The 144,179-nt window shown below is 40.8% G+C and overlaps 1 protein-coding gene across 1 annotated transcript; it reads left to right on the forward strand.

Moving 5' to 3' along the window:
• The first annotated feature begins 22,296 nt into the window (after positions 1-22,296).
• On the forward strand, positions 22,297-115,851 carry LOC128745550 (calcium-activated chloride channel regulator 2-like). Its single transcript, XM_053842625.1, has 3 exons — positions 22,297-22,524; positions 58,327-61,682; positions 115,743-115,851. Exons 1-3 carry the CDS (start codon positions 22,297-22,299, stop codon positions 115,849-115,851), a joined length of 3,693 nt encoding a protein of 1,230 aa, XP_053698600.1.
• Positions 115,852-144,179: the final 28,328 nt, after the last annotated feature.

Below are 144,179 nucleotides of genomic sequence, written 5' to 3' on the forward strand. Positions count from 1 at the left end.
CATCTGTCCGGGAAGTGGCCAGCTTCCAGGCATCTCCTCATTACTGCTCCAAATAACTCGGGAGCCTCTAACATAGCCGCTTTAATGGCCATATTCGGGATTCCGTCTGGCCCCGGTGCCTTGCTCACCTTTAGGGATTTAGCGATCTCAATGAGCTCCTCATTCGTAACCGTCACTTCATCCCCGACCGCCAAACCGCCGTCGCCCACGTTACTTTGGATGTTCGGCTGGGAGGCCGACCATCCTACGCTATGGTCTGAGATACTGGAACGTCGGCCGTGGGACGACTCAGCGGCCTGGGGCCAGGGCCTTGGCTCGTGGCGCGGAAAGAGGCCCTCGATGATCCGCTCCAGCATCTCTGGCGATTGCTCTGAGGGCGCCATCACTCCCTTGGTCTTTGCCATTACGACCCTGTAGGCATCACCCCACGGGTTCGCATTGGCACTAGCACATAACCTTTCAAAGCAGGCTCGTTTACTAGCTTTTATCCCACTCTTAAGCGCTGCGCGTGCAGCAGCAAGTGCTACTCGACATTCAGCCCTGCCTTCGTCCGAACGAGCTCTTTGCATAATTCTCCTCGCACGAAAGCAGGCTCCGCGGAGTTCCGCAATTTCATCTGTCCACCAGTAAGCCGGTGACCTGCCATACCTATGTCGACCTTTCCTAGGCATGGTAGCGTCACATGCTCGCGACAGTACCTCAACCAAATGATCAGCGTTCGGATCGGGCATACCACGATCACCGCACTCTCTTCGGATTGCTTCCACAAATACTTCGGGATCGAAGTATGAAGTCTTCCATCCACGGGTGGTTGGAGTGTCGGCTCTACTCGCCGCCTGCCGTCTCGTTATCTGACCGACACCATAGCGGACCGCCTGATGGTCGCTGTGAGTGTAGCCATTGTCTACCCTCCAGTCTCCTATCAGACCAGGACTGCCGAATGTCACGTCGATGATAGACTCCGCACCGCTCCTACTGAAGGTACTTGTGGTGCCGACGTTGACCAGATCTACGTTGAGCTTTGCCAGAGCTTCAAGCAGAATCCGGCCCCCGTGGTTCGTGCGACGACTTCCCCACTCTACCGCCCAAGCGTTAAAGTCGCCCGCCACAACCAACGGCCTTAGACCAGTCAGCACAACTGATACTCGGTCTACCATCCGCGTGAACTGCTCGATAGACTAACTCGGCGGAGCATAGCAGCTGCAGTAGAACACTCCACCCACTTTGGCAACCACGAATCCCTCGTCTGCAGTTGACACAACATCTTGAACCGGGAACCTGCTTGTCGTCCATATAGCCGCCGTCCCGGACCTATCCGACACCCAGTTACCGTTTCCGGCAGGGATGCGGTATGGGTCCGAGATGATTGCAATGTCCGTCAACGACTCAGTAACTGCTTGGTACAACAGCTGCTGAGCCGCGTGGCAGTGGTTCAAGTTCAGTTGCGTTACCTGCACTACGCCCGGGTTTTAGTCGCCAGCGCGCCTGCCGGGCACTTCGGGCCTCCTGTTGTGTGCTTAGCGTCCCGTTGGCCGGTACATATCAGGCACTTGGGTGGCGCAGTACAGTCCCTCGCTATATGACCCGTACCGCCACATCTCCTACACAAGTGGCTTCGGTCTGGCCCCTTACAGCTCCAGGACCTGTGCCCTCTCTCAAAGCACCGGAAGCAGGCCTCCGGCTGCTGGAACACGCTCAGTGGGCACACGGACCATTCCACCTTCAGCTTAGCCACTTTCAGGGCTGCATTTCCGTCTTCCAGTGGAAGTCTTATAGTTGCTACCTGGGTTCCCGCCGGTCCCTTACGCAGACGAACTGCCTCGGTAGTCACCACCACTTTGCATTGCTCGTTGAGAGCTCGTGCTAGTTCGCCCGCTTGGGTGATCTCGTCCAGGTTTTTAAGCTGGAGAGTCATCTCGGGCGTTAGTGCGCGGATCTGCACGCTATCGCCAAGGACCTTTTCTGCCAGCACTTTGTAAGCGGAACCCTTTTCAGTGGCGTTCTTTTTGAGTTCAAGAATCATGTCGCCTGTGCGAGAGCGGCGGATACTCCGCACATCCGCGCCAAGACCCTTCAACTGATCATGCCCTCTCATGGCCTTTAAAACTTCCGCATATTTCGGCCCCTCAGTTTTGAGGATAAGGGCATCGCCTTTGCTCCTTTTTTTCCTAGCCACTTTCGGTGGAGCTCGATCCTCCTCTTTCTTCCTGGCCTTCTTCTTTTTGACCAACTCCCACTGGTTGTCGGACGCTAACAGCGTCTTGTTACCCTCAGTAGGTTCTTCAGTTGGCTTACGACCCTCTGCTATCATGCGCTTCTTTGGACCCGTGGGGGTTTCTTCCCCTGGGGACTGCCTTGCGCGTTTGGCGGATGCCTTGTCGTTAGACTGCTCCGTAGTCGCGAGTGCCACGGAATGGTCAGTCATTGACGGGCAGGCATCTGTTTGTGCAGACCTTGATACAAGCGTCTTCTCTTTCTCTGCAACTTTTACTCGCGCTTCGAGTTCGCTGTGCTCCTTCGTCGCAGCACGCATGGTGCTCCGAAGCATGAGCAGACTTTGTTTCAGGTCCTTCGCTAAGGTGCTGCGACCTGCCACGAACTCGATAATGGCATCGAGTTGATGAGACGCCGCTACCACTCTTGGTAGCATGTCTCTCTTGCCTGCCACTGCTTTTATTAGCGACGGGCCGTTCATTGCTGCGTCCGGCGTAGATGCAGTTGGAGCGACAGGTGTGCCGTTTCCTTTTCCGCTTACGCTGGCGCTTCTACTGGTATCCATCGGCGGAGACCTCTGGATACCACTTCTTGCGAACGGATTGTCTAATCCGTCCGCGCTCACTGAAGTTATTATTTTATTTTGATTGCTCATATAGAATCCCACGAGTTGAGGGGAAAGAAGAGTCCGCCGCATCAGAGCCCCTCATGATGCGGTAAGGGCTGTTTACTGTGGAGGGCGCTCTGGTACTCCACAGGCTCCGTTTGAGGCTGAGTATTTATGAAACCCCCCCCCACCATTCATCCCTCGGCACGGGTCGCATGACACCTTGGATTAGGGGTTTATCCATTCTTGTTTTTACTTTTAGCCATGGATAACAGCTATTAAAACCATCCTCCTTTGGGGGCTTTGGACCCTCTGCTCAGGTTCTCAGTATTTTCAGGTTCATCGAACATGCTTCTACCGAGATCCGTCATTTGCAGGCGGAGAGTTTACACTCAGCCTTCGCGTGAGTGCCCCCTTCTCTGTCCGCATACGACCCTAGTTTCCACCGGTTGTCCGATTTCCACTAAGGAACGTATCCCGGATGGTACCACGGGGAGGTAGAGAGAGGAGTTGCTAAATAAGAGGCTGTGGAACTTCGTGGTAGTTCTGGAGCGCATTATTCAACCATTTACCATCCAGAGCAGTTAGATCTAAATGCTGATAACTGTGTAATTTGACAACTTGTGCGGTAAGTTTTGCTTATGCAGAACATCTTGACCCGAAACGTTGAGATGCATTCCTTCGATAGCATAATGCAGGATCCTACCAGAACCAGTATGAACGGAGGGTACAGCGATACAGCAAATAAGCTTGGTACCGGCACCATTATGTTGTGATAGATGCAGTCATACAATCAAGCGGCAGTTGATCCGCGACGCCTACGTAGTAGTTCAAGTTTGATCATACTCATGTAATGGTTTTTATGACAGATTTTTGACAAAAAACCATTATAAGAGTGAAATAAAACCTTTATTGTTACTTAAGAAGATTGTGTGTATTGAGGATAAAAGGCCAGCCTAATAACTGCTGCATCGAATTGTTGTATTGCCTATTATGGGGCTGCGGGATGCAGACATACCGTGTGAGAGTTATGTTGAATGCTGGATTAGCATAGACAAAGAAACCCTCAATCGGTCTGTTTACATTATGCAGTTGCACCCTTTTGATCGGTTGGTGCCAAATTGCAAACTTAGGCAAAGAGTTGAGCTACGGGACCTGATCTTGCCGAGAGAGTCGGCAAATCAGGAGCTCCTAAGTCAACTACGTGCCGATGACTGGATGACTGGAGGGGTGAAAACATGCCAGTCGCGAACGGAGTGCTGCGGACATCTTACCCCTACTGATCAATGCGGGGTTCTGGTACGATCGATCTTTGTTATCGCTTTCCCCACATGGAAACAACATAGAAGTTCTGTCCCATCTCCCCGTCGCTGCAAACAGGCGACATGTGCTGTCATAGAATGGCTTATGTATCTCAATTTTCATACCCTGACGGAAGAGAAAGAAACGAAAACATTCAACCTGTCACTGAACTGGCCTCTCTCTCTCAGGTTCTAACGTATTTACATGGAGAAGATTTGCAAAAAGTAATACCTTTTGCATTGTAAATCATTTAAATGATTTTACTAAAAATATTCGTTTCCTAATATATTGACATTTGTACATTAATTATCGAACTGGCAAAATCTATACCTATAAAAATGGATTTCTGTCTGTCTGTCCTATGTTCCTTATAGAATCGAAAAGTACTGAACCGATCGGCGTGAAAATTTGCGTGTAGGGGTTTTCGGGGCTAGGGAAGGTTCTCTCAATGGCAAAAGACCCCTCCCTCCACTAACAGGGGGAACTCTCATACAAATCTATGCCAATAAAAATAGATTTCTGTCTGCTCTATGTTCTTTATAGAACCGAAAACTACTGAACCGATCGGAGTGAAAATTTGCATGTAATAATTTTTGGGGCCAGGGAAGGTTCTTATGATGGCTAGGGACCCCTCCCCCCACTAAGAGGGGGAGCTCCCATACAAATCTATACCTATAAAACTGGAATTCTGTCTGTCCGTATGTTCCTTACAGAATCGAAAACTACTGAACCGATCGGCGTGAACATTTGCATATAGGGGCCAGGGAAGGTTCTTATGATGGTTAGAGACCCCTCACCCCACTAAGAGCGAGGGGGCTCCCATACAAATGAAACACAAATTTCTGCATAACTCGAGAACTTATAAAGGAAATAGAACAAAATTTGACATGTGGGTGTTTTTGAAGACAAGAATTTTTTCTATGGTGAATTGAGACCGAGGGAAGGGGAACTATGACCCCTCTCCCTTTTAAGAGGGGGGGCTTCCATACTAATTTCCTCATAACTCGAGAACTAATCAAGCAAATGGAACCAAATTTGGCATGTGAAGGTTTTTGGAGGCAAGAATTTTTTCTATGGTGAATTAAGACTCCTCCCCATTTTAGGAGGGGGCAGTATAGGGGGCTCCTATACAAATGATATACAAACATCCTCATAACTAGAGGACTAATTAAGCAAATGGAACCAAATTTGGCATGTGGGGTGCTTTGGAGGCAGTAATTTTTTATGATGGTTTGAGACCCCTCACCCCTTGCTTGGAGTAGGGGGATAAGGACTCTCAAACAAATAAAACCGAAATTTTTGCGTAACTCGAGAACTAATCGTACTCGAGAAATTTTAGAGTCTTTCATAAAACATTAGTCAATAACAAGACCACCAAAAACTATCAATAGTAACATTAGATAATTCAGCGCAAGACAGCCACCGGCCGCGAGCGTTGCCGGCGACCTGCCGTCGAAAGCGCCGGCCACTGCGGGGGGCAGCCCCCCGTAGAGATCACCTCTATCTAGGTTTATTCATTTTCCTAGATCTACTGACCTCTATTACTTTCCTTCAGTTGGGTCACCCCTGCAAAATGGTACTTTCTACGAAAAGATTTTCCGTGAAATGGTACATCTCGCGTAAGGTTTTTCGCGAAATGGTATTCTGAGAAACTCTATATTCCGCGTTATGGTCAACCGAGAATTGGTGATCCGCAAAATGGTATTCGGCGAAATGGTTTGTAATAATGGCGAATATTTAAATGCTATCCGCTTTATTTTATCAGGCTAAGCAATGGGGAGGGTTGTTTTCTACTTTACTGTGAGGAAAATTTGTATATTAAAACACCCATGAACTCCCTAGAAACTTGCAAAACTCGAGATTGTGACAAAGGTCATCCGAGATTCACGATTTATGTACAACACAGTTTAATTTGTGGCAAAACGAAGTTTGTCGGGTCAGCTAGTGTTTTTTAAATTAAAGTGTATTTTATGTTAACTTTATCCTGTTTCAAGTCGAATACACAATACGCAATACGCAATACACAAAAATAATTATAAGTTACAAAAAATTATATGCAAGGGTTCGTAATATGAAAAGGGTCCATTACTGGTAGACTAACCCTATAGTTGAAACCGGTTACATATTTGTCATGACCAGAGCTGCTTTTAAAATTTGGCATTCGGTTGTATAGCAATTCATTTTTTCAGAGCAGATTATTGAAAATAAGCTCTATAGTTTTTGTTTTCTTAGCAAAAGTAAATTCTAGAATTCAATGGACGGTAAGAATAAAAGAGTTTGCTTTGCCTCTTCTATAAGGTTTACATAATAATAAAAGCAAACCAAACTCTTTCATTCATATTATTCGTTTGGCCTAATAGAACAATTTCTCGTTTACTCGTTCAACTTTGTACATTAGCTGAAAAAAAATATACTGGAATTCAGTAAACAATCATGGTTTTTAAAATATCCGTTAATGGATAATTAGTTGCTTTTTGTCCAAAAATTCTGGCCGCGCAGTTTTACTTTTTCGTATTGGAATACGCAAGTAAAGTGTACCAATACGCCTAAACTTTACATATGCAAACCAGGGAGCAGGCAGGCAGCCATGTTTTGCAGCTAACACCGAACATATTGTAAGTGTTTTAAAATGTCGCTCACGTTACTCTCTGTTATGTTCGATCTGATAATCCTGCCAGTACGGGTACCGACTGGTTGCATAGATGGTTTGATGATTCCACAATGCAATTGTAATGGTGTCATCATCTTTGCAATAAAAAAACAGCAGACAGTACCGAGTGATAGTTTTCGGTCGCATTCGAATAGGTCTGCGGTTGCTGTCATTTGCCGTAGAAAAGAATAGGGCTGTTAATCCCCCGATGCAAACGGTAACGGTTAGCAAATTCAACATACAACGCACATTCACAGTCAACGTTTTTGTATTGAGAGCTACCCAATAACTGTATAACGTATACAATATGCATTAGTGTATGTTATTATTCAACCGGCGGCGAGCGCTATTGCTGTATAAGTAACAAAGTTGTTATTAAAAGGAGAATTTTTCGTTATTTCTTTTTAAGTAATAGTTTCAAGTTATGGGTGCGGTGACTGCTCCCTTTATCTTCAGCTTCCGCTTTATTATCGCCCAATACTTCTTTGAATGGAACTGGAGACAAATTGGTAGATTCCGCTCTTTTGGGTTGAACTGGACTCCATTATTGTCATTGTACCATTACAGAACGTTCTTAATATAATGGCAGCTGTCTAGATCTGACCCAAACGTAACTGCACAATTATGGGACTTATCGAAGGGTAAAATTCGTTTGTTGAGGCAATCCGTTTTGTATACTTCCGAATTTGTATGTATGTATGTAAGGGGGGGAATCCACCATCAGTTCAAGATCCTGCCAGTGTATGTGGGTAGACTTACAGTAGATTCAAATTTGATTGTCAAATGAATTTCACACTAAAGCTGTTGTAGAAGGACCAAAAGGGATTGGGCGGACCCACAAGCAGAGACACTTGTGCGCATTCCGGGATTATCATAATTTCCTTCCAGCATTAGCATCCTTCCATGTAACAATCAATTTCGCTGCATCAGCTTTAACTCACGTGATGGTTTGTTTGTTCGAAGAGCGCAACATAAATATTGTTTCAGACCTTCAAGAGTTTCCTCTTTGTGATTCCGGTTGACTCCTCATTCCATCCTCCAGTCTTCCACTCATATGATGCCTCTGTATTTATAAATTTATCATATAATGCATATAATGAGTTTATCACATGATATATAATGAAATGAAATTGATATGGATTAAAATAGAACGAGCTCACCAGCAGTCCTTTGAATCAGATATAGTTGCATCATTTGAGTTTCCATCAGTACTACATGTACATCAGCCCAACAATATCCGTGTACATTATTAGTATGTTTCCATTGTATAGTACATGTTTGAAGAGCTAGAACGAAACATTAGAATATATGAACGAAATAATTAGAATATATGTTGGGACTTACCTATCAACGGGGCTGAGTGGATCAGCCGTCTGCCCAAAAGCACAATTTTGATATCAGATAGCCGTGATCCACGCAGCATCGCACCTCCTAGCTTAGCTACTCAATCTTAAGGAAAGAGCATTACCGGGTATGACCACGTGGAGGTGCTAGGTAGGAACTTGGGATGGCTAGAGCAATGTTGGATGCATCTGCATTGCCTTCCTCCTTTCATACCCGTTTTGTATAGTTCCGAATTTGTGGTCTCAAAATGCGTCACAAAATGCGGGTTTTCTTACCATAGAGACAGATCTCTTGCAACTCATGTACCTTTCTGTGAATTTATCCTCTATCACAAAGCGCAGCGGCAGGAATCTTGTAGAATTTGACCCCGGGGATTTTGTTGAAGTCGGATTTTGTATAAGTATCATCGTTGAGCAAAACACATCCATCGCATTTGGCCAGCACCTGGTCGTACAGCTTATGATCCTAGACTCTGACCACTGTCTGTTGTTTGAGGATTCAGTTACGTTACTAGCGCGGTAACACGGTAACTCCTGAAGGTGGGTTTGCTGGAAAGTACAGCTTCAGAGAACAGATATCCATTCAGGAACAAATTTGTCGGGAATTCTTGGATAAAATTTCAAGCTCAAATCACCTAATATGCTACCGTCACCACCACTATAGTTTCCCAACTAAATGTTTCTTTTGATTTGCACACTGACAACTTTTGGCTCCTCTGGCGCTAGTATATATGGACTAAAAGCGTTATGCTAGCGCCAGAAGCTAGCTGTTATGAGTTTAGTGTAGAATTTTATGCGCCTTCAGCGACATCATCACTATAGTTTCCCAACTAATTTGACATAAGTTTTATCCACGTGGGGACCTTTCGCTTGGATGTCTGTTCTCTGCGGTACAGCAGTCAGAGATATTGGATCAGCCTTGACTTTCCGAACCGCTGTTCGACGATGAAAGGTTCGACTCCGACGCTCAGCTTGAGAGTTTCCTTGCACCTTTTAAACACTCGCGTCATAGTATTTTTTGGATAATTCAACAGTGTTGCTAGCTCCCGAATTGACGTCGATAGATTTTGATAATGATCGTGCACAACTATTTTTCTTCTCTTCTCCTGCATAATAAATATGTTGGGACCACATTAGTTCTAAATTAAAAAAAACTAGACTGAGCAGAGCTGTTCATAAACATCGCAATGCTGTCAAAAGCTTGCATATCCGAAAACTAAAAGTCTAAAAGTCACTAAAAGTCCCGCTACCGCCGAAATGAAGTGCTCTATAATCTAAGTTGATAACCAAAGTATGAAAGGCCTCTAGTTCATTGATAAAACGATTAACTAAGCTATTTTTGACGACAATAGTTGATCTTGTGTTTGCAGGTATGAAAAGAAACTTCAACGACCGTCGTAATTAGTTTTATACCTGTAAAAATCGTAATTCATAATTACTTTTTGAAAGGCATACAAATTAGATTGCTAGTCAACCTAAAAAGTTTTATTAAATTCTAGTTGCCATTACTGTTATGACAGTAAGTTTTAATTAAAATTTATCGTAACGATTTGAGTGAAAAGGCCTTTGAAACAACCAAAACACACTGATGAACAGATAAACATCAGGTGTAAATTAAAATACTCTTTTGAATCCATACCTGAACGTGATTGACACCGCAATTTATTCGAATGCAATCAACCCAGCAACGAACGTTTGCAATTGTTGGCCCAATCAAGATCATGACCGTGTCACAGTGCCGGCAGCGAAAAATAAAAGCATGCTCACACATGGAGATTGCGACCAGATAAATCATTGGCATTATGAAACTCGCGAATTTTCGCGATGGTGGTTTCGCGCAGCCCACTTATTGAGTAACCTTTCAATATTGATTCACGATACGCGGTACGATACTGCAATGCGATCGCGTGGCGTCAGAGCTGCTTCGAAGCAGCACTCAACCGCTAAGACGTCAACGCCGATGGACCGCGATGCGATGGATGGCGTGCGGTCGCCTGTCCACTTCTAGATCAATGGAGCAAATCGCGCACGGACCACGGAAAACCATGCACACCGGTTGCACACCGATGACGATGGACATGCAGATGTGCACGTGCGGGCTTCCCTCGCTTTTCTCCCGGCAACGGGCCACGATCGTAATAACTGTTATCGCATCTCAGTTCGGGTTGATTGAGATTGAACATTTCTATTGCAGAAAATGGCAGGCGTGTGTGTGTTGAAACCAGGCAGGCAGTAATTCGTACCGATGCGATTGCAGCGAATAGTACTATTTGACTGGTTGGAGAAGTATTGAATGCAATTTGATGTTGAACGATTTTGTTTAAATGAATGACGGTAAATTCTACTATTCATTTAATAATTTGACATATACAGATTACATTACTCTGACAGCCTGTTTTGAAATGATAAAGGGTGCGAATCTGTCAGAATAATAAATAAATACTGGAATTTCATTTAATCTTTCTCTACTATATTTTCAGATTCTATTAAGACGCTCAACAATGGAACTTTAGTCTCTAATTAATTGTTCAACCCAAAAGTAGAAATAATATGTTCGCTTATAGTTGACGCTCTTTTTTATTTCAACATATTCTTTTATCAGTAGCAAATTAGTTTCCCTTGCATAGAAATAAAACACATTTCCTGGCAGCTACAGTCAAAGCAAGATTCCACCATAAATAATACTCCTATAAAACAGTCCGCATTTGCATGTTTTACAAATTGCCAGAATTTATTTGATTAGAGTACTAGAGCCAGCAGCGAATCCCATTGCACTGACTGTCAGGATGGAGGCTAAACCGACGGTGGCTCTGTTCCGGCGATAGTAGGACGAACGCAAGCATAAGATAATGCCTCCTACGGCAGCGTATTCTGCACACTCCACTAGCGGAACTAGTCAGTCCCGTAACCAGTTCAAAGCGAAATGAGGCTGCCCCTTTTGTAGATTTTCCGGGTCCTACAAGAAAATTGGTTGAAAAGCATGAACTGCTGTTTTTCTATTCAATAGTTATTATTCTAATTTAAGATAATAATCTTCACAGTGGCATAAATTATCCGTATTTCATATTATTTCGGGAAGGGAAATAGTGAGCATCCCCCGGAACTCGAGTCTGATTACGGGGCTGAACCCAATAGTTTCGAACCACACGGTGCCAACCGTTCTCGAGGCGGAACAAGAAGACATGCATGAATCACACATCACACATCTTGTGGCCGTATGTGTTTTGTATTTTCGGACACACGAGGCATAAGGGGCATAAAACCGGAAACCATTTTGGCTGCCTGGTAGGTCCTCCATACGCAGTTGTACAGCAAACAAAACGAGTGCTCTCGTAGCCCATGGCAAATACTAAATATTTCATCTAAAGATGAAGCCGATTGTTGCGAGCAACACGCTGTAATTTGCTGCGGTAGGGATGATTTCTTAACTAACGAAATGTGCGCAACATTTACGACCCATTTTCGAGGTTTGTAGCCTGAAACGCTGACATTCTGGCTATGTTGGCTGGTTCAGTTGCAGTACGGATGCGATTCTATGCAGCAAAAAAGTGGTAAGAAATATTGAAATAAAAATAAATACATCGTACATTTTGATAATACATATAAGCTTTTTGATCTGAATCCTCTTAATCTGAGCCACGGTAATTCGAATGATTTTGCATCGAAAGGCAATCAAATGTCATACACCGTTCATAGTTGCGTCAATTCCCAACAAACATTTTTGTTGAATAGCAGCTTATTTAACCGTTGTATAGCTATTTAGCGAGTAACAAGCGCTTCATAAACTCTAATACAACAAAAATGTTTGTTGGGTTGATAGTTGATTAGGAGGTTAGAGTTACATGTCAATGTAGTTTTTCAAATGAATTATAATGTAGGGTTTATTTCTAATTTCCGTCGTAGTAAGTAAAGCCATTTTAATTTTCATCATTTGTTAGATGGATTTAATGAATACTCCAAAAGTTCTTGTGCTGATTTGACTAAAACACACTTAACTTCCGATCTGCGAGCTTTGAAATCACTGAAAAGCGATTATTAATGCATATTATTGAAATTACGCAACTGACTTTATTTCTTAAATTCGTCGTACCGTTTTAAAATCCGTCCATCAAAAATTTTCATCGTCCGAACTAAAAATCACAACAATGTTTACGAAGCTAACGCGCAAGTATTTGTGTAGGATGGCATGACAAATGTTATTCCGCAAAATTTCTGCAGGTCAGGCAAGTTTTCCTGGCTGTAGAATAACGACAATTCAATGCCTTGCGTAAGTTATTTTCATTTATGAATGACTGAAATTAAAACGATTGGTCGACATTTTCTTCTTCGTCGCACGAAAAAGCGTAGGAAATTTGGCTGGTAGGACTTTTTTAATGATAAAAAGCATTTAAATAGATCTCAGCTCACTTTCATTGATCGCGTATGATAGACTACAAACTAACATATTAGGGAATAACTAGTTTTGCATTGTGTGTTATAAAAATGCTGATATTTTTAATTTTCTTCATTTTGCAGACAAGGCTCAAGCTACAGAACACACTATTACATCTATAACTGATGGAACGTTCTTTCACGCGATATGGATTTAAGGGGACATAAACGACCAAAAATTTTGAGAAAATCATTATTTTTTTATTTCAAATTTTGATTCTGCAGTCTTTTCCGCCTATTTTGATACTAAATTTGTAATGATCCGACCACAGGAAGTGGCCGAAAAACGATCATTCACATAAGCATTCCAGTGTGTCGTGGAACAACCTCGGCGGAATAAAACGCCGCTCCTGAAAAACCATGATTTTAAAACTTTATGTACCTTTTTCTCAGAAACTAAACAACGTACTGGAACAAACTTTTTTTTTGTTTTGTTGGTAGTAGCTTGGCAAAGGCTTGGCAAAGGCTTCCCGTGGTCGGATCATTACAAATTTAGTATAAAAATAAGTGGAAAAGACTGCAGAATCAAAATCTGAAATAAAAAAATAATGATTTTTTCAAAATTTTTAGTCGTTCATGTCCCCTTAAGTCTTGATCGAGATTTTAAAGGTTCGTTGACAACCACAAGGAACTGTTTCGTACTCCATGCCGTAGCAATAATGATGGTTCTATACCACAACCGGTATGCAACCGTACTTTAATTTACTCTCATTCCAGTGTTTACACTCGCATTTAATGGTTCCCGTTACTTTTTTCCTTTATTTTTCACAAAGATTTCTAAAAATAAAGTAATCGAAATCACAGTAAACAAATGTATGTGATTGTCAATTGATATCCCTGCGTATGAAGCAAGGTGTTCACGAAGAAAATGTTTGGGAATATTCAACCTTGAAACTTTTCATTGATTTTCACTGATTAGTGATTAAAAAAGAAAGTTATAATAGAAATCACGTAATTGCTGCGTCTATTAGGAGTCGATCGGTATTCAAACCATGAAAATCCATTGATAATTGGCAGAGCTATAAGCATTCAAAATCTTTCATATAAGGTTTTGCAAGGTGACGTCATGAATGAACCGGAATGAACGCAATTCACCCATCTGACACCCACTCGTGGTTTGTTTACTATTTGTTAGGTGAAAGCGATATGCATAAATTGGAGTTAAACGTTTTAAAAGCGTATTATCCAGCAGTGTCGCCCTCCAAACTACTCGGAATGGCAGTTTTTGTGCTTTTCTGACTGCCGTCAAGGCCTTTAAGCAATATTCAGTTTCAACATGTTAGCCCATGTTCTAAGTCCATGTAAACAAACCACTGATAGACGTCAAAGAAGTGAGGTTATGCTCGCCCGTGCAAAACCTTATTTTTGTGACGTTTGCATTTTTTGATTTTTCGGAATGAAACCCTATCCAAAACCTTACCGTAAGACGTACTCCTAGGCTAGTCTTTCACGTTCAAAAGCGCGTCATTGATTTCTGGCATTTCATAAGCAGTTTTTTTTCTTTGTGGTGCCTTCTGTCAGGCTTGTTGACTGAGGCCGATGACGGCCCATCTCGCCACATAAGCAGTTTTATTTATATATTAATATCAGAAATTGAACACGCGTGCTTAAACCTTAACTGCAGTTCTCCACGCTGAAAATTTATGCATCATGTCCCATGTTAGAATATTCCAACCATCGCCTTTTGAAACAAGTCTTCAGTTTCGTATATTTTATTTATTTATTTACTATTTGATGGGGCTTTCAACCGTTGGGTGGTTCGCCCCAACAGTTTCGAATACATTTTACAATACAACGATATAAACGGTTGAAAGGAAGGGATAGTTGCGTTCTTTTCTGTCTTAACTTTTTCTCTCAGGATATCATGTTCGTAAAGGTAGTACGGAGGGAAAAGTAAAGGTAGTTTTACACTTTTACAAGATTGTTTACGTTCACGACATCAACTCGGTCTAGTTTTTATCGAAATAAATCATTTCTGACCGGTTGGGACTGGAAGACTGTCAATTTTTTTCTAGAATCGAATGAAATGAAATCGCATCGCAGCTGTATAAGATTGGTAAACCAGGACTGGAAAGCAAAAACATGCTTTCATGTTTTTATCTATTTATATAAGAGGCTTATGTCTGTACCGAAGACCAGGTCTCTGACAGGACGTCATGCTTTCGTAACAATTGGTTGTATTCTCAGTCACCTCACTGGTCGACTGGTCGACTGCTGGACTGCTCGATTGCTCAACTGGTTGACTAGACTGCTCGACTGGACTGCTTAACTGAACTGCTCGACTGATCTGTTCGTTTCGACTGCTCGACTTAACTGCTTGATTGGACAGATCGACTTCACTGCTTGACTGAACAGCTCGATTTAACTGTTTGGACTATTCGAATCGGCTGCTCGACTTAACTGCTCAACCTGATTACTCGATTCAACTGCTCGACTAGACTACTTGATTTGATTGCTCGACTCAGCTGACAGCTTGATTCAATAACTCGACTAGACTGCTCGATTTAGTCACTCAACCCGACTGCTCGACTCAACTGCTTGACTTAACTGTTTGATGCGACAACTCGACTTAACTGCCTGATTCAACTGCTCGACTGTACTACTCGACTGAACTGCTCGACTCAACTGTTCGACCTAGCGGCTCGACTGAACCGCTTGACCCGACTGCTCGACAAAACTTCTCAACTCAACTGCTCGACTAGACTACTCGATTAAACTGCGCGACTAGACTACTCGATTCAACTGCTCGACTGGACTACTCGACTTAACTGCTCGATCAAACTGCTCGACTGGACTGCTCGGTTCAACTGCCCAACTCAACTGCTCGACTCTACTGCTCGGCTGGACTGCTTGACTGAACAGCTTGATTTAACTGCTCGATTTGACTGCTCGACTCAACTGCTTGACTTCTGTTTGATTCGACAGCTCGCCTGCTCAGCTCGATTCAACTGCTCGACTGGACTACTCGACTCGACTCAGCTGCTCAACTGGACTACTAGATTCAACTGCCCGAATAAACCGTTCGACTGGACTACTCGACTCGACTGCTCGACTCGTCTGATCGACTTAACTGCTTGACCCGACAGCTTGAATAAACCATTCGTTTCGACTGCTCGACTAGACTACTCGATTCAACTGCTCGACTGGACTACTCGATTAAACTGCTCGATTTAAATGCTCAACTGGACTGCTCGATTTAACTGCTCAACTTGACTGTTCGACTCGACCACTCGATTCAACTGCTTGACTCAACTGCTCGACCGGACTGCTTGACTGAACAGCTTGATTTAACTGCTCGACTAGACTGCTCGATTTGACTGCTCGACTTGACAATTCAACTCGACTGTTCGACCCAACTGCTTTACTCGATTGCTTGATTCGACTGCTCGACTCGCCTGCTCAACTCGATTGCTTGTCGCGATATCATATGGTCGGTGTTAAATCAGACCGGACCAAGTCGCAAAATTTTAAAAAATGAGTTAATGATAGCAAACGATCAAGAATTTTCTAAGCAACATTTTACTCTAATCAGACTACATAAATGTTGCAAATAGCCCGAAGTTTTTATTCAGTTAAATAAAATCCAATACAGTGGGATTTCGAGTTTGGCATGGTTCGATTTTGGCAACAAAAGTATCCGTTTTTTGGCAACACAAAATATTTTACTTCCAAAAATATTCTTAAATATCAGTTGGTTTCCGCATACATACTTTAAATGACGGAAAAATAATGCCCTAAGTGTGTTCATGAAAAAAAGTTTGCGGTTATAGAATGTTTCGAACAATAATATTTTTTATTGCCGTCGGACTACGTCTTATCGCAGGTCCCCAAAAACTTACTTGCACCGCACGGATAGCTCTTAAAAGGTTGCAATCGTTGATTAATAACATTTAGGCAATGTCTATCGCATTTACATTCAATTTTTTATATCAAGAAAGGGTCTCGATTTTGGCACGGTTTCGATTTTGGCAACATAGGCGACACGCATTTGTTGCCAAATTCGAAATCCAACTGTACGACCATAAAAATTATTTGTTTCAGGTTCCGGCTATGACTCTTTTATGTATAACATCTTAGGAATTCAAAGAACTAATAGGGTAAAGAACTAGTTTTAAGCAGTCTAAGCGGGTCACTGATTGTTTTATCTTATTACAAGCGATGGGTTGACTAAGTGGGGGATATCAGCATACCAATCTTCTTGCTATCTTTAGTTCTTCAAGCTGTTACCATTGGAAGACACTATTGTTGAGCTAAACTTTTGATTTTTCGCTTTAAAAGTTGGAGCGGCGGAACTAATTTTGAACACACCGAACCCATTTTCACCCGCAAGGTGCTATTTTAAGCAATCCTGAAATCTGAATTTTTTTACGTCCCGTTAAAAAATCCCTCGAACTTTTCCCCCTATTCAGTAAGTTCGCGTTCCTATCCGCGACCTACTAATCGGCATCTGATGCCTAATCGGCATAGCGTATCGGCATAGATGCGTAAAATGCCATCTGTCTAAATTGTTTATCGGGGCATACACTCTCCGGACCAGGGCTTGAAAAGGGATCGCAAGTTGAATGTGACTGCCGTGAATGCGAACTTTCCGCATTCAAACTCCGCTCTTTGAACGATCATTTGACTGTTTTTTCAATTCAGTCAAGCTGCCGCTTGCACTGCTGCCGTCTTACAATTCATGCGGCATCTCTGCAAAAGCAAACAGTCGATCTCCCGTTTTGCTTTGCGATTTGAGAATATAAACTGCAAACTGACTGGAAGCATACGGTGACGTATTTTTTCGTTTCTCTTTTTGTCTCCAAATCGGCTGCTCACAGTAATAGTTTGTCACCCGGACGTCGGTCCGACGCAAGCAAAATATTCGTTTGTATTGGACGGAGTCCGACCGACTTCTTCCATGCACATGTAGTGGTTGTTTTTTTTTTTGTAGTATTGAATCATACGATTGTGCGGTTGCTTTTCGTAAGCGTGGTGACTGCCAGTCATTTGACCGTTTTGCAGTCATTCGCTGCTCCAAACGGTAAAGGCAACTTGATCGAAACGAAAATGTTAAAAAGCTTTAGAATCCGTTCATACTACTGAGTGCCATCGGCGTTTGACTGAGGAAACTGCCAGTTGTGTTATGCATAGCGTTCGTATTCCATCACTAAACGGACGGTGTGAACTTGAATGCGCGTTGGTGGGACTGCGGTAGAAAAAAAGGATCGGTCGAAGCCCTGCTCCGGACCGTTCGGCAAACGGTATTCGTCGTCTCTTTTATTCTCTGGTGTTCTTATGGGAAACTGCGAGTTTGACGTCTCACTCGCTGTTCATAAGGATGGTGGGAGAACAAAAGAAGTAAACATATAGCAGTACAAACGATCCGACTCCAGAACGACAGAACAGTGTTGTCAAAGTAAATAACATTGAAACACATCGTTGCTTTATTAAATCACTGAGAAAATCTTCGAAAATTATTGAAAAAGCAGTCTTTTGTGTTGTTTTTAATAAAGAAAAATTAATTATGAACAAATTTCAAATTCAAATTTCAAATTTCTCTTGAAAGTATTGAACCACGTTTTCACCAAAGGAGGTTTCAGTTAATTTCAAACTTAAAATTCTTATTTCCAGAACCGAAACAGTGTCTTGGCAACACGGTTCATCAGTTGTGCTGCAGCTGCTGCTAGTGGTGAACAGGTTCCGTCAATTCAGAATTTGTTTTCAGTTTTGTTAGAAAATAATAAAACTTTTGGCTAGTGACAAAGCCTTAGATAATAGAAAAAAAGAGACTGAATAATATGGTATGTGACAATTGAGTGCTTGACTTTCAGAGTGGTTGTACGTACGTACGTACGTTTTTGGACAACAATTTTTAATTCATCATATTTCTTGTCGGAAACCCAGTAAATTGTGTTTGTGTGAATCAAGTTGCTAGACAAGTTCCGGGAGTACAACTTGCAGACACACCATCTGTTTGTGGATTTTAAAGCGGCGTACGATTCAGTTAAACGAAATGAGCTGTGGCAGATAATGCTAGAACATGGTTTTCCGACGAAACTAGTTACGCTGATTCGTGCGACGCTGGATGGATCCAAATCATGCGTTAGAATAGCGGGTGAGACCTCAGCTGCTTTCGTGACGTTGGATGGACTGAAGCAAGGGGACGCACTCTCGAACCTGCTATTCAACATTGCCTTGGAAGGTGCATTACGAAGAGCAAACGTGGAAAGGAATGGAACTATCATCACGAAATCTCACATGCTTCTTGGTTTTGCGGATGACGTCGATATCATCGGAATCAACCGTAGAGCAGTAGAAGAGGCCTTTAGGCCCTTTAAAAGGGAAGCAGCGAGATTGGGACTTACCATTAATACCGCCAAAACGAAGTACATGGTTGCTGGTAGGGAACGTGGGAGCTCAAGTGGTGTTGGTGCCGAGGTGGAGTTAGATGGGGAACGATATGAAGTAGTGGAGGAATTTATATACCTTGGTACACTCGTGACATGTGACAACGATGTAAGCCGCGAAGTGAAACGACGAGTTGCAGCCGCGAATCGGGCTTTCTACGGATTACGTAGCCAGCTGAAGTCCCGTAGTTTGCAAATTCGCACAAAACTGGCGCTCTACAGAACACTAATCCTCCCGGTGGCCCTTTACGGACACGAATCATGGACGCTAAAGGAAGCTGATCGGCGAGTGCTTGGGGTTTTTGAGCGTAAAATTCTGCGATCTATACTTGGTGGCAAAATGGAAAATGGAGTGTGGCGCAGACGCATGAATCACGAGCTGTACCAAGTATACAAATATGCTGATATAGTGAAGGTAGTGCAATGTGGCAGGCTGCGGTGGGCTGGACACGTGGCCAGAATGCCCGATGAAAGAGTAGCCAAAACTATTTTCAGCAGAGAACCAGGAAGAGGCCGTAGACTCCGAGGCAGACCCCGCACCCGGTGGGTGTGTGCTGTCGAAGACGATGCACGTTCAGCTGGTGTTCGTGGGGATTGGAGAACGGCAGCCCAGGACCGACGGTACTGGAGGACTATAATTCGTTCGGCGCAGGATCGGTAACGGACCGTTGCCACTAAAGTAAAGTAAAGTAAGTGAATCAAATGTATGGTTAAGTGATTTGTGAAGATGATCCTATCAAAAGATTTTGAAAATATGAATAAAAAAGTGCATTTTCGGATCATTTATGTTCAACTGATTAAAATAGGTAACACTGCTTAACTCGTTCCTTACCCTACAAAGATTGAAGATCTTTTCGAAATTCTAAACAGACATTTATATTTTCCGGATCGTAAGATTCGGGCTCAACTAGTATTATTATAGACGCTTTAAATATTTATTATAGTGTGCTTTCATGTGATTGGTTGATTCGTTCATTCTTGTTGGTGCTTGATATTCATGCTTATTTCAATAGTTACTCGACAAATTTTTCATATAATATCTATATCAATCAATGCATATAAATTTTTTTGATCGATTGATGCAAATATGGTACACCCAAGTCGCTTTTTACGCGAAAGATACGTTCCGCGTAAATTAAAACCGCGTTAATTCAGAAAATCGCGTAAAAAACCGCGTAAATTCCGAAATTCGTGTAAAAAAACCGTGTAAATTCCAAAAATCGCGTAAAAAAAACCTCGTGGATTTCAACGTTTCGTGAAAAAATAGACTAATTGAGCGCATCCGCGTAAATCCCGAAAATCGCGTAAATTTCGAAATTTGCGTAAAAAAACTGCGTAAATTCCGAAATTCGCGTAAAATAGTCGCGTAAAAAACGAACCGCGTAACAAAAAACCGCGTAAAAAGCGACTTCAGTGTACTTCTAAAGTGCACCCCAATATGGTAAACAAAAACGTATTTCTACGTTAAAAAACGACCTAAAAAATCACCCATCATAACATCCCTTAAGGCCCAGACACAATGCATACGGATTTTGCTACGTTGCGGCAATTTGACAGTTTGTACATGGGTTTTCCTTCAAATTTCCGCAACGTAGTGAAATCCGTCTCTGCATTGCGTATGGGCCTTTAACTTTGAAAATACACCCAATTCTTTTTTTGCGCGGATTTTTTTACGCGGATTTTTTTTTTTGCACGGTTTCTCGAAATAACACGGTTTTTCTAAAATTTGTACAGTTGTACACCCAATTCTTTTTTTACATGGAAATTTTTTTTACGCGGAAATTTTTTTGCACGACTTTTTCGCACGGTTTCTCGAAATAACACGGATTTTTTGACACGGTTTCTCGAAATAACACGGCTTATTTTTGCACGTTTTTTTTACACGGGACGCATCCCCCGTGTAAAAAAAAGAATAGGGTGTAGTAAAACGAGTGCATCGAAACGCAGCAAAACAGATTTAATCAGTCTTTAAAACAACGCAACATCAGTTGTTATCTTTCCTATAGGAATCGCTACAACACTTCTCTTTGTTGCACACCAATTAAATACATAATTTCGTTCCGGATGACCCCTGCAACATAAACGGTCACCAGCAGTAGCAGTAGCAAGTTATAATGAATATCAACAACGGGGAAATGCTACGAACATACGACAGTTTGGAAAACCAAAACAAACCTCCCTCCCATAGCAACCGGTCCCGCGGTCGGCGCGGCGGAACACATAGGCCGGTAGCGTTCATTTCGGCGAAGCAATCGGTTCATCGGACGATGAAGCACCCGAACATTGGCGTGAACATGAGCCGAATGCTCGCTTCATGTTTCTCTTCCCTTTCGCGCGTATCGGAATGAACCGAGCCAAGCTGATCTGCATCATGACATGATGGTATGCTGGCAGGCATGCTGTATAGTATGTAGGCTAAAAAGGAAGATGATGCCGTGCCGCAATGCTTATGCTGCTGCCGGTCGTCATCGGTTAGTCCGCAGTTGACGTTCGTTGCGTTTGGACGCAGTTGCCAGTTACGGGTCACTGTCTTCTCACGGGAGGCAAGGTGGTTAGCCAGGAAGCATAACACTTCAGAAAATAGTTGTACACAGTGTTTGTAGTTCGTAGTGGAATGGTTGAAGTCTGTGTATAGCGGTGCACTGGTCCCGTGGTACATTTCACGTGCTGCCGTCGTTGTATCTCAAAGTGACGTTTCAAGAGAAGCAAGACAACGGCTAGAATAATACGTGTGCGAACGGGCGGACTTTGAAGTGTATCAACGGTGTGGAATTGCTGAGTACGACGAAGCGAATTGAAAAGTACCTTACCGGTGGATTTTAATCGTAGTTTAGTGGTTTGCTTGTAGCGCAAAAGCAAGCACAATCCCGCAACCAGAAGAGGAGTGGATTTTAGACTAACATTGAATTTAAAGAACGAGAGAGAAAAAATCCATCGAAATCGATGCTTACGCTGCTGGTTATTTAGTTTCCGTTTAGAGTACAATTGCTTTTGTGATAAAAAAAAACCAAATAACTCCGGCGGTATTTCGTTCGTTGTCATGTGCATGTTTACACAACGGAAGCGGTGAACAGAGGATTCGCGGAAAAATATGACCGAATAGAGTGTGTTGTGGTTCGGAATTGGAAATTTTTAGTTTTTCTTTCGAAGTGGAATCGAACGGCTGATTCAACAGCAAAGATAACATACCAGTTTATGATAGGGAAGAATGAAAATTTGCGCCGTACAGGTTTTAGTGTTAGTCGTTCGAAGGCAATGAACCATAGTGAGCATAAACCGGGCAGAAAATATAGTGCACGCGGCGGCGGCGGCAGATTAGCAGAACACAAACTTCAAACAACATCAAAGACGCACCACCGAGTGATGCTTCCAATAACGCAAACGCAAGTGCAGCTCCGGGCACGACTCGGCAGACGGTTGGCGGCCGTACTGCTCTGGATGGCCGTGGCAGCACTGCCAATCGAACCTGCGGTTTCCGCATCCGCCACCAGTTCGGTTTACGTGGAAAAATCCGCGTACAAAAATATCGTCATCGAGATAAGGGATAACGTACCGGTGGAAAGCTGCCAAACGATTCTGCACAACGTCGAGGTACGTACCGATACATATATATTGGGTGGCATTTGGATGCCGGGAAAATGTGCATGCTGGCTGGTTGGGTTCTATGCATGGCATCTAGGGGACGGTTAGGGGGATGCAGGGGATGAGCGGAGACGGGGGAGGAGAATACACGGACGTGAAGATTGCCGTTGGTAAATGAGAGAAGTATTGAACCCAACTCAGATGCCGCGTCGTGATCGACTCTTGCTTCCGATGCTAATTGAGCGGAGGCAACGAAAGTGAAAAAAAAATGAAAATAAAAACTGCATGCTGCAGCTTTTGCACTTGTCCAGGTGGATCGGTTAACTGCTCGATGTTATTTGTTTGCGACAGATACGGTGCAAACGCTTCGAAAATTGAAACATGATTTTTTTGGTATTCCGTGGATCATGGCGGGTGTAGAGAATAAATAGTTGAAAAATTTTCATCTAACTAGTTTGATCGGTATTTGAGAATAAATTGCATGATTGCCTTGAAGTTTTTTTTTCTGGCATACAAAAAAAAAATGTTGTAAATATACGGATACAATTTGACAGTAGAATGCAAATTCTTCTGTATATATCGAATTATCGGGAGTAAAATTCTGCCAGAGATAGAATTGAAATATTTACATTCAGCAGTCCATTTTATCGTACCCAGTGGGTGGAGTAATGAATTCAGTCTTGCGAACATTCCCATCCATAGTCTTTCGGAGAATATTGTTTTTTATGAGTTTTGCGAGATCATTTGGTAGGTCTGCGGCTCGCAAAAATTTCAATTTCGATCCAAATGTAAATGAATGCAGATTTTGTTAAAAAAAATAAGCAACTTTGGAAAACTAGACCGACTAGCTTTTATCGTGATGCACCCACTTTGGAGATTTGGGTTGGTTGCTGCAGTTTTTATCCATACATTTTCTACTATCAATTTTGGAATTATTCGAATCGCTTGATTTCAGGTCATTTTGAAACAATTTTTATTTGTACTTAGTGTAACATTAACGTAACAGTATTGGTAAAATGTCAAAAATGAGGGAAAGACGATGTTTTAAGATCTGTTACATACGTGTTTTGATTAAATTCCGTTTCCAGTTTTTTGTCACTTTCGTGCCATTTCTCAGTGGCTTACGATAAGTGTAAGGTATAGGTATAGGTATAGGTATGGGTTCTTATAACAGTGATGCAAAGTTACTCTGAAGTTGTTTTTTCCTATAGTTATCTAACTATTGATTTTTTCAAAAATTAAAAAATTGAGTCGATTTTTGTAGGGGGCCCAATTTTCTCGGCTAAGTAACTGGACCTTTCCTTTTTATTTGAATTTCGCATGCTGACGTCTCGAATAAACGGTTTTATTCGTTTGATATCCATCCATAGTTTGTTTAAGGTCGAAACAGAATGCTGCGTCAACGCATCCGTCAGCGTCAACCCATGGGAAAACTGTCAGAATAACGCTGACGGACGCGTTGACGCAGCATTCTGTTTAGCCCTTTAGTCGTGTTTTGCGAACGCGATTTACATAAGTTCGAGAAAAACGACTCAAAAGCGTATTGTCCAGCAGTGTTCCCCCTCAGACTACATGGAATGGCACTTTTTATACTCTTCCGGCCTTCCCCTGAAAATTTTCACTTAATTATTTTAACTCATATTCTAAGTTTTTGTAAACAAACTATTGATAGACGTCATAGAAGTAAGGTAAACGAACTCTAAAGGCCCCCATACTCGTACGCATATGTTGGGTTGAAAATGAACAAAATGTTTGCGGGTCATTTCGTGGCACTAACACACATGCGAGCGTGGACGAACATGAATTCACCAACATTTTCGGCCAACATGTACGTATGTGTATGGGGGCCTTAACAACAGAAGTAAGGTTAAGTTCATCCGTGCGACACTCTATTCTTGTATTATTTACTTCCCAAGTAACAATGTAAGTTTTATTGTATTCTTATGGCGGTTTTCATGACGAATTTTGGTTTTAAATGCCATCATAAGAGTGTAATAAAACCCAAATTGTTACTTGGGTTATTATTCTGAAAGATATGTTTTTCGCTTGCTACTTGCAGGCTTCGTAAATTACTACATATTTGTAACAACCATTGAAAAATATTGCAAGTCGAAGACGAAACACGGTCTTCTTCTACCAGCAGAGAGTCGGGGTGGCTCTTGTCGTATCAAAAATTGCTCTCCACTGTACTCAATCCTGGGCTTCTTGTCGCCAATTCGATGAGCGTCTAAGCACACGTAAGTCGACTGCAACTTGGTCGAACCATCTAGCACGTTAGGTCCCTCTATTTCTGCTACCGGTGAGGGTTTTTGAAGAGAACGGATTTCACTACACATCGTCGTCCGGCATCTTGGCGACATGGCGGGCCCTCAGTAGTTTCCCAACTTTTGCCAGATGTACGAAAGCTCTCCAAGCAGTGCCTGCAATTCGTGGCTCATACGCCTACGCCACTCTCCGCTATCCGTTTGTACTCCCCCAAAAATAGTCCGCAACACCTTTCGTTTAAATACGGCAAGTGCATGTATGTCTTGCCCGCCCAGTTAGCTCCGGGATACGATGCTGGTCTAACAAGCCAGTCCTCGTATGTTCGAATCTCGACTGGGCGGTCGAGGCGGTGAATGTGTCGTTGAATCTCCTTATTCGTATTATTGACGGCGATCACGAGAGGTCCCAAATATATGAACTCAGCAACCACTTCCAGTTTATCGCCGTCAATAGTCACTGTCCGTGGGAGGCGAACGTTGTTTTCTCTGGATCCTCTTGCTACCATATACAGTAACGACCCGATTTTGTCACCCCCATGATGAATTTAGGGGTGACAAAAACGGGACAGGGACAAAATCGGTTTTTTTTCAATTTTTATTTTTTTGCAGATATCTTAGAACGTACAACATATATTTCATTCTGATCACTTTTAGGACATTTCGCACTTCCTTCTACCTCTCTGTGGACATTTGTCACCTGTTCACATCACAGGTCCCACTGGTACGAAAACACGCGTTTTTTAATTGCGCCGACATGGTTGATTATACTGGTTAATTATGTTCAGAGAAATTTGAACGATTCTTTGATTAGCCCCCCTAAAAGTAAGATGGAAAATTTATTTTTCAAGCAGTAAGAGATAGAGCAAAACAATGTTCCAACAAATTTTTGAGAAGATTATTATAAAGAACTTTGCCAAAAAAGTGACCTTCTAGCTATTATAGTTGTGGAGATAAGAAACAACTTTTGTGGAAACTCCACGATAATCAACTTGTTGAACACAGTTCTTTTCACAGTGTTTTAACACACTTGACATGTTTGAAAATGATTTTGAAACTAAGCTTTTGAAAAATCGAAAGCGTGACAAAATCGAGTAAAAAACGTGACAAAATCGGGTTACCACTGTATTTAGTTTTCGACGCATTGATTTGTAATCTAATGCACCCAACGCCCGTTTTTAGTCTGGCGTAAATTGGCTCCACCACTCTAAGGTTTCTAGTGATGCTGTCGAGGTCGTCTGCAAAGGCTAGAAGTAGGCTACTTTTGCTCTCGTTTCGATACCCACTCGTCGGGACACACCTACGATAGCGATTTTGCCTAACATACAGGACAGTTCATTCCCTTGCCGCAACCCTCTGCGCGATTCTAAGGGACTCAACATCACTCGTTCCAGAGTAGCTTTGATCAGCCGCGTCCGTTTGTCCAGAAATCCGTTCTCATGCATTATATACCATAGCTATTCACGCTCGATTGTATCATATACTGCCCTAGAAGAAGAGAAAAAAATTGAATCGTAGTACCACGGGTTCCCATAAACCCGGCCTGTCCCTACGAATTCTCTTGCTATTGGGGATAGACAAGGTAACGAAATCTGAGAGAGTACTTTGAAGGCGGTGTTGACCAGCGTAATGCCGCGGTAATTACAGCAACCCAACCGATCGTAATATATTCCGCCCTGGAACGGGTAATATAGTGTTCGACTGTAACTCAATTAAAAAAGTGAATTAGCTGAGTTACAATTACAGTTTCTGTACGTATTTCAATTCTGCTCAATTCCACCAAATCCGCATTCCACCGCACCAGGGTTGGAAGATCAGTGATTTTGATAAAATCTGTGAATTATCGCCACACGCGCAAATCACGATCCGTACAGATCATGACAAATAGTGAATCTTTAGCGTTGATCACAAGATTTTGTTCTCTAAACAGTCTCAGCAGTCGATCATAGTGTTACATTTTACCTAGCTACGAGAAAAAAGGTCAGACATGTTGTTTGTATTGCGATTCATACGATGCACACAACCAATCGTCTGTATCTGTTAGATTTCTCAACGCAATCATGCAATGAACATGATCTCACATGAGGTTTGTCATAATCTGTACGGATCGCGACAAAGTGTTTGTCGTGTTTACAAGTAGTGATGTCAATGAATCTAAATCTGATCGCTCCTATGACCTTGATCGCTAGGAGCGATTTTTTTCCATCCCTGCACCGCAAACTGCACCGAGGGCCAAATCAACCGTAAAAACAGAACTTTTTGTTGCCACTGTTTTCAAGGGATCAAAAGCAAGTTTTCTGGTCTAAAAAATCGTGAGTAATCGATTGGTGATGGTCTCAACGCGCAAAAATGACGAAAGGTTTGCTTGTTTTGCATTATTAGCCCCTATTTCTTAATTGTTTTGGAAGAATCATTTACAAACACTTTCTAATTCGACATTCTACGGTAAGAAATAAAGAACAACTTTAGGGAGAATGTATAAGAAATATTTAATTCCAATACAATATCATCTATGGGTCTGGTTTGTACCATTTTACTCAAGAATTTTGTACTACAGTCTCAATGCCATTTACATACTTTTACTATAGACTAATCTCAAGTTTTTAGTCTTGACCTTGGAATGAGGTCATACATATATTAATATTTTTTTTGAAACGATGGTTCTACAATTGATGAAGGGACGGTAGGGGAAAGAAATGAAAATGTTTGGTGAAGGAGGGGAAGAGCGGAAAGGAAGGGGGGGGGGGGGGGGTATTGGTAGCTATGCTTGACAAGTAGTCATTTTGACTCCTACCTTTTGTCCAATGCTGGAAGGTGCATGAGTCGAACCAAACTGTAATCTGAGATTATAACCGGATACTTTTACTAGAGATTTATAAGATTTTTCAAGTAGCCCCTTTTCTCCTGAGTTTTCAATACAGCTTGTAGGGTAAAACAAGGCAGGGTAAAGTTCCTTATAGGTTTAGTTGATCGAATGACGAGCTGTTTCACGTAAAAAACAGACAGGCCTTCTCGAAAATCTGCGGTGAAAGTATCGAATTGGCATTTTGGCGGCAGTATAAAATTCTTAAGTGAAAGTGTAACTTGTATTGGAATTGAATTTTTCATATCCCTTTTTCCTGACATTCTTCTACTTTTCTTATTAAATTAGAGAGTGATTGTCAAAGATTCTTCCAAAACAATTAAAAAAAGAGATTAATGGCACACTTTTCCTTTTTTTCTTGAATTTTTGCAGAAGCAATGTCAGTTTTTATCCCTTGAAAACAGCGACAATAAAAAGTTCCGTTTTTTCGAGCGTTTTTCCCCACTATGCATCGGTTGACAGTAGCCTAAAGACGATTTTTTTCTGCTAATCGAAATTAGTATGCACTTTGCTATACTCATAGTAAGTTGGTTGCACAAACACCATTTAAAACACAAATCGGCTAAATGTTGAAGCCGCCAGCAGTTCTCCTTCGACCGTACGGCGCGAAAGATATTTAGATCGTCAGCATACATAATCCGACAACCAGGTGGCAGTGCTAAGCAGATATCATTAAAAAACAGCGAAAATAACAGCGTTCCCAAATTACTGCCTTGCGGCACTGACTTAATCTGGAACTCTAAAGATCTGCAGTTTCCTAGTTTTACCGATAGGAAGCGGTCGGAGAGGAATGATGTTAGCCAAGGTAGTATTTCCAATACTTTAGATCCCGCACAAAGTGAAGTGATACCTCGATATTTTGAAATTTCGGCTATAGACTCTTCAAAACCTTGGGTTACTTGTGACTTTTGTGGGGTTAGATTTAAGCCCGAGTCCTCACCGTGAAAGGCTTGAATACTAACCACTCACTACACCGAGTTGGACCGCTTTCTTGCCGAAGATTCAGGACTATAGTAGAAATAACACTCGCAAAGTTATTAGATTGTATCCGAGCGCCGAAACAACCTGCTCCATTGTACAACAGCTTTACCGAGCCGAGTGCTTTTGGTTAAATTTTAAACGTAATAAAACATTATAGTTAAGCACTGTTTGATACATATCAACGGACGTTTTTAGTTTCGAACCTAATGGAGCTCCTCGGCAAAGCAAGTTAGTAAAACAACTTGATACCATCAAGTTTAGACCAAAAAAAAAATCAGGAAATTTTCCCCATAACCGCTGGATTTACCCGTCCCGCGTCACAAGCCGGTTGGCTGCCTGCTGCTTGGCAGATAATCGAAACCACTTTTTTCGCAAAGCGATTTCTTCACTCTTCAGCTGTGCGGAAAAGTTCAACCCATAATTTTCCAACTTTAAACACTTTGGCACAAAACCACCGCCGACAGGAGCAATTGTGAAAGTTTCGAATACTGTCACATAATTTTGCTGCGCCATCCTCCGTCGTGTCTCCAAAAAAAAAAGCACTTAAGTTTGATCTCCACTGGGTTACATATTTTCCTTGCCAACAACGAACGGAAGCGGAATGCTGTTCTAAACCCTAAACGACGTAATAATCGAACAGATACTGTTCGAAACGGGGTTGAGTTTTTGTAGCGATCGGTTTGTGAACTTTTCTTTATTGAGCTCTAAGAAATTATAATGACTAACTGATTGTGAACCCGAAATAGGACGTGAAAAAAACCTAAACTGTGCTTTCTACGCAAAACTGCTGTCGTTTTTCTTTTGGATGTCATGGGGGCATGCTATGGATTTGAGTTTGAGTGACGCAAACCGCTAAAAACCATACCGAAGAAGTGTGCTTTTAAACTTTTCTTACTGTTAATTAACTAAATACCCTTTGTCAGTTGAAAAGCTACTATCGCGGACAAAAGCTTAGCCACTTGAGTGTCACACCCCCCTTTGCTAAGAGATGAATGTTTATAACATAATCTCCTTTAGTGATTGTACGCGCAAGTATAGCATTTCCCATTTTCCGGGGTGCATACTGGCAGACGTTTAGCTGCAGCTCACGAGGTCTTTCAGGTTCCCACCAGTCACCATGCGGACCTTGCATGCGAGTGGAGTGGATGCTTAAACTTCTGTTTGCACTCAATTATCCAAACCGCGCCCGGTGTCTTACCCCTGATGCGCGCGCGCACGTTTGTGTGTGTTTCTATACAAAGTACAATTAGAGAATTTGTTCAACTATTTGCACTTTACAATTTACGAGAGCCACTTCGCTGATGTTTCACCCATGGCAAACGGACTAGCGGTAAGCAAGTATAAGCGAGTGGTAACATTTTCCTCGTTTCTTCAAAATTTTCCCACCAATTACCGGCTGGAACAGTAGCCAAAGCATGGCTGCGCATATTAAGTTGAGCGTCGCCGAGCTGCCTTTTCCCGCTTCTCGATCCCGTCCGAGGAAATAAGGGTGCATGTACGTACATGCAGCACAGCATTTTTCATCTCTTTCCTTTTGCTTTTGGTATGGTTAACCCTGGCATTTGGAGTCTTTGACTTACTGCGGCCCGAGCTACCTTCGCGTGGTTGCATCAGGTCGGGGGTCGAACTGCAGAAGAGCAACCACAGTAAACAATAACAAACTCGCTGTGGTAGTGGCCTCGATGTTGCCGCAGGCACAGGCAGCAGCGGGAAGCCTTAAACCGTGGAGTGTTTCTCGTACACACCGAAGCACTTTTGACTGACATTGTTTGGCTAACTTCCAGTCAGATACAGACGCTTGTGTACAAACCAGCAGCGGAAGCGAACGAGAGGGGGAATGAATCGTATCACTTTTGGTTCTAGTACCGTTTAATTCTGATGGCACTCCTCGAACTTTTCTCCTGGTAACGCCAATGGGAATCATTTCAGCACTTTCTCTTTATAGTGTACCACAAAAAAAATGTTGCGTTTTCGTCCAAACATCCAAAAAACACACGGCCCGCGAGAGGCATGTTCGGGATTAAATGGGATAACTTTTGCTACTCATGGTGAGAAATTACCGACTTTTTTTTGCGACGGTTCCGAATCCGTTCTACTCTAAATCAGGCAAAGTCATTCTGCTCCTGCAAACGAATCCGTTTTTCCACAGCAGTTGGTACAAGCATCCTTCGGTCTCACTTTTTTCCCACTAAAATTTTCTGTCGTGACGCTCTGATGTTATCTTCCAATTCTGAGCTCGACAGGACACGATTGAAGGTAGGAATATTTCCTCCCTCCTCCCCCTTTCTCCACCACTTCCCCAAAATGGGGTTGTCGAGAAACGAAATCAGCTGCTTCAACAAGATCCTAGATAAGAATAAACGATTTTGACCTCATAACTCATCGATTTTGCCGTGTCGGACATCTACTTGAGCTCACTGTGGGTCCCGAAACTGTTCACCGATGCACCATGGTTTTGCCTAGCTTCCTATACGAACAGCTTAGGCACGTGGTGGATTCGGTGGCTTGCAAGCAATAAGAAAAGATGATAATAAAAGTAGTTGAGGAAATGATATTTTTATTATATTATGCAGATATAATCCTCCTCCGCTTGCGGGCCGTTGCCAAGTAGGTCTTTCGTTTCATGCGAGCAAGCCAAGGATGGAAGACGTAGCACAGTTTCGCTGCCGAGTCCTGTTTTGCGGCAAAAATACGCGAAATCAAGCAGAAGAAAAATTGCGGTTTTATCTTTTGGTCTTCCAAACACGCTAGATGCTACGTGACCGTCGCCACAGTCTAACTCAAACACAGCCTGCCACTACTGTAGTGGTACCCATCATTTCTCTGACGATAACAGGTGGACGGAACCGTACTGGTTCCGACTGCATAAATCCACTTCCACTGCATTCATTAGGATGCAAGCGTATTTCGTACATAAAGTGGTATGATGCATGGCAGCGGGACTCGCGCTTCTTCGCTCCAGCGCAGATGTGCCGGGCATTCGAAACGCTCGCTGCTGTCAGGATAGGATGTTGAATATACCGTCATTCAAGAAACTTTGGTCGCTGCAGGTGAAACGGGCCACTCGGGCATGGTTGTGTGTAAAATTTATTATTTCCCATGTGCACCGGGCACATTTCCTCCGCCCGGACCGGCCGGTTCCGTACCGTCGCGTCGTGAGGCTGGACCACACGGCAACAAGCCAGCCACCGGCAAGAATTGCATTACTACAGTCGCACTAGTTTACCGTTTTCGGGGAGTAAATATTTAACTGTTTTCGAAGGCTATATGCAAATAGGGAGCGTTTCTGGTTTTGAAGATGCTCGCGCCACTATTGTCGATACCGAACAAAAGGTGTGTTTTATTTTGCGCTGCAATTCGAGACAATCGCGTACATGCTTCGATGGGACCGTGGAAAGGGTATAACAGGTCACGGCGGAACCAGGCCAATTGCGTAAATGTACGTATATCTACCGATGGTAGATTGCTCTGTTGCGTAAAAAAACTGTATTGGATATAGACAAAAAGTCAAAACTAACTGGGCCATTCGAACGCTAATGACCTTGAAGTTCGAGGTAAAGTTGGTTCTAGGAACTAACATTAACGAATTAATTGAATTCAAAATATTTCCCTTAATTAATTCAACAGTTATTGCCATTAAAAAGCTAAAGCGTTCGTTTTCTACGGGACCTGATTAGATTCGTGCTGAAGTTTTGAGGCACTGCACAGCTGCGTTAGCCAATCCGCATATGCTCTGCATATTCAATAAGTCCTTTGAACAAGGAAAATTGCACGACGTTTGGGAGGAATCGTCTATGTTTCCAGTATATAAGTCTGGCTAACCCTCCGTTACTCGCGCTGTTGTATTTTGTACAACGCCTGTGAAACGTTAACTCTGTCTCAGTATACCTTGGGATACTGGCAGTAAAGAAAATTAGTGTTTTCAGCAAAGTTGATTCACAGCAAAGATCTTTCAATCGGTGGACAAAGCTTCATTAATGTTTCACCAAGTACCATTCGAGTGAATTCTGTTAGGTTTTAGCATGCCTATAAATCGAAGTTGGCGCGAGTAACGAAAGGTTAACCTGAAGAATTATAGAGGAATCACTAACCATTTCGCAGCTTCTAAACTGTTCGAAATGATTGTGAGTGGTATAAGGCTGTCCCACAGAGCTATATTTTAACGGCACAGCACAGTTTTATACCTGGCAGATTTCAGGCAATACTATTACATAAAACTGTTACGACTTGGTCCCTCCCAAAAGATGGTTAACTGCCTGAGCTCATACCTCAGTGGTAGGATGGTTCGTGTGAAACTTGGATGCAGTGTTTCATCGGTGTTTACCAATAAGTGTGGAGTTCCTCGAGGAAGCAACATGGGACCGTTGTTTTTCTTGATATTGTGCTGGGTGTTGGATGCAAGTTAGTGTACGCCGATAACCTGAAATTGTTTACTTCGATAGGATTGCAAGATTTGCTTGATTTATTTACAGACTGGTTCAAACGTAACTGGCTCATTGTTAGCATAGCCAATTGTGAATTATGAGTTTTCACCGGATTAAAAACCCGACCGTTGTTGGTTACACCGTCGATTATGTTGAGTTACGCAGAGTGGACCGAATCAGTGACCTTGGTGTCCTGCTTGACACCAAATTGACGTTTTGTTTACACCCTGAGTCAATTATCGCCAATGCATCTTGACAACTTGGATGCATCTTTAAAATTGGTCGAAGCTTTAAGGATCCTGACTGTCTTAAATAATTGTATTGCGCGGACAGCCATAGATTGCAAAAAGTCCAAGGGCGCGAGTCTACTTGGAAAGACGTTACCGATGGCTGTCCTTTTTGTCGCGGACCGCATTGATTTTGATGCAAAACATAATGGAGCATTCTGTGCGTTCACAACCTACAGCATTTATGTCAGGTGACGGTGAGCATAGGGCTCAAGATAATATTAACTTGCATTACTTCAACATTTAGTCTGGGCAACCAACAGAAAACAATTCGAAGCAAACCTAAACTACGCTACTAAAGAGTGGAAATTAAATAAACATTAAATTATAACATGGCGACGCAGCCAGTTCTTTCAATTCTGTAAGGATCCTGATATGAAAGCTACAGAGTCGTATTCAAAAAATATACGTATTATTGTGAGGGAGATGTATAGGTATGCTTAGAAAAAATTGTAAACGATTCATCCATATAAGTAACCATATACGATGAGATCCGATTTAAAGTGGCTTACTCCATACTACTGTACAACTCTACGCAGAAAATTGTATATTCGTCAGTTAATGATATGCAATTGAATATCAACTAATGAATACGATAATAGGCTATACGATTCGGAATTTGTTAAAAGATACTTTCAATAATATTTAATCATTGATATGCGACTTGGTATTTGCTGGGGATGGATATAAATACATGGTTACTCGTGGGAACTTAAACCCAAATATACATGTATAGTGATAGTTTTTTTTGCCCAATACAGTCAATCTTCATGAAACATTAAAACAAGTTTAATGACTAAATTTGAATTAATTCTCAAAGATAAAATGACCGTCAGTTAAAATATTTGTGACGATTTTAAAAATTATCGAACAGGTTTGGGCCGAAAGAGTTCAGACCCTTGAGAATTTTGGACATCGCCTATTTAAATCGACTCTGAGTTTCATTACTTTCTTCTACCCTTCCCTTCGTTAATTGTAAAAACTGCTGTTATGAAAAAACTCATAATTTACGCTGAAAAAACTAACCACCAACGACGGTGCCGGACCCCGGTCCTTACTTTTGTGGCCATAGCTAAGGAGCGAAATATAACACTATTATGATCATTTTTACCGCTTACTACTGGACAAGAAATTGAGAAATAAGCAAAAAAATTGATATTTCCATGAGGTAGAACATTTCTGACTTTTATTTGAAGTTTTTCACCGCCGTGGAAAATTTGAAAAAAAGAACTTTTTCAGGCAATAATTAAACAAGATGGGCAGTTGCATTTAGCTTTGAGGTACGATGCTGGTCTAACAAGCTAGTCGTCATATGTTCGAATCTCGGCTGGACGGTGTTGCTAGACTTCGTAGGATCGTGCAGCTTCGTAATTACCTTGTACCCTAAAAACTGACTGCGAAGTCTGTCGATAAAGAAGACGTCCATAACCCAAGGGTTTGCTTCTAAGAAAGATCATTGAGAAACTTGGCTTATATTCTTATCGGAACTAACCCTCTAACGGGCAACATCGTAAAAACGATGCAATCGAGCAAATGATTACTTTATCATGAAAGTACACTCAAAAGAAGCTCGAGTGTTGATTTTTATGGGAAAATATTTATCTGGAGGACCGCTAGGTATGAAATAGTCCTATTTCTCTTTTTAGTTTCTCATGCCTAACGCTTCGCCCAAATATTTATTCAGTTCAAATATACCACAAAATTAAAATAAAGCAGGTAAATTACTCATAGAAAAAATTTGACGTCGAACATGTTGTTCTAGATGTCCTTTTTCTTCAAACGTAAAAAAGGGAATATTCGCACCATAATTTTTTTCGGAATTCTTGTTTTTGAATGATGATAACTTTTGAACGCATGGTCAGAATGTTGTGATATTAGTATCAACATGTCAGGAAATCTGTTCTTAACATGTTTCTCATATTGTCAAATCAAGACAAACTTCGTATGTGGCTCTGGAGCTCCAAAAGCGAAGGCCGTCTACAGACGGTCTTACCCGTTAGAGGGTTAAACACTTTTGTTATACAATGCTTGATTCAAAAGTTATAAATTTTCGAAATACCTAGCTAAAACGCTGTAATTATTGCGATCTAAATACATCATTTCATTAGTTTTCATTGGGAGTTTACCATGAAGTCACACCATCCCCCTTTAGAGAAAAGAATGTAGCAAAGTGAAATTAGTTCTAAACATCCAGAAATATTCTTTATATAGCCATCTCTTATAAAAATTTCTTTCTTTCTTTCCATATGCATCAATTGATAGCTGTACCCGAGAATTATTTCACACTCCTCCCCTTAAAGTTGGAAATTCTCATCCATCTCATTTTCTTGTATTTTGTCTAATTCGTCAATCAGGCTTGAGAGCTGGTAATCAAAATAATTACATTAATTCTGAAAAAAACGTTGTATTATAGGAAGTTTTTAGAAATGAAGCTAAACCTATACAGTATACAACAATTTTTTTTTTGTAAAACTAAAGACAAAATGACTCGCTAATCCAAGAAAAATATCTGAAAAATTTCTTATACGTCTTTTAGCGGTAGGTGAAAGTTTCACAATATTTTTATTTTCCACTCCAAATCGAATAAACTAACCACCAACAACAGTGCCAGACCGGTCTTTAATTTTGTGGTCATAACACAGGAGCAAAAACTAACACAATCGTGAAATTTTTATCACTGACTAAAAGACTAGAAATAGGTGAATAAACAAAGAAATTGAAATTTTTCATGAGGTAGGACATAGTTTCCTGACTTTTCCTGAATTTGAATACCCTTCTAGCACAATTGTTATAAACTAGTCGTGGTAACCGATTAATGACTAATTTCAGTCATAAACAGGTTGCAACAACTAGAAACGACAAAAGTGTGCTACTTATGTGTGTGTGTGTGTGTGTGTGTGTGTGTGTGTGTGTGTGTGTGTGTGTGTGTGTGTGTGTGTGTGTGTGTGTGTGTGTGTGTGTGTGTGTGTGTGTGTGTGTGTGTGTGTGTGTGTGTGTGTGTGTGTGTGTGTGTGTGTGTGTGTGTGTGTGTGTGTGTGTGTGTGTGTGTGTGTGTGTGTGTGTGTGTGTGTGTGTGTGTGTGTGTGTGTGTGTGTGTGTGTGTGTGTGTGTGTGTGTGTGTGTGTGTGTGTGTGTGTGTGTGTGTGTGTGTGTGTGTGTGTGTGTGTGTGTGTGTGTGTGTGTGTGTGTGTGTGTGTGTGTGTGTGTGTGTGTGTGTGTGTGTGTGTGTGTGTGTGTGTGTGTGTGTGAGTGTGTGTGTGTGTGAGTGTGTGTGTGTGTGTGTGTGTGTGTGTGTGTGTGTGTGTGTGTGTGTGTGTGAGTGTGTGTGTGTGTGTATCCTATCTATCTCCCACTGTCCGGCAGTGATATTATGTTATAGTTTCGGGTTATAGATGGTGTTAGCTCTACTGACTATCCAAAGACCCATGATGAATGACTGAGTACTTGCAGCGTATTCCGGAATCATTTTCTAGTCAGCAAGCCCCGCCAGAAGGTAATACTATAGAATCATATGGATTTTACTATTACATTCGGACTTTCAACTCGTTTAGTATGTTATTACCAAAAGAGTCGACCCGTACATGGTAGCATGTGAAAAAATCGCCTTGAAACGATCTTACCAAATTACTGATTGAATCAATATAACATTTTCTTACTTATCGCGGCATTTGAGTTTCCATCAGTGCATCTAATAGCCAATAAATAATTATTTCTCCTTCTTTCCATGTGCATTATTTAAACTTAGTACGGTCAAACTTTTACTGTATAGGTTCTTGTTGAAGTAAAACGAAACAAATAATTGAACTAAAATAACATATTAAGCTTACCCGATAACAAGGCCGTGCGGCTCAACCGTCTGCCTAAAATCTCAGTTTTAAGATCAGGCAGCTGTGAACCACGCAGCGTCGCACCTCCTAGCTTAGCTGCTCATTATAGTATTACCGGGTATGGCCACGTGGAGGCGCTAGGAAGGAGCTTGGGCTGGCGAAAGCTATGTTGGACGCTTTCTCGTTTGCCAACCCCATTTTATACCTAGAAACGACAAAAGTGTGCTACTTGGGTAGAAAACTTTTTCAAATATTATTTAACCAAGATCAACCGCCCGGTTAGCTTCGAGGTACGAAGCTGGTCTAACAAGTCAGTCGTCTTATGTTCGAATTTCGGTTGGGCGCTGCTGCTAGAGTCAGTAGGATCGTTGCACTAGACACATAGTTGTCCAAACAAATATCAAACTAATCCCAAAAGATATCTAATTTCTAATTACGGTGTTTGAATTTTTGTCGACATTTACCAGATGAAGCTTTTTTTTTTGGTCGGAAGATTAGCGGAAGTGTTCATCACTGTCAATACAAACTTCTTCTCTTAGTTCGGCATTACACTGCTCATGAACTTTATCTCCTGACTAGAATTTGCAGACCAGATTTCTTTACCGAAGGTTTTCTGTCTGCCGAACGGGTATATTATTTTTTTTCTGTTTGTTTTCGTTGGAGTTCAACTAAGCTACACCATCCCCCTTTGGAAAAAATAATGTAGCAGAGTGAAATTAGTTCTAAACATCCAGAAATGTCGTTGTATAGCCATCTCTTTCTTTCCATGTGCATCAGTTGTTAGCTATACCCGAGAATTATTTTACACTCCGCCGCTTAAAGTTGGGAATTTTCATCCATCTCGTTTTCTTTTATTTTGTTTTGTTCGTCAATCAGTCATAAGAGATCAAAATAATTACATTAATTCTGAAAGAAAAACGTAGTATCAAAGGTAGTTTTTAAGAATGAAGGCATAAAATAGCACCAATAAAATGTAGATTGACGTAGACAAATTATTACATGATTTTGCAACTTACCAATAGGTTTCTAACATTCTTTTAAATGATTCTAAATTCATTAATTACCTTAAACCTTGCCTCTTTTTCATCATTGTTACGCTCTCGCATATTTATTCTCTTTAAATTTACATGTCTTACACATTTGAACGCCTATAGCTGTTTAGTGTTCCGTAGGCACTTTCATCCTTTATGCTCTTTTCTTTATGAAGATTTAAAACAAAATTACTCCTAGTGTTAAGCCATCATTACAGATTTTGATAAAGTAGCAATCAACAGTTTTAACAATTCAAATTCGTTTTATCATGTTTGTTGTATTAATCTATACTCCGTAGAAAATGAATTGTGCCAAGTGAATTCTTTCGGCAATTGTAAGATTCTCAAAAATTTCCAATAAAAAACACAATGAGCAACGGACAAATCACTCCATAATGGTGTGTTTCCATGATTCGTCCTCATTCACGCTCACCACCAACAAGCCCACATACGGCATACGGAGTGAGGCATAAATTTCACAAACGTTTGCCAAGTAACGAGAGAAGCGTTAAGCTTTCACAGAACCTACATAGATTTTGTTTTTCCTTTTGAAGTTTGGTCTGGCACGGCAGGGTTCTGCCCGCAACCGCCCGCAACCCACATTGCGTTGTTGCGATGCTGCTTTTCATTTCGCAACACTTACAAGCGGCCAGCTAGCCGCATGTCGGAGCCATCGATGCTTCAGTGCCATGCCAGTGTGTATATGTTCACGGTCTACCGCAAATTTGGCCACAAGACGAACAGAACCACTTCCCGCACCACCCCCCCCCCCCCTTTCCCCCCTCCCTCCTTCGGCACGGAGTTGTTTACCATTTGCCAATTCATGCCCTCCTCTGGGCTGTTGAGTCAGCGCAAGAGGTATCAATATTTCTCGATAGCAATTAGAGATAGACTAAGCTCCTCATGCACAGAAGTTCAGTCGGTTGTTTGCTGTTTGTTGGCCGGTTATTTTGCCATTAGTGCCAGCCGTTGCCAGTGTGGAAGTTCCTCTTGATGTGAGAGCCATATACTTGTATTCATTTATTCATAGAGAAGCCTGGTGCCAATCTGCTAGCATATTCGACCCTTATGCAAGCGACTTTGGCACACAGAGAACCTTGCAGTGCGGCCAACGCCGATCGATCTGATACTGATTGCGAAAACCCGTATGCTAGCACACTACGAGACACTGTTGGCCAACTTAAATAGAATCCATGGATTATGTAAATGTTTCGAATTGAATATTTCGAAAGTTCAAATCTGTCTGGAGATTGGCCAAACTACTTCCGAGTCGGAGCTTTCGTAATGATTTGGCAACCGAAAAGGGGACTCTTTCCGCTTGAAGAATCGGTACGTACTTCGATTGGACGTAGATTGGTTTAGTTCCAAGCGCTTCATTTGGTTTGTTCCTTACTAGAGCTTCCTCGCAGATTATGGCTCCTTGACAGCAGACCATACTTTTTGGTTTCGTTTTTATCGGAAAATTATTCCCCATTATGCGAAATTGGGTGCATCGACGTGGAAGTGGGTCGGTGTTCTCTGCGTTACGTCATAACTATTACTGGTAAAATTATACTTTGATATCTAGATTAAATAGCGTTTTCACTTACATTTCAGCTTCGCTCTTGTATGACCAAGTCCACAAAATTATTAGAAGCCCAAAACCCTATTTGTTTCAATATTAGACCAACCGGTTGGGTCAGTAAATTGTATCAGTAACAGCTTGTGGCCAAACCGCTGTCCAATCTCTCAGTCTAGACCTGCTCAAGAATGAATAAATATGGGCTTTTTGCATGCTTCAATTTAACGAAGGTATGACAAAAAACAACGGAACAACAGAACAACATTCAGAAAGTCAACCCCTTGTGTCCTTTCTGGAAGTTTTATGGAGGGGATACACACACAAAAAAGAAAATTTCCCCCAAACCCACCCGAACCGAAGCCAACTAAAGTCATATTAAAGAATCTGGCGCGAAGAGGAAAGGGAAAGAAAAGCTACGGGCCAAGATTTTAGCCGAAGATTTGCATATATGTTTGTATATTTTCCAGCACTCAAATCCACTCGAGAAAGAGCTAGAAAGTCCTTACCATAGCTACTGTTGATCATGCTAGAGGAGACAGCAGTGGGTGGGCGAACTCCGGTCGGCAAAGTTTCGAACAAAATGTTGAACGGATTAGCTTAAACGAGCTTCCCCTTTGGCACCGCCGTCGTGTACCCACATGTGTCCTTCGACTGAAACTTTTATTCCGAACGCAATCTGACCACCAAGGATAGAGCCATTCGCTGCTGTGCTGAACACCTTGCCGTGCAGCAGCGGTAAGGCACCCGGGGTCGAGAAAAAGTTTATTTGAGGAATAAATTTCGAAGCTCATGTTTTCCTATAAACATGGTCTGACAGATTGAAATATAATTCCGTAGTTCAACGGCAGAGTTTTCCACCGCTGCCATCGGAGAGCGGTGGCGCGGCTGGCGTGCGGAAAACGATTTGTGTGTGCCGGACAGCTTATCATCGAGCAGCAAGGCTGACGGTGGACAGCAAGGCTGCGGACGATGGCTCGGAAGAAATTGCCGGACATTAGCACTTAGGTCAGTGGTTCGTATCCTGCCCACCCGCTCGCTAGGATGCGGAACGGTATCCCCAAGGGGAAAAATATAATTAGTGGTGCAGTTTGCCGGGTGCAACTGGGGCCGGAAAAAACGTGCACTGTTGCACACGTGATACTTTTCGTGCCGGTGATTTGTGATGACGGCTTCCTGGCTGGCAGCGCATGGCGGAGTTAGAAATCAAGAGCTACGTTGGTGTTACGGTTCACTTTTCGTGAAGGTTGCGTTTGTTCGGATATAAATAAGCTGATTTTGTCGCACAATCAAATTGTTAGTTGAAAATTGTAGTTATAATACCGTGCTATTTAGATGGGCGACGGACCTTGAACTGAGTGTGGTGTTGGTTTATTTTGTCTGGTTTGCTGCAATATATTGCCTAATTTGACTTCAATATTCCATTTTTTTAGCAACATTCTGGACCGAGTAGAATATTAGCTGCGAAATAAGTTACTAAAGGACTTTGCCTGTGATATCACTTTCGATGATACAACTATGCTTAATCCGAATTGTATGACCAGTGCAATTGCCACTTGGGAGCGAAGAGAAAAGTTTCGTCAATTTGAAACTTCGTTAGCTCGTAGTTTAATCCGATTCAGAGTTTTAATTGGTGTAGATGTAGCGCAGGAATACATGTCTTTTATGGTAGCTATTTTTTGATACGTTGATAAAACGGTAGCTGTAGTGAAGAGTTCAACTGTTCCTCTAGAGTTTTGATCTGAAAGATTCACAGATGTTGGCTCGCAATTTTTTTTTAATTGAAGTTCCTATGAAGCACCAGCACTGACAAGCTTTAGAAGCCTTAGAAGGCGGGGCACCAAATTTTTACTAATTGCTTTGATCAAATATAGCTTTGAGTTGGATTTAATTTCAATGCACTTAAATATTTTCTCAGACGTTTTATTTATCTCAGTATTTTTATTTACTAATTTATCCATCTCAATTTTGTATTAGTTTGTAAATGTTTTTTTCGGTTTTGTGAGAGCAACTTCTACTGAGTTTAATATTAATAAGTTAGCTTATCTTAATTTAGTATGAGTTTTCTATGTCAGAACTGCTTTGTTTTTGCATTATTTTTGTCGTTTTTGTACTGATATTTTGTCAATTTCGTATCTTTTTGTTATTTGTATTACTTTTGTTTTTTTTCAATATTTTTTATATCAGTTTTTACTGCATTTCAAGCCATTTTGGATAATTTCAATATCATTTCCATTATTTCACATTTCTTTTATTCTGTCATTCATCGGTAGGACCTCCTCTCGTTCTTTGTATTAGTTAGGTGTCAATTTGGATTATTCATTAGTCATTTTTAGGTTTCTTCCAAACCATTTTTGTAATTTATGTCACATTGTGCTATTTTTGCCATTATTTTGGTATCATTTTTGAGTTCCTCTTTATGTCGTTTTGGTATTATTTTTATATTTTTGTGATAATTCTGTACTTTGTGTTTATTTTACATGTCATTTCTATATCATTTTTATTTGAACTATTTCTATGTCCTTGTATTATTCGTGCCATTTTTCTATATTTATTTGGGTTTTGGATGATTTCTACTATTTGGGTATCAATTTTTGTCATTTGTATCTAATTTTTTTAGTTCTTAAGTTAGTATATCGATTATTATTTCTCCTCTGTGTTGATTTTGTGCCATTTTTAGTTATGTATGTATCTTTTTAGTATTTTTGCGATAATTTTTTAAGAATTATGGTATTATTCTTATATTTTTTGTAATATTCTTTTGTCATTTTTTCACTTTTGTGTCGTTTTTGTGTAATTTTTGTATCCTGCTTGTATCGTATTATCATTTTTTGTTATTTTTGTGTAAACATGATATTACGGTATTGCCCGATCTTTTCGGGGTCCCTTTTTATTTATTTATTAACATATATAACGTAAGGCAAAGCCTTTTGAAATGTTACAATATTTGATCGTTGGTTTAGTTGAACTATCATTCTTATTGCTAAATTTATATTTATTCTAACGATATTGTATTTCCTTTACATTAAATTAAGGGAATAATTATGTGCTGTTGAGTCGTGCAAGTAACTGACGCTTAAAAACTCTCGTGCTAGAGCTACATTTAATCAAAGTTGGTAGTGAGTTCCAATGGACAATGCCTCTAATGAAAAGCGACGAACTGCAGTCTCTGGTGCTGTGACGCGGCATCGGCGCGGTCTTATAATGCAAGAAACAAAACCCTTTTTCTTCATTTGAATGTGTCTACCCTCGGTCAGTTCCCCTCTCCTGCTGTCCCCCCATCATTTGTAAATTTATCTTCTTTTCAGTAATCCCTATAAAGCGAGACAAAGCTTTTATACGTTTTAGAATCTTCCCATTGTAAATGGCCACCCTATTTTCTCCTTTCGGAAATACCCTCTTGTCGTCCATCCATTTTTACAACTGCTATCTTTCTAAATGCAATAAAAATGCACCCGTTTACCTATTTGAACTTTCCTCCCCTTTGTAAGAGATAAGTTCCCCCTTTTGTCATTCCATCTGTCCTGATTTCTTCATGTCATAAACCATGTGTGTCAATTTATTTATTTTTTTAATTTGATGGGGCTTTCAACCGTTGGTTGGTTCGCCCCATATGTGTGTCAAGTTTGATGAAGAACCGTCCAGTCGTTCCGGAGTTATGGCGGATACGTTCATACTCACGTTTCTCGTCCTCCCCCTTTGTTTGAGTTCTTCTTACGTCTTCTTTTTATGTCCATAATTTGAATCAATGCCTCTCGTTTTATGTCCAAAATTTGAATTAACGTCGTCGTCAAATACGTCATATAAGGTATTTACAGGATATTCGAAATAACATCTTTACTTTTAACGTCCAAAATTTGAAGTATCGTCCTCTCGTTTTACGTTCAAAATTTGAATTAACGTCCTCTCGTTTTACGACTAAAGTCTCAATTAGCGTGCTCTATTTTTACGTCCGAAATTTGAATTAACGTCCTCTCGTTTTACGTTCATAATTTGAATTAACGTCCCCTCGTTTTACGTTCAAAATTTGAATTAACGTCCTCTCGTTTTACGACTAAAGTCTCAATTAACGTGCTCTATTTTTACGTTCGAAATTTGAATTAACGTCCTCTCGTTTTACGTCCATAATTTGAATTAACGTCCTCTCGTTTTACGTTCAAAATTTTAATTAACGTCCTCTCGTTTTACGACTAAAGTCTCAATAACGTGCTCTATTTTTAAGTTCGAAATTTGAATTAACGTCCTTTCGTTTTACGTTCAAAATTTGAATTACCGTCCTCTCGTTTTACGACTAAAGTCTCAACGTGCTCTATTTTCACGTCCGAAATTTGAATTAACGTCCTCTCGTTTTACGTCCATAATTTGAATTAACGTCGTCTATTTTAACGTCCGAAATTTGAACTAATGTCCTCTCGATTTACATCCAAATTTTGAATTAACGTCCTCTATTTTAATATCTGAAATCTGAATTAACGTCCTCCTGTTTTACGTCCAAACTTTTAATTAACGTCCTCTAATTTTACGTCCGAAATTTGAATTAAGGTCCTCTCGCTTCACGTCCACATTTTGAATTAACGTACTCTTGTTTTACATCTGAAATTTGGATAAACGTCGTCATCACATAACATGAGGCAATCTCAGGAAAATCGAAATAATGAATTTTCTGTTCACGTCCGATATTCGTATTACCGTCCTCTTTTTGTACGTCCAAAATTCGGATTAACGTTTTTTTACGTCTTAAATTTGAATTAACGTCCTTTATTTTTCCGTCTGAAATTTGAATTAACGTCCTCTCACTTTACGTCCAAATTTTGAATTAACGTACTCCTGTTTTACGTCTGAAATTTGGAGTAACGTCTTCGTCAAATAACATGACGCAACCTCGGGAAATTCTAAATAATGAATTTTCCGTTCACGTCCAAAATCCGAATGAATTACCGTCCTCTCTTTTTACATCCAAAATTTGAATTAACGTCCTTCATTTTCACGTTCGAAATTTGAATTGACGTCTTCTAGTTTTACGTCCAAAATTTGCATTACGGGCTCTCGTTTTTCATCCAAAATTTAAATTGACGTCCTCTCTTTTTACGTCCGAAATTTGAATTACTGTCTTTTCTTTACGACCGATTTTTTACGTCCCCCCAATATTAATGGACGTAAAAGGAGATTTAAGTGCATAGTAATCTGTATCTTTTTAAAACATTTTTATGTCACTCTTTGAACATTTCCTTTTATTAATTTTTGTATCATATCATTGTCAAGAGAAATAATACAAATTTGTGTTGTTTCTTGTTATTTTAGTATCATTTCATTTGTTTTTTTTTGTGTGTAGATTATAGTCACTTTAATCAGTTTTTGGTCATTTGTGACTTCTGCGGGGTTGGAATTTGAACCCGGGTCATCGGCGTGAGAGGAGTGAATGCTAACCACTACGCCGGGACTGACCCCCTATCTGTAATTTGTTGTATCACTTTTGGGTCATTTTTGCAAATTATTTTCACATAATTATTACTTTTCGTTAGTCGTATCATGTTTGTCATCTTTTTGTACTATTTTTGTATGATGTTTGTGTCATTTGTGATTCTGTATTGTTTTATTTTTCACCATATTTAGTTTTTTTTTTCGTATAGGTTTAGTGCCAGTTTTGTGTCATTTTTTTTGTTTATAGTCACTTTAACAGCTTGGGTCGTTCATGATTTCTGCGGGATTGGGATTTGAACCCGGGTCCTCGGCGTGAGAGTTCACGTATTATATTATTTGTGTTATTTTGCAACAATTGTATAATTTTCACTCTTTTAGTCATGAAATTGTTGTCTAGTTTTTATCCTATTTTTAGCTCAGTATATCAACTGTTGTTTTGCCTTCGGTAGTTTTTGTGCCCTTTTTTATCATGTCTGTATCTGTTCTATTTTTTTGTATTGATTTCTTACCATTTTTGTATTAAATTTGAATTTTCTTCAAATGTTTTGTTCCCCTTTAGTGTTATTTTTGTATTCAACTTGTGTCATATTTTGATCAATTTTTGGATCATTCATTTTGGGTTACCTTTGTAACATTTTGGTGTACTTTTGAACTTTTTTTTGAATTATATTAATGTTTTATTGCATCAGTTTTGCCTGAATATATGCAATGTGTGATTCAAAATAACACACATTGAATGTAAAATATTTGATTGTTTATCCAAGAAAATCGACAATATTTTTTCTGTATATTTCTTCCATTTCTTTTTTATTATTTAAGCGTTAATTTTGTATTATTTTCTCGCCATTCTGCGGTTTTTCTTGCGTTTTTTGTTTATGTTCTATGTTAATATTCTTGTGTTGCATTATGAACAATTTGATGTCATATTTATATAATATTTGCAGCGTTTCTAAATAATTTTTCTGTGTTTTTGGACCATTTTCGTGCCATTTTTGTATCATTTTGGTACAGTTGGATTTCGAATTTGGCATGGTTCGATTTTGGCATGCCTCGATTTTTGCAACAAAAGTATCCGTTTTTGGCAACACAAGATATTACTCTGCCCCAAATATGTTTAACTATCCATCAGTTTCCGCAACCATGCTTTAAATGACAAAAAAATGATGCCCTGAGTATGTTTATGAAAAAAAGTTAGGTGGTTTCGAACAATAATATTTTTATTGCCGTAGGACTACGTCTTATCGCAGGGTGTCAATAAGTTATTTGCACCGGACGGATAGCTCTTGTCGGACTTTTTAAACATAAAATGGTTGCAATCGTTGATTAATGATATTTAGTCAACTTCTAAAGCATTTACATTAAAATTTTTCATATCGAAAAAGGGTCTCGATTTTGGCACGGTTTCGATTTTGGCAACATAGGCGACGCGCATTTGTTGCCAAATTCGAAATCCTACTGTACTGTCTGAATGTCGTGTTGGTTTCAATATAGCGTCATTTCTATATTATTTTTATATTTATACAAATAACAACAGGGGTAATTTTTATATCAGTTCTGTGTAATTCTCGTCGATACGGGGCCATTACAGAAACGAGGTCTTCAAATATTAGACCTTTTGTACTTGATTGGTTGAAAATTTGTAAAAAAACTGATAATTACACTTTTACTACCCCGAACCAGTGGACTTCTCATTCGCCAAGTGGCCCGACAGTTTAAAAAAATTTGGAATTTTTAGCAAACCTATATCATGTGATATTTTCTAAATTTGAATGAAACTATTATCAAATGGTAGGGTTCCGTAAAGAAGAAGAACTTGACCTTCAAATGGAGTTAAAAAAAATGGCAGCCATCTTGTATTTGGTCGATTTTAATTTCAATACCATCATTAGAAAGCTGAGAAAAATTTATACAAGAGAAATTCATCAAATAAGGTATGTCGTGGCCCAAACTAAATGAAACAGTCCATTATCCGCAGCAAGGTTTACAATAAAGTTGCGAGAATACAATGGAGACGCATGGTATTTTGTTTTAACCTGCCACGGAATGGTTATTTCTGGCAAAGAAACGAATGTCTTTGCTCAAAAAATATAAATCCTTTAACCCCTCTAAGGTCTACATCATTTTTAGCACCGCAAAATTCACTAAAATGGCCATAACTTTTTTATTTTTCAATATTTTTTCACCAAATTTGGGAATTTTGCCGAAAATATTTTCTATTTTCATAATACCTATAGATAATGGCCATATGCCATATGGTCCCGGAGTTAATGCGGAGTTCCTTGGGGGACCGAGATATGGCTATTTTAGATAAAGTTGCCAAATATCTAAAATTTGTTTGAAATCTGTTGATTTTTGAAAACATATCATCGACTGTGGACATATCAGTTACTTTGCCGCAGTTATGAGCCATGGTGCGCGCCATCCGGATCCGGGGGGACACTATGAATCCGGAACCGGTTCCCATAAAGGGACATTTCAGCAATAGTAAACTATGTCGTGTCGCATATCAAAAAACATCAGCATTCGATAAAATAGCGATTGGTGATCATCTCATGTCTTTCAGAGGCCATATGGCCGATTCCAGGTCCGGGAAAAGTTCCTCCGAAATCCGTTCCGTGCTTGAATCAGAAAAGAAACCCTCCCCGGACCCGGAACCGGTCATACGGCCTCTGAGAGACATGAGATGATCACCAATCGCTATTTTATCGAATGCTGATGTTTTTTGATATGCGACACGACATGCTTTACTGATGCTGAAATGTCCCGTTACGGGAACCGGTTCCAGATTCATAGTGTCCCCCCGGATCCGGATGGTGCGCACCATGGCTCATAACTGCAGCAAAGTAACTGATATATCCACAGTAGATGATATGTTTACAAAAATCTAAAGATTTCAAACAAATTTTAGATATTTGGCAACTTTATCTAAAATTGCCATATCTCGGTCCCCCAAGGAACTCCGGAATAACTCCGGGACCATATGGCATATGGCCGTTATCTATAGATATTATGAAAATAGAAAATATTTTCGGCAAAATTCCCAAATTTGGTGAAAAAATATTAAAAGATAAAAAAGTTATGGCCATTTTAGTGAATTTTGCGGTGCTAAAAATGATGTAGACCTTAGAGGGGTTAAACTTAATCATGAGACTCGCTTCGAAGATTAAATCTTATGTGAATTTGTTTATTCGTTAAACTGAAAATTCCTTTATTGGACATGTTTACCAGCTTATCGAAAAATTTCGCTTAGCTTTTTTTAAATTGCTCATTTCCCATTTATTTAAAATTCAAAGGAGCTTCTAGTCACACTGTCAATCAACCAATAAACCACCATTGCTATAACAATTTAGCTCTCATTGTAACTTGAAACGTGCCCGGATAGAATTCCAATTGATTCAATAAACGAAACGCAATTGTAAAATATTGTTACAAGTGGCAAAAGTCAGAAGAACTCACAGAATGATAATATGACACCATTCACTGTCGGTAGAGTGCTTCCGAACGAAACATATTTATTTACATAGTACTCATAATTTTGCGAACAGGAAATGAGTGAAGAAAAAGCCTATTCCTCGCCGTCATTGGAGCATTTTCAGCTCTCTTCAAAACAGAAGAAGGCAAAAACGAACGATACTGAGACACAAAATGCTGCTTTTCAATTTAGAAGAGGAAAAGTTGTATCAAGAGGTCAAATCATTACTCGAAAGCACAAACTTCCATTCCCCCCCCCCCTCCCCGCGGTGGTGGCTCAGACGCCGCCGCCGCTCGCTACTCTGTTCTGTTCAGCACCGTCTGTCTAGAATGATAGCACCAACCGCATCCAATTGAGCCGGACGGCCAAAAAACTTGAGCACGGAAAACAGCGATAAACTCCCGCTACTGTCAGTGTTGGCCTCGCCAAAAATGTTTCACAAACGCTATGCAGACGTAACACTTCTCGAAAGTGTGGGTGAATAGCAGAGAGGAAACAGTTTACCCGAAATGACTCTAGTTTCAGTTGCACAGGAAGAAAGCTATAAACACTAATGGATGGGTTTTTTGTGAAGCAAAAAAACGTACTTGCTTGGAAAGAATATAACCCTTTGAATATTCAATCGAGACCGGATTCGATCGAAATCGGGAAACAAGCAGCAACTAATGGTCTGAGGGTGTATAGTTGAAGCTGCTTTAAGAATGAGCTGCATTTGCTTGCCATTCATTCGTTTTATTCGGCTTATGCAAATCAGTTGGAAATGTTTTATGCTGCAACATCTAGGTAGTTTCTAGCAACACACTAACTGTAATTGCTTCAGAGAAGTGGATTCCAACAGACACCACATTTCCTTCATATAAGCAATTTGGTAAAAAGCTAAATGATCGTCCCTATGATTGCCCAAACTGCGGGAAACCAAACGTAACCTCGAAGGGCCTAAAAGTTCTGCAGGCGAAAAGTTTTTTTCTTTCTTTCTTTCTCGCCATCATTAGTAAATCGAAATTGTATCGATCTTCACCCTTCCGCGCAGGTTTGTAAAGGTAAAAGCCTACGGAATAACCGATAAATAGTGCCGGTTTAAAAGTATGCCCCTTGCAAAACAGAGACAGAGTCAGACTGGTAATAAATTATTTTACCACCGGTTATGCCTTCCAGGTTTTTCCCGGATTCCCCAGCAAACCCCATTTGCTTCGCAAGGTTGACCTCATTCTAGGGTGTAGGAGTTGCTTTCAGCACAGCAGCTGCAGCATTGTCTGCATTCTGGAAATGAAAATGGTTTCACACTTTGGTTGGGCTTTTGTTTTCCACTGTTTCGCAATATTGTGGACTGTCGAGGTTGGACGTGCATAATGGTACAATGCAATGGATGGCGGTAAATTTGAACGATTGTCTGCCGTTTTGTTGCCCAAAACCACTTCGGTTGGTCGTCAAGAATTGCAGTGAAATTTTGCGGCGCATTTATCGCTGTTCCAGCACTCGAATTCCGTCCGCAATAAAAGAGAGGGCAAAAGTCAACGATATAATTCGGATACTGCGCTAAGCTTCAAAGTTGCCATCGCTAATCGTACTATAAACACGCATGAAATTGTGTACATAAAAGAGTAGCTACCTGGAAATGTCCGTATCAGAAAAGCATCATCTAATGGTCTGGCGACCATTTCGTTTATCCCGCCTCTACAGTAGGGACAAACAAGGCATACAGACACGCACAATCAGGAGTTCTAATCCTCGCTAACACGTAAGCTTCCGTAATTCCGGCCGTGGCAATGAACAACGAACGCGAGTAAAGGCAGTTTACATTAGAGACTTGTTGGCAAACGGGGAGGACAAAATGGGTATTGCCGGTAGTCAATAGGGGTAAAATCGTTCCGAGTTTAGACGGGATTATCACACTTGGTGTTTTGAATTCGATTCTTATTCTAGATCTCAGAATGGCAGCTATTTCGAAACAGATAGAGATGATCGTGGAGCATCCGGTTGCCATAGAGCAAGCTCAAATTTTAAAAAATTTCTGACGAATTAATGATAACAAACAAGCATTTATTTTAAAAATTGTTTAAGATTTATTCACAAATTTTTTAGAATTGTCGTCGTATAAAGGGAGAATCAAGACATTATGAATCCCCAGTATTGCCATTGAACCGGAGAGGACTGGTAACAGGTAATCTCTATAATCTTCTTTTTATATAGTTTGGTAAAAGATAACGAACTACGGACTTAGCAAGTGCTGCTTTAATGATCCTCTTTTTATTTAATGTTCTGGTCTTGGTCCTAGGCGTACTATAGAACATCTCTGCTTCATAATCTTTCTTTTACTACTCCCTTCGTCTACTTGAAAGACTACCGTTATATAAATCCGGGTTGGAATCTCTCCAAGTAGTATCTGCAACTCGTGCTTCATACACCTATGCCACTCTCCGCTATCCGTTTGTACTCCAACAAAAATAGTCCGTAACACCTTTCGTTCAAATACGACAAGTGCACGAATGTCTTCCGTAAGCAAAGTTGCAGGCTGGCCTGTACTGTGATGGCACTATGTGAGATTCACAATTTTTGTACTTTGTGCCTAACCACTAAAACACCTTATTGCCTCCATGTACTCCCTATCCTTCCGGACAGACTGCGGACGATATTCTCTGGACTGGTATCTGCTCCGCTGGTGACAAACATTACGCTTCGAATTAAACCAAAACGTGGACAGTGAAAGACCACGTGCTCCGGTGTTCTGCGGGGACTCTGCGTGTGCAAATCTATGAAGGTACTTTCTGGAATAACCATGACCTAACAGGAATTGTGCCAAGTCGGGGTCAATTTCTCTATGTTTCCTGTTCGTCCACGTAACCATCTTCCGTTCACCGCGTAGTCGCACTCTTCTTGCCAGTTTCGCATAGTATCTACCGGTGTCCTCTTCCGAACTCCACGGGTGCCTCTGTCTCTGTAGCACTCTCTAGTCTCTGCAGTAATAATGATTCCTGCAATAATATAGAGCGCTTTCAGTGATATGGTTCCGTATGCGATTGATTTCTACGCGTTTTCATACCTGCAATCAAACAAGGACTACCATATCTGAGAATTGACGTTGCAATACTACTCAGGGACCTTCTCTTCTTGCAAAGTATTGCAGAGTTGTTCGGCAAGATTCTAGTTAGCTCTTGCCGCCTTCTCACAGATATAATCGATGTGACTATTAAAACTTAATCGATCTATGGCTATGGCCACGGTATCTATGGCTAGCCATAGCGAGTACTTCCGCCACCTCTTGTGATTCTCCAGTTGCTAAGAGCACAACATTGTCCGCGAAGCTGACTTAAATATCTTCGCACTCGCTCCGACTATCAAGTTTCACTGCGTCGGACCGAGGGTGGAGCTCTGAGCAACGCCAGCCGTAATCGTAGATCTTTTTCACCTATGTCTAACTCGTATATTAACGTTCGGTTCTAAAAATAGTTTTTCAAAATCCCACAGAAATACACGGGGACTCTCATTCTGTAAAGTGAACGGACCATTGCTTCCCAGGTGGTGCTGTTGAAAGAGTTCTTCACGTCTAAGGTAACCACGGCGCAATAACGATTTCCTTTTATCTGTTGTTTTTGTGCTGCTTCCGCAGCTTCCACCATCTTTCGGATGGCATCCGCTGTAGATCTGCCTTTTCTAAAGCCGAACTGCCATGTTTGACAAGCCACCCTCATTTACTCCATCTAGATTACTCCCTCTCGTAGTTTGCCAACCATATCCAACAAGCATATGGGACTGTACGCTGAAAGATCTCCAAGGAGTTTTCCCGGTTTTGGCAGCAGAACCAGTTCTCGTCGCTTCCAGGAATCGGGAAAGTTTCCTTCCTCGATGCATTTCTGCAACGTGGTCTTGAGCAGAACCGGGTTTTCCTGGATTACTACTTTTAGAGCCAGATTCGGAGTCCCGTCTGGACCTGAGGACTTCTTTCCCTTCATGGCTTTCGCAAATTCGGTCAGCTCTTCGTTGGTGATACGAGCTTACTCAACGTGCTCCTCGTCGTACAGTGGACTTGGCCAAGGTGTTAGTTCATGCTGCGGAAACAACCCGTCGGCTTTCATCTTCTCCGGACACCTTTCAGGTAATACAAACGGACTTTTAATCTTTGAAATGGCAGCTCTGATAGTAAAACTTTGGTCCGTAGTAGCACGGGGCCTCATAAGAACCGCCTGGTATTGCTCTACAAATTCCTATGCTATTGGGGATAGACGACGTAACAATATTTGGAAGAGCATCTTGTATTCGGCGTTGATCAGCGTAATACCACGGTAATTACAGCAATAAAGCCGATCAGCCTTTTTGTAGATGGGGCAAACCACACCTTCCATCCACTACTCTAGTAGTTTCTCCTTCTCCCAAATCCGTGAAATTATCCAAAAAAGAGCAGTTGCTAGCGGTTCTTTGCCATTTTTGTAGAGTTCTGCCGGGAGTTGACCCTTTCCGGTGGCTCTGTTATTCTTCAGCTGATCGATTTCTCATCGGAGCTCTTCGAGATCAAGAGCCAGTACGCTGTTATCGTTTGTAGGTACTCCTAGGTTAACTTCCGTTACACCTCCTTCGTGCACTCGTAATTACCTGCTCTCGGTTGTGACCAAGATTCCTTCTTTGTCCTAAAAATATAGGGCTTCGCAGTGTGTCCCTTACGAGATTGGTTTACCTTCTTATAGAACTTACGCTCTTTTAGAACTCACCACCCCGGATCAGTTGTTCTAGTTCTTCACGACTTCTGTCCTCCATCTGGCGTGTTTTTCCTTCTCAGTATCATGGTGAACTCACTCCGCGCTCGTCGATAGTTGGCCAAATTCGCCCTCTTGGCAATGCTTAGATAGTTTTTCCAAGCTCTTTTGTTCTCCTGTGCATCGCTTGTTAGCATTCCTCGTCAAAGCAATCACTCCGTGCGCTCGGGGTTACCTCACAGCGCCCCGCGGTTGCGGCCTCATTGACGGCCGAGCGTATCCTATAGCATCCGTCTTCGAGGGTCGAAGCACCTCCACAAAGGAAGATGAAGCTTCATCCAGTACACGCGCGAAGTTCTCGGCAACTCGCGGGTTGTCTAATTGTCGAATGTTCAAGCATAATCTGCCACAAATCGTTTCGTTTAACTGAATCGTACGCCGCCTTGAAGTCTATAAACAGATGATGAGCCTGCAAGTTGAATTCCTGAAATTTATCGAGGATCTGTCGCAAGGTGAACATTTGGTCTGTCGTGGAGCGTCTCTCTCGAAAATCGTACTGGTTTTCGCCAACAAAGGTTTCCTGCAACGGCCTCAGTTGGGGGGCGCTGTAGCCGCAAGGTTACCGAGTCTGCTCTAACAACCCGAGGAGCGCGGCTTTGTCGCGAGGTTGATAGTCCGATATTTTTGAATATACACGTGCTGCTAGGTAAAGGTCCGAGTCGATATCCACACCCCGTATGGAGCGTACGTTGGTGATGTTCGAGAAAAATCGACCACCAATGAAAATATGGCCAATTTGGCTCAAGGTTCATTGGTCACGTGATCTCTAGATGGTTTTGTGAATATCTTTGTGGGGAAAGAAAGTACTTCTGATCACCAGACCTCGGAAAGCTGCAAAGTTTATGCATCACTGGCCGTTATGGGTCCTTTCTCAGCTCTTAACTTTACCGAGCTGGGCGTTCATATCTCCGATAACGATCTTGATGTCCCGTGGCGAGTAGCTATCGTACGTTACCTCCAGTAGTGCAGAGAACGCTTCCTTCACGTCGTCGGGTCTACCGTCGGATGGATAATGCACGTTTATGATGGGGTAGTTGAAGAAACGGTCTTTTACCCTCAACATTTACATCCTCTTGTTGATCGCTTTCCAGTCCACTACGCGATCCTGCATTCTGCCCATCACTACGAATCCCGTTACCAACGCTCTGGATAATTAGGTTTGGCCGCCACGGATCCTTCACATCTTCTCGCCTTTGCAATACCGGGGCTATAACTGATGTACCCACGAAATTCAGCGATCTGCAGTTCAAGGTACCAAGTCCTTATTTCGTCGCCTGTGTCCATGCTTAATATCCCGAGTCGAATTTCCTTGATTGTCCGTAGTGTGCTAGATTTAGGTAGGTTACGTTGCTAGGGTCACACTACCGAGTCTCATGATGGGGCTGCTATCTTATAGTGCCGGACAACACAGTGTCTCTGTTGCGTTTGATTCTGTTTAGTTCAATCTTCTGCTCAAACCTGCCTACAAAAGTAGTATAAAATTCACCATAGAAAGTAAGAATCTAAACGCGCAACGTAAAATACGAGCAGACACTCGCTAACGCTACTCACCAACCCCTCGCTAAAACGCTAACACGCTATACAACGCACTGTGCGCTAATCGGAGTTAGCGTGTACGCAACAGAAGACATAAACCAGAAAGACGGGAAACTTTCCCATCTGTTGACGTTTGGATTGGCACTCGCCACGAGAAACATGGTTATCGTCGTTCTTCTTCTTGCAAGTTGTGCCGGTGAAAGGGCGTTCTTAGCGCAAGTGATGAGCGATAAAAACCTAAAAATAATTGCCAAAACCACGATCCTTTTAGTTATGTTGACAGAAAGATAAGAAAACGAGAAAACCGTCATGAAAGACTTGTGATTTTATTAACATCAAGTGTGAAATTATCGAAGTTTCACGCGGTGTTAGCGAAAGGAAGAGGAAAATCACACGTGGCTAACAGCAATTAATGTTGCACACGTTAGACGGTAAGCTTGTTAGACGGGCCAGACACTGCAAAATCGATCATTGAGTAATTTGTAAGGTAAACTGATTGGGACAACGCAAAAACTTTACATTCGTCATGGTTATCCAACTCTAATCCAACGTTACATAGGGCGAACCAACGCGTGCAACTTAACCTCAATGGCAGTACGAGTGGCCGATTCCTTGTCAGGTAAAAATAGAAGGCACGATAGATGCTAAATAATCTACAATACTATTCCCTTTGTATTGATTGGACCATAATAGTGGCCGTGCAAGTCATAACGCCAAAAATTTTCTTCAGGGTTCTTTTTTCTATATGGTAAACAAAGTGCAGGGATGGTACGGTCACTTTGACTCAATTTTGATTCATTTGACAGTACCGTCTTAACGGGACCAAATATGACAAAGTTATGTATGGGACATTTGTAGAACAGGTTATTATCTATAATTTTGCTGAAGAAAATTTTGCTGTATCTTTTGTAGTTATGGCTAGTATCTTATCAGTAACTAAATGAACGTTAATTTAGTCACTGAGGAGTTACTAGCGTTGTGGTACCGTAACTACAAAAGATACAGCAAGTCTTTGTTCAGAAAAATTGTAGTTTAGAACTAGTTCTACAAATGTTCCATATACAACATTGGCATATTTGGCTCTGCTGAGACGGTACTGTCAAATGAATCAAAATTGAGTCAAATTGATTGAACCATCCCTGACAAAGCGTGTTTTTATGGCGAAATATTCGAGAGCCTAGACGAATACTGTGGGCCGTGCATCACCTGCCCATACAAAGTTTGGCAAGTCGTGATATTCAAGATCTTCGACGACCGACGGAGAGACACTACGCGAGAATCATATTAGTCAAGGAGAACCATGAAGATTAGGACCCCGATGGAGTCTGTATTGCGCATTATCCAGCTGTTCACCAAATGTAGGGTAAATGCAGATGGGCTACAACACAGCTAATACAAATATGTAACCATAGATTGGGTTCACAATTAATATATACCCAAGTAGCACACTTTTCTCACTTATGGTTGCAGAAACTTATTTATGACTGAAATTAGTCATAAATCGGTTGCCACAACTGGTTTGTAACAACTGTGCTAGTAGGGTATTTTCATTATTTTGGGCAATATAACAAAATAACTTGAAAACAAAGACACAAAAAAATTTAGTTAAAGAAGGAAAATCTCCAATTTTTGCATTAAAAATCTATAAGTCATAGGAAGAATACAACAGATCTAGTGATATCAGCTAATCTTCCTGGAAATCTTGCTCAAGTAACAATGACATTTGTAAAACGAAAGACGAAAAACATTCATGAATAAATTTTGGCAATTTCTTAACTATCTAACAGTGAGAAAATAATTTTTAATTGTATGAACTGACAGTTAATGATTATTGTTTCTTATTTTGCCAATATTGTCTTACAACTTTCCCTTTTCAGCAACCATTTTTTATTTAAAATGGTCCATTTTACCCCAAACAGCATCACTTACCCAACAAAGAGCCCACATTAACAACTGGAAACATTTAACGCAAACGTGACTTGAAATCGCTCCAATTTGGGTCGGGCTCTTTGTTTCCCCCGCTCGCTCCAGAACTGAACCTTATACGGTGTAATACATACCTGATGATTAGATTACACATCCTTGCCCACACGCTGCTGGAATTAGACAGTCAGTGGCAGGCGGCGGCGGCGGCGACGGCGGTTGTTCGATAACAGCACGCCGGAAAGCCGCAGTGTCGATTAATCCCCAGCTGATGCGTGAATTCCACGGGTTCGGCTCGACGAACCAAAAGTGACCGCAAAACGGACCGCCCGATGGGAACCGATAATGTGCGCCTGTTGGCAGCAGCGGCGGCGGCGGCGGCGGCGGCCAGCGTATGTAATTGCTGCCTCGATTTATGAGAATCATAACACCAATCCCGATCGGATCAAAGGTGGTACGATAACGGGTCGGCCGACGATGACGACGACGATGATGTCGATTAGTCCATTAGAAGAGGGCCGGTCGGGATAATGGTGAGACGGGAATTTTTTGACCAACTTTTCTGTTTCTCTGCTTTTGGTTTTAATGCTGGGTCGCCTGCGGGTCCGATCATATCTTCGTTGTTTACGGGTGGTGATATGTTAACTGGCGTTCGCGATACCACGACAAGGGGGATCAGAGTGGTTTATGCTGCGCTTGAATAAATGCGATGACCCCGCCAGGTTTGGCTGGACAACTTATATTTGGAACAGTTTATGCTAGCCATTTTCCTAGTCATGATGTTCACAGTCTCTTTCCATCGAGTCATATTTTCAACGGTTATAATGAGCAATTTGATGCTATCACCGATAATGCAGTATGAATGTTGGCTCCAGTCGGGACAGGCTGTGAAATTTACAAGAAGGTGAAGGATAATAACAAAAGTTATCTCGTTTGCGCCTTAGGTTACCATGCTCGCCAGCTTTGCAGAGCATTATCTCTCTACATTTAGTCTTTTGTTTTCGTTTCCTGCGTGAACTTTTGATGGATTGTTGAGGTAAATCTTAAGCTCTTTCCGGAAAGCAGGCGGCGAGCAGTAAGTAGGACGCTTGTAACCTTGAAAGCGCTGCCCTCAAACTATTCGAGCATTATTAGCATTGCATCAGCAGCGGCAAAGTGCTGTGGTGGAGCCTCCATCATCAAATCTTTTACGAGGTGCTGTAACGTGCAATTTTCGGTCAATTTAAATTACTCAACTGGCACAGACTTACTGCGCATCATCAATCAGCCGAAAGGCATTTTGCTGCGTGCTCAATTTCTATTTCGGCTGCACGAGCTATGGGCTAGCAGCCACATACGTTCGAAATTGCCGTAGCGAATTGGAATTGTCGGGGGTAAGGAGGTGAGGGTTAGTTATTCACATTTTCCCATGAGTTCATCGACGAAATGCCTAATAACAGCGATTAATGTAAGCTTTACGTTTTCTTCTCTCCTACACAGATCATGCTGACTTCGGCCTCGCAGTACCTTTTTTCGGCGCTGGACGGTCGTGTATATTTCGGAGACATTACCGTCATTTTGCCACCCCATTGGCCTAATGCCTGCATCCCGTACAACCAAACGCGAACGTCGGCAAGCGGTGAGCGTAGTGATGTAACGATCAAAACACATTCCAAAACCGAGTCCCCCATATGGACGAAACAGTTCGCTGGATGTGGTGAGATGGGTGATCAAATCTTCATCGATGCTGACATCCTCGCACGGGACACCATCGGTCGGGAGTTTGTTCGTGAGTGGGCCAAATATCGGTACGGCGTTTTCGACGAGATCGGTTTCACTAAAGATCCCATTTATCCACGCTGTTTTATAAATGATGATCACGAGCTGAAGTTGACGAGTTGCTCGGATGCTCCGGTTCACGATCGTGGTCTCTGTGGCAGTCCCACGTCATACAACATCAGCGACATCGTCGATAGAAATGCCCGCTCAAGCATTATGTTTGCTGCGGAGGCTCCCAGCGTGACCATGTTTTGCGACGAAGGAACTCACAACCGGTACGCTCCAACGAAACACAACCAGCTGTGTGACCGACGCAGCACTCTCGACGTTATCCTAAAACACCGTGACTTCATCATGGAAAATCAAATAAACGTCAACCCTTCGATCATAATCAACACCACCCCAAAATTCAGCTACAAAACGCGTAAATCCACCCGGTACGTGATCATCATCGATGAAACTCTCGATATGCAGCTGCGAGAATCCTGGAGCTTCCTGCGCTCAGCTATTCGGAAGTGGGTCGTCTATGATCTACCGGCCAACACCGAAGTGGGAATGGTTCTAGCAAATGACACAGCCACGGAAAAAATGCTCCAGATCTCCTCCTTGTACATTCAGGAAAACAAAGATCTTGTCGCTTCATTTATTCCATATTCACCAAGCGATTCTCGCCAACCGGCTTGTCTTAGTTGTGCGGTAACAGACGCCATCCAGATGCTAAACGAGCGCACGCGTATGAACGGCCCGGCAAATTCGATCATTTTGGTCATCGCTCCCGGAATGGAATACTCCATCGATCATGCCACACTTGCGAATTCTGCCAGTTCGTCCCGAATCCGGATCTCCACCATTAACTACCCGAATGTGATCCGTCGTCAACCGCTGGATGCTCTGGCACTCTCCACAGGAGGTTCTGCTTACTCGGTATTCGAAACGAAGTACAATCACGAAAAAAGCTATTTGACAACCTACTTCGAATTGTCCAACACCCTGTTCAACATCGGCCGGCAGTACTACGAAGGCAACAAGAATGATCTACCGATCGAAATCTATCGCAAGGAGCTGCTGGACTCGGATGACAACGGTGCTGTCCATATGCTGGCGAAGCGAACCAGCCAGACCGTGACCGGTAGCTTCCATCTGGACTCATTTATGGGACCTCCCGCGTACTTTTTCGTCTACGTACACAATCCAGAGAATCCGCTAATTGAGAACATGAAGCTGACCAGTCCGAGTGGCATTGTTTACTCGTCTAGAAGTGATGCCAGATCTTTGGTAAAGCAATTAATGGTGTCCGCTACGCTGAACGAAACCGGTAGCTGGAGCTACAAAATCGACCGATTTAATGGACATCCTCAGCCACATTACGTGCAGGTTCTTGCGACACCCCGTTCGAAATATGCACCAACAATTCAAGCGCGTTCCTGGATTCGGCAGCGCGCTGGTGGTCCGCCTGTCATTTACGCTGAGATCAAGAGAGGTGATTTGCCAATAATTGCGGCTTTAGTCGAAGTGACTGTGTCTCGTCCGGACGGAATCTGTCCGGCCGGAAGTGGAAATGATTGTCGCCAGAAATTCCAACTGCTAGACACGGGCTCCGGCGATCCAGATATTACCAGAAATGATGGAATCTACTCTCGATATTTCAACGCCGATGATTTTGGAGGTGCAGGAGCCTATCAGTTCGAGGTAACGGCTACCGATAACGGGAACATGGCTTACACACGGTCGGAGAGTGTACTCAAAGGAGCTCCTCCCAGATGTTGTGGAAGTACCGTACGAACTACGTTGATGTCTTCTATAGTACCGTTCCAACGAACTCTTCAGCCCATCACTGTATTTCTGTCTCAAGATCAACTGGATGAAATAGGTTCGCGAACAATTGGAAAGATCAGTGACTTGATTGTGGACGTTGACGGTATGAAAGTTCGCCTGAACTGGACCACCCCAGACATGGGCGGCAAGAGCATCGCTCGCTACGAAATCAAATACGCAACATCGATTCGTGACATCGTCGATTATTATGACACAGCGGCGTTCCTATGGCACCATGACACACCGCTCATCAATTCCGTTGGCGATGAAAGTTCGTTTACGATGAACTTATCCCACGAACCACACCTCATCGGACAGATCCTCTACTTTGCCGTTCGAGCTCATGCCCTCGGCGTTGTCGGCGGATCAACTTCGAACTACGTAAGAGTATTCGTACCTAAACCGAAACGTGCCACCTCCCTGTCACCGTCTACATCCATTGGAACGGAGAGTTACGAATCCGTGTGGTCGTCCTACGATGAGATCCGCGAAAATCACAATCGTCGTGTGAACATCCATCAAAGAATCGCCGATACAATCAGCCTGGAAGTTGAAGTTTTACTCGCCATCATAGCTGGAGTCGTGTTTTTGATAATCATCATCCTAATTTGTTGTTATTTCTACTTTTTTAAAAAACGAACCAATCCTCACGAGGATGACCAGAAACGTCCCATTAAACCATTCACGAGTGAGACAAAAACCTCATTGGGACATAATGTCTTCGTGACGGCGGGAAACGTAACTTCCTCGTCGTCGAACGCAACCAGCTCGACGTCGGCTTCTCCAGACTATGTTCAGCAGACAAACGTGAGCCCAAGCATCCCGACCATCTACAACTCTCGAACGCTTCCCATCGAACAGAAACTGATCGATGAGCTAAAGCACCAGCAGCAGATGGCGGACACGCAATCGTTCGTTTTGACACCGAACGACGCCATCAACTACAACAGCACCCTGTCACGTGGATACAAACCGACGGTAACCATCAACGACAACCGAACGCTGAGTCCGTTTGAATCATGGTCCGCTTCACAACTACTTCAAGAGCACGAACAACACCAACGCCGACGTAGCCCGAGTCTTATCGACAACTACCTGGACAACGATGTTCAGCAATTCTACAATAGCCAGCACGATCAGATGTCCCTGCTGAACAACAGCAATCCCCCAATGCCTCCACCACCTGTTTACACCACATCAAATCCGCCTTACTTCTACGAGCAGCAGCAAACACATCAGTTGCAGCAGCAACAACAACAACAGCAGCAGCATCAGCCACAGCAACAACAACATCATCAGCATCCGTCTCCGCACCAGTATGGCCAGGATCAACTGAACGCGATGACTACGCCGCTGCACGTCACCATAACGTAATAGCCGACAGCCTCTGTTCAACCAAACAAAAACGTACCTTCGTAAACCAAATGCCAGATAGAACCCCGAATAATAGAAGAGACAACATCGCCCGGGCGAAGACCGCTGCGTTCTCCGCCGACCGTGTCTCCGTGCTTAGCGATGTTTGGTGGCTGTGACGCACGATGCTTGAACTACACTTACACAAACACACAATAATTATTTTATTGCCGGAAAGACTGATTTCAAGCCATGCGCACCCGTAGGATTTAGTTGAAGGTAAGTTTAACTTAAACTTTAGCGAAAAAGTTCTATCCCCAAAATCATCCAAGTAACAATTTGGGTTTTATTACAATCTTATGATGGCATTTAAGACCAAAATTGGTCATTAAAACCACCAGAAGAGTATAATAAAACTCACATTGTTGCCTGGGCAAGCATTGTTGCCTGTTTACTTAGTTCTTTCTTTTTCCTGTTCTTGATCTAATCCACAGCATTCGCGTTGGGATTGATGTCCGTGGAATAAGTTTTATTTTTTCACGCTGCGAATCGTTATCCAGATGTGTTACTTATATACCTAGATGTCGATTGATGGATTGCGCCTGTTTACTGGAGGCGCTGAACTAACCCCGGATACTCAAGCAGATAAGGAATTCTCGATTGGTGTTGCTAGTCCGTGATTCAAGGTGTTAAACTCAAAGTTACTTTGGATCGTTCGATTAATGTACATAAACCTATAAGATTGTAGGCCAGTAGACTAGGATATAAGATGCTAATGATGTACATAAAAAAGTAGACCGAATTATAAACCGATATGAATGGAAGTTTAGTTGGGCATGTTTTTTCTCTGTATTCGTATCCGAAGTATTCCAGTATGTTTGACTTATAGCGATTGATACCTAAGACCTATACAGAAAGCTCAATATGATTGGACAACCGACGACTTTTTTGAGTTACTTAGAAGTAAGTATTGAGAATTCATTCCAAACTAATCTTGTCGTGTGAAACGACATCTAAAGTTGATATGTGACGCTATGCTGGAACTACTTCCCTTACCTAGAGCTAACCTAACTCTTCTGTGAGCGTTTTCACTCTTCGACGTATTTTGTCTCACGTCTTAGCACTAAGCCTGTCTTCGAAAGATAAGCTTCTAATTTGACTTAACAGCCGGACTTCTTATGAACATCGCGCGGAGCGGCACATTTGCCGCAACCGGTGCTTCTGACAATTGAACCCACTGTTGATGTTATGGAGGACGAAAACACCAGAGCACGGTGCTTTGACTTCGGCTCGGTACCGATGCGCACGATGCCAGCGGACTTGCATTGTTTCGTACTTCGGTAATTTCTATCTCATACATTCATATTACGCATATGCCGAACGGAGCATGCCAGCTGTTTTCGATGCAGGTAGGTAGATTCGCAGAGAGATTCCTAGCACGAAACTTAAAAATCAGAATAAGTTATGTGCTAAGCTGCCGTATTCTGGTGCACCGTAACCAAGAGCGTGTTGCATACGAACGGAGTAGCATACTTTAGCACAGTTCACAGTGCGGTGCGCGCTTTCATAAGTCTGCCTAATACTATCTGTAATTGTCAATCTATAACTTTTACTATTGCACTTCTCCTAATCTATATAGTCTACCTAACATTTTACCCTGCTGTGAGCATTACTCTTTACATTGGATAAAGGAGCCAACAAAATCAGAGCGATTCAGCAAATCCAGAAGTAATTCTCGCTGAAATGGAGCCACTACTGACACGAGGTCTTCAAATATTGGAACTTTTGAGCTTAATTGGTTGAAAATGGTTAAAAAATAAGAATCACACTTTTGATACCTCGAAATAGTGGACCCCTCGTTTATTGTTTTATTTAGTTAATGCCATTGCACACCTAACTTGATAAACCTTTCTTATAGCATTTTTTCTCAGCTTTCCGATGGTTGAAATTAAAATCGGTTGGGGAACTCATGGTGAAAACGGCGATTGTTTGATAAAATCCAATATGGCGACCAAATCCAAGATGGCCGCCAAAAATTTTTTTGACGTAAGACTACGTCTTTGTTTACTATACTGAGACTGGGTAGCACATTGTGAAAACGAAAATAAAAGTGTAACGTTTGAATGAAAGATTTCAAATGCTAATAACCACTAAGCTACTGCACGAAACTGTACAATTTATATGTCGTTGGATAGATAAAATGACCAGCAATTTTATGGGGGCGAGTGACCAATTTTAAGGAGGGCGTAAGAGGGGGGGCTCTTATACGAATGAAAGACAAATTTCCTCAAAACTCGAGAACTAATCAAGCAAATTGCACCAAATTTGGCATGTGGCGGTTTCAGAAGGCAGAAATTTTTTCTATCGTGTACTGAGACCCTTTATCTTTCTAAGAGGGGCGGGGCTCCCATACAAATGAAATACAAATTTCCTCATAACTCGAGAACTAATCAAGCAAAAGGAACCAAATTTGGCATGTGGGGCTAATTGTAGGCATGAATTTATTTTATGATGGTTTGAGGATAAGGATTCTCATACAAATAAAGCAGAAATTTTTGCGTATGAGCCATATTTTCTGCTATGTAACAAGCGGTAAGCTGTGAAAGTAAACTAGTAAAATCTTCGCGGAGCAAAAGACAGTTAATCGACGCCGCTAACTTATGTGCCTCTTGCCATTCATTTCAAAAGAGAAGGACATTCAAATGGCACGTCATATTTGCGATGAACGTGCTTTGGTTTTAATATTATTTGTAACCAATGGCCCTTTTAACGGCCACAAGCGAGATAAAGTAAGATTATTGAAACATGTCAAACTATGCATAATCATATTCAATACAATAATCTGTGGGCTGGTCATTCATTACCATTTCAACCTTTATGATGCACACAAGTGATTTCTAAAAAAAATCTCTATGTCTCATTAGTTGCAGGCCTTGTACTTATGAACCTCCTTCCACGTATTTTCAAAGCGACCATTCAATGAAGAATTGAATTTGAATATTTCGCTCTTCTCTTTTAAAAATTCAATTAAATAATGGCACTAACAGATTTTTATAAACATACATATGCCAGATATGCAGTTTACATTAGTCCTTGATCTAATGATCTGATATAGTCCTACGTCACTCTTTCGTACAACCCTTAGGGTTGTATACCTTGTAGTTTTTACTCCATTTGAAAGCTCTGTTCATCTTCTTTACAAAACCGAGCCATTTGTTAGTTGTTTCATGGCAAATTTATGAAATTTGGTCAAAATTCAACTTTTTTGAACCTGTTAGACCCCTTGGCGCACGAGGGGTCCACTATTTCGAGGTATCAAAAGTGTAATTCTTATTTTTTAACCATTTTCAACCAATTAAGCGCAAAAGTTCCAATATTTGAAGATCTCATGTCAGTAGTGGCCCCGTTTCAACGAGAATCGCTCTAAAATATATATTTTTCGTCAGGTATTCTGGTCTCATATCTAGCCCACTGCAACATGCCTCGCTGTAGTTCCTTCAAAAACTCAACATATTTGTAAACTTGATACACAACACTTCACACACTCGTCTACTAGCTTGCTTTGAATTCGTGTTCAGGAGAATCAGTGTTCGGTGATGGAAAAGACTTTTTTAACTTTAGAGTTTTGTACCCAAAACACAGCCAAATAATAAATAAAAACAAAACGAAATTGTATTATTTTAACCGTCTTCTTGTTTTTCAGTTTTCACGGATTGCGTTTCAATCCTAATGTGGAATACTATGTGTATGATTTTTTTCATCCACTTTTCTTGGTTGAATCGTTTCAAAATAATTATCACTATAAACGGATAATTCTGTACAGTCAAATAAAAAATTAAAAATAGTGTTTAATTCAAATTTTTCAGTCGACCCTGTCCTTTTAACTAGTTTTGTCGAAATTGTGTCCAACTAAATCGTGCGCCGCCTTGAAATCCACAAGCTAAGCGCTTGGCTAAGCATTTGTTTAACTCCTGTTGCCCAGTTTGCCTTAAAATGTTTCCGTTAGATGATGGCTCAGTATTTTTCGACCATTTTAGCACGGATCACCTGCTTGCTTTCACAAGTTTAGCGTCTTGGGAGGGTTCTTGCTCCTGTCCTGTCATAATATTTTACGGTGACCTATTTATCACTGGTTTTAGTCATTAATAGGTTGCAATAAATAAAAGTGACAGAGATGTGCTGCTTCGGTGGCAACTACCTGCGTGTCGTTGCGGGCCTACTATGCCATGGCTTCGTGGTTCCGTTATGGCAGTATGTAAAATCCTGCGAAAATAGTACGGAACAATCGTTTTGCTACAGGAAAGATAGCAGACGTTTTTACAGACACTGGTTCACGTAAATTTCTTGATTGACGGTCGCAGTTTCAATATACATGTCGATTTTACAGATCACCTGCAAAACTAGATATTTTCTAGCTGATTTCGATGGTTTCATATGACTGAAAATGTCTGCCACTTGTTCCTACCCGGTGCCGTCTGAAATTCCTGCCCCGGAGGCTGTTTGCGTTGACGTTTTGTCGCCCATCACCACGCAATCGAACTTCATCAACATCGTCGTGTACAGTTAAAACTTGCTGAAAACTACTCAAAATATCCTTAAAATGGTAGCCTCTGAGCAGTTTACCAACCAAAAAATTGGTAAAAGAAAGCCGAAAGTGTGTTATTTCTCGCAGCAAGTAGTCTAAATTGGTTAAATTTTCTACTCAAAACCTGAGTTTGAACACTTCAAAGGTATTTTGAGTAGTTTTAACCAAGTTCTAGCAAAATCCATCCTATTTACAAGTAAATTAATTTAAAAATGCATGGTTGTTTGCGTCGTCTCGAACTGAGAAGTTTAGACTTGAAAACGCTGGTTATTTTTCATCTTAGGGACTTTCGTTTTTCGATTTCTTCCCGATCCAGGCTTCCGACATCCAGGTTTGCCGACAAACATTCCCGGAACACTATTATGCTAGTGATAGTTGATTTGGTCGTTTTTAACAATTTTGCTAATGCGACGTGCTTGTAGGCAGAATTTTCGCGATGGACGACACTAAATCTTCATCCTTTTGCTTAGATGCCATTTTGATAACACAAAATCATATGTCATAATCAAAATAGAGGCATAAGTCTGCACGCATACGCCTTCACATTGAGAGGTATTTAGGTTTTCTAAGGTGTCATTAATGAGCCGTCATTAATTTTGTACTTTTCAAAAGGAGTTTTGAAACAAAAATTCTGTCCATGAAAATATATTCGCTGTGTTCAGATTGGCAAGAATAATGCAGTGAATACCTACATTTTTAAATACAGAACCACTGTTTTGTGCCCAAAAACTACTTTCGAAATTGGGCTTGCCGATGAAAAGTTAATGATTGCTCATTTCCTGTTAAACGCGAAATTAAAAGGCAATACATCAAGTTTAATTCGGGTCAATATTGATCGTAACACTCTTAAAGCCTTCCCAAAAGTTCCCACACGCACATTCAAGAAAATCAGTAATCGCCTGAGTATCCTTTCGTAACAACAAATAACATCAAAATAGAAATATTTTTTTTTTTTTTGAAACGATGGTTCTACAATTGATGAAGGGACGGTAGGGAAAGAAAATGAAAATTTTTTGGTGAAGGTGGGGAAGAACGGAAAGGAAGGGGGGGGGGGGTATTGGTAGCTATGCTTGACAAGTAGTCATTTTGACTCCTACCTTTTGTCCAATACTGGAAGGTGCATGAGTCGAACCAAGCTGTAATCTGAGATTACAACCGGATTCGAACCCACAACACCCGCCAGGGCATGTGGTTCGCTGGTACTTGTACCTTTGAACCATAGAGGCGCTGGACAAAAGGAGACCGCAAAATCCACTTCTCAAGGATAGCGACGCGTTAGGTTGGGTTATCGACACATATTGTGCCGCTTCCTACATCAATTGCAGATTACCACCGAGCGAGAAGTTTTTAATCTAACTACTGTTTACTTTCAGGACGACGACACTATGCCGGCCCTTACGTCTTGCAAGGTACTGCACGTGACGTTGTTCGTCTGTTAGCTTGTGTTAGCCGCGTTTCTCGGCGCGGGTTTTCGAGGGAAGGCCCCGTCCTATGTAATAGACTAATCTCAAGTTTTTAGTCTTGACCTTGAAATGCGGTCATACATATATATTATCGTTTCAAAAAAAAATATTAATATATATGTATGACCGCATTTCAAGGTCAAGACTAAAAACTTGAGATTAGTCTATTACATAGGAACGGGGCCTTCCCTCGAAAACCCGCGCCGAGAAACGCGGCTAACACAAGCTAACAGACGAACAACGTCACGTGCAGTACCTTGCAAGTCGTAAGGGCCGCATAGTGTCGTCGTCCTGAAAGTAAACAGTAGTTAGATTAAAAACTTCTCGCTCGGTGGTAATCTGCAATTGATGTAGGAAGCAGCACAATATGTGTCGGTAACCCAACCTAACGCGTCGCTATCCTTGAGAAGTAGATTTTGCGGTCTCCTTTTGTCCAGCGCCTCTATGGTTCAAAGGTACAAGTACCAGCGAACCACATGCCCTGGCGGGTGTTGTGGGTTCGAATCCGGTTGTAATCTCAGATTACAGCTTGGTTCGACTCATGCACCTTCCAGTATTGGACAAAAGGTAGGAGTCAAAATGACTACTTGTCAAGCATAGCTACCAATACCCCCCCCCTTCCTTTCCGCTCTTCCCCACCTTCACCAAAAAATTTTCATTTTCTTTCCCTACCGTCCCTTCATCAATTGTAGAACCATCGTTTCAAAAAAAAAAAAAAAATATTAATATATATGTATGACCGCATTTCAAGGTCAAGACTAAAAACTTGAGATTAGTCTATCAAAATAGAAAGTACGAGAAATGCTGGACTTCCCACGTGGCACCTAATGCTTCTCGTTGGTCTTGTGTAGAGCTGTGCTGGTCTTTGTGTGTTGATTTTACTTGTCTAATCCACTTCAGCCAAACAAAATTTTAAAAATTGATGTATTATAGAATCAATTCTCCTCCTCATCTTCTAGCAACTTATAACCAGGTTGTCTTCAATGTTGCGAATCGATCGAGAAGTCAACAATGCCTACCATGCCATGCCTACACGCGAAAGAGTATGAGAATCATAACATTCAATGTTTACGCCATACGCAGTGGCGTAAAAGAAACAGCGTGCAGACATTCTGCTACCCACAGACCCGCGCACGCGCCTTCTCACATCGGCATCATGCATAGCTTATTCCCGAATCAAATAACTCCTGAGCAATCAGTTACCCGTGAGACTTGTGGCGCACTGGAATACAAATTTTGCATTTATTTTGAAGTACATCTTTGTTTACTATACCGGGTAGGGTAGCACTTTGTGAAAACGAAAATAGAAATGTAACGTTTGAATGAAAGATTTTAAATGGTAATAACTACTAAACTACTGAACGAAATTGAATAATTTATATGTCGTTGGATAGATAAAATTACCAGAAATTTTATGGTATCTATCTATATATATAAAAATAAATTTCTGTCTGTTTGTCTGTCCGTCTGTCTGTATGCATGTTCCTTATAGACTCGGAAAGTACTGAATCGATTGGCGTGAAAATTTGCATGTAGGGGTTTTCAGGGCCGGGGAAGGTTCTTATGATAGTTAGAAACCACTCCCTCCGTAAGAGGGAGGCCTCCACACAAATGAAATACAAATTTCTGCATAACTTGAGAACTAATCAAGCAAATGGAACCCAATTTGTCATGTTGGGGTTATAAGATGCAATATTTTTTTATATGGCGAATTATTACCCCTGCTCCTATATGAGGGGGGGGGGGCTCCCATATAAATGCAATATAAATTTTCTCTTATCTCGAGAACTAATCAAGCAAATGAAACCAAATTTAGCATGTGGGAGTTTTTAGAAGCAGGATTTTTTTCTATGGTGTACTGAGTCCCTTCCTTGCTTTAACAGAGGGGAGGGGAAGAAAACTAATTACGCAAATGGAACCAAATTTGGCATGTGGGGGTTTTCGGAGGCAGTAGTTTTTTATGGTGAATTAGGACCCCTGCCTTCTTTAAGAGAGCGGGGATCCCATACAAATAATGCAGTTTACATTAGTCTTTGATCTAATGATATGATATAGTCCTACGTCACCCTTTCGTACAACCCTTAGGGCTGTATACCTTGTTATTTTTCTTGTCTTCCCGAGCAGCACCGAAAAGCAAAATAATATAAAAATAATATCAAACTGTGTTATAATGCTATGTTTTGTTATTGAATTGATATGGAGATACATTGATAACACATTTTGTACATGTAGAGAAGATATTTAAAACAGTGCCAGTGGTTGTAAGATGAGTTTATTAACTGATTTTGTAATCATATCATATTATGACCTTATTTTATCATCTATGTCAGACAAAAAAGACAAAATTTTGATATAAGGTATTCGATTTCCATAACTCATTTTGATATTATTTTACTCTTCGCTCCTGCTCGGGTTCTTCATCCTCGCCCTCGATTCTACTCACGTGCGGGAGCGCGAGACGTCGCCAGTAATCGGTATCAGCAGTTCGGGCTACAACGACGAACGACGAGCAACGACTGTTACTGTTAGCTAAATACACACTCGCAAAAACTCGTTACAGTGCATGAAGAAATAAGAGCGGGAGTTTTAAAGGGATGCTTATACCGGTGTGTTCGTTAGTCCGAGTGGACATGGGGGACAATTCGTTCAGCATCTCGACACTCGCAAGTTTGTTTTAATCTGATCTAGCCAACTCCTGTATTTCCAGTGCCTTGAAATGTTCTTAAAGAGAATAGATACCGCTGCACAGTCGTTCAGCTTTCTCTAAACATGACCGGACCACCCAACTCTCTCGATTTTCGCCAATCTTACGTTGGGAATCACTCTGGTTCATACATCGACGCCACTCTCTACCTTATGGCCGTGCGAAATCTCGCGAATTTTCATCTTTACCGATATTTAACGAAATCGTACGAAATTTACCTTAGATCTATAATGGTGGATAACCATTAAAGTATGGGTGAATTTATGGTAAATTTCGTCTGGTTTGGTTCGATTTCGGTGAAGACGAAATTTCGCGAGATCGCGCACAGCCTTACTCCGCTTACCGTTTATACTCCTCCGCAAATAACCCGTAACATCTTTCGTTCGTTTCGTAACCTGTCATTCAAATACAGCAAATACACGCATATCTTCTATAACCTAAGCTTAAGTTTTAAGTCCGTAAAAGACTACCGGTATGATTAGTGTTTTGTACATCATCAGCTTTGTATGGCGGTGTATGTTCCTATACTCCTTGATTGAAACTTCCTGCCTAGGGAACAATATGCTCAACTATTAACTGAAATGCGTCGTTGAATCTGCTTACTCACCTAACTTACGGCGGTGACCAGAGATCCCAATTTCGACAACCACTTCAAGTTCATCGCTGTCATGGTCATGGGAAGCAAATATTGATTTCTATAGAGTTTCTTCCAACTATATATTTGGTTTTTAGTCTGGCGTAGATGGTCTTCGTCATCCCAAAGTTTCTAGTAATGGTGTTGAGAGGGTTGGCTAGACTTTGGCTACTTTTTCCGATGAACGTTCCACTCGTTTCGGTGCTCACTCGCCAATTCATACCTTCAATAGCGATGTTGAATAGTTAACATACGAGACAGTCCATTACATTGCTCGTAAACACGCACATAGCACATCACTCACTCCAAGACAGCTTTGATCAGCCACTTCAGTTTGTCTGGAAGACAGTTCTTGAGCATTATCTGACATTGCTCTTCGCGTCTGACTGCATCGTGTGCTGCCTTGAAATCCACGATAATTGGATGCGTGGGCACGTAATACTCTCTACAATTCTGTAGCATTTGTATAAGTATTAAATTTGCAGTTGTAGCGAATGGGCTCCCATAAAAGCCGCCTACAAAACCTCTTGCAATTGGGGGGAGGCGAAGTAACAAGATCTGAGCCGACGTTGATCAGCGTAATTAATTACCGTAATCCAGCTGATAGCCGTTTTTGTAGATGGGACAAACCGCCCCTTTCATCCACTCCTACGGTAGTTTCTACTTCTCCTACCAAATTTTTAATTCATCCAATAAAGAACCATTGCTAATTATTTCTCACCATTTTTGTAGAGTTCTTGTGATCTTGTATTTATGGATCGAACCTTTCCAAATTTTTGAGTCAAAAGCCACCGGAAAGGATCAAGTCGATTCTTTCCGGTGACTCTATCAGTTTTCAGTTGCACGATTGCTCGCCGGATTCTTTCACAGTCGGGAGCCGGCTCGTTATTATCATTTGTAAGTACTCCCAGGTTAACTTCCGTTCCGTGTTCTTCTGGTATATCACTATTGAGAAGTTTTCTACCCATCGACCATCGATCAGGTTTCCCTTCTCGTCACTACACACATCAGGTTTCGGTATACATTCTTTACGACAGCGTTTCCCAAATAGTGATTCGCGAGCCTCCAAGGGATCGCCAAACATTTAGCTCGCAGCAAAATAATATACAGGATTCCGTCAGAAGGTTCGCGAGCCAAAAAAAGTTGGACGAAGCCTTATACGAGGGTCGGAGCAGATAGTTCCATAGAGGAAGGTAGAGCCTCATCTAGCAGGGGCACGTAGTTTTCGGCAGTTTACGGGTTGTTCGAATCCTTCTGTTGAGGATTGTCTAATTTCAGAAGAAAACCCTCGACAGCAATTATTTATAGTTACTTATAGTTACTTATAGTAAGCAGCTTCAAAAGTGTAAAGTATTCATTTAATTCAATTTTCGTTTAACATTAATACTAAATTTAACTTACTTTATGGTTCCTCTCCTATCTTCAATACGAAAATCTCAACTTATTTTAAATCTCGGCGAATCAGTTAGAATATATTCTACTACTATATATTCTTTGGAAGGGCAATCTTGTAGGTGATCCCTGAGCTGGCATCGGCGTACATCAAACACTGTAAATTATTTACTAAACCGAACAGCTTTCGTCCAGCGGAATATGTGGGTAATTTAGTTTCCTGCAGAAAAGCGCATCATTATAAGCACATGGATAACATGTCGAACGGTAGAATGCTCCAGTATTATGATACTGGCGAATTAGCCCGTATGTCTTACCTGTGGCCTATGTATTTTTAGTAACTACCAACTTTCTATAACTAAATATACGTTAAGTATATTCTTCCACGAAAAATGCGATTTTCAAGCTAATTTTTACTAACGCGTTGAACGCGACCTATTGTTTTCCACTACTTATATGCTGAGTCAGCTTTGACACATAATTGGCCCTAACCTAGTTTATCGTAACGCTTTTACTCAATTCATATCGATTGCCGTGAGATACCCGGTTCTGACACTACTATCAGCGGTGCTGGCAGTTTGATTACTGCCGTTTTTAACACCATCTTCGAGAAATATTTAGAACCACGATCTTTTATCTCAAAAAGAGCAAATCAAAGCAAAGCCGAGGCGCTACATTCCGTTATCGAAACTTGACCTTCTGTTTTTATACGACGGACTTCACAGCCAGCTGTTAGAATACAAGACAATAGAAGGGGGCCAGTTGCTACGATCGTATTGATGCCAAACAGTCTCTCCCAGCCGAGATTCGAACATACGACGACTGGCATATTAGGCCAGCATCATACCTCGAGGCCACATGGGAGGAATCTTTCATCTCATCAATGCGTAATATAGTCAGTCATACAGGCAGAAACTATTCTGATCATTTTTAAACCTTAAACAACAACAGCATCGCCACTTACAGCCAGATAGCAGGTGAGCTGAGAGTTCATTTAGAAACAGCGAGCCAACCAATGAATGGTCCAAGGTTGCTTCCCTGTGGTACATCAGCGATGTCGAGAAATGGTATGAATACTCGGATCGGATCCTCACTCCCTTAACCTATGTCATGTTTGATAGGAAACAGTAACGGATTGCAAAACAGCGAGGACACTTCCAGTTTTTCAGCTCTTACAAGAGTACTGTGAACTAAGCAGCAACCTATACTTTCAAGTACTTTTTTTACAAGATTTATTTTTTCGATTACAAAGAATGGGGCAACTTAGGGACCATTCTCTCATTACTCAATGCATTTGGCCCGATATTCATCACGTAGTTTGAAATTGTGCCTAAAGTTTGCCGTTTTTGAGTAATGAAAAAAAACAAACCGTGTAAAAAAGACTTTAGTGTAGTTTGAATTCAGTTCAAATTGAGTTCTAGGTAACTTTCTCACACTATGCATGAAAACATAACCTAATTCTTAATACAGTATTTTGATGTTTGATGATGATTGATAATACAGATGTAAATAAACCGAGTGAGACTTCGCTAATCTCATGTTAGTCCAATAAAGTACTGGAACTCATGTCAGAAAAATGGACTGTTGGCATTCGTAAATATATTACAAGTACGGAAACCGGATAAAAGGTTAAGATATTACGTATCAAAATTTATCAACGTCTTTTCAATAAGTGCATTATGCCTTGCTCAACACATTTGAAATAGCCATCGTCATGATTTTCACTGAACGATATCTCAATATCTCATTGCATCTTAGTGGCTGATTCGGTCCCCATATTCAACTCGGTTGCATTCGAAAAACAAAGCACACTACATTTACATCCGAAATGCATATTTCAGGAACAAACAAAACGGCTGGATCTCTGGAAGGGTAACCGACAAGCAACGGTAGAAACACGAACGTACGTGATTTGACTTACTAATTTGCTCAAACCAACCGAACGAAAGTCAGGGAATAAAGAGACAGTACGGAACATGTACGGTTTCAAGTTCCAGCCCAAGCACATAAACCGACAGTGCTTATGAAGATGACAGTTTACTCGGGTCAAAAATTCACACCATTTTCGGATATGCATCTTATCTTCCTTTCCGACTATCGTACTACCGTCAGGGATCCATAAAATTAGGTATTCTAGCATGCTGATGGGAAGGTTCTCAACTCATTGACTGTCGCCTTTTTATGACCGGATTTGAAACTGTTGCTCACAGCTGTAGACAAGGATACATTGAAATATGCATGATTGCATGTAGGTGTGTAATTTAAATATTCGAAAAAAGTTGTGAATTGCCTATAAATCATTTGATGAGATTTCCTTTTCTAGCTTCAGTTTCCTCCGGGCGCGATCTATGCAGCGAACGCGAAAGCCGGAGCCTATCGATGAAACATAATAACATTTTAAATATTTACGCAGTTGTTTTGGGGGCTACTTGAAATGAGCTTCCCATTTCAGCATTATATTGTTATGCTTGACAGCGGCGCGTACCGTGCTTGTCCCTCCGAGACATATTGTCACTTTCGGTTTTCCTTTCCATTGTCCTTCGCTCGCCGGGACCCAAATCTGGCCGGTACACCCCGGGGCGTGCTTGAATTTGAATGAACAATTCGTCAAGTTTTATGTTTTCCCGGAGTGTTGCTGGAATTTCTAGGCAATTATCAAGGGTTCCGGCAAATCACGAGAAATGACGGGGCCGGTAAGCTATCGCTCGATGCATTAATTATTTTGCCCGGCACTTAGCTCGCGTCATTGCAATTCAAATTCTGGGTTACCGATTCATCTTGTCCGGCGAGATTTTTTGAACTTTATTCTATCAAGTCGAACCGGCCTGAATGATTAGATTTTCCACGCTTCCCGGACTACGAGAAAACACTCTAGCTGTTATTGGTTTAATATAATTTTGCAGCCTTCTCTCAAACATTTAGCTCCAACCGCGAGATTCCAAAGCACTAATAATTTAATCAATCATGCGGTTTTGTGGTCTGACTTTGGTGAAGAAAATTGGACCCTAATAATTGCTGTTAAGATCAAACAACCGAAATCTGAAGCTAAAATAAAGGAAAATTCAGTAAAATTATATTGCGCTACTTTAAACGAACCGGTGCTACAGAAACTTTGTAAGTTATTTTGGTCCGGGAAGACTTTTTTCGATTCTACGACCAAGTCATTTATTTAACCATACTGTTCCTTTCAATCAGCTACCAACCGTCAAAAATTTGGCATCCATCCTTGGATTTCTTTGCTTAACACACAAAGCCCCGGTTTCGTTCAATTCTCCAACTCGATTACTACAGCCGTTCGCTAAGGGAAGACGTTGACATTCTTTTTTTTTTTTTGGGCCCACATTGTCTGACATTGCTCCGGGAGAAAGAAACCTTTATCAAAAAAGGAGGAAAATCTTTTCAAAACCGCTTCACCTACGTCCCCCGTCAGTCCAAACGGTTCAGCACGGTATTCTCGTCTTCTGACAGTCTATTGCCTTTTGCTGCCAACCAATGTTGATAAACAGCCAAAGTGTAGTATAAATCAAAACCGTCGAAGGATTGTAGCACCGATAAATTGATTAATGAAGTTCGATCTTTGCTAGGTACAGACTTACTTTCGGCGAGCAGAATTTTTGGACAAAGGATAACAAGTCAAGGTGCTTTTTATTCTAGTGAGTACACTGCAAAGTGTAGTAGATAAGCGAGGTATTAATAAAAGTTGGCATCCGCAAAATATGTATGCCCGCTATATACTTCGAGTCACAGGTCTCAAGCGCACACACGCACACAGGCAGACGGCAGCCTTTCCACTCTTTCCTATCTGGAAAGGCTGCCGTCTGCCTGTGTGCGTGTGTGCGCTTGAGACCTGTGACTCGAAGTATATAGCGGGCATACATATTTTGCGGATGCCAACTTTTATTAATACCTCGCTTATCTACTACACAAAGGTAGTGCAATCAGAAACAATTCATGTTGAACTAATATTTTTTCGTACAGAAATTGACGGCATTTTTGCTTCAACAAGTTGAAATTTTCCTCTGAGTTTCACATTTGATGTTTGGAAAACGAAAAAGAAAAAAATTAAAAAGCAGCTGCTGAGACATGATTTGAAGTGTAAAATTGCCTTTACTTTGGTAGCCTTGCCGCTGTCTTAAAAGAAACTTTTTAGCAAATATAACTCATTGATTATTGACTCGCATTGATACCGAAAAACAGCGTGACGTAAAGCGATATTACTTTAAAAATGTTCACTGTTAAATTCGAAGTAAAAATAAAAAAGTTTGCATATCGATTGATGAATTTTTCCGATGATGATAAGAAATAGAAAAGAATTGTTGAATATGTTCGGGTAACAAATTTAAATAGTAATTAAAAATTCAGGGACTGGGACTGGGACTGGGACTGGGACTGGGACTGGGACTGGGACTGGGACTGGGACTGGGACTGGGACTGGGACTGGGACTGGGACTGGGACTGGGACTGGGACTGGGACTGGGACTGGGACTGGGACTAGGTTCATTGAATCAGTTACGTCTTGGCACGTCTTCGGAACAATTTACTGTTTGTTAACGTTGTGATAGAATGTTTATATAACTACTATTGACAGATACTTAACGATTATTAAATATCACAAATAACAGTACCTTTCATTTGGTATCAAAATTACTGAAATCGGTTCCATGGTTAAAAAGTTATGTATTCTTAAAGAACGAAAGCAATATGCAATATGCTAAATATGGGTGCAAAATTTAACAAAAAGTAAGGACACAAAATTTTAATTAATTATATTTTAATTAATTATAGAATTACTAATATGTTCATTTAGTTCATTTAGTGGTGCTTTGCAGAAATGAGACGAATTATTTTTGGACCCTCTGGCCACGGATCGAACGCTTAGTCATCCCATCCCATAGTGCTATTTCCTTTAAAACGGAAAACTTTTTTCAAAACTCGCTTCCTTTTAACAGTGCTTAGCAAACACCAATTTGCAGCTTCTGTGCATGGTTATTGCTCCCGGAAACAGAAAACAGGAAACCTAGAACGCAGCACACTTCCAATGAGAAATCAGTCCGGAAGTTACTTTGTTATCCGGAGCAGCCCCAATTGTTTGAGAGAGACTAGGAACAACGACGACGACGACGACGCCTTGCCGAAGGGCTGTCAGTTCCGAGCAGTTTAAACAGCTTCCAGTCGCCCGGAGGACACACACTGAAAAACTCATTGTTCCTAACAATGCAGAACGGGTGACGCAGTGAAAAAATGTCCGATTTTCCAGAAGGTAGCAAATTGGTGTCATGATGGATAAAAGAATGGGTTTTGTCCATCTAGCATCGGGGTTGAGTGCGGAAGATAAGCATAGTCGCCATTCAAGGATCGCAAAGTCAGTTGTAAATCTCGGTAGCATTTATGAGAACAAACTGAAAGGAAAATGTAGGCAGTCTCCGGTAAATTGGGTGTCCTTTTTCACAGCCTCTGAATCTTACCTCGTGACGAATTTATGGCGCACAAGGTAACACTCTTTCAACGTCGGCATTCTATTTTGCCGCTAGTGGAAGTACTCTATTGTGTTTGGGAAAATTCCTCCATCGTTGTCAGAGGAAAATAAATACACTCGCAAACAACGGGTGAAGGCCAGAGCGAGCGGTAGAATTGATGCCTGCGGGCTTCCAATGTGGAAAAGCGAACTAAAGTCAGATCACGTTCGGCCGATGGTTCTGTTGTTAGCATTTGGCTCGATGGTGTTTCTTGTTTGGTGCTCACTTGTCAGGGGAACACGTTCGCGGTTTGGATGAAATACCAATTTCGGCAAAGAAGTGGACGATAAATTGCGCGGGTGGGCGATCCGGTTGATTAGTATAAATTGGAGCAACAGAACCGTGAGAGGCTGGCAGAACGCACTGCTTACTGGTGCCACGCGTGGTGAAATGAAATGGCAATAAACGTATGCTAGACAAGTGCGGGGGAAATTGAATTAAATGGTTTTTGTACTGAATGATAAATATGAAGCCAAGTGACTGTGACGAATTTCGAATATTACCTGTAATTTTGCTGGCTTGAACGTGTTCATACTGTTTCCAAAATTCATAGCTACTTTTGCTGGATATTGATGACTGTGACAAATCGTGGAGAAAGATTTCAACAAAAGTTTCAAAAACGAGAAAATTATTTTGTTCTTCATCGAGCGCACTTTTGATCGAAACGTAAACTGCTTTCCAACAATCCAATGTTGTTTATTTTGTCTCGACACGTGTGCTTCTGTTTCCTGAATTTCAACCGCCCGAAATTCCGATCAATTGGTGCAACAGTATTCAAAATCTGTGCTGTGTAAACGCTAAAAATCTTTTCTTTTTACATGACACTCGCCTTTTTTGATATTTGAAGTAATTCCTTACCTTCGCTACCTTCCTATAAAACGTAGTCCTACGTCAAAAATGTTTTTCACACTGACTAACAAGCAACGCTTGGACGCATAGGTAGCCTGCAAAGAATATTTGCACAAAATTTTGACCAACTTCATGGGTGTTCCTCAAGGCAGTAGCATGGAACCTTAGTATTTAATAGAGAACTGCCTTCCGGCTTTTGATTCGTCCATCTTAATCCTAAACAAACGATCAAACTAACCAAAAACATTTTACGCGTTGTTGAAATTGAGAAGCATTTTCAGCTCGGTCTCGCCCTGAATTGTCTGTAAATAATTTATCAAATTGAATCGTATCATCAAAGGATGTAAGCGTTTTGACGTAGAACTACGTCTTTGTTTACTATACCCGGTAGCGCCTTGTGAAATCGAAAATAAAAGTGTAACGTTTGAATGAAACATTTCAAATGCTTATATCTACTATACTGCCCATAAATGGAAGACATTCACTCCTGCAAAAATGTGGAACTTCGAAAAATGCTGTTGAAACCGCGACAATTTTTCTTTAATATTGAACCGATTTTGGAAACAAATCATCCAAATCGTCATAAAACCACTAGAATGTACATAATAGAATGCTTTTACAACCAATTTGTTCATTAGTGACTTAAAATTTGCTCCAAAACTTAGAAAAACTGCCAAAATTACTGATATGCGTTTATTTGTGCTTGAATAAGCAAGAATAAACGCATAACAGTCACCTGCATGCCTTGATCCTTGCGTTGCCGGTGACTCGGCAGTATTTTCAGGATCACGTGTCGTTGTTGTTTTGATAATTCACGTGCTCGTTCAAAATGTCCATTTTGACTCAAATCTCTTCCTGGTCTTTTCTACTTTTATTTGTAAAACGAAATCTTGAGTTTATAATCGCATGATTATTTGGGGTTTGTTCGACTCAGCAGCTTGTCGCTTTCCTGTGTGTCCGGAACACTCCCAGAACGTGTCCGAGTATGACTAATGTGATCCTGGACACTATATATGACAACAAATGAACTATTTCGAACTAGTTTTGCAATTGCGAGTACCGACTTAGAGATGTCACATGTTGTATTTCAGTTAAATGCAGAAACTGATCACCATTGTGGCCAATGACGTCTTGAACACTTTATTCGACTACCAATAGTCTAGATTAGCAAATCCGTGTACTTATAGGTGTCACATGATGGATTTGTGGTGGTTCAAGATGCTTCTATGTTCAAGTGCCATATATTCTGGAACTTGTGCCCACTGTAACTTCGGAACCGCACATCCGTTCTGAATTTTCCTCAATAGTGTTCTTCTAGGCCATAAAATCTTCGTTTGGTAGTTGTTGCAGTCGAATCGGTCCAGGCATTTTCAAAAAACAGATGCTTATTGATATATTTTTATTACTGTGACTGTTATGCGTTTATTTGCAATATGGGACTGACACAGTTTGATTTTTTTTTTTTTCAACATTTTGGAAACATAATAGTTTTGTTTGAAATATTGAATGAGTAGTTAATTTAAAGATGATTCCCAGGTTTATCTCAGAAGTGGTGAAAAGTCAGATGAACTGTTAATATTTCGTTGGCTACATAAAATGACCAGCAATTATATAGTAGTTCTATATTTTTTATCTTCTGTCTTCAATTTTCTATCTTCTATCTATCTATCTTCTATCTATCTAGTCCTGCCGGAGAATACCTTTTAATACTTCCAGAAACATCCCAGAGAGACCCGAGAAGTCAGTTTCGAAACTGTTTTTCATATGCGTCTAATCGTGTCCGTCGCAAGCGTTGATCTAGTTTGCTATGCGTGATGTATGAGTTTGAGCAGTTTTCAGATACTAATTCTGATACCTAATATGATACGTTTAAAATAGAATTCAGATACCTAATACAATACGTTTAAAATAAAATTGCAACGAAATTCAAAGAGATATGTGTTTTATGTCAAAAAACGAATTTGAGGACGGTACCAGAGCTTTAACTCGGTAAATAACAGCAATCAGTAGTATCACACCTATATAATAGTTTTTGCTTCTAAAAAGTTACTAAATGTCATTTAGTAGAAAGTTTTCTCAGCTTTCGAATGGAAGTAACCGAATTGAGTTAGCTAGCATAGTTTTTGGACCAGATTTAAGGTAAAACGAACCAAAAACTAAAAATGTTTAATAACTCTGTAACGATTGAGATTTGGCCATATGTGCTGAAGGATTTTTTCGCCAATTGTGATCCTCTATCACCCCCTGAAATATCTGCACTAAGCCACCTAAAACGCTGTATATAAGAGGCTTGTCTGTAGCCAAAACCAGGTCTCTGACAGGACGTCATAAGAGGTTTATCGGTAACTAAAAACAGGCCCCTTATAGGACGGCATGCTTTCGTAGCAATGGGTTCTATTTTCAGTTTCCTTGCTGGTCGACTGCTCAACTCGATGGCTCAGCTGTTCGACTAGACCGCTTGATTTGATTGCTCGACTGGACTACTCAACTGAACTGCTCGACTTGACTGTTCGATTCAACTGCTTGACTAAACTGCTCGATTGGACAAATGGACTTGACTGCTTGACTGTACTACTCGACTCAACTGCTCGATTCGACTAATCGATTCGGCTGTTCGACTCAACTGTTCGACTTACTACTCGAACCGACTACTACTACGAACCGAACCGACCGAGCGACTGCTCTTCTTAACTGCTCGATTGAACTGCTCGACCAGACTGGTCGATTTGACTGCTCGACTGGACTACTCGACTGAAATACTTGACTGGACAGCTTGATTCAACTGCTCGTTTTGACAACTTGATTCGACTGCTCGATTGAACTGTTTGGTTCTCCTGCTCGACTTGATAGCTCGACTCGACCACTCGACTAGACTGCTCAACTTAACTGCTCGAATTAACCACTCGACTTGATTACTTGACTAGACTGCTTGATTAAATTGTTCGATTCAACTGCTTGATTCAACTACTCGATTCAACTGCTTGACTAGATAGCTCGTTTAAACGGCTCGAGTGGACTACTCGTCTCAACTGCTCGATTCAACTGTTCGACTTGCCTGTTCGATTCAACTACTCGACTCGACAGCTCGACTAAACTGCTCGACTCGAATACTCGCTTCAACTTCTCGACACAAATGCTTGACTGAACTACTCGATTCGACTATTCAAATCAGCTGCTCGACTCAACTGCTCCCTAGACACTCGACTGGCGACTGGACTACTTGACTGAATAGCTTGATTCGACTGCTCGATATGACTGCTCGACTCAACTGTTTGACTATATGCTCGATTCGACTATTTGACTCGCCTGCTCGACTCGATTGCTCGTCGCGATATCAACGTACCGCTCCTTTGCACTATGGGCCAGAAATTGAAATTTCGGGACAAATATATTTGCGGTTAAACAGCGTATCTCAGCTCAATGTAGTCTTCGGCAACTTTTTGAATGAAAAAATTATGCATCTTTTGAAGGTGGACGACCCCTATTTACGATATTTACGTGTTACTTTAACAACAATTCAAGTAATAACTTTTTGAGTAATTTTTTCACCTTTTTGGTTTCAAAATATTAAAGATAAACTAATTTTAAGTATTTTTTCTGAAGATATCAAACTTCTACCTTTTACCCATTTTCAGCAATAGACCTTTGTTTATAAACGAGCTCTCAAATCACATTTCTTCTTGTAACATGTTTATTTCAACAGACAGCTCAATGTGCTGTTCTAGACAACATTTTGCACATAAAAGAGGAATATTTTTGCTTTTGCTGCATTAATTAATTAGATATAACTGTTTTTAAGCTAAAAACCGTTTGATGAAAAATGTGTATTTTTTCAAGGGTGGTGTCTTCGGAGAAGTAAAATAATAATTCTTCCTGCATCTTCCTGCACTATAAGGGTGACCATGAAATCACCTATTAGGGTGATACAAACTTTTGTTTTCTTAAATAATTTTAAAAACAAAGTTTTTTTCTCCAAAAGTTGCAGAAAATACTAAAATAAGCAACTTTGCTGAATAAAGTAACTATCTATCTCTTACCGGTTACGAAATATAATGATGTGTTAAAAAAGAGCACTTAAAAATCAATTACACTCAATAACTTTGCACACGATTATTTTATTGCTTTCAAATGTTCTACAAAGTTATTTAGTATGTTGAAATACATATTTTCTGTGGAGACTGTTTGACGCTACGACGCATATTTATTAAGTTATAAAATGCATGAAAAAAAATTCGCGCTATTCCCAGGAATTCCCAGCCATGGTATTTCCAGGTATTCTCTGAAATACACATTTGGGCAGATAGCTTTAATAATTCCCCACAAATTGGTATGCAAACTAATTGCAGATACTTGCAGATGGCTAAGATATTCGGATTTTTCATCAGACGGGTTTTACCCTAAAATCAGTTATATATTATTAGTTAATGCATATAAAGCAAAACAGTCTTCAGCAAAATATTCCTCTTATATGTGCAAAATATTTTATAGAACATCACATTGAGCTGTCTGTTGAAATCAGGGCTTCGACCGATCCTTTTTTTCTACCGCAGTCACACCAACGCGCATTCAAGTTCACACCGTCCGTTTAGAGGTGGAATACGAACGCTATGCATAACACAACTGGCAGTTTGCTCAGTCAAACGCCGATTGCACGCAGCACTATGATCGCGTTCTAAAACTTTTGGACATTTTCGTTTCGATCAAGTTGCCTTTACCGTTTGGAGCAGCGAATGACTGCAAAACAGTCAAATGACTGGCAATCACCACGCTAACGAAAAGCAACCGCACAATCGTATGATTCAATACTACAAAAAAAAACACCACTACATGTGCATGGAAGAAGTCGGTCGGACTCCGTCCAATACAAACGAATATTTTGCTTGCGTCCGACCGACGTCCGGGTGACAAACTATTACTGTGAGCAGCCGATTTGGAGACAAAAAGAGAAACGAAAAAATACGTCACCGCATGCTTCCAGTCAGTTTGCAGTTTATATTCTCAAAGCGCAAAGCAAAACGGGAGATCGACTGTTTGCTTTTGCAGAGATGCCGCATGAATTGTAAGACGGCAGCAGCGCAAGCGGCAGCTTGACTGAATTCAAAAAAACAGTCAAATGATCGTTCAAAAAGCGGAGTTTGAATGCGGAAAGTTCGCATTCACGGCAGTCACATTCAACTTGCGATCCCTTTTCAAGCCCTGGTTGAAATAAACATGTTACAAGAAGAAATGTGATTTGAGGGGTCGTTTATAAACAAAGGTCTATTGCTGAAAATGGGTAAAAGGTAGAAGTTTTGTATCTTCGCAAAAATTACTTGAAATTAGTTTATCTTTAATATTTTGAGACCAAAAAGGTGAAAAAAAGTTTGCTCAAGAAGTTATTACTTAAATTGTTGTTTAAGTAACGCTTAAATATTGGACGACCCCTTCAAAATATGCATCAATTTTTTATTCAAAAAGTTTCCGAAGACAACATTGAGCTGAGACATGCTGCTTAACCGCAAATATTTTTGTCCCGAAATTTCAATTTCTGGCCCATAGTGCTTTGAGTCGGTTCGCGGCAGAAAATTGACGGTTCAGAGCCACTCACAAAAAAGTTATTTTACCCACCTATAGAATCAGCACAGTGAAGATAATGTTTTTATTCAGTTGAATGAAACCCAATACATAAAGACTATTTGTTTCAGTTTCAGCTTTCAGGCCAACCAACACCTAAGAGCTATATTATTGAAAACGTAAGAACTTCGCATGCCGTGATGCGAATAAATTTAATATAACGCTCAAAGAACTAATACAAAGATTAAACATCTTCGAAAACACTGACAAATGGAATGTATCCGCAGTTTTCTTGACAGACATTTATATTTTCCGGATCGTAACATTCGAGCTCAACTAGTTTATAATCATTTTTTATATACTGGATATTGAAAATGTATGTAATGATTCAAGGTCGAATTTCGCCAAACATTTCCCTTGTAATCGCTTTGCTTCACAGGCACGGATCATAATTAGGTACTGAAGTTTTTGGAACGTCTTAGTAGAATACGAAACCTTAGTTTTCTTTTTTATTTAATTTCATTTAGGTACACCAAGCGATTTGGATCCAAATGATAACATATGAGACCACTAAGCCACACCTCCTTTTTAATACATGCCATGTTTTGCCTTTCTACTATATAAATATATAGTATAAAGGTATAGAAATCACTTGGAAAACCGGAAATGGAAAGAAGGTCCTGCGGGCCGAATGTTATATATCATTCGACTCAGTTTCGAAAACTGAGCATTTTCTGTGTGTGTGTATGTATGTGTGTGTGTGTGTGTATGTGTGTGCGTGTGTATGTGACGCTTTTAATCTCACTCACTTTTCTCGGAGATGGCTGGACCGATTTTAATGTTCTTAGTGTCAAATGAAAGGTCTAGATGTCCCATTGGTCGCTATTGAATTTCATACTGATCGGACTTTTAGTTCAAAAGTTATGTATAAAAATACGAAAAATATGGGACTTCATTATCTTATAGGTCCCTTAACCGATTTGAACAAAATTGATTGCATATGAAAGAAGAGCCTTGCAAACCCTTAACTTCCAAATTTCATGACGATTGGACTTGTAGTTTGAAAGTTACATAAAGAAATGTGAAAAAATAGTATTTAAAACATATTTTTTGCAACATATAAGCATTAATTCAATGAAAAACATCACACATTTTATTATTATTTGAAAATTACTGCTGAGATCTATCAAACGAAACCGAGTTATTGAAAATCGGACGGTTCATTCAAAAGTTATTCAAACTTTAACACTTAAGCACCGTATATTGAACCGTTAAAACGTGTGAAATCAAATCATATCAAACAAATGTTGGTTGTATTCAATGTGTGTGATGTATGTATGTGTGTATGTATGTATGTGTGTATGTATGTATGTACGTATGTATGTATGTATGTATGTATGTATGTATGTATGTATGTATGTATGTATGTATGTATGTATGTATGTATGTATGTATGTATGTATGTATGTATGTATGTATGTATGTATGTATGTATGTATGTATGTATGTATGTATGTATGCATGTATGTATGTATGTATGTATGTATGTATGTATGTATGTATGTATGTATGTATGTATGTATGTATGTATGTATGTATGTATGTATGTATGTATGTATGTATGTATGTATGTATGTATGTATGTATGTATGTATGTATGTATGTATGTATGTATGTATGTATGTATGTATGTATGTATGTATGTATGTATGTATGTATGTATGTATGTATGTATGTATGTATGTATGTATGTATGTATGTATGTATGTATGTATGTATGTATGTATGTATGTATGTATGTATGTATGTATGTATGTATGTATGTATATATGTATGTATGTATGTATGTATGTATGTATGTATGTATGTATGTATGTATGTATGTATGTATGTATGTATGTATGTATGTATGTATGTGTGTGTGTATGTATATGTGTAAGTGATTACTATTTGCAATTTTTAAATTTGCATTGAAATTCAAGAAAAGTGAGAAACAGGTCAATTGTCTGAAGTTTTTGAAGTCTCTTAGTGGAATACGAACTCTGAAATTAAAGAAAAGAAAAAACTTTTACCGACTAAATTCTACTATTTAATATTTATTCGCGACAGATACGTATACGCTTTGAAATCAGACAGTGATGAAGCCTGCACATCGTAGGCGAACTACGTATCTGTTGCAAATAAATATTAAGTAGCGGGATTCAATTGAAAAGTTTTTTCTTTTCTTTGCTTTCAAATTTCAATTGTCATTTTCTTCACTTGATGTTACTCACAATTGTACAAGAAAAGCAAAAAGCAAAGAAAAGCAGTTAATTTAAGCATGTAGGTCTAGTGGTCTATAGGATTAAAAATACTAGTGAGTTGATTTTTCCTAACAAAATTATACAAATTTCAAACAAATTTTGCGCATCAATAGAAGCTCTTTTCTATCAATAGATACTAGAGCTTAGGCATGTTATATGAAAAATAGGAAGTAAACGTTGCACGGTAATAATTTTATAAGATTTGTTTTCGTTAGTGACATTTTCAAGGATAGATGTCTTATGTCATGTATCATGTTTTAATAAATAAATAAAAAAAGACAAGCACTTGAAATCATATCGATCATATTTCCCATTCTCAAGCATGTTTATGGCGCAGCTTTTGCACTATTTTTTTATCTCATCTTGTTTCCCTGTCCCTCTTATGGGATACATTGTAGAAACAATGCGACCAAGCTAATGACTATCTTTTCATGAAAGTACATTCAAAAGAAGCTTAAGTTTTGATTTTCATGCAAAAATAAATATTTGAAAGAGCGCCAGCTAAGAAAAATTTCAATTTCTCTTTTCATATCTAATGCTCTATTCAGTTACTTTTTCTAATTCAGACACCTATATTGCAAAATTGAAGCCAAGCAAACTAATAGTAAAATTTTGAGATGAATCATTTTGTTGTAGATATCCTTTTTCTTCAAAAGCGAAGTATAATGATAATTTTTCTGAACTTTTGTTTTTCAAAGATGCTAACTTTTGAACGCATATTAATATCAAAATATCAAAAAATCTGCTAAGAACACATATTTCATATTAGACTAATCTCAAGATTTTAGTCTTGACCTTGGAATGAGGTCATACATATATTAATATTTTTTTGAAACGATGGTTCTACAATTGATGAAGGGACGGTAGGGGAAAGAAATGAAAATTTTGGTGAAGGAGGGGAAATAGCGGAAAGGAAGGGGGGGGGGTTTGGTAGCTATGCTTGACAAGTAGTCATTTTGACTCCAGTATTGGACAAAAGGTAGGAGTCAAAATGACTACTTGTCAAGCATAGCTACCAAACCCCCCCCCCCCTTCCTTTCCGCTATTTCCCCTCCTTCACCAAAATTTTCATTTCTTTCCCCTACCGTCCCTTCATCAATTGTAGAACCATCGTTTCAAAAAAATATTTCATATTGTCAATTCGAAACATGTTTCGTATGTGGCTCTGAAGCCCGAAAGTTAAGGTCGTCTGTAGACCCGTTAGAGGGTTAATTTCTAATTTTCTATATATATTCATTCAAGTCTGCAAACATTATATTTTTTTATAAATCACGTAAAAATTATAAAACTAAATAAGGTTCATCATCATTCATTCATCAAGTAACATAAATGACGCTTGCAACTATTTACGCACCCAAGGAAAGAAAATATAATTATTCTACGTATTGGACGTTGTGAATTTTACTGGCAAATAAGGATTTTGAGAAACTAAATAATGATTATTGTGGCAGTAGAAAGGCTAGGTCACGCCGCTAGGTGGATTAACTCGGGTTTTCAGCTTTATATTGCGCATTTCTCCCTTCATTAGACTCACAGTCAAATAATTTTGTCACTCCAAAATATGCTCACATTAGTTTACAGTACGCTTTTGCTAGTTGGAAGTCGGAATCATTAGCGTACTTTATCCTTAACGATGGTCAAACGTCTATATTGGTTTTTCAGTTCTATTGCAATTTACACTAGATGCGTTAATTTAAAATATTATTATGAAAAAATGACGAGTAAAGTGTTATGAATGAAATGCTGCAAAATTATTGGACATGTCGGTACCATGCAGCGACTGTTTACTGTGAATCGATTTCACATTTGACGCGAGAGGCCTTTGTTGATTTTTACCTTTTTGCCTTTCTACTATATAAATATATACCTAGTACAAAGGTATAGAAATCACTTGGAAAACCGGAAATGGAAAGAAGGTCCTGCGGGCCGAATATCATATACCATTTGACTCAGTTTCGAAAACTGAGCATTTTCTGTGTGTGTGTGTGTGTGTGTATGTATGTGTGTGTGTGTGTGCGTGTGTATGTGTGTGTGTGTGGGTATGTAACGCTTTCAATCTCACTCACTTTTCTCGGAGATGGCTGGACCGATTTTAATGTTCTTAGTGTCAAATGAAAGGTCTAGGTGTCCCATAGGTTGCTATTGGATTTCATTTTGATCGGACTTTTAGTTCAAAAGTTATATATAAAAATACGAAAAATATGGGACTTCATTATCTCACAGGTCCCTTAACCGATTTGAACAAAATTGATTGCATATGAAAGAGGAGTCTTGCAAACCCTTAACTTCCAAATTTCAAGACGATTGGCCTTGTAGTTTGAGAGTTACATAAAGAAATGTGAAAAAATAGTATTTAAAACATATTTTTGAAACATATAAACATCAATTCAATGTAAAACATCACGCATTTTATTATTATTTGAAAATTACTGCTGAGATCTATCAAACGAAACCGAGTTATTTAAAATCGGACGGTTCATTCAAAAGTTAATCAAACTTTAACACTTGAGCACCGTATATTAAACCGTTAAAACGTGTGAAATCAAAACATATCAATCAAATGTTGATTGTATTCACTGTATGTATGTATGTATGTATGTATGTATGTATGCATGTATGTATGTATGTATGTATGTATGTATGTATGTATGTATGTATGTATGTATGTATGTATGTATGTATGTATGTATGTATGTATGTATGTATGTATGTATGTATGTATGTATGTATGTATGTATGTATGTATGTATATATGTATGTATGTATGTATGTATGTATGTATATATGTATGTATGTATGTATGTATGTACGTGTGTATGTGATGACAATTTGCAATTTTCTAATTTGCATTGAAATTCATGAAAAGTGAGAAACATGTCAATTGTCTGAAGTTTTTGAAGCCTCTTAGTGGAATGAACTCTGAACTCTGAAATTAAAGAAAAGAAAAAACTTTTACCGACTAAATTCCACTATTTAATATTCATTCGCGACAGATACGTATACGCTTTGAAATAAGACACTGATGAAGCCTGCACGTCTTAGGCGAACTACGTATCTGTTGCAAATAAATATTAAATAGTGGGATTCAATCGAAAAGTTTTTTCTTTCTTTGATTTCAGATTTCAATTGTCATTTTCTTCACTTGCTGTTACTCACAATTGTACAAGAAAAGCAAAAAGCGAAAAAAGCAGTTAATTTAAGCATGTAGGTAACGTGGTGTACAGGATTCAAAATACTAGTGAGTTGATTTTTCCAAATAAATTTATACAAATTTCAAACAAATTTTGCGCATCAATAGATGCTCTTTTCAATCATTAGATATTAGAGATTAGAAATGTTATTTGAAAAATAGGAAGTAAACGGTGCACGGTAGTAATTTTGTAAGATTTGTTTTCGTTAGTGACATTTTAAAGGACAGATGTCTTATGTCATGTATCATGGTTTAATAAATAAATCCAATATGACAAGCGCTGGAAATCATGTCGATCATATTTTTCATTCTCAAGCATGTTTATGGCGCAGCTTTTGCACTATTTTTCGACTTCTTCTTGTTTTCCTAACCCTCTAACATTGTAAAAACGATGCGATCAGGCTAATGACTATCTTTTCATGAAAGTACATTCAAAAGAGGCTCAAGTTTTGATTTTTATGCAAAAATAATTATCTGAAGGAGCACCAGCTAAGAAATTTCTCTTTTTCATATCTAATGCTCTAATCAGTTATTTTTTCTAATTCAGATATGTTGCAAAATGGAAGCCAAACAAACTAATAGTAAAATTTTGAGATTAATCATTTTGTTGTAGATATTCTATTTCTTCAAAAGTGAAGTATAATAATAATTTTTCTGAATTCTTGTTTTACAAAGATGCTAACTTTTGAACGCATGGTATTAATATCAAAATATTAAAACATCTGCTATGAACACATATTTCATATTGTCAATTCAAAACAAAACAGTCTAAGTTAGTTAGATACTGATGAAGGTCACACGTCGAGACCGAAATTCGTATTTATCAATAAAACACAGTAGTAGAATTAAAGGATATAAATAACTTTTTGTTTTTCTTGTTTTTTATCAATTCAAAACAAGTTTCGTATGTGGCTCTGAAGCCCGAAAGTTAAGGCCGCCTGTAGACCCGTTAGAGGGTTAATTTCTAATTTTCTATATATATTCATTCAAGTCTGCAAAAATTATCTTTTGTGTTAACATTATTTTTTTGTTCTGTTCAGATGTTTCTGAGAAATTAAATAATGATTATTGTGGCAGTAGAAAGGCTAGGTCACGCCGCTAGGTGGATTAATTCGGGTTTTTTACTGCTGGTTTAGTTTATTTAGAACGAAATGGATAACAGAGATTTACAAGTAAACGACCACAAATCAACTGGTAATGGGATTGGAGATGCATTTGTATTCAGTTGTAACGAACCTGTGTGAATTCCATACAACCGTCACAGATTACATAACTAGAGGATACCAGGTAGACTGTATTTACACCGACATGAGTAAAGCTTTTGATGCAATAGAAATCGGTGACGTACTAGATGCAATGCTTATGATTTCGGCATTAGAAGCTCGATGCTAAACTGGTTAAGCTCATATTTAACATGCAGAACGCAGTATGTGAAAATTCACGGCGAAATTTCACAGCCATTCACCGTGAACTCAGGTGTGCCACAAGAAAGTCATCTAGGCCCCTTACTTTTCGTACTAGTGATGAACAGTATCCCCACCTTCATCGACAGAGCAAACATTCTGGTATACGCTGATGATTTCAAACTGTTCTTGCCAGTAAAGACCGTCAAAGAATATTTTGTCCTGCATCAAGATTTAGTGAACTTCGGGAGATTCTGTGCTGACAGTGGGTTGTCAGTAAATCCCGGGAAATGTTCTGTTTTGACGTTTACTAGGAGATCAGCACCAATTATCTACAAGTATAGCTACGAAGAAACAGATATCCCGTGAGTTACAGTGATACGGGACTTAGGAGTTGTGTTCTATGAAAAACTCTCGTTCAATAACCATATCAATAATTTAGTCAAGGAATGTTTGCAGAAGTTTGCACTAATGCGTCGATTTGGCCGTGAACTTAACGATCCGCATGCACTGCTTGCTATATTTACTGACCTAGTTCGATCCAAACTGGACTTTGCGAGTACCGCCTGGAGGCCGCTGTATACCTATCAAATCAATCGCCTGGAAGGCATTCAGAAAAAATTGGTAAGATTTGCTTTGAGAAACTTGGTACGGAACAACGACCTACTCCCTCCATATGAGCAGTTTTGTATGCTTGTCGATCTGGACACCGTGACTGTTAGACATAAAATAACGGATGTTATCTTCTTCGTCAATGTATTATCTGGTCGAGTAAGTAGCCAGGCGTTAAGCGACAAATTGAGTCTGAACAGGAGCTCAGCTGTCCTTCGTCGGCGCAGAACTGTTGAACCTCCTCTACGAAGCAGAAATTATTCGCAGCATGAAACGATATACAGGTTCATGAACGAATTTAACGGGCTTCAAAATATAATAACATTAGACATGACACCGAATACGATACGACGAAGTTAAATGAAATTTTTCGTAATCTACACTTTGTAGTCATAATTGTGAATTACCTTTTTCGTTAAATCTTTTAACTTATCGTACCCAAAACGCGAAATACATGAAACTACGTAAGCTTTTTATGTAAAGTGAAGGAGTTTTTGGGACGAGGAATAATAAACTGGATGAAACTGGGAAATTTCGATACTCAAGCCAAAAATATATTGGGTCGTAGGGCTCCAACCCATACTCTCTCGGTTGGTACCCAAGTGTTTTTGTAATTAAACTACCGCCGCACCCTTATATTAGATAGTCACATTCCTAATTTTGTCCCTGCAATTTTAACCATTCCATACGCCCAATATATTTTTGGCCTACATATCGAAATTTCCCAGTGTATCATTCTTCGCACCAGAAACTCCTTCACTTTACAAAAAAAGCTCATGTTGGACCGCGTCAGAGTCAGAGACAAGTAAAACAAAAAAAAACCAACGATATTCCGCGGTGTACAAAGAGCTTCTTTTTTATTATTTCTAACTAAACGAATGAAATTACAGCACTACATTCCATTATTTTCTAGAACAAATTGTTAAAAAATTGAAGCCTACGTAGGCAGCACTGGTAGAGGACTAAAGTTTACGCTTGTCCCAGGTGAAATGCCAAAGATCGCATTTTTTCTGCCACGTGCTTCATGAGTAGACCTTTATAATGTTTTGCCAAATCCGCAGGACGATGTACCCTGCTATGCGCTGCCGCAATTCTTCCAAAATATATTCAAACAAGCAATATTTCTTCGATCTCATCATTGAATACAGATTTGCTACATCATTCGCTTGAATGATGGTTTGTTTTCTCTTGCAGTTGTACTCAGCTTCTCTGTCACAAGCACGTTTATGTAAAACATCGTAAACATAAACTGCTGTTTGCCTCTCTCTCGCTCTCTGCAAACCGTAATAATAAATCATCATTTTCCACGTGACCGAAAGTCCCGCGCCATGCAGGTCATCCGAAACAAGTTCCAATAAAACGCCAAAGGTGATGAAGGTTAGACATAAACATTTCTTCTCATCCGTCAAGGGCCATACCATATTCAAAATCTAATTTGATTTTATGATTTTCGATCCACCCATGCTTCCCATGCCAGTAGATAGCGATGTTGACGAAAAAGGACAGCGGTGGCAAGGGCAAAACAAAGAATTATGATGACGACACATTGTTGTAAATCACCTCTGCCAGGGGCAGAGGGACCGCGACGATATCCCTGGGTTGTGTACTTTAGAATTTCGGATATCTAGAGCCGCGAGTCGTAAAATAAAAGGACTAATGATTCAACGCATGCATGCTCGAGGAAGATAAAGTTTCATCGTTTGTGACAGGTTTATTACCGCTCGGAATCCGGATGCTGCCGTTGCTGCTTATAGATTGGGCCCTTACATCGGTCGGAAGCACCGTTTCCGATCTCGGAAGGATGTGAATGGAATATCAATGATCACTAAAGTCGAGCTGGCTTTCGCGCTTGACGCATTGTGTCCCCCCAGGAGATGGCAGAGAGAACCTTAGCCGTATCGTACGATGAAGAAAGTCGAATAGGAAATGACAACCGCAACAAGCTAGTGGGTGGGCGAGTGGTTGATTCCCATCATTGAGACAAACATTGGCGGTTTAATGGTTTGGCAAACAAACGCCTCCCTGGCAAAGTACGAAACTGGCAAGTGCATTTTTGATTCGTACACGAGGCATTTTATATACCATTCCAGGGTTTCGATTTGCAATTCCGTTTCAATAACTTTGATTTTTGACATATTACAATGTCGTCTTCATTCATAAGGTTAGACAAAACACAGCTCTAAACTTTAACAGCTCTAAAATTAACATTGCAAAGTGCAGATGCAAGCCCTGGATAAATTCTAGCAAACATTCATGTACCACCATTACAGCTTTCCACAATTCTAGTTCAATTAATCTCACAGCTCAGTGAGACGCGAAATAGATGATGGCCATTTATTGCGCAGCAACATTGGTCATGCAATCGGCTGCTGGACGTTCGATCGGTGGAAAATGTAGGCCAACGTGGGCATGAATAAACAGCAGCATCGTATCAATTCGGAGATATCGAACATCCCGCAACGTTTACATACACATAGGTATACCTCAACTTAGGCTCCAATATTTTCCGCCATCACGTGTCCAGCGTGTAGCTTCGCGTCGTGGTGTCAATCAAAGTTTGCACATTTTATAGTCAGCACAGCGTATTCGGACCGTCGACTGTCAAATTGCACCCTCTGCGAGGATGCTTTTTTTGGCATGTCAATCAAAGAAAAATTAAACTGTTACGCTCTGGCGGCATTGTCCTTCAAAATTTATTTTTGTTTGTTCCCACAAAAAAAGCCATCCTCGTTGCATACGAAATCTTCATCAACTGCACTATTATTTGCGCATTTGTTATTATCCGGCGGAAAAACAGTGCCAAAGGATTCATTCTGTTTGAGCCGCGATTACGTCCGACGTCCTCCTCCGATGATGACGATGACGAAGTCATCGATAATGTCGGTTTACATATTCAAATCGTACCGCTGCTGCATGGCAGATCGACGAATGGCAGCTGATCAGCTAGAGCTAGAGCAAACGTGCATTCTGCACATTTACTAGTTGTTTTCGTATGCAAATGCAGCCAAGCACCGGTTAGCTTTCTGCTAAAATTACATGGTTAGATAGGCTCTAAAGCAAAGATCAATATAGGTTATATGACAACGTAATTGGAAATAACATGAATACATTGTTAAATTTCGAGATAAATAATTTAACGATAAGTGGACAAGCACCGAACGAATTTTTGTTTCGTTTGCTAGACTGGAAAAATCAAACCGACCAATCAATTCGGTGCAAATCGATTTGTGAAATGTTGTTTGTCAAAAGTCTAACATAGCAGAATGATTTTTCTAGTCAGTGGCATTCTGCGTCCCGATGACGGCAGCAATATTTCACCGAACGCATCGAACACGCACCACCGGTGGCCTGGTTTTGCATGTAACGGCAACCATTCGGCAGGACTCTGTAATGCAGTCCAGGATAACGACATCGAACACATTCAAAATGTTTTCAATCGGTGATTGCTCGTGTGGAACACAGTTTCGAGTGCTGATTGGATTTTGAATGATGCTTGTGTACTTACAGGGCCATTCAGAAATGTTTCTCCTATTGCTTTGGTGTGTTCTCGGTGCGGAACACAGGTAAACAGGTGTTCGCTGGTGAAACTGAGAGTTGTAGTTTCACGCCGAATGGAATAGAGTAGGTACAAGTTAGCCCGCGCTCGAACGGGTGCACACGGTTGGAAATTCATTATGGTGCGGTTATTGCTTGTTTGGATATTAGTTTTCGAAGCAAAATTTCACTGCTAATTATCGCACTTGTGCATAAACGAACTGAATTCCCTATCAAAAGAGTGGTCATATAAAACATTTACTTATTCTTGAAGCCATTTGATTTTTTTCTATAAATGTCTAAGATCAGTCACATTCCTATCTCAGGTGAGCATTGCTTAGAACTTGAGCCTCTTAGAAAATGAAGACCCCACAGTGAAAATAGAAGAAATAAACTAAGGCATTACAAATATTTTATAAAGTTTTGGTCCTTCCGGTGCTCGGCCACTGAAGGGGGGGGGCGAAAAAAACAAAGTGAATTTTTTAATCGAGCAAAAAAAAACATGTATTTTTAGAATTTCTATTTAAGGTTTAAACGTGAAAACCGAATCTGTTCTTGCTTATAATATATACGTTATTATTTTCTATGCAAAAATATACGAAAAAAGACAAAAACGAAGGAAAATTGTTTTGGATGATTTTCGGAAATTCCATTGTTCGAATTTCCATTTCTGTTTCGTGCTAGAAGCGTTAATTCAACTCGGAGACTCACTTCTTCTCTTCTCTTCTCTTCTCTTCTCTTCTCTTCTCTTCTCTTCTCTTCTCTTCTCTTCTCTTCTCTTCTCTTCTCTTCTCTTCTCTTCTCTTCTCTTCTCTTCTCTTCTCTTCTCTTCTCTTCTCTTCTCTTCTCTTCTCTTCTCTTCTCTTCTCTTCTCTTCTCTTCTCTTCTCTTCTCTTCTCTTCTCTTCTCTTCTCTTCTCTTCTCTTCTCTTCTCTTCTCTTCTCTTCTCTTCTCTTCTCTTCTCTTCTCTTCTCTTCTCTTCTCTTCTCTTCTCTTCTCTTCTCTTCTTATCTTATCTTATCTTATCTTATCTTATCTTATCTTATCTTATCTTATCTTATCTTATCTTATCTTATCTTATCTTATCTTATCTTATCTTATCTTATCTTATCTTATCTTATCTTATCTTATCTTATCTTATCTTATCTTATCTTATCTTATCTTATCTTACCTTATCCTATCTTATCTTATCTTATCTTATCTTATCTTATCTTATCTTATCTTATCTTATCTTATCTTATCTAATCCTATCTTATCTTATCCTATCTTATCTTATCCTATCTTATCTTATCCTAGCTTATCTTATTTTATCTTGAAGTTTTTGTCCTTCCGATGTTGGGCCACTGAAGGGGGGGGCGAAAAAAAACAAAGAGGTTTTTTTAATCGAGCAAAAAAATTAACTCATTTTTCGAGTTTTTCAGGCTGTAGAACCCACAGACAATTGATTTTATGAAAAAAAAATTAACTTATATCCTACAAATTATTTTTTTGCTCCTGATTTTTCAAGCCAATTTCCAAGGGGGGAGGGGGCGACAAAAGCTTTTGAAATTATTTGCAAGTGGCCTAACGCAGGTTTGAGAAAATCTAAAGACAACACAACTACAGTGTTGGGTAGGATTCACAAGGTGCTAACTTCCTACTAAATACATTCCTGTTTTACTTTTCTTTAACTCCTCTTGTAACCACCGATAGGTATTACTTCGGGAGGGAGGACGTGTCTGAGCACTCCGCCGTTGTTTGTCGTTACACGTGTAGGTTCATGCAACACCAAGAGCAACACCACGTGCTCCAGCGTTTCCTCTGCTGCCGTTCAGAGCATCGGATCGAGAATCGTGTTGTGTGGATCACCCGCGGTCAGTTTGTACTGCTTTGCACTATCAGCCGTGTCCGGTACACTAACGTTCGGTTCTCAAAGTAACTTTTAAGTAACCTCAGTAACCTTATTTTGTCCAGCACTAGGGCAATCGCTCCCCAACTAGCGCTATTAAAGGCGTTTTTGACGTCGTGACTCCCTCTATGACTGACTTGATGGCATCGACGGTAGACTTCTCTCTACGGAATCCATACTGCGTCTTTGTCAAGCAGAGTTCGCTTTCCATTATTGGCATTCCGCATTAGTCTATTTAGGATTATCCGCTCTATCAACTTCTGTAGCGTGTCAGGATATACTTGGACCACCACCTTCAGTGCGTTGTTCGGTATGCCGTCAGGACCGGGACAGATCACGAATCCAGAGCACAGGTTATTTCGTTTGGCTGAATCGTACGCCACCTTAAAGTCCACAAACAGGTTATTAGTTGTACTCCCGAAACTTGTTTTGTAAGTGAAGCAAAGTAAACATGCGATCCTCACAAAAACCAGCTTGGTGCACGTCAACGAAGAACTTCGCTAATGGTTTTAGTCTGCAGACTGGGAAATGAGAGAGCACCTTACAGGCAGAATTGAGCAATATAATGCCACGATAGTTTTTATACTCGAGTCGATGTCGTTTTTCAATAATAGGGTAAATGCGACCACCCAACTACTCCGCCGGCACTTGTACTTCCTCCCAGATTCCGACAATGATCCGGTGGATTACTTCGTACAGCCGCTTGCTCTCCGCTTTTGGAAGTTCAACCAGGATACCGTCCTTCCTAGCAGCCTTACCGTTTTTCAGGTCACTGATTGCTTTCTTAACCTCCTCCTGTGTTGGTGGCTCCACAGCTTAACCATCGCTCACAAGTCTTATTCTATTCTCGCTGATCGCCGTGGTTATCTTTGCAATCAACAGCGTCTGGAAGTACTGCTTCCACCTGGCTGCTACCGCCGTTTTGTCAGTAAGCAGGTTGCCAGGACTATCATCGCACATCACAGGCATAGTTTTGTAGGAACTCCGCGTGTCATTGCTGGCGAGTGGCAGCTTTGCGTCGACTTGCGCCTTGTACTCGTGTGTTTTTAGACGGCGGGCTAAATTTTTTTTTCGCAGCTCTAATCTCCCTATAGCCGCAGTAAGCATATGACTTTTGACCTGATTCTTCGCATCTGTCTCTCTTGCATTCGGCATCAAGCCAGTTACGCTGTTTTCAAAGTTGCTTTAATCCAATTCGGTTATAATTGGCTTGGATAAAGAGGAACGGTACACAATTTCTTAAGTATTTTATTTTTACCGACTGTCAGTCTCACTAAATCAGAACAGTTTTTGTAATTTCTCCGACGTTTCGACCAGATTTTGCAGACTTTATCAAGAATCCTTCGGACAAAGACAATTGGCAATGGACAGAGAGTATTAAATCCTTGATAAAGACTACAAAATATAGTTGAAACGTCGGAGAAAGTACAAAATCTTTTCTGATTTAATGAAACTGAAAGCCGGTAAAAATAAAACAGTGTATTTCACAGTCGACAAAACGTACCCAAGTGTTGTTTCAGTGGCCCTCCCTAACTTAATTTTCCGCTCATTCCCTCTTCACACCTTGTCCCATTCTTTTTGAATATTATCAACACACTTGATTCATTACTTTCTTCTCCCGCCCCCTCCGTCGATTGTAAAAACTACCATTATAAAAAAAATATTTATGTCTGTTTGAGCGCCAGGTGTTTCGCAGACCTGCAAAGGAACCCCAGGCCTTCCTGATCCGTGTGACTATTGTGATGTCCTTCAGTTCACCATCTAACACTAACAGACCCATCAAGTTAAGCGGAAAAGAGGCGAAACCTCTCTAATATAGAATAAAAAAAAAGTTAAGCGGAACCTTAAAAGGACCCAAAAGACTGTTGGAAACGAGCAGCAATGTAAGGCAAAATAACGAACAACGTAAACGAGGTGATTATACAAAATCTGATGGCTGGAGATAAACGAAAAACCCGGCGATCAGAATTCGGCCAACCAAAAGCTTAACTGAATATTTTTTTCTCTATTCTATACTAATTAAACTACAAAATGAAAAACTGTTCAATATTTTAGAAAGAGAAATTAACGCAAATATGATTTCATGTCGATTTTCGGTAAGTTTAACAAATTCCTTTCTTTTGTCTAAACTTAGTTCTGTATTCGTTTCAATATTTGTCTAAATGTTAGTCATAAGAAATATAAAAATTTGATAATTTTCAATTTAGTTATAAGTATAGTTAAATAGCCTCCAAATCTTTACTCGTTGGTTAGCTAGTCTTAACTCGTTGGTCTTTAGTGAAAAACGGTGAAAATTTTTCTGGTGAATTTGGAATCCCTCAAGGTAGCCACCTCGGACCATTGATTTTTCTTATATAATTTAACGATGCGAATTACAAAATAAGTATTCCACGTGAAAATCTTCAGCCCAAATAGCTCTTTCGCTGATGCCCGCTTGCTTCAACAGCAATTGGACAGTTTTTCAGATTGGTGTATCGTTAACAGTATGAAAGTTAATCCAAGTAACAGTGAAAAAACTTCACATTCGAATACAAGCCTTTGGGAACCGTTATTGGAAGAACAGACAGTATCAAAGATTTAGGCGTATTGCTGGTTAATAAATTATCATTCCATCATCATATATCTTACGTAGTTGATAACCTGTAGAAATCTCGGCTTTATGTTCCAAATCGCTAAGGATTTCAGCAACATCTACTGTCTGAAGTCCTTATACTGCTCATTGGTACGTTCAATCCTCGAATCGAAGCGGAGATTTGTGCGCTTGGCCCTTCGACACCTTCCATGGAGAGACCCGTTCAAACTGCCCTCCTATGCAAATCGCTGCCAACTCGTGACATTGGACACTTCAGCTGTCCACTGCAACGTTGCCCGTGTCATTTTCGTGTCTGAAGTGCTTAGCGCTGAAGGATGTCCACGATCCCCTCTTCTGTTGGGTACTCTTACCACTGCGTCCAATATTTTGAACTATTGTGGTATGCCTCGTTTTATAATTTTACTATACGCTTCTAGCTTACCTATCACTTATTGAGGAAGCGACAGGCTGGTAGCTGGAGCGAGACATGTGCCAATCAGGGATGACTAGGTTTATGAACCCTGATCGGTGACGCCAATCAGATCTCCCCTTTTTGAGATACTGCAGTCTGCGTACTATTTGTGCTCCATATTTGCAGAGTAAGTGTTCCGATGTTAAATATCATCTTGTACGAAACCGACATTCCGAAGATGATATTTACTCGGACAATGTCCTGTCGCAAGACCGATAAGCTTGCTGAGTTCTCTCTTATTGAGACTCAGAGACTTTTGAGTAACTCTCATCCTCAACGTTATATATTTTTAGATTGTTTGAGCGATTGTAAAGTCATCCTACTGACCATAACTGTTCGGCTCTCCTTTTGTTTCAGCCCACCCCTCAGCACACAATCAGAGATCAGGCAGAGTGAATCTCGACCGGTGAGTAGAGAGTTGGAGCCACATCTTCGTTTGTCGATTCACAACGAGTCGGCGTGGTGAGGATAGACGAGGATCAGGAATGAACCTCTGCTAGCGCATCGTTCAAGTCCTGTTCCTCCCCTATTCTCCTCTCCACCTCATTCGTTTCTTTGTTTTTCGGCATAGAGAGCATGCACAGTAAGAAATCGTCCACTGCATCAGTGACCGGCTTGATGCAGCAAGGGCAAATTACTGTGGAGGGCGCCCTGGTACTCCACAGGTTCCGTTGCGGCGAGAGAATTTATAGAACCCCCTCCACCATTCATCCCTCGGCCCGGGTCGCGTCACACCATGGATTATGGGTTTATCCATTCAAGTTTTTACATAATAGCCGTGGATAACAGCTATTAAAACGATCCTCCTTTAGGGGTTTTGGACCCTCTGCTTTGGTTCTTAGTAGTCTTCCCAGCAAACCACAAATCGTATATCAATATATGAAAATCATCTTAAATGTCTTAAAACAAAATCGAAATCGTACGCAAAGCTTATTAAATCGCGCACTAGTTTATATTCAATCGTACAAAATGATGACGAATTACATACGATTTTCATCACAAAATTGTATAGGATTATGGAACTAATCATGTTGAGTCGGATCTCATCGTATGCACATACTTATGAATGTGAATTGTTTACGAATAATCTGCAGTACATATATCGCCTCCAACATAGTACGCATATGCTGATTTCGTACATCTAGTGCGATTTTTCTAGATATATATCGATACATATTTCTCGTTTTTCACTTTGATATGCGTACGAAAATGTTAGCTGGGTTACCTCCTACAAGAACTGTCTTGCAGGCGGAAAGTTTACACTCAGCCTTCGCATGAGTACCCCCTTCTTTGTCCGTATACGACCCTAGTTTCCACCGGTTGTCCAATAAGAGGCTGTGGAACATCGTGGTAGTTCAGGAGCGCATTATTCAACCATTTACTATCCAACGATAAAATTGCAACACACTCAAATTGCTCTAACTTTTAAACGGTTAGTTAAAATTATTTGAAACTTTGCATGGAGGAAGCTCAAAGTGCATTGTTTATACGGTGTGAGTCTTTTTATCAGGTGCGCAAATATGTGAAAAATGGATTCGAAAGAACAGTTCGTTTGCGAAAAAAATAACAGCATAAGTACATCGAAAATAAGAATCTATCACATCGTTCCATTGGTACAAAGTGGATAATCCCGAATTCTACGGATTCTCGTTCCATAAAACAGTTCGAAGAACATCTGTCGATCGTGATGTGGCGTCCGTATACTGTTAAGGACACACCCACGTAGTTGGGGCCTTCGACGGGAAACTAAACTGCTGCGTTCTAGAGGTAGCAAAAACAATTGAATCTGAGCAAAAGTTTCATTCAGAAGGCCAAAACTCGTGCTGAATTACATACGTTCAAGGTTCAGAAGGTCCCCAAATAATACGGCCGTGAAAACCTGTGCCCTGAAGTTATACGATCAAAAGCTGACGTAACCTTATTGCTGCGTTATGGATGACGACACCTACGTGAAAGCGGAGTCCAACCAGATTCCGGGGAACCAGTATTTCACTGCAAAGGATAACCTTTCGTGACAACAGATACCATGAATGGCCCGGTGTATTTAAAAGAGTGTCTTCAAAAGCGACTTCTTCCTGTTCTGAAGTCTCACAACTGTCCTACGATCTCCTGGTAGAATTTGGCATCATGCCATTACGCAAAGGCCGTGCTGGAGTGGCATAATGCAAGTAATGTCGATTTCGTGCCAAAAGATCATAACCACTCAAATACACCGGTGCTGCGGCCAATCGAGAAATCGGCTTTTATGAAGCAGAATCTTTTGAGCATCCTATTATGAAGAAATCATGTCTAAATATGCAAATAATTTCGATTTAGAGATTGTTCAAAATTTCATGGAGTTAAGACCAAACTACGGGCATTCGGATACAGAGGCGAAATGTAATAAACTACAGACGCTAAAATTAAGTTTAATTGTTTCCGCCGTCAATTTTTGCAAATTCCAGCCAGTCGAACGAATTGCGAGACACATGGTAGTATAGTTGGAGTCCAACTATTGGACTTCTCCGATTATTCAACGGACTTGCCGAAGGATTTGATTTTAATTAGTCCAGGTAAATAATGAAATGTAATTTAAAGGCAATTTTAATTAACTAAAATATCATCATGTAATGTAATTAGCCTGTTGACAAACATTATCAATAAATATATAAACAAATAAATCTCATCAAGATTAATGAGACATGCCGTAATCCATCATGTAATATTGAAGCCCACGACTCTTATCGAGGAAACGTCATCATGATTATTAACAAATTTATAATAACATTACATACCAAGAGAAATCCTACAAAAACATTTTTTTGCATTTCAGCTTCCCACCAGAGCCAGATTAGTATCATCCTTATTTTTGCAAAGGCTTATTAAAAAATGGGATTGTAATCAATTCCAAATACTCAACGGAAGATTATGTAAAACGAATAAACCTAATGATGTTGCCGGATTCTACTACTGCTCGAAGGAAGCTCATTTATTTCAACTTCCGTGGCGGAGCGCTGTCGACCGAAGGGAACCAGTTTAATTAAACTATGGTAATCGTTGCTACGTTGAACATTTTCCCCTTTAGCCGGGATGAACACCGTTTTAATCGTTACCGATCACGGATGTTGGCCTGGGCGTAGTTTCGGTGGTAAGCATGGGCAGACGAACGAACGGTGGTACGATTCGGAAAATTAACATAAGGAAATACTTGCTCCATTTTCCTAGGTATCGTGTTTTTATCTCCCAGGAGATATAACACCCGTAGTAATATGCTTCACGCACTATGCATGCGAACGTGCTGTGGCTAGGGAGAATCATAATGAGTATTTATGTAATTTCCAGGAGTATGGTTTCTTCTTCGCTCGTGTTTGAATATTCAGCTTCGCTGCCGGTACGGATACTGGTACGGCGCTTTATGCGATGACAAATAGTTAAGTAGCTACTTTATGGCTCTTTAAATTGGAAGGACAATCCTTAAGCTGGCGTGGCACATTTTCCCTCGGTTTTTGTTCCGTATGCAAATTTAAAATGTCACGGTATGATGGTGCTAAGACCTGCTCGAGTAGGGATGAATTATGATTTTACGGCATTTGATGCTGGACAAATGTCTGTCTCCTTGGAGGGAAATGGTAAGTTTAGAGTGAGAAGCAAAATAAATTTTAAGCTGACTGACACTGAGATGATTCAGTTAAGAAGTCTAGATTGTGTGAGACAATCGAACCTGCACAGCTTCCGACTGCATTCATGGTTTTTCAAAAAGCCGTGCAGAAAATGCACCAAACTGATTGGAGGATGACCACATCTTGTTAATCTGATTTTTTCTTGAATGTTACCATTATTCATCGTCTAGTTCAATGCCATATTAAGCAGACTCCATCATTTCATTGCAAATGATTCTTGATTTCCTGCAGAAGCGTGACCGGAACCGAGGCGCAAGGACCAGTCATCCTGCTGACGTTCCCCCCTGAGAAAAGCTAGTACAATTGTCCAAATCGTAGCCCATCATAAATTATAAAATTAATTTGCATGAATTTGCCTCTGATAATGGGGCGGGGGTTAACGGTCGGGGCGCGTGCTCATCCCGGAAAGTTGTCTCAGCGAAGGGGATCAGGTGCCGGAAAACGAAACGCAGCACGTGTAGCTGGCTAGGTTCCGTTCCGCATGCGGTCGCACCATCATCGTCGTCGGCACTTCTGACGCCGCAACATGCTTGCCCGGAATGGTGGCAGATTTCTAAGGTTTGAATTTATTGCGAAGCATGATTGAACGTGGCACGGCGACGACGGAGGTGTGTAATGAGATAAGGAATTTAGTGCCGACCGGCGAGCAGGAGAATGAATTTCGGCATAATTTTTCGGTGGAAAGCAAACAGACAACGTCGGAGTTTAAATGCGATCCTCGGAGCCGACTGGCGCAGATGGTCTGTTGTTACTCGTTTGTTCGCCGGGGGAATTAGGATGACACGTCGTAGCTGAATTAGACGTCATATCTTTTTAAGGCAAACGGTAGATACTTTACGGTTGATTTACGGTTGATCGTGGGGGTGGACGGAATTCAATCCACTTGCTTGTTTAACAGAACTAGGCTAGAATTTGCTTTTAAGTTGTAGGGTTTTTTTTTAAAGTATTTTAGAAAATTTTTTGAAAGAAGGTTGTTCGTTTTGTTTACATAATTTTCATAAAAAAGTTGGCACATTCAATCACTGGACTAATGGCTGACTTTTCGGTTTATTTCTGTAGAACGAATTTAACAAATTTATGCAAGTTAAGCTATACAGAAAATGTAACGGGAACACACTTGACCATCGAAAGTTGCGGGTTCGAATCCCATTTACTCTTTTACTTTTTCCTAAGAAAGAAAGGTTAAGGCTGACTATGACAGTGTCAATAACAGGAAAGGAAAAAGTAGAACAATGTTCTTGTGGCCACATCAACGCAGACATGGGAAAGTTTTTCATAGTCAGTGGTTAATAATAATCATTATATTTAGAACTATACATCAATTCGAAAGAAAATATAACTATACAATTTATCAGAGCTCAAATTCTACCTTAAAAAAAAACTCAAAGCCTCATCGCAATTTTGCATAACAGAATTGTCTGATACGGCGGAAGAAGGTTTCGAAAAAGAATGCAAGCAGGTTATTGCTGACTTCGGAATGCTTTCTATTGGCTGTAAGTCACCGAATAAATGGTAGGTTTTTTAGGTCGGAACCAGAGTCAATTGCAAGCGCGTAAGTCAATGTCGACTCTTCGCAAACAATTGAATTAATTATTAACAGAAATGACCAAAACATGAAGCACTCTCCAAACTGCAACATTGCCACATCGTTTCCCCCTAGCATACATATCTACCCTATTCGGGGTGATTTCGTTAATTTTCCCTAATGTGATCAACTGCAAGGAGCAAACAGAAGCAATTTATTTCTGTTGTTTTTTGGCAATGGCTCTCAGAGGAATATGTTTTGTTCTACCGATCGCAGTACGGATGCTGCGAGTATCGTCAGCACAGCATCAACATTTCGTGTTCAGAATAATTGCACCTTCCTTCAGCGAAGGGGTGCGATTGTTGCACTGAGGGGTTTCAACGCATCCAATCTTCCAATGGACCATTTGTCACTTTTAAATTACTTTTAGGTAAGCATTAGTTGTTTACGCTGAGCGGCTAATGCGCATTAAATTTTTACTTTGGTTTTGTCCACGACCCATGAAAACTTTGTTGATTAACTTTTTTTTATGACAGCAGTGAACTGTTGCAAGCTAATTTTGTGTTCCCTTGTAGATGCGATTCCTTCAGATTCCTTGTAACACTTTAGTTTTAGAAGTTTCTACTTTAGTAGAAGTTTTAATCTAACTTGTTTTTACTTTCAGGACGACGACACTATGCAGGCCCTTATGACTTGCAAGGTACTGCGTGTGTCGTTGTTCGTCCGTAGGCGTGCGCGTGTTAGTCCGCGTCTTCTCAGCACGGGTCTTCAGAGAAAGGCTCCGTTTCTATGAAATTGACCAAACTCGTGATTTTAGTCATGACCTTGAAATGCGGTCAGGCATATCCCCTCTATTCTCAATAAAAATCCTTCTTCATTTACTTTCCCTTATCGTCCCTTCATCATTTGTAGAATCATCGTTTCAATAAAATATATTAATATATGCCTGACCGCATTTCAAACTCGTTGATTAGCGTAGCAGAATATTGTTTTTTATTACATAGGTATTCGTCGCAGAGTTTTAAAGTCTTAAATTTGGGTAAAATTTGCTTGAAAAAATGGTTTTACTACACGTGAAGCGAGGAGACGTAAGTCAATTTTTATATGAAGGTAGCGTAAATACCTCTGTTGAAGAGATTTCATGGGAAATAGTAACGATCTATAATGGTCTATTGAAAGTTAGCCGCGTATGTTCCGGTAAGAAAATGTTGACTTTTTTACCAATCAAAAACAACCAATTTTGCTGTTCTAGAAATCGAAGAATTGTCAAAACATGGTACCATGTTACCACCGGAAATGCTTGGACTAACAGAAGAACAGGTACAAGAGTTGCAATTGGTCGATGATTGGGGAGAGAAGTGCGTACCATCTGGAGGATGGTCTAACAGCCCAGACCCTGTAGGCCGCAGGAATGGTCGCAGTCCTCAATCCAAAATGCAGGAGATTTTGTTAAAAACTGTGAATGAGGCCAGGCGTGCTGTATTTCGTGACTAAAATCACGAGTTTGGTCAATTTCATAGGAACGGAGCTTTTCTCCGAAGACCCGCGCTGAGAAGACGCGGACTAACACGCTTACGGACGAACAACGTCACACGCAGTACCTTGCAAGTCGTATGGTCCTGCATAGAGTCGTGGTCCTGAAAGCAAAAACAAGTTAGATTAAAACTTCTCGGTCGGTGGTTTCTACAGTAGGTGAAGGAAGAGGCACAATTTGTGTCTAAAAATAGCCCAACCCATGTCGCTACGGTTAATAAGGGGGGTTGTGCAGACTTTTTTTGTCCAGCGCCTCTATGGTTCAAAGATGCACGGGTACCAGCGAGCCACACGCCCTGGCAGGTGTTGTGGGTTCAAATCCGGTTATAATCTCTGATTATAGCTTGTTTCGACCCATGCACCTTCCACCATTGGACAAAAGATAGGAGTCACAACTACACCTTGTTAAGCGTAGCTACCTATTACACCCCCCCCCCCTTCCTTTCCACTCTTCCCCATCATTTTCAAAAAAAATCCTTTATTTACTTTCCCTTACCGTCCCTTCATCAATTGTAGAATTATCGTTTCAAAAAAAATATTAATAGCTGTTATGTTTAATAAAATATGTCATTTTATCATATCAATTATTTTTTTAAGATCTAGACTGCTTTTTCAAAAGGGCCCAACCAAAAATGGTGCTAATCCATTAAATATTTTATATTAGAAAAATGGTTTATTTGATCGAAATAGTGTCTTCAGCAAAGTTGTAGATAATAAAATTGCCTTTCTAAAAAAATATATGCGCTGTAAGAAAAACTTTTTTTGTTGAAAAAGAAAGGAAAATAAAACTAAATATCTAAAAAAGTGCATTTTTTAAAAAATGTACAAGCTACCATGTACTTCGTTTTGGCGGTGTTAATGGTAAGTCCCAATCTCGTCGCTTCCCTTTTAAAAGGCCTGAAGGCCTCTTCCACTGCTCTACGATTGATTCCGATGATATCGACGTCATCCGCAAAACCAAAGAGCATGCGAGAGTTCGTGATGATAGTTCCATTCCTTTCCACGTTTGCCCTTCGTAATGCACCTTTCAAGGCAATGTTGAGTAGCAGGTTAGAGAGTGCATCCCCTTGTTTCAGTCCATCCAACGTCACGAAAGCAGTTGAGGTCTCACCCGCTATTCTAACGCATGATTTTAATCCGTCCAACGTCGCACGAAACAGCGTAACTAGTTTCGTTGGAAAACCATCTTCTAGCATTATATGCCACACCTTATTTCGTTTAACTGAATCGCACGCCGCTTCAAAGTCCACAAACGATGGTGTGTCTGCAAGTTGTACTCCCGGAACTTGTCTAGCAACTGACGCAAGGTAAACATCTGATCCGTCGTGGAGCGACCCTCACGAAAATCAGCTTGATATTCGCCGACGAAGGACTCCGCTAACGGTCTCAATCTGCAGAACAGGATACGGGAAAGCACCTTGTAGGCAGAATTGAGCAATGTAGTTCCTCGATAGCTTTTACACTCCAGTCGATGCCCCTTTTTGAAAATTGGGCAAATGAGGCCATCCAACCACTCCTGCGGCATTTGTTCTTCCTCCCAGATCCTGACAATGATCCGGTGTATTGCTTGGTACAGCCGCTCGCTCCCCGCTTCTAGAAGTTCAGCCGGGATACCGTCCTTCCCAGCCTTACCGTTTTTCAGCCCACTGATTGCCTTATTAACCTCCTCCTGTGTTGGTGACACCACAGTTTGACCATCGCTTACAATTCCTATCCTGTCCCTGCTGATCTCCGCGTTTACCTCTCCATTCAATAGTGTCTGGAAGTGCTCTTTCCACTTGGCTTCTACCACCGTTTTGTCAGTAAGCAGGTTGTCAGCACTATCATTGCACATCACAGGCATGGCAAAATTCGTGCATCTCACCGTTTTATAGATACTCCGTGTGTCGTTGCTGGCGTATCACTCCTCTGCGCCGGCGAGCACGTGTTCCTCGTACGCGCGTTTCTTTAGACGATGGATTCTTTTTTCCGCAGCTTTAGTCTCTCTGTGCCTCTCTCTGTTTTGACGCGTTGCCGCAGTAAACATGCGACTCCTGGCCTGGTTCTTTTCATCTGTCACTCTCTGACATTCGGCATCAAACCAGCTGTTATGCTGTCTTCCACGCGTCGTGCCTACCATCTCTCTCGTAGCTGTTTCGTTGGCACCATGGATGTTTCTACACAGCCCATTTATATCTTCTCCTTCTACCTCAAGGTCAAGCTTCCTGGCGTAATCCACTGCTACGCCGTCTGCCGTTAACCGCTGTATGTTAAAACGCAGTGTCCTCTCAGTGCGAGCTTTCGCCGAGTGCGACAGCCTTGCGCGAATCTTACTCTGGACGGAAAAATTCCTCCCTCCCGATCTGCGCATTTGCATCTCCGATGATTTTCACGTCGTGTTTTGAGCACTCTCCATAGGTCCTCTCAAGCCTGTCGTAAAACCCGTCCTTAGCATCATCGGATTTATCATTTGTCGGTGCGTATAAGTTGATCGGGCTGTAGTTGAAGAATTTGCCCTTAATCCTCAACACGCATATACGGTCATCTACGGGCCTCTACTGGATAACTCGTTGCTTTTGTTTTCCCAACACTACGAAACCGACTCCATGTTCTGCTTTTTTGCCGCCACTGTAGAAGATGTGGTACTTGAAAGAAGTGCCTGTAATAGGGTCTACTGCACGGACCTGCCTTTCTCCGGAATTTGGCCACCGAACTTCCTGAATAGCAGCGATCTCCACTCCGAGTTGATGCAGCTCTCGAGCAAGCAAGCTAGCCCGTGCCGGTTAATGGAGAGTTCGGAATTTCTTTCTTCGTTATTCGTAGTAATTGAGTTTTTCGGTATACTACCTCACAGGGAGGTTGACGATGTGTAAAACTCTTATTGGCCGGTAGTCCGTATGGACTGCGTTGGTGCTCACTGAAGACGCGCTTTTGCCGTGGTCGAGCGAAAGGAGCTGCGGACGATATTTGGTGGAGTACAAATTGAAAGCGGAGATTGGCGGAGGTATATGTATCACGGGGTACAGTCTCTGCTTGGAGAGAATCCCTTCGTGCATCCGGCGAAAGTCGGTGGACTACTGTTTATTTTTTATTTGTATAAAAATATCAACAGGCCTTTTGGCGCTACTGATACACCTAACCTAGAATCTACGTGCTAGGAATCGAGTTTTCAGTACCTCGCGGCTAACGTTTAAGTCGAAGCTAGGTAAAAAGCGATTGAAATGGCGTTGCAGACCGGTAATAGAGCTAAAGGTGCTGTAGTTGGATCATCTATGTGGTACACACAGAAATGAACCATTACGTAGAATACGACTTAGAGCGTATATTGAGGTTCGCGAGTAGATATGGGCAATCCACTCTCGAGATCAGAATCGGCGAGATCGGCGACAGCCATTGCTCTGATCACATCGCGACGAGTGTTCAAAAGGTCATGATCGATGAGTCTGCAGCATTGTTTATAGCAGGGCAGCTGAAGGGGGTCGTTCCAGGGCAATCTCCGTAGTGCGAAACGTATGAATTGGCGCTGTACTGACACGATTCGGTCAACTCAATTTTGGTAATAAGGACTCCACACTGGAGCGCAGTAGTCAAGATTGGAACGGACAAGAGCTCAGTGGAGAGCTTTGAGACAGTAGATGTTTTTGTTTTGTTTTGTTCGTAAAAGTTTTTGGTGATCCGCATGATAAACCCAGGTTCCTGCAGGCCTTGTCGACACTAAATGCGATATGCTGTTTGAAGTCAAGCTTAGAGTCGAGCAGTATTCCAAAGTCCTTGGCACAGTTTTCGCGGCGTAAAGGCATGTCTGATAGCATATAGTCGAAGACGAAAGGGATACTTGAGATGACAATTTGCTTGAGTGCAACAGTTACTACTACACATCGCCTGATGACGAGGGGCTTTACTAACCTCTTATAGAGCTTTCCAGTTATGTGAGTGTTGGTGCTTGAAAATGAGGCAAACAACAACCGTAAACAAAAGAGATGCATTCTTTTGTCACCAAGATACAAAATGATTTTCGTCTTCCGCTGGCTTAAATGCCAGCAAGTTTTCAAAATGTGTGCTTGGATTGGAAACAAGATGACGAATTTGACCAAAATATGTGCTCTGCAGTGTGGCAAACGGAGCAACAAAACTAATAATCGCTATTTTTCGGTTTGTTCCTTCAGCATCAGCTGTTCCCCAATATGACGCAAACAACATGTATAATATGCGTATTTCGGTGTTCGCTAGTGTAGGTGCATGAGCTGTCAGCAAGCTCTATAGCATATACGTTTTGAATCAAAACGAAGGGTTACCTTAATTTATCATAGTAGTCTTCATTTTGATTCTACATTTGGCGACTTTTGAGTGTCTTATCGCCTCCCTAACCTGAAGTATCTGTAGTTTAACTCTATTATCTGTCACCAAGCCTTGTGTGTGGCAAGAAGGCTTTAGATGTACTATCATAGGTTAGTACAGCCCTTCGCCAGTAGATAAACCCGATGACGTACTGTTTACCCATATATATGAGGAACCCATTTGAAGTTACTTGAGAATATATTAGGATTCAGAACTGCTGTTCAGTGATGCTGTAATATCATGTAATTAGGTAATCGCAGTGCTCATAATAGTTGATAATATATATAATTTAATAAAATTTTAGATGCTGTCTATAGCTTTCAATAAATAACTGAGAATATCAAAAATTTTAATATCAACAGTATTTTGATTTATAAGTAGCCACACCACAATCGAATAAGGTTAGGAATAAGCAGGAATAATTCAATTTTTTTCTTTCACATAATTTATATGGCAAGCAGCTCGCTGCCACTGTTATGATTTGTAGTTTCAATCAGCATTGAGCCAACGTTCTCGCACCAGAGAGCTGAAAGCGTGCAAACAACTCGAGCACAGTTTATTGAATCGCAAAGTCCTGGGATTCACTCGTTTAGAATTTATCGAAAAATTGCCCAAAGGACCGCACCAGCAACAACTCGAGAGTCGAATCACGTTTGTTTGTTGTTTCTTCCCCGTGAACAATTCCACTATCGTGCTGTGAAATTTAGAATGCTCTTGTTGCTTTCCCGTACGTTAACAAGTCCTGCCAAGAGTCGCCGGGCCAAAATGAACGGCAGCAGGAGGACCACACAGCAGTGGCAAGTACAAAATAACGGCTGCCCTGAAGGGTTCTTCTAATTCCGAAAAAGCTTTCCATGTTTTCTCCTCTGAATTAAACTTTTGCTCGGCACACGGTACGTTGAAGGAACTCGTTCAGCTGAGAAAGAAGGGAGGTTGGCACGTAAGAATAGTAGCTGGGATCAAACTGGTCATTTAAGTACTCCATTAGGGTGAACTTATGGTACGAGAATGCAGCAATGCAAAATATTAACGAAGTAGATTTTTAGGTAACAGTCTGTTTATTTGTTTAATTGTTAGGTTGTAAGATGTTTTTAATAAGCTTCATCATCGTACGACATCTTTCAGGTTCACTTCGTGTCTAATCAAATTTCTTACTTTTAGGGTGATGCTTTCAAAGGCTTGGAAGTTGTTGTCCTTATACCCATAGTGCTTTCACGATTTCATCTTGCATTTGGTACGAGTCTTCACTTATGGCGGTCTCCAATTCTTTGTCTTTAACTTCTTTTGGGTGACTTTTTGCTTTTAATATTCATATCGCCATTTTTGAGGTTTTGAAACTTCTGCAGTAAACTACGACTTTCAGCAAGAGTTTTCTTAACAAAGAAAAAGTATCTCAAACAAACTTTCCACAAATCTGCTGAGTTAATGTTCAAAATTTTCCACGACATTTAAAATTAAAAACGCACTCAATGTTAACAAATTTGTTTTCTGATATTGACAGCTTGAGAGTAATTGCAGATTATATGAATGCCATTGAAGTGTTACAGTATATTTATTAGTGGGACCATCTATTGTAAAAGTTGAGTTCACCTGATAATGTGTATTAAATCTTGTTAACGCAACGTCAGCCGTAGAATACTAAATGCACACTTTTTCCGTATCACTAGATGTTTTATTTCTACGTCACGTCAAAACTTATTAGGATTTTATTTCTTCTCTCAAACAGAGTAAAAGCCTCAGTATTCAGCTTGTACATACTAAAACAATAACAGTTCCCACGAGGGCTTGGAGCGCAGGAAAACTTTTCGCAAGAGAAAAGTTTGATTTGACCGTTTCATTAGGAAGTTTTATTTCTCTTCGCTTTCCCTTCGAATCTTTCTTTATTTTCCAATTCTTACAGCTTGTTCCAGCACGAAAACATAACGCACAGGGTCTCTGCCCGAACGGAATCGGAAATGATTTAGTATTGCGAACTCTAAGGTAGCCTCGCCGATAGTGTAACCCTCCTGGCAGTGGCTACCATTGCATTTCAGAAAAAAAATTGTATCCGGTTTGGGTAGCTTTGGTGAAAGGCTCAAACTGGAAGAACCTATTACTGCCACTAGTACCGTATATGGTGAAAGCGTGACAATTCCAGTAGTAAACCAACTGTCGAACAAATTTCCGTCATGATTAATTCGGATCATTGAGATTCTGATTGAAGTGGAAACGGACGGCTCGCTTTAGTAATGAAATAATGACTTGTTTTAGTTCGCCTCCGGAAAACTTTTGCAGTCTAATGGATTTGTTGATTCTCATCCAATTCAATCAGACTTGTTTTGACACTTCTGTCTAGCATACACTGCTAAAGTGCTAAATAATACCACATCTTAGTTCGAATCAAAGTATTGATCTGAACTGCTCTTTGGAGTACGATTATGACCTACAACATTTGGTTTACAGTAAGCACTAAACGTCAACTTCACGGTTTTCCGATTTCGCTCCTCCGCGCTAAACCGATTCCCTATGAAAGGGTGCATAAATTTATCGCTTCGACTAGGCATCGGAGAATAATGCGATTTCGAAAAATGAAAATGTTCTCGTTCCGAAATCCCGATGCGACTTTCGGGTGTCAACGGAAGAAAATCAGCTTAAAAGATAAAGGAAATTAAAAATGCCGTATCGCAGGGTGGTTGATGCCGCTTTTTTGAACTTTTCTGTCTGTCCCTCGTTGCATTAGCTGGCTTCGAAGGATAAGAGCACAATTCCGGTGACTAAACATCCGCCTAACGATAAACACGGGGGGTGGCAATGTCAAGCCAAATGTTAAGCACCTACCCCATTGCTAGCTTTAAGGATCAGAGAATAATACGAAGGGATCGGCTGGCGACCGAATGCAAGTGTAAAAGTCAACAAAACATCAATTCACATAAGGAATGTGTAATCAAAATTAAATTATCTTAAGTAAATGTTAGCCTCCCCTCTACGAAAAGTTAACTTGGGTGACGCAGCGTGAGGATATGGAAAATGGTATTTTCAACAGAAACGTTACAGGGGGAAAACGTCGCAAAATGTGTTTTTTTAGGAACAGACTCGAATTCACCATATGCAAGTCCTGTTGTCTAATGTACTTCAGTATTTACAAATGGAATTAAAACTTAGATGATAGCTTTTCACTTGGACATTCAAACCCTCCTTATTAAACCTTATTTTAAAGTTATAGTGTTCCGCATTTACGCATATTTTTTTTTGTTTTTGATTTTTGGCATGTGCAGTGCAAATACGAAACGGAAAAACAATCTAGGTAGTCAATAAGCATTACCAATACCTTTCACATGGAAGCCAATAAGCGTTTAAGTCACCTTAAATGTTACTTAAAAAATGCTCATTTACGGTTGGTTATCAATAAGAAGAATTTTAATAGAATTTTGGATGATGACGAGTTAGTTAGTTGGTTTGTATAGCCATTGTATTGGAGTGTGTTGTATATTCGTCGATTCATGTGATAATTAACATTATCTACAGTCACCCCAATATTATGGGCCAGTCTTTACTTTACGTAAGTTTTATACGTAGCAAACTAATATTTTACCATCGTGTATGAGTTCAACAGACAGAAGCAACATTCCGTTGCATGCTTGACAGCAATACACTTAGGGTAGAAGTGCCAAACATCGTTATAGCACCAATCATGGTAATACGAGAGGGTTTTTTAATCTTTTAGCATGTATGATATGCTATTTCTAATTCAAAAGTATATATTTAAAGAAGAACTAACTCTCCTGTGCCGACTTGTTGAATTAATTATAGAACTAACTTGCTCTTTTTGTGAAAAAATATAATTTGAAAATTTCGTGTCACTGTGAGACGTGTTTCTTAGTAATTCGCTAAGATATACGTAATCGTAATTAAGAAATTTTTGATGTATAAACTACATTTTCCGAAAAGAAAACCACATGGGGGAATTAGGCACAACCTTCTTAACATTGTAAATTAATAAAAAACACGACTTTTATCAAGAATGATTGCTATTCTGTATTATCAAAATTGGTAAAATTTCACAACGGTGCGCCAAACATCGTAGTAGCCGATGCCCTATCATCGTAGCACACGAAAGTGCCATTTCTCATCGCTGTCAGTTTTGGTCATAGCGCGTTGTTTTCCGGGTATGATCGAAAATTATTTTAATTTTATTAGCTTTTGCTGTTACTAAACTATCAGGTATGTATAAAAATTATTCGCATATTACTTACACATAATTACAATATTTTATTTATGTTCTACAGAATGGCTACACAGCGAAAGCAAATTTCCCGTAAATATTGCTCCAAAGGAGATATTTCACGTTGTACCGAGGCCATCAATACCGGGGCAACGGTTTTGGGCAAGCTGTAAACAGTTCCGGATTTCGATATTCACTATTGTCTACAGGAAAAGTTGGAGAAAAAATGTAATCCGGACTACAATCGGGCTATCTAAAAAGAGGAGCAGCAAATTGTCGACTGGTTGAAAGGTATGCAGTATCTGGGTTTTCCTGTTTCCCGATATGCACTTCTGCTTAAAGTTAGTCAGTACCTGACATCAAATGATTCCGTTCTGGAATAGTCAGTCAGGTAAACACATGTAAGTAACAAATTTTATTTGGGACTAGCAGGGATCACGAAAGAACACGTTGCAAAGTTGCGGTCGTACTTCTGATTAATCAATATTCTTTCATGATCATTCTTCTGATCCCAAAAAATTCCGGGCATATTAAGTATGTTATTCATTTTTAGGATGTTTCATGGTTTTATGCTTCGCCATCCCGGATTTTCTATCACACCAGAGGCCATATTGGAATCCCATATGTGCCTGGTTTTAATAGCTACCATAACGTGTTTGATTTTAATGTGTCTCGTGAAAATAATAAGCGTTCTTTTAAAAGATATTTGTTTTAGTTCAGTTGTCATTAGGATTACATCTTATTTGTTGACCATAATTAAATAAATAAAAAAATACAATTTTAATATCTCTGACTTCTTCCTGTCCTTGGAAATGCTACCCCCGGGAGATTTTCTCATGCCGCAATGTTAATAGGTACCTTTACTTCCTTCTTAGACGCAATATGCAATATACTAACCGTTTCTAATTATTTTTAACAATAAAATGCAAATAAATATACGTCGTGATGTATCTTTCGTTGCTCATTTTGAAAATATTTTAAATTATGCTTTGATTTTTACAAATTAGTCTTTGGTGTTCCAGTATACATCTATAATTGGTACACATATAACGAAATGCCAGAAACACTACTACCATGATTGGTACATTGCAATGATATTTTCAAATCAGATTTTAGAGACTTTTAGGCGAAAAATCTTTAAAACTGAAGCCTGATTCCTTTTCTACTGAGCTCAGATTAATAGAAAACTTATAGGTATTATACATTTTGAGTCATAATTGGATATTTATACGTAAATTTGTCGTAATAGATGACATATCTCCACCATATTTGGTACATCTACCCTAGTTCCAATGCGTAAATTTTCTTAGTTTTCCGATAGTTGGCAGTTGGCTCCAATCGACTGTCGATTTGTTGTTATTTTTGCGGCAGTTCTAAAAAGGCGGTCGTGAATTATAAGCTGAATAGCGGCGTAAATTTGAGTGTCTGAATGCTAAATGGATGAAAATCGAGGGAATAGGTATGTATTCATTGATTTACGGTGAAACCACCTAAAAAATTCGTTTTCCGCTTTAATATACGAAGTTAAATAATGACCCATAATACTGACAGCAAAATTCAATTTTCCCAGTATTATGGGTCAAATATATAGATCAACAGGGTTCGCTACTTTTGACTAAAATTGTAATTTGTTTTCAGTAAAACGAAAAAACATGCTAGGAAAATCAATATACAGAATTCGAAACATTATGATACTAAATGTATTGCATCACGCTCTTGATCAAGCAAAACAACCCGAGAAAGTTCGGGAAGTTAAAAGCGATCACAGTCTACCGTACAGTACAGTTCTACGTTATTTTCGGAAAACACGCAAAACTAATAAGCCAGGACAAAATACTTTTCTTCTTCCTGAACTTATTTACTTTAATTAGTTGGCGTCCTAAGATCTCCAATGCACTCGGTTGTGGGCCAATGCTCTTTAATTCCTCGGACACCGTATACTCTCCGCCAGATCTAGCTCCACCTGATCGTCTTGTTTCTACCGGATTTGAGGCAAACGTCATCTTTGCAGGGTAGTCGTCCGGCATTCTTGCAAACATGCCTTGTCTATCGTATCTACAGAGACTGTATATTACAGAAGCGCCAAGACACTAAAAAACCGCTAAATTTTGAACGAAAGCGGAGAGTTACCTTTATTTATGATCGTAATCTCCGTTTTGTTTCAAAATTTAGCGGATTTTGAATGTCTCGGCGCCTCTGGAATCTACAGTCTCTGTAATCGTATCCGTTCAGCCTTTGCCGCCTTTTGTATACTTGGTTCGCCATAGAGACCATCACCTTGACGAAGCCCTCTGTGTGATTCGAATTAACTTGACAACCCACTCGAAATCTGAACACGGCACTGAGTACCATCCATCGTAGATTAAATCTCGTCAGTGAATCTAATCTCAACTCACTCAGACAGTTGCTGAGTACATTACAAGATACAACAAGATCCCTAAATCGCGAGTACTGTCACACACACCCACATCCACCTATACACACCCACATCCAACCACACATACTCACATCCACCCCCTCACATACACACACATACATACACACGTTTTTTCTCGAAATAAAACCAATTTTGTTTTATTGACCCATAATACTGGGAAGATTGACCCATAATTCTGACCAGGTTTAAAAGTGGCCCATAATACTGGGAATGGAATATGGTTACATTTTGTTGTTTTGCAAAAAAGCGTGCGATTTTGGAACAAAATTACCTACAGAACAACAAACTATGATATATTTTTAATCAATTAAGTTATAAATAAACTGTAAATTATTTAAATCCGTGTTTCTACCATTAATTTTGTAGCATCATCATGCTTAACTGGTCCATAATACTGGGATGACTGTACAACCGGAACCCAGCGGAATAGCAATGTCGTTAAAGTAAAAGGCGAAATGCAAAGGCCCCAATTTACTACCTTGAGGGACACCAGAAGTATCACTAAATGCACGTGAAACTGTGGAATTTAGCTTGACTCGTAAAGTACGGTCTGTAAGAAATGAACTTAACCATGATATCAGTCTATCAGATTTACCCAGTTTAGAGAACTTTCGCAAGATTATTTGATGGTCTACTGTGTCGAACGCAGCCTTAATATCTGTGTACACAGCATCGATTTGCGTTCCGGCTTCCATATGTGAGATGCAGGTACTGCTGAATTCGATCAAGTTAGTTCACACAGAATGACCCGGCATAAATCCATGCTGGTCTACTGAAATATAGTTTTTGGTGCTGTTCAGGATTACACTATTGACGATGATTTCAAAGAGCTTTCATCCAGCAGAAAGACTTCTAATGCCTCTGTAGTTCCTCGCTTTCCTCCTTTCTTGAATACGGGAAATATTAGGACTGTTTCCACAGCGTGGGAAACTTTCGCTGTTCAAACGATTTGTTTAAAATCCGACTGAAGGGCAGAGCAAGAGCACTAGCGCAGCGACAGAAAATAAGAGCTGGAATCGGGACCAGGTGAATCTGAGTAGGAGCTTTGCAATTTCTTGGCCCCAGCAATAACCATATCTGGAGTAATGTCAAAAACATCCAGATCAAGTCACTCGCGAACACAGAAGAAAAATGATCGGCAAACAATTCGCAAGATTCGGTAATTGTCTAGGATTTCATTCCGCTCAAAATCACACTAGAATGAATGGAAGAGCTTTTCCTCTTAGAGTTTACAAATGTCCAAAAGCTTTTAGGATTATTTCACAAACCAAATTGCACCCGCAGTACATAGGATTTGAAAAGGGAACTATTCAGACTACGGTGAGCGTCACTGGAATCCTTGAAAGCGCGTTCATTTAGCGGTGTCCGTTTCTTACGAAGTAGTCTCTGTTTTGCGTTCCGATGCCGTTTCAATCTGCGCAGCTCACTATTACTCCAGCCAGGGGTTAAAGGTCGCTTAACTCTAGGTCAGTGATGGCCAAACCGCGGCCTTTCAAGATGTTTTATGCGGCCCGCGGACTGATTTGAGAGATGGTGGACTTATGAGTAACTTTTTTGATGACACAGAGGTCACTCAAATCAGCCATAATGCCTCGTGTATTTTGCAGTTTCGAATGCTTTCCGGTTCAAATCTTGTGGTAATTCCCAGAAAATGGTTTTTATTGCCGCTTTTTTGCATTTTATTATGCGCAGGAATGGCCAGAGGAATTTGCGGCCCGCGACATTTATGGGGCGATCTCGTTTGGCCCGCCCATACCTATGCCTGGGCACCACTGCTCTAGGTAGACTTCCGTTTAGGCAAATGAAGACAAAACTGTAATGTCCAACAATGCAGGCCAGTCCAGGCAAGAAAGGTATTCATCAAGTTCCTCAAAGTTTATACGAGGATTATTTAGAGGTGCCAATCCAACATTGGTAGCAGGAGTGCAACGGGATGTACCGCTATAGACAAAAATAAATCCAGTGGAGGATGATGAGGATCGACGGGAAGCAGTGGAGATATTGCGCAAATCACAGAGTTCTCTTGATCAGGAAAGCAGTAAACGAGGTCGAGTGTTCATCTAAGGTAATTACTCAGTGGATTTACTTGTTTTAAAGGAATTCGAATTCGTCAACCACAGCAGCGCTTGCAGCAGGAAGCAGGAGAAAATTGTCGTATTGTACTCCATCCTCCCCATTAAACCAGGAAATTTGCGGTTGGTTGTAATCACCACAGATCAGAATTCTGTAGTCAGAAGCCTCCTTCTCAAGTAACTCACGGATCGAGAGGATACGCTCGTCTATGAAACTGACTATCTTGCTTCTATCGGGAGGGATGTAAAATGCTACAAGCAAACATTTCATACCACTGATAACAACAGAAACGTAGACTTGTTCGAGACAACTTCCATGGTTTAGATCGACCATCGAACTAGAAAACTGTTGAGCAACGGCAATCAATACGCCACCAAAAGAGCTTTTGTGACTATTCTTCGAGCAACTATCACATCGATAAACGTAGAAGGCGGATCCAAACAGCTAAAGGGAATTGATGCAGCCATCTAATCCGGTTTCAGTTAACATGATTTGATCATAGCTGCAGTTATTAGACGCAAGGAATAGGTCGTCAACTTTAGTCCTTAGACCTCGCACATTCCGGTAGTACGCTCTTATGCCATCCGTGTCAATAGTGTGTGTTGAGAGTTTCAAAATAGTACTCCTTTCACGTGAAGATCCTGAGCTGCATGCAGGAAAAACAACACGTTTGCTAGACGCGTGCCGGAACTCGAGGGCTTCTATAATGTTAGCTTCAATGCGCCCCGTATGACCTTCAGGTGACGATCGTCCAGGAGATAGTTGAGATGAGCTGGAAGCGTTCGAAATATCAGGAGGAGTCACGTTCAAAACGGCACCGTACTTGCCTGAGTCATCCTATACCTCTGAGTCAAATTTGAAAAAATATCGTTGCAAAAAATTTTAAGTTACGCTCTTTTGAAGTTTTAAATAAAAATAAAATAAATAAGAAAACTTCAATAACATTTCCAAATTGAGCATAAATCGCAGCTGGTATTAAGTTTTTTTTTTAATAAGGTACGGGTCAAGTGGGACCTAAAAATTGCATATTTAGACTTTATTCGACTGTGTAATCTACATTTAAAATAATTTTAAAACTCTAGCGGCACAGAAACTCTTCAGTTCAATTTTGATGTTTTAAAAGCTATAATTGGCTCAAACTACACAAAAGTTTAAAGTTTAGATCGCTAGAAGTCAAATCTGTAATCTAGGGAAATACAATAGCACACTATAATACGTTTCTTAGATCAAAACCATATCCGGAATGGGCCATTTAGGCTTAAGGTACTCAATTTGTCTGTGATGAATCTATTTTTAGAGCTTTAGTGTGATTGAAGGTGCCGTATGGGTGGGTGAGGTTTTGTTCATGTCCAAAACTGTTCACTTCCCTGGGGTCTCCCGGAGATTAAGGAAGCGTTTACTTAGGGGTGACCTAAATCAAAGGATGACTAAATCAAAGGAAGATGAAGGATGATCGATGGCCATACCTAGAAATGCTTCATATATTTACTGGAGCATATTAGTTGGTGCAAAATTCAGTGTCTGCTCCCCAGGAGAGGGGCGGCTCAAACAGCGTCTGGCTTAGAGCAAACAGGCAAATATGAAACACTGTATCCCACAAACTAAAGTAAAGTAAAGAAACCATTAATGGACAACGATTGGAAATTTGGCACCTGGTATGTCCGATCTCTCCTTGAACCAGCAAGAGCTGCCTTGCTGGCTCGAGAACTACATCATCTCGGAGTGGAGACCGCTGCTATTCAGGAAGTTCTGTGACCAAAATTCGGAGAAAGGGAGTTCTACTCCTCCAAAACATGAAAATAATTTCTGGCAAATATTTTACCACAGGCGCACACGAGCTGTTACCGCCAAAAAGTGTGAAGGTCTGTGCCTAAGGTCACGAATGCAGGTTCAATTCGAAACAACTTGACATTTGGCAAATGTTTGTTACGCAAATGTTTGATTAATTGTATTGTTATAAATGCTCAGAAACATTTGAAAATTTTTGTGTTACTAATAGCTAGTCAACTTTGGGTAACTGGCTTAATGATCTTGCTCAAAACATAAAATATTTGTCATAACGTTTTTCAACTATTTGAGAGTTTGTTGGGGAAAAGTTTAATCTACTGTATAGTAATGGATTCTTAGAAAAATTTTTAATCGATTGGTACCAATATCTCTAGTATCTATTGAGGGATAACTAAGCTATAAGCATGCAAACTATAACCACTTTTCGTTACATGTTCCCTTTTCGTTTTTCTAAAGTGCACCCCAATATAGAAATCAAAGACGTAGTCCAACGTAAAAAAAACTGTGTACTGGAATGGTCCGCCTTAAATAGTGAAACATCCTGCAACATTACTTTGAAAGAGTCGGAAACAGTTTATGCACGGAATACATTTATCCTGGTAATATTCCCATAAATAGATGTAAGTTATGTTTGAAAATACTTCAACTGCGAATTGTTTCATCAAAGAGAACCACATAGAATGATATGCAACGCATTTTAGGCAGTCTGCCGGTGACAGCTTCATTAGCGTGGAACATTTGTAATTAATCAACGAAGTTTTCGCGACTCTATGTGGTTGCCGCCATGTTGAGATTTTGTTTGACTGCTTTTTTTTCATACCGTGTCTTGCTGCGCAGGTGTTTCCTTCCTGCCGTCAGTTGCGTCAGTGGGGCCGAATTGGGAAATTGAATTTTAACCGCGGCAAGAGGGTAAGCGACTGATGGTAGTTTTTTTTTTTGCGCTCGTCGCAAAATAAAAATTGAATTTCGAAAATCATACTATGGCCCTGAATTTTTGTTCGTAAGTTAATTAGACAAGGCCGCTCTGACAGCAGACTACGATAAAGTTGCTGTTCCTTTCTTGAAACATTAATTCCAATTCGTGTCAATTTTTGTTCGGTACAGAGCGTGTGCGGCTGAGGGGCAATCATAGGACAAAGTTTCCACTTCTTGAGACGGCCCGAACGAGTCCCCGGAGGGCCATAGCCGAAAACTTTTCACCGAATCAGATCTAGTCAGGATGTTCTAAATATATTCGCAGCAAGTTTTAGAACTTTTCCGTACAAGCGTGAGTTGTGCTGCCTAGTTCATTAAGGTCTTCGATTGTAGGCAAACGCATATTTTACTGACCTTTATTGTGAAGAAGACTATTGATGTTTAAATCGGATGCTTCTAAACCAGGATACGTCGGTAATCGACAGACAATAAAAATAGTCCCAAAAGAATATTTACGACAATTTGTTGATAGATACAGAACGATTTTTTTTTCATGAAATTGAACATATCTAAATAAGAAAATGTTTCTGTACCATAATATCAAATTAAATCTGATAAGAAGCAGGTTATATATTTTGTGTTTCGGGAAAGAAAACATTACTTAGTTTGACAGTTGTGATTTGGTTCGATTGATAATTTCAGCAATTGGTTTCGCCAGAATCCAGTCATTTGAGTTACAATTCACCAAACAGCATCCAACGGAATCGACAAAACCAGTTAAGCAACAAGGTAAACTTCAAACTGATTTCACACCCTGTGCTGAGCTGTGCTGTCAGTTAAGCATCCTGTCCAACTGCGGCTACCTGCTCCAGAAACGGATTAAACCTCGTTGCCGCGCAGTTGTCTGCCGCGAATCAGAGCACTTCACTTCGGTCTAGAGCAAAAGTGCCCGAAACCGGAACCAATTGCAAAGTGGTGTATCTAATTCAAGATGCCGCTTCTAGACGTGCTTTTCGAAATAGAATTCCCGTCGCTGCGATCCGTCAGCCGCATCCCGTTTGCGTCCGTGGCACAGTAAGTGGTCCGCCGTGGTCGATCGGTTGGCACGTCGCGTCGTCGGGGGAACAAAAGCCTGGAACAGGTTCCTTTCGCTGTTCGACCGTTTCGTAACGTGGGACCAGGACCGATCGCAAAGCCGTAACATTGGATCCCCAGCAGAGACACCCATTTTTGTTCAATTGTCGGAATCCAATTAAATTAATAATGGACCGATTCCGCTGACGGTGAAGGCAAAAACCGGGGTGCCGAGAATGATGGCACATCGGACGGAGCGAAAAAGTACGAAGTGTGGAAAAAACCGCTCTGTGAGAAGATTAATTTGGCCGGCCAACTGACTTTTACATGGGAGCAACATATGTACCGGCAGTGGACGGCGCGTCCTGCTGGGATTCCACAATGCCGGTAGAATTTTAATCAGATAAGCACGGGGAACGAAAGAAAAAAACAAAATCGAGATTCAGTCCTCTTTAGAAACGTATTAAAGAGCGAAAAGCGTTACCGATTGTAACGATAGCCGGAAAATAAAACGGAATCGAAAGGGGATCAGTGATAAAGTGGGAAGGGAATTGGAATAGCGATAGAGTTGTTGGCGTCGCAATTGGAGCTGGTGGGCGGCACTGGGCACTGCTGGGCCGATGACTGTAGAAATGATTGAGCAACACGCAGGTCAATTAGTGAATTAGTATCTTATTTCTGATTATGTTACGGTGATTATTATATCTATCATACTTACAGTGAAATCAGTTTGTAACAAGGTCTTGCAGTATATCATATCGCACAAAATATTTAACAAAAAATGAGGCAATAAAAGGTGTTCCGCATTCAAATTTATTCTTTGAGTATTTTATGTTGAAATTTCGAGTAAAATTAGTTTAACTTGTATTGTTTACACTGAGTATGTTGCACTAGCAGCTCTGAATTGTTGCAAAGATGGATTCGAAACTATAACAATAGCAAAAACATACCTGTGAGCACATACCACTAAAATCCGGATCTCTCTCAACGTGTAGGAAGCTGGGAATGCACAGTGGTCCAAACAGCGAAATAAGTGATCGTTTGATATAGCGCCGGAACGTACTCATAACTCAGGGTTTAAACTGTTTTGAAGAGTTTGTCCATGAATAACGCTTCATAGACAATTTCCATGAAGAGATACAAGTATGGTGTCTTTGACAAAGTTGTTTGTATTGATATTTACTACAACTTTGCCCAATGTACCAAACCTGTATCTCGAATATACGAATAAATTTCTTATCTCACTTTTACGGGAATTAATCACCCAAAGATTTCTCTCACAAAAAGGGGCTTGTTATACCAAGAAATGTTCCAAAAGACACTATATGCGAAAAACTTCACGTTTTGGCGCAATATCACACGATCACGTATTTCGCTGATTGGACCACTGTGAGATGGTAAAATCTACAGTAAGACTTGTTATAATCGGCGTTTGTCTATCGATCAGAAGGAAAAAAGTGACCGAAGGGATCTCCGCATAGTGTAAAGAAACACAAGCGAGTGATTCAAGCTTTCAAACGGAATCGAAACAGTTCAGTTAGATATTTGGCGCAAAAATTGAAATTAACCAAACCTTTCATACAAGACGGCAGAATACGGAACGGAAATGACGAGTACGGAAGCTCGACACCCAGATCTTGATGAAACCGCATTATCGTCGTGTTACGATTATGGGGATCCACCGAAAATCAGGCTTCCGGCAGCTTCCGGGGCTCCCGTTCCTCACTGTTTATTAACAGTTCAACGTCTTTGAAGACGTTTGGAAGCAAAAGATGCCAAAGTTTGCCAAAAAATAAATGACTTGCCAAGCAATTTACTTGTGTCGGAAGTGGAGGACTTAATTCGTCATAACTGTGATCTAAAAGTGTGCCTCCAAAAGCGTCTACTTCCAATTCTGAGATCATACAACGGTCCTACGCATTTCAACTTTAGCCTTTCGCTATTACTCTCAAGATGTTCGGGAGTCGTACCAGGCTATGGAACTTAATTTCGTTCCGAAGGGATGCACTGGAATTGCAGCTAATTGAAAAGTACTGGGCCATAATAAAGCAAGCACCTCACGAACACAATCCACAAAAATAGTTGCACTAAACGTTGTACAAGATCTTATGACTAGTGCAAACAGCGCTCTTCCAACGTTCGTACTCGTGTACCCGATCTACCTCAAAATTGGCAGCCTCAGTCAGATTCTCTGCTAGATATTGTTTTCGCTGGCCGCTCATCCGGCATCCATGCTACGTGGCCAGCCCACTGTAAACTGCCGTGTTTTATTCGCTTCACAATATCCGCATCTTTGTAGGTACTTGGTACACACTCCTTTTTCTAATATACCGAGAAGAATTAATCGCAGGATCTTACGCTCAAAAACATCAGGAGTTCGTCGGTCGTTTTCTTTCAACGTCCACGCTTCATGACCATAGAGTACAACCGGAATAATCAGCTTGTTATAGATTGCGAGTTTCGTACGGAGGTGCAGATTACGGGACATCAGCTGGCTACGTAATCAGTCAGAAGGCCCAGTTGGCAGCCGCAATCCGCCTTTTTACTTTCTAGGACTACCACACTCCCTACCAGCTACCATATACTTCGTTTTGGCAGAGTTTATGACTAGCCCTATCCTCGCAGCATCCTTCTTAAGATGCGTGTAAATCTCTTCTACAACTCTACGGTTAACACCAATGATACCGATGTCATCCGCGAGCCCTAGGAGCACGTAAGATTTCCTGATGATGGTTCCGCTTCTCTGCACGCCTGAAAAGCACCTTCCAATGCAACATTGAATAGCAAATTCGATAGCCCGTCCCCTGGCTTCAAACCATCTAACGTCGCAAACGAGTCCGATGTCTCACGCGCTATTCCGACGCTTTATTTTAAACCATCAAGTTTTGCTGGAAAACCATGCTCAAGCATAATCCACCACAGCTCATATCGTTTAACTGAATTGTACGTCGCCTTGAAGTCTATCATCAAATGGTGAGTCGCCAAGATGAATTCCTGGAATTTCATTCGCAAGGTGAACATTTGGTCCGACGTAGAACGTCCTTCTCGAAAACCACACTGGTATTCACCAACAAAGGTTTCCTGCGATGGCCTCAGTTTATAAAACAGCATGCCGGAGAGAATTCTGAATGCAGAATCGAGGAGAGTAATGCCACGATAAAGTGTATAAAGTATATGAAACCTTCCAATTAGTTCGTAAGTAGAGATGCCAATACCGGGAGGTATTTTGAAAACCGGTTTTTCGGTATTGATAAATGCAATACCGGTAAAACCGGTAAAAAACGGTAAAAGTTAACTCTTGAAAACTATATTTAAATATCGTATGATTTGAAGAAGATCCTTCTATAATCAACGATTCTCAATTTCTGTCGCATAGTTAATTGACTAGCTCATTAAAAAATAATATTTAACAATGTGAAGAGAATTTACCGTGTCATCTTTTAAACGAGAACAAACTTCAATGAAAAACTTCCCGAGGCAGAGAATCTTCATTCGGTCTCCACAGAGAAAGAAAGAATAATTCCTAGTGATAAATTAAAAATGTAGCGTAGGAAAACCCTTGCTTTTAATAAGCTGCTTAGATACTGACATTTATGATAAATTATAACTAGGGTAAGCGTACCCTTAGTGGAGGTAGTACCAATTGTGGTGGTACTTGAATAAAATACGCCTTTTATGAGTAAAAACGCAATTATGCTTCTAAATAACGTTTATATAATCTGCACCTGGGTTTTACAGGTTTACTTGAAATAATCGTCTCTTCTCTTAGTGGTAAAATTAAATTTGTAGAAATATTCCACTGGTTTTGTTAAGATTTTCTGATTAAAATTTAATTTTGCATAGCTGCTAAAATAGATTTTGAATTTTATCTTTTTCTGGTATTATTTATTTATGAATTCAAGAAATTTAAATCTGTCGAACATATAAAGTGAGTACGTAATCTCATGCAAACAAGCAGAACCAGTTTGTATAAATTTTTAATGCGGTAATTGAATGTTCAATGTGTTGCCTCCATTATGGGCTCGCGATGCCTCCAATCTAGGGACCTCGGTAGCAACCGTATCACCACTATAGGCAAACCAATGATAATACGAAAAATCTTTCTCTTTACAAAATTTGAATTTTTAATGATTCTAACCGTCATTTTTAGTAAGATTAAGAATGTTTCAATCATATCGTGCGCGTATGCATGTATATTTGTTCTGATATTACTGTATTTTGATCAAAAATTTGACATTCAACTACTAAATGCTCCACTACTGGTACGCTTACCCTAAAGGTTCAGTTGATTTGGTTCCTCTGCCTGCTCGGTTTCTGAGTTTATTCCATTGACTTTTAAAATAATAAAACTTTGCAGAATTTTATTTTTAAAACATCCTTGATGCCTTGAAGAATATTACAAAGTCATTGCACATAGTGCGGCTAATTTTAAAACAAATAAATTTAAATATACGAACTCTCTCTGAAGTTCTATCAATACGGTAACTCGAACAGCAGTTGTGCGATACTTGAAAGGTGTTCCGAGAGTAGTTTTAGAGTTTGTAGTTCGCAGAGTTTGCAATTTTTCCGGTACAGCAATTCGACAGCAGCCAAGACAGGTTTTAGCACTGCGACAATTTCTTATTTTTTCATGAATTCCTCATCGCTTAAGTAAAGCGTATCCTTGTTTCTCTGTAACGAAAACAGTTCTCTTCAACGACCCGACCGACGACTGAGCAATTGGCGACGAGTAGCCCATGGATTGAAACAAGTTGAATGGAGACGACTGCTTAAAAAGCATGAGGCACTCCGGCTCTATGCTGACAGCGGTGAGGTATTTCAGGGTTTTCCCTTTGGAAGAACTACATAATTTAGTTATTATTTGTAGAACCTTCAATCATGAATTTAAGTTTCCCCGTGCTTTAAAAGTTTTACCAGCGATTCAGGCTTCTTGAGCTGTTATTTGATCATGCAAAAAAAATACCGAAAATACCGGTTTTTGGACTTGGAAAAACCGGTAATTCGGTATTGGAAAATAGCCCGGTAATACCGGTAAAACCGCATCCCTATTCGTAAGTAGTTCCTCCTCGGTCTACACCTTTAGTATAACCTGATGGATTGCACAATAAAGCCGTTCGTGCCCGACTTTCAAAACATCGGCGGAGATGCCGTCCTTTCCAGCTGATTTGGAATTTTTAAGCTCGGTTAGCTGCTCTTATACCCTCGTCCAAAGTAGGTGGATCCACTGGTCGCCCGTCATCCTCAATCGTTATTCTGTTTCTGTTGACAACTCCATCTTGTTCACCATTCAACAGTACATCGAAATGTTATTTCCAACGCCTGGCTACCTCCGATTTTTTGGTAAACGGGTCCCCTTGTTACTGCACAAAGCAATGGTCCGGTTCCTGATTCCGTTAATGGTTTTGAAGAAACTTCTTCCATCGTGCCTCTCAAAGCAATTCTCCGCCTTCGTAAGAACGCAATCCCAGAGCTGGTGTTTCTTACGACAGTGGAGTCTCTTTTCAGCAGCTCTAGCATCTCGGCATCTCTCTGTGCTCTGGCGTGCCACAGTTGCAACCAATCTGTGAATTCTGGCTCAATTCTTCTCGTCAGTCACTGGATGGCACTCTGCATTGAACCACTCACTGAAAGCACTGGAAGCACTGGTAGTACCCAAAACTTCTCGCGCTGTACTATTTATCGCATAGTGGACGTGCTTCCACAGCTTGTTCAGGATCCCTCCAAGTAGATCACCGATCCGCTCATCAATTTTCCGAGAGTACTCTGCAGCAACTGCTTCCGCTGATAACCGCCGAATGTTTAGTCGTTTCTGCCTCGTTGGTCTCGATTTGAATACGTTGAACAACCGAGCGCGAACCTTGCTTACTACGAAGTCCGAGTCGACGTTTGGTTCCCAGGCGGACCACACGTCTGCGACATCAGAAAAGTTCCGGCCATCAACCAGAACGTGATCGATCAGAAAGCAGGCCTCTTCATTGGGGTGTTTTCAGGTGTGCTTCCGAATGTTTCATCGTGCGAAATAGGTGCTACAGGTAGTCATTCCTCTGGATGCAGCCAAGTTGATTAGCCTCAGGCCATTACCGTTTGTGGTAGGATGAAGGCTTTCTCTACCACTAATGGGACGAAAGAATTCTTCGCGACCGACCTAGTAGACCGACCGCAGTAGTAGATGTCACTTGAATGTCGTGCCCGCGTAATTCGTGTTCTCAGGTCTTCGGCCAACGCCCTTCCTGGATGTTCTGCAGCTCTCTTACGTGTCGGTGTCAGTTCAAGCAGAGTCGTGACATTCCAACTGCCGAGTTTCCAATAACCGTCGTCCTTTTTCGTTCGCCCACGTCCATACCGATTATTCCGTTGGGGTTCATTTCCTAAATTGTTTGAGTTTTTTTGACATGCCGCCTTACTAGGGCTGCGATGCCTAGTCTCGCAGACAGGTCTGCCGTCTAGGGTATAGCTGGCGAGACACAGCGTCTTATAGGTCAGTCAGCAGCACGCTCAGGATCAGTCGCTGTTGTACGCCGCTCCTAACATGCGATCCAGATGCGTACTTGGTAAGGAAACGACGATCCGTGCAGTAGGGTAAACGTCATGAGCCGCCCCTAAGCTTGAAACACGCGTTCATGGCTGGCAAGGCTATTTTTGTTTTGCCGCAAAAGCATGAGTGCCTCCTTTCCTTTCGGCATACGATCTTAGCTTCCATCGAGGTTGGTTACCCGATTTCCGCTAAAATTGCTCGTATTTCGGCTGACACCACGAGAATGTAGGAATAGGAGTTGCTGGATAAGAGCCTGATGAGTACTGCGAAGCCTATTTTGTGCCTATATGTACGCGTAACACCGACGGTATGCGTAATCCAGCTATTTACCAGCCCGTCTCACGGTGATCCGAGTTCGAAAAAATGCGGTCATTATCTATTGGGTGAAAAATGCATAATTTTTCAAAGGTGGTGTTTTCGGAGAAGTTTAATATTAAAATATTGCGCATCTTTCTGCACTATTAGGGTAACCATGAATTCACCTACCAGGGCGACAAAAAAAATTGTATTTTTTAAATAATTTCAAGAAGAAAATTTTTTTTCCAAAAAGTTGCAGAATATACCAAAATAAGCAACTTTGTTGAACATAGTATCTGTCTATCTCTTACCGGGTGCGAAATATAGTGATGTGTTAAAAAGGAGCATCTTAAAATCAATTATGCTCAATAACTTTGAACACGATTGCTTTTATTGCTTTAAAGTGTTCTACAAAGTTATTTAGTGTGCTAAAATACACATTTTCTTTGAACACATGAAAATTGGCAACTTTGTTGAATACTGTAACTCTCTATCTCTTTCGCTAAACGAGCTATTAAAATTTTTATCAAAAAATAACACATTTTTCAGTTGATATTTTATGAGATTCCTTTAGAGATCTCCTGATGGAAATATTTTTTTTAATAGATACAATATAGTATTTTTACCTGATGGTCGTCTGGTTAATCTCAAATTAGAGAAAGTTTGTGCATGATTTTTTCAAAACTTTTAGAAAATGAGGGTGAATGGGGCAAAATGGGCTACTTTCCGTCATTTCAGTGCGGTAAGACCATCACCAATAGATTTATCATGATTCTTTATATAAGAAGAGTCACTTTTCATCCCTTAAAAACAGCGGCAACAAAAAGTTCCGTTTTTTCGGTCGATTTTGCCCTCTGTGCGGTGTAGTGGCTGGCAGTCACGCCTCTCACGCCGAGGACTCGGATTCGAATCCCAACCTCGCAGAAGTCGCGAATGACCCAAGCTGTTAAAGTGACTATAATCAAACAAACAAAAACTGTCGAAATATAGATTATCTATCCTTTACGGTATTTAAAGAATCTCATGACAAGCTACAAATATGAAGAATGTGCCATAAGATATCCGAATTGGTTTGCAGAGCATAAAAGTATTTTTCACACCTGAATGTTCCCCGATTAACTACCCAAACATTCCTCCTCCCTAAGCCATAGCCAGCTGGCAAACAGCCACAAAGCCTTTCCTTTGCGATCGTTATCAGCTTTGCTTTCCCGTTCGAAATTAATCGCGAGTCGCAGCATCGCTTTCGGGCATCACTTTTCCACCAAAGATGAAAACAGCTGCCTAAACACACCCCAAGGATCTACGTTTTCCCAGTAATGGTAGAAACACAATCACGCCTGAATAATCAATTTTCCACCGTGCCAACGACGTAGTATCAATTTCAGATCACATCTGTGGCACTTTGATACTTTCGCTTTCATCAGCGGCAATCCCTTAAATCTTCCAGCAGCGGCATATCCGGACTTGAAATATGGGTAATATCTACGCCTTGATGTGCTGTAAATGATGTGAATTAAGGAGAAAACCAGTGAATAATGAATGAGGACTGCAACAGGGGTGGGAAAATGAGACAGTCCCCTTGCCCACCATGCACTGCTATGGAGCAAATCGGGGTATCGTGCCGAGATATTCGATTATTTTAAGCCCCCTTCTGTTTTCACCGCACCACGTCGGGAGGGATTCCATTTACATTTACCGCACAGCCTTTGAGTTTTCACCCGGAGTTATGTACCATCCACCGTAAACACATTCGTTGGCAAGGTGGGAGTAGGAGGAAGCAAGTCTGAATCCCTTTGGTAATAATTTTCATTCCCTTGCACTTGACGCGCAGTGCTTCGCAGCGGTTCTTTACCGGTGCAAAAGATAGGGGGGGCTGAATGTTCCTACGATACGATACAGGGCACCATGCACTTGAACAATTTAGCTGAGGTAAACGGTCACAGCCACGGTAGGGAACGCAGAGTCGACTTCACCGAGACGGATGGGTATGTTTTCTCGAGGAAAGTTATTTCAAATATTATATTGAATTTTATTCAATATGAGATAAAATTTACGAGCCAATAAGTGAAATGCTACCGATATCGCCGCCTGCAGTTTCGTCCGTTTGTCTCTGGATTTTGTTTGCCGCTTGCAACGAAAATATGTCGCAGCATGGAAAAAGAACGGTACATAGGTACTATCATCGCTTGCCGCAGAAGTAACTGCAATCGTACTGCGGGGAGAAGGTACGAAAGCAACAGGGAAATTTATTAAATTTTCTCGACCATAGCAGATTTCATTTTCCGGCTCGGTTTCTTCTGCTGGAAAGTGCTGAACTGTTTGTCGGCGTGGTACCCTTGCTTTTTTTTCGGCACTTGCTTTCGGTAACCACTCCCGTGTGAGATTTGCCAACTGGTTGTAGGGCATTCAGCTACACAGGTGTTCCCAACGGAGGGATATTGATCTCAACGAGCGTTACGTTCGCGAGTAACTCCGAGGTATACGAGTTGTCCCCGGTTCAGCAGGAATGATTGCGCAGTTTTACAGAGAATAGCACTGGCACCGGGAATACTGGTAGAGTACAAAACGGTTGGTTTTCTGTTCGGAAATCGAGTTTTCATGGCAGCCACAAACTATTGCAGATTGTTTGGTTTGGAATTTTGCAAACGAAGGAAATTCGGTTGCGGTTTTTGTTCCAGTCGCTCTGAACAGAGAGAAAAGAGAACCTGAACAACTTTAAAGCTTGCTGTGTTCTGTTTAAAATAAATAATAATTATTGTATTGAAAAAATAGTCGGATAAAGCTATTTGTGGTGTCTTGTGATTTACCATCTCCACGGCTAACTCCCAGCGCCTTTCACGCGGAAGGCTATCAAGCGACTCCCATACTTTCTCACTCTGTCAGTTACACACAACAGGCAACTACCCAAAAAATAAGTAAATAACACACATTACACATTCCATGCAAATCCTCTAATATAGTATAAATACCAGGATGCTACATCCTCCCCCTGCGTGAAATGAACAATTCAATATATGGTATTATTCTTGTCTAATTAAAGGTTATTTACATTATTGGTGCAGTCGTTAAATTATTCTTATTTGTTATATTAAAATTCGGGCGCTATATTTTATTATTAAGCTTCTCCGAACACACCACCCTTGAAAAATTACGCATTTTTTACCCAATTGCTAATGTCCGCGTTTTTTCGAATACGGACCACCGTGTACTGTGCAGCCGGTATATGAATAACCTTGCTGGAGTTCGGGTAACCAGTCCCGGTGTAAGTCAAGGTCGTATGCTGATAGGGAAGGAGATCTATTTCGGGCTTCGTGGGTCCTCCTGGTTGGTGCCGCAAGCCTTGCACACCGCCATCACGAAAAACTGTAAAGCAATGAACGAGGAACAAATAGATTCGGACTGGAACAATCGGAATACACCCATGCGACCAAAAAACACTATGGATTGGATTGGGACGTGGAACTGCCGATCCCGCAAGTTTCAAAGGAGCACTCGAGTGCTTTTCGACGTATTGAAGAGTTACGAGTTCGATGTCGCCGTCGTAGCGCTGTAGGAGGTATACTGGAAGAGCTCAACGTACGGCCAGTGATGGACATACCACCTATCAGAGCTGCGGCAACACACACAATCTGGGTACAGCTGTCGTAGTGATGGGCGAGATGCGGAAACGTGTGACTGGGTGGTGGCCAATCAATCCTCGAATGCGCAGTTTGAGAATCAAGGACCGGTTCTTCAACATAAGCATCATCAACCATCAAATCGCGGATTTGAATGCTCAGGTCGGCTAGGGGGAGGAACAGAAACCGGTGGTTGGAGAGTTCAGCGCACACTCATTGACCAACGAAATGGGCCTGAAGATTATCGACTTTGCCGCTTGCAAGAACATGGCTGTACGTAGTACCTTCTTCAAGCATAGACTCTTACACAAGTACACCTGGAAGTCACCAAATCAGACGGAATTAAATAGCAACCATCCCAGGTAACCAATAAGCATTAAAATAAGCAGTAAATCAGTTGTTTATTAGCATCCCTGGCGTTTTATACTGCAGGTTGTTGTTTATCAGCTTTTTGACTGCATAACTGTTGTAAATTGGCATCCAAAATTCTATTTAAATTCTTCTTGTTGGTAACTAGTTGCAAATAAGCATTGTCAGCACTATAAGAGGGCTAGCCGTAAAGTAGCCGCATATTTTGCCAAAATAGCATTTAAGTAGCATTTAAGGCAACTTAAATGCTTATTGGCTTGCTTTTAAATTGCATTGGAAATGCTTATTGGTTACCTGGGATGTTTGGTCGTCAGATCCAGTTGAACCGCTAACGTTGACTCGGACCACTACCTAATGATGGTTAAGATCCGTTGTGAACAACATGCGCAGTACCACACGTCAGACCGTGGGAAGACACAAAAAGAAGAAGAAACAGTAAAACCAAATCTTCCGGGAGAAAAAGCGCTATCTGGAAAAGCAGGAGTGTGCGAAGCTGGAGCGGCTGTATCGTTCTCAGGAAAGGCGAAAGTTCTACCAGAAACTGAACAGATCCCGCAAGGGCTTTGTGCCGCAAGCCGAAATGTGTCGCCGTAAGAATGGCCGTATTTTGGCGGACGGTAATGAGGTGACCGATAGATGGAAGCTACAGTTCGATGAACACCTGAATGGCGTCGAGGTGGAGATCCATGGCGGCGGGGAAAGCAATTTCGACGGTGCGACAGACGGAGAAGAGGTGCCAGCCCCAACGATAGGCGAAGTTAAGGAGGCGGACCTTATGAAAATGAGACCGGAAAAGCTGGCCACTTCTCTATATCGGCTAATTGTTAGGATTCGGGAGACAGGAGTCTGCCCGATTTACAGAAAGGGCGACAAGTTGGACTGTGAGAACTATCGACCGATCACCGTTCTCAATGACGCTCACAAAGTGCTGTTCCAAATCGCTTTCCGGCATCTACCACCAATTGTGAACAGATTTGTGGGAATTTATCAAGCCAGCTTCGTTGAAGGATCGAATATCCTATAGAAGGGCCGTGAATACAGAGTTCCCACGCACCATTTGTTCATTGACTTCAAAGCCGCATATGATACTGTCGACCGAAAAGAGCTATGCAAAATCATGGACGAGAACAGCTTCCCCAGGAAACTCATCAAACTGATTAAATCTACGATGAATGGTACACAGTGCTGGGTTCAGATCTCTGATGGACTATCGAGTTCATTCGAATTACACTTCGTCAAGGTGATGGTCTCTCATGCCTACTGTTCAACATAGCGTTACACGGTGTTATGAAGCAAGCAGACCTTGGGAAATACTCAAGCTCAAGGTAGTACTATTTTTCATCAAAAATGCTCAAAATCTCCGAAACTGCAGAAAATCGCGTATAATAGTGTTCTACAAAAACATTGATTTTAGCAGGATAAACAACTTTCTAGAACACTATGAACACATAAAATGTAACCAGAATAAGTCAGGGTTTAAAAACTGTTTTGAAGGGTTTGTCCACGAATAACGCTTCATAGACAATTGCCATGAAGAGATACAAGTATGACGTCTTTGACAAAGTTCTTTGTATTGATATTTACTACAACTTTGCCGAAAATACCAAACCTGTATCTCGAATATACGAGAAAATAAATTTCGTATCTCACTTTTAAGGGAATTAATCACCCAAAGATTTCTCTCACAAGAAGGGGCTTGTTATACCAAGAAATGTTCCTAAAGGCACCATATGCGAAAAACTTCACGTTTTGGCGCTATATCAAACGATCACGTATTTCGCTGTTTGGACCACTGTGCAGCCGTAAAATCCGGAGGCGTATTATCAGTGGAAGTCGTGCTTACTATGGACTTCATAAGCAATTGCGATCGAACGGACTAAGCCCCCGTACAAAGCCACCCTGTACAAGACGCTTATTAAACCGGTTGTTCTCATGTGGACAATGCTCGAGGAGGGCATGCGAGCGCTCGTAGTTTTCGAAAAACGAGGTGCCAAGAACGATCATTGGCGCTATACAGGAGATCGTAGTATGGAGGCGGAAGATGAACCATGAGTCATAGAGCCGAACTGAGTATTCAAAGGTGACTAAAGCTGGACGGATACGATGGGCAGAACAGGTTGCAATAATGCCGGACAACTATCCCGTAAAGATGGTGTTCGCTTCAAACCCGGTGGGAACAAGATGATTAGACTAGGTGGAGCGAGATCTGGCAAAGAGTACGCGATATCCAAGGAATTGGAGAGCGGTAGCCGATTAAATTGGGGAAACTTTATTCATCAGGCTTTGTCCTAGGACGACAAGCCAACTAATCTAAATACATGGTAGCATAGTTAAGTTAGTTACTGCAGTAGAATACCATAAAACTTTCTCAAAACTGTTGGCATGCTTCAAGGCAGCTGTAAAACTGTATCCTTAGAACCACTTTGAAGGTGAATTACGCTTAATGATAATGCAGTTTAATGGTTGTTTCTTCAACCATACAAATTTGCTTGAGGAAAACCATTATAAAACCTGATAGATTTTGTGTTGCTTTGATAAAACTACTATAACAAATGAATAAAACCAATTTACTATTGAATTGTTACTTGGGAACGATGTTACTCGCCATAGGGCTTTTTAACCGCCCTGTTAGTTTCGAGGTACGATACTGGTCTTACAAGCCAGTCGTCGTATGTTCGAATCTCGGCTAGGCGGTGCTTGCTAGATGGAGTCAGTAGGATCGTTGAACTGGCCCCGTTACTTTCCTGTACTATGATAGCCGGCTGCGAAATCTATCGATAAAGAAGGGTAATGTCTAAAGATGGTATAAACCCAAGGCTTTGCATTGGGGCTTTTTACGGATTATGTAGTCAGATGAAGTTCCGTAGTTTAGGAATTCGCACAAAACTAGTGCTTTACTAGAGCACTATTCTCTCTATTGCCCTTTACGGACATGAATCATGGAAGCTGATCGAATCTGACGGAGGCCGGGGGGTTCAAGCGTAAAAGTCAGCAATCAATACTAGACGCCAAAACCACAAGCTGTATTAAGTATAGAAATATGCTGATATAGTGCTGAAGGTAGTACAATGAGGCGTGCTGCGATAGGCTCCGTAGCCAGAATGCCTGACGAAAGAGTAAACAACATTATTATTGGCAAAGAATCAGGAAAAATCGGTAGACTCCGGAACAGACTCCGTATCAGGTGAAGGAAAGTTGTCAAGGATGATGCACGTTCGGTTGGTGTTCGCGTGGCTTGGGGAACGGTAGTCCAAGTTCGACTGTCCTTACTTACTTCCAGCAGAACAAAGGGTGTGATCACCACCCAGTGATGCAGTACTCCAGTGATCTCCATTGCCGACGGTTACCTCCCATGGTTTTCCGCTGTCGCCAGGACAGTTTCTCGTCAACAGTCCGTTTGGCATTGGCTAAGCTGTGTAGCTATGAGCCTTCTGAATTTGCCCGTTTTTAGTTGTCCTGGCGGGTTCCAGTCAATTGCTTCTCTGCTGATCTCGCTCACTCCTTTGCTCAAGGTGTCCGTCCCACTTTCACTAACGATCTCAAATTTCTTTTGCGTCTGTAACCTTTTCATGTAAAAAGTAAATTTGAAAATCATCTTGTGCTGATTGATATAAAATTTCGTGGCAAAATCGGAAGCCAAACGGTTAGTGCGGTTAGTACCAGTATTAAAGTGCTCAGAAAAGAAACCCCACTGAAACTGGAAAGAGCTCCCAACAATATTTATCCCAACAAGATTTTAATTTTATGGTGTCACTCCCGCGTTGCTGCGGCGGTGCGAATCAGGAACTGTTCAAGCAATGCGATTCAAGTCCTGGTTTGCCAATAGCGATTGAGATCTGATGGAGCGAAAAATATTGCTATTATCGTCGGTTTAATCGTTGTCGTGCTTTCTCCGTGATTATTGCTGGATTGAACCCGAGTGGAACGTCTTCCATTCCGTTGTAAGCATAGCAAGACGGGAATGACGTTTCCCATGCTACAGCAGCGGCACGAAGTGCAGATTCGCTAAAACATCAGCCATGGCACCGGACTAATGGTGTACCTACAGCGCGTTAGCCTAGCTTACTTGCAGTGGGAACAGGGCGGAAGGAGGGCACCTAATATGAGCGAGAAGTATGCTAACCTAGAGCGAAAAAAGAACCAGCATCGAGAAATTGTTTTTTATTGTAATTCTTATTTCACAAGTTTCATTTTAATACTGGCTAGGGAGTACGGCAAATTGAAAGCAATTGTTCGTGTAGCCCAGAGGTGGCAAGAAACGGTGCAGCAAACCGTTGTTGTCAGCATCGTGATGCATAGTGGGGCATCGTCCCGATGCTGACAGAAAACAGAATCCTGGTATGTTAAATGTGATTTCCAGCTAGTTCGGTCATAATGACACTGAGCAGAAAGCTCAGACCAATCTGGAAGATACGAAAATTGGTCTAGGTAATGTGAGTTTCGGTTTCAAAGGCGAAAGTTTGAATTGAATATCATAATTCTCATACTACTTTTGGGGTTGACTGTGATCTTGAAATCTTATTTTATACCACAAAGCGACCAACTTCACCCCACTATTGAGCTGGTGCGGTACAGGTTTGAGACATACTTAAATGGCACCGAAGAACACGACCGGCAGACAGCGGGCCGGTTTTCTGATCCGTTTTCCCTGCTGTGTCTTTGATGTAAAGTTTATGGCAGAAGATCTCGCTGGTAATGAAAAAAGCGATGGTTTTTATTTTCAATCTTCTTACAAACGGCCCTTTTGCCTTTTTGCTGAAACCTTTCACGACTTAACGGTTTATCGCTGCGACAGAGCGTAGATAAAATCTTAACTCTTTGGAAGCAATGAGTCTATTGTGCTTGAAACGATTTGCTATTTACCAGGCGATCTGAGCATCGGTTATGATTTGAGATATTATGCTGTGCAGCATTGATTTATCAATATATTGGCGATATTTATCAGCTGAGAAAACGATGTCATCCCATTCCCAGTGAAGACAAAACACTTTTCATCTTCGGAAATGACTTCAAAATCTTCATTTCATATTAACAAAGAACGAAACGTGCACAAAACAGGTTTTCAAATAAAAGATCAAACTATTCTCTAACTGTTTCAGCAGTTCCCGGTTTTCATAAACTTGTCTTAACGGTTAGACAATAAAACTCAATATGGTTACGTTAAGGATAGAATTGAGTCAGTTAATATTAACCACGAGTATAAGAATTTTACGTTTGTGGTGAACCGTCATAAATATAAGTTTATTTGCTAGGTACCATTGTCCAGCTCTAGAAAAACGTTTTCATTGAATTTATACTACTAAAACATGTTAATGCGGAAAAAATTCTAAGAATTTTATTCAATACAGTTATTGAATCCCGGAAACCGAGGTAAAGTGTGGTTCATTTAGAATCCATCCGAAAATGTGGTATATTTTCCAGCAGACAGCAGTGCTTCTAGTCCGACCGACCGACGTCGTTTCTGAAATCTTTAGACAGCAGTTTGTGTTGAATGCAGGACCCCGACGCCGGAAGCTTGACAGTGCAACCATCGCTATCGTCTCGCTCTATCTTATTCCGCTTTTAGCTTTGACGTTTGTATGTAGTGTTACCCCATTGTACGGTGGTCCGGATTCGAAAAAATGCGGACATTAGCAATTGTGTAAAAAATGTATAATTTTTCAAGGGTGGTGTTTTCGGAGAACTTACTTACTTATTTATGTGTCCATGTCCGCCGGTCCGGCAGAACAAAGGGATGAAATCAGAGATCTCCACTGCTGATGGTTACCCGTTATGGATTTTACCTGTCGCCAGGACAGGTTCTCGTCTAGAGCTCGGATGTCGTTGGCTAGGCTGCGTCGCCATGAGCCTCTGGGTCTGCCTCTTCTACGCTGTCCTTGTGGATTCCAGTCGAGTGTCCGATCTACTTCCACCTACGTTCACGAATTTCGGTGGCTATCGGCCGTTGATGACACCGACGATGGAGTTGCTCATTGGATATCCAGTTATCAGGCCACCAGGCACGAATGATGTATCGCAGGCACCGGTTAATGAATACCAGCAGTTTTTGCGTTGTCTACGCTGAGGCGCACCACATTTCGCAGGCATACAGCAGTACGGATTTAACGTTTGAATTAAAGATTCGGGTTTTCGCTACTCTCGCTACTGTTAAGTTGGTGGAATTGTCAGTCTTCACTATCATAGACTTAGTATTTGCTATATTGACTGTGAGACCTGCTGCCTGGGAGCACTCGGAGCGGTCATATTTGAATATTACACTTGCTCTGCATATCATTTCGGCGTTGTGCGAGCAACACAATGTCGTCGGCTAGGTCGAAGTCATTTAGCTGCTTCATCGTTAGAGGATTCCGAGGCAATCCTCGATTTGGTCTACTGTCAATTGCTCCAACTAATATCTCATCCATAACGATGAGAAACAGAAGCGGTGATAAAACGCAGTCCTGTCTCACGCCAGCAGTAACCCTTATGAGGTCGTACAAGACGCCGCCATGCAAAAACTTGCACGAGAACGCCTCGTACTGAGCCTCGATGAGATGGACTCGCTTATCTGAAACTCCTCTATGCCTAAGTGCGCCCCAGATGTTTTCTTGGTAAAGTCGGTCGAACGCCTTTTCGAAGTCATGGAACACCAGCACAAGAGAGTCCTGGAATTCGTTGATCTGCTCCAATATAATGCGGAGCGTTGTGATATGGTCTACACATGATCGGCCAGCACGGAATCCAGCTTGCTGCCGCCAAAGAGTAGCGTCGATCTTCTCCTGGATCCGGTTGAGGATTACCTTACAGAGTACTTTGAGAGTAATACAGAGCAACGTGATACCACGCCAGTTACCGCATTCCGTTAGGTCTCCTTTCTTAGGGACTTTGACCAATATGCCCTGCATCCAGTCCACCGGAAAAGTTGCGGTTTCCCAAATATTGCTGAAAAGCGGATGCATCATCTGGGCTGACAAAGATGGGTCAGCCTTGAGCATTTCGGCTGAAATACAGTCTTTCCCTAGCGCTCTATTGGATTTCGTACTCTTGATGGCTGTTACAATTTCATCCAGCGATGGCACCTCCGAGTTGACGCGATTAATTCGACGAACTGTAGGCGTCATACGCTGCTGGTTTTGTTGGTCTCTGACATTTGAAACTCGAAAGAGTTGTTCAAAATGTTCAGTACATCGCTTAAGTTGTTCTGTACGGTCAGTCAGTAGTTGACCAGCTCTGTCCTTTAGCCGCATCTTTGTATTCATCCTGGCAGCACTAAGGCGGCGAAAAATATTGTACAACAAACAGATATCATCATTGGCGGCGGCGGTTTCTCCTTGTTCGGCTAGGGAGTTAGTCCAGGCTCTCTTGTTCCGCCTACAAGCACGTTTAACAGCCCTCTCCAATTCTGTCAGCTGCAGACAGCAGACAGCTGTCTTAGCCGTTATGGTCCGCGCTCGCTCAATCCCGGCCTTCGCCTCTCTCCGCTCGTCGATCTCCCTCCAAGTTTCATCCCAAATCCACTCCCTCCGCCCGCTGCGCGCTTTGCCGAGGGTTTCATCACTGGTCACGATGAAGGGGATCTTGATGCCGGACCATTGCTCTTCGACGGTTCCACCAGGTGGCAGCTCCGAGCCTCGAGATTCAAGTTGTTCGACAAAGGCCCTTTTCGCCTCAGGATTCTCCAATCGGCGGACGTCGTAGCGGCACCCAACTTTCTCCTCCCGTCGTTGGACACGTGCGACGCGCAAGCGATAGCAAGATGATGGTCGGATGCAATATTAGCACTGCGTTTGTTGCGTACATCAAGAAGGCTCCTTCGCCATTTCCGGCTGATGCAGATGTGGTCGATTTGGTTTTCTGTTCGCTTTCGCTCATCTCTCCTAGCCCATGGCGTCCCATGACGCGTTCAAGCACCGCGTTGTTTGAGCCAATCTTCGCGTTGAAGTCGCCCATGTGAATTTGGATGTCCCCCTTCGGGATTTTCTCAACCACGCTGTTCAGCTCTCTTTCTCCTGCAGATCGACAGCATCTGTTGGCGCATAGCACTGGATTGCTGTAAGGTTCCTAACCCGTGTTCTGAATCTGACAACGATTATTCGCTCATTTATCGGTTCCCACTTCATCAGGGCCGCATGTGCCCCTGGGCTCAGTAGGAATCCAACTCCTCTTTCTCGAGTAGCATTTTCACCTCGTATGCCAGAATAGAGCAAGACTTGTCCGGATGATGCCCTGTGTTCGCCAGTACCCGGCCAGCGGACCTCGCTCAGCCCCAGGATTTCAAGCTTCAGGCGGCTAGCTAACCTTGCAAGTTGAGCTAGCTTGCCCTACTGGGCAAGGGTCAGTATATTCCATGTTCCGATTCGTGTGTCGTGTCCGTGTTTTCATGCAACAGGTCGTTGCCAATAATCCAGAGAGATTTCTTTTTTTCATTTTCGGTAACTTTTTTGTGTTCCGGTACAGTAGGCTGTTAACCGAAGGTCCTTATCCCGCTGATGGGGCTGCCATCATAATGTGGGCGGGAGCCACTGTGCCCCTTTTCCTGTTAACGTACGACAGCCGAGGTTGCATACCCCAGCTGGCACCCCCTGGAGGTAGGAATAAGAGTTAATGAACAGAGGTTCACACTTTGCCAGCCTTTGTTTTCGGAGAAGTTTAATAATAAAATATAGCGCATCTTTCTGCACTATTGGGGTGACCGTGCATTCACCTATTAGGGTGATACGAAATTTTGTTTTTTTAAATAATTTGAAAAAAGTTTTTTTTTCAAAAAGTTGCATAACATACTTAAACAAGCAACTTTGCTAAATATAGTAACTATCTATCTCTTACCGGTTGCGAAATATAATGATGTGTTAAAGGAGCACTTAAAAATCAATTATGCTCAATAACTTTGCACACCATTTTTTTATTGCTCTCGAGTGTTCAAAGTTATTCAGTATACTAAAATACTCATTTTCACTCATGAAAACTGTTTGTCGCTAGGACGCATCTATTTATATAAGAGGCTTGTCTGTAGCGAAAAGCGAAAACCAGGTGTCTGACAGGGCGTCATAAGACGCTTATTGGTAACTAAAAACACGTTTAAATGCAAACACTTGACTAAGAAAATATTTGTTAACGTTGTAAGTAATTGTATGTGTAATGACGAAGATTGTTTAAATAATTGTAATGTTTTATAACAATAGTTGCTCCGAGGATGAAGGCATAGACCTTCGAAACGTCAGCCGAAAACGTAAAATAAAGTTTTCGTAAGAAATCCGAGACCGAAAAGCCACATCTTTTAATACAAATACAACGGTCTATTATAATTATCACTAAAAACAGGTCCTTGACAGGGCGTCATGCTTTCGTAGCAATGCACTGGACTGAACTGCTCGACTTGACTACTCGACTCAACTGCTCGATTCAACTGCTCGACTC

Source organism: Sabethes cyaneus, chromosome 1, assembly GCF_943734655.1.
Source record: "Sabethes cyaneus chromosome 1, idSabCyanKW18_F2, whole genome shotgun sequence".
NCBI classification, from domain to species: domain Eukaryota; kingdom Metazoa; phylum Arthropoda; class Insecta; order Diptera; family Culicidae; genus Sabethes; species Sabethes cyaneus.

Excerpts from the sequence above, each read along its gene's own strand:
- LOC128745550 (XM_053842625.1), top strand. The coding sequence starts at position 22,297 with ATGCTTCCAATAACGCAAACGCAAGTGCAGCTCCGGGCACGACTCGGC. Across the intron at positions 22,525-58,326 it reads CGATTCTGCACAACGTCGAG|ATCATGCTGACTTCGGCCTC; the intron begins GTACGTACCGAT and ends TCTCCTACACAG. Across the intron at positions 61,683-115,742 it reads CAGCAGCAACAACAACAACA|AATGGCTACACAGCGAAAGC; the intron begins GCAGCAGCATCA and ends TATGTTCTACAG.